General features: G+C 44.2%; 1 protein-coding gene, 2 long non-coding RNA genes and 1 other non-coding gene across 6 annotated transcripts; all 4 read right to left on the bottom strand.

Moving 5' to 3' along the window:
- Positions 1–7,839: 7,839 nt before the first annotated feature.
- On the bottom strand, positions 7,840–27,079 carry LOC111560073. Of its 2 annotated transcripts, none has more exons than XR_006596213.1 (5): positions 26,641–27,079; positions 25,202–25,344; positions 10,543–10,652; positions 10,307–10,439; positions 7,840–8,691 (listed from the first exon to the last, which is right to left on the bottom strand). It is a non-coding gene; the product is annotated as an uncharacterized LOC111560073 (long non-coding RNA). The 2 variants fall into 2 exon arrangements; XR_006596214.1 differs by having other exon boundaries at positions 10,307–10,433.
- Positions 27,080–41,058: 13,979 nt separating this feature from the next.
- AGPAT5 (1-acylglycerol-3-phosphate O-acyltransferase 5) lies at positions 41,059–100,400 on the bottom strand. Of its 2 annotated transcripts, XR_890189.4 has the most exons (9): positions 99,870–100,400; positions 84,832–84,901; positions 79,849–79,964; positions 77,379–77,468; positions 65,672–65,762; positions 52,247–52,408; positions 45,803–45,926; positions 43,657–43,740; positions 43,425–43,566 (listed from the first exon to the last, which is right to left on the bottom strand). XR_890189.4 is itself a non-coding variant. In XM_011281365.4 (8 exons), exons 1-8 carry the CDS (start codon positions 100,086–100,088, stop codon positions 43,341–43,343), a joined length of 1,098 nt encoding a protein of 365 aa, XP_011279667.1. In that variant the 5' UTR covers positions 100,089–100,400; the 3' UTR covers positions 41,059–43,340. The 2 variants fall into 2 exon arrangements, 1 of the variants encoding a protein (XP_011279667.1); XM_011281365.4 differs by lacking the exon at positions 43,657–43,740 and having other exon boundaries at positions 41,059–43,566.
- Positions 100,401–104,963: 4,563 nt separating this feature from the next.
- Positions 104,964–114,255, bottom strand: LOC123384731. Its single transcript, XR_006596212.1, has 3 exons — positions 114,132–114,255; positions 107,290–107,412; positions 104,964–105,255 (listed from the first exon to the last, which is right to left on the bottom strand). It is a non-coding gene; the product is annotated as an uncharacterized LOC123384731 (long non-coding RNA).
- Positions 114,256–141,274: 27,019 nt separating this feature from the next.
- LOC111560358 lies at positions 141,275–141,396 on the bottom strand. The gene has a single exon (XR_002742103.1). It is a non-coding gene; the product is annotated as a U6atac minor spliceosomal RNA (small nuclear RNA).
- Between the last annotated feature and the right edge of the window lie 2,505 nt (positions 141,397–143,901).

Raw genomic sequence — 143,901 nt, 5'->3', positions numbered from 1 at the left:
TTGGTCAAGGACGGTGTGTGTTGCAGCATCGGCGACTCTGCCCAGGACGATAAAAGGCGCTTTCCGAGTGGGACGCTGGCCTCCCCCTCCCGTGCCAAGGTCTCGCCGAGGACCGGGTGCCCACGCTACCTTGCAGACGCGGTTACGAGGCACAGGGGTCTGCTTCACTGCACCTCTCGTCTTTGTGTTCGGCACAAGTGTGACACTTTCAGAGGGAAGGGCCCAAGCCCTTCAGGTCAAGAGCGTCAGGGGCCACCTGGAATTTAACCAGCTGGGCTCACGACCCCTCGCATCGAGGGGGAGTGCACCCTATGGGGGCGGGTCAGTAAGAGATGGGAGAAGGGGCTCAGGGGACGGGGGCTTTTGTCTCCCGCCAACGTCCGCACGTGGCCTCGTCTGAGGCTAATCTTGTACGAGATCGTTGGTTTCCAGCAGAACACGTGGCCTGACTGTGGGCACCAGACGGGCTCCCGGATGCCAGAGGCTGACCTTTTCTCACTGGAATATTAGTAGTAGCTTTACAGCTGCTTGCTAAGCATTATATACTGGATCTGTTCTATCCACACCACTGCCTCCGTAAATGGCCATCATCCAGAACATCAAAACTCGTGTGTGTCCCTCCCATAATATTTGCTCCAAGAGCATTTATGTCTGCAGTTGCACCCGCCCGGCTGGTTTTCTGGATTTCTTCCTTCTTATCGCACGAAACCACACTGGATGCGACAAACCACATAGGATCCGTAAACACCACGGACCGGACAAACACTACCTTCACTGCTGTTTCTAAAAAGCAGGGAAAGCCCGAGCCATCCAGGACCTGCTGGAAACCGGGGTGGATTCCCACGTTTCTACAGTGATTGTCAGCTGCTTGCAGTAGCCTCTCTAATTCACCTGTTGGCCCTGGTGAGGCCCGGCGGGATGAGTGGCTCCCAACAAGCACTCGTAAACACCTGTGAAGGGGAATTGAATTTCTAGGTTTTTCCGGGATGACTAAGGGTTTTACTTCTCATAAACATAGCCTCTGAGTAGCCATTTTGGTTTTGCTTTTCTATTATTTTACTTTTAAAGTAGTCTTTATACCCAGCGTGGTCCTCGAACTCATGACCCCGAGCTCAAGGCCTACATGCTCTACCGACTGAGCCAGCCAGGTGCCCACTGAATAGCCACTTTGGACGTGGGTGTTTGTAAAACCGTTGCCCACCCCCTGCCTCGTTAGCAGAAGACCCAGACCTTCTCAGAAACTGATGGCCTCTCTTATGCTCGCGTGGGGTCATGGGGAGTCCAGCAACGGGACTGTTTGCAGCGATGTGGGCTAGAGTTCCAGAAACCAAGGAGGAATGGGGGAGCAGCCCAGCTTGCTGCTTCTGCCCCCGAGGGGACACCCAGGCGAGCACTCCAGCTTCAGCCAGTCTGTCCGGTCCGCACCGTGGGCTCTGTGCCGTGGTGACTGGGAGGAAGGGAGTGCCTGGGCCTGGCTCTCTTACCCCCACTGCCTTGGTCAGACCTGTGCTGAGGACGGGGACCCAATGCTGCCTACAGAAGTTGAATTTTTGTCGCTCCCGTAGTTACAAGCTACGGCCGTTGTAAATACGTCTCCTCTCCGTGTCTTCCTCACCCTCATACGAGAGGAGAAGAAAACAGTTATTTCTATCTACCTAGTTGCTTAGATTCTGGGCTGATGGTTACTATCTCTCTGTGATCTTTGCTGGCATAAAGTTAATTCTCTGAAGGTACTTCTATTACAAAGGAGAAAAAAATTGGGCCACCTGGGTGGCTGAGTCTGGTAAGCGATAATAAACTTAAAAAAAAGAAAAGAAAAAAGTTGTAACAGATGTTAACTAGACTCACAGTGATCACTTTGTAATATATGCAAACATCAAATCATGATGATGTACACCTGAAACTAATGTACGTCAGCTATACCTCAACTTAAAAGAAAAAGGCGTAAAAGTAAGAGTGAAAGTCTTACGTCTCCTGCGCTCCTATGAGATCAGAAGGGAGCCTAGAACCAAGAAAATTCCTGGATATGTCACAGCTGCTTTGTAACTTGCACGGAACTGCACCACTGGAGTAGAATCAGATGTGATGAGACTAGGTGAAGGTCCTTCTTTCAAAGCAGGGCCAAAGGAACAGCTCGGTGGCCAGAGACCGCAAACACTTTTCACTCGGGGGTCTGCGGTCATCCACGGGGTTCTGCTTCAGGCTGCCAGTCAAAGTGACACGTGCTCCACATCCCAGGGGACAGGAGCGGCGGACGTGCAAAATTTCCAGAGGAGCTGGTGGACACGTGCCATGGGCCAGTCCGCCCACGCTCTGTGGCCTCAACAAGTCACGTGACCATGACCTACTTCCGTGGGGCAGGGGTACCACGAAAGTCCATTGCCGCCGCAGGCCGCTGCCCTCCCCTCACTGGCACCCTGTCCCTCCGTCCCACGGCCCCTGACGTCAGGGCTGCGGGCTTTACCACAGCAGGAAGGGTTAGTGCGCATCTAACAAGGCTCTGAACTTACAAATCCAGAAACATTATCACGTCCCGAAGCCTCAGCATTTATGACTGAAGACAGAGGGCTGATGTCATGTCTTGACGTACCTTTCTCTAAGTCAAGAGAGAGGTTTGATGCTTCCTTTCAACTACAGACTCGTCAGTGGGGTTCCTTGACCGATGGTTCTGGCTCTTGCGTTGGCCACTTTTGCCTTAGTTTTGATTCTGTATTCCTTCCTTTTGACCCCAGACCGCTGACCAGTTCCTTTTTGTTGTTGTTGTTTTAAATGCTTATTTATTTATTTCTGAGACAGAGACCATGAGCGACGGAGGGGCAGACAGAGAGAGAAAATCCCATCCCATGCAGCCTCCATACTGTCAGCACAGAGCCCAATGCGAGGCTAGAACTCACGAACTGTGAGGTCATGACCTGAGCGGAAATCAAGAGTCAGACACTTAACTGACTGAGCCCCCCGGGAGCCCCGCTTACCAGTTCCTAATAGCGGTTTTCACGGCCCTTGGAAAGGCAACCAGAGCCACCTAAGAGAAGATCCAGAAAGGGAGGCCCTTGGGTAGGGGCTCAGACAGGGAACCCCAGCTCCCCAGATGGGCCTCCCAGTTCCTTCTCTCCTGTGTCCTTTTCCTCTTCCAACAGAGAGAAGAAGTGTTTGCAGGCCCATCTAGAGCCTGTGGACAGGCTTGCGGCAGGGGGACCCTGGGCAGCAGCCTCCTGGGGGGCCTAAACACCCGTGAAATCCCTCGCTCTGCTTATGCCTCCAGAAGACCAGAGGATAGGTTCACCTCTGAAACCGTGAGCCAGAACAGCAGTTTGCTTGGTTTTCCATGTGACATTCTGCCACGCCGGCCATGACATTTCTACATTCCTTTTGAGCTGTTTCCTGAACACATTCTCAAGCTAAATGCTGATTATCCTGAGGCATTTTAAGCATCAAGAAAGGATTTTCCTTGAAACCTCAGTCTGGCTGCTCTCTTTAAAATAGGCTATTACTTTTCTTTCCTGCTGAATTTAATTAAAGTTTTCATACCATTTAGGATGACCAAGTATCCTGGTTCCCCTAGGGCCGGAGGGATTTTATTTAGGGCTAACACCAAATTGTCCCAGGCCGGTGGGGATGGCTGGTCACCCTAATACCTGTCAGCCCTGTTCACTTTTTGTACTTTATTGTAACCACAAATTCAGAGAAGAGAGAAAATACTCCCTGGTTAAAAATCTAGGAAATTGTCTAAGTTTCCTGACGTAAGTTTCTATACCCACTAAAACTCTATCCCCTGCCCTCGTCAGTCTTGCAGAAATCAATCTAATGCCCCCCCCCTTGCCAATCATGACTGCCACAGTCAATATAATCACTAGCTTCAAGCTATAGCGATGTCAGCTATATCAATGTTAGAGATGCTGCTTAAAGTCAAAGCTATAATCCAGATTTTAAGTTAACATCCCTCAGGGAGGAAATCTCCCATGGAAAAATACCATGGAAAAATCCGTGACTTTGACCACACAGATACATTCATTACGGCAAGACTATAATCACAACTTTGCCCGTCAGGGTTTCCATTATCAACAGGGTCTGAATCTTGGTGGAGCACAATTCTTTCCAGCTGGAGTAAACTATGGACAGGTTTTCAGCCCATTGGGGATTTTTTTTGATTTGTTTACAAATTGGCAAGGCTGGGGGTGGTGGTGCAGGGAAGAGCAGGAGGATGAGGCTAGGAACGGAATACACACTATGGACTTTTGTTCTTAGTGTATTCTTTAAACTGAAACTAAGAACACACAAAAACCAACCAACCGAGGTCAGTTAAGGATGTCATTTAGACCTGATACTTTTGGCTTTAAAGGCAACACTTTGTCTTTAACTTTAAAAGATGGAGTGTTTGATAAAAGAACACAGATTTTTTTTTTTTTTTTCTTGTACCTGAAGCTTAGTCAACCACAGATATGAGCTTTGGCTCTCTCTGCCTTGAGGGAAGCCACGTGACGGGGAGACCTTGTGGGAGATTCCATCCGGGTTCTCTCTGGATTCTTTTTCTAGCCCATTCTCTGTTTGTAAACCACTCGATCTCCCTGAGCCTCAGGTTCCTGTCCTGTGAAGGTGCTGTAAGTTGGCCTGGCTCGGTTATAGGATTCTTACTCACACCCACCAAGGCAAGGGTGAAGCGTCTTGCCCAAGTGACCGTAGCCTTCTGTTCTTTTCCATTCCTCATGCTGATGGCCTCTGGAGAGCCGCAGTCCGAGAGGCATCCTGTGCAGCCAGGGGTCCACTGTTTCCTGAGACCACGGCCGATGGAGGCACCTTCACCCCCTGTTGTGAATATTGACTCATCCCAAAGCAAATGTGTCCTGGATCGTGAAGAAGAGTGAAGCTTGTTTTCTCTAAAAAGTTTCACAGTAATCACTCCAAAGCCATAAAATTGTTTGGGGTCAACTTCCTATGGTCTTCTGACCTTGTTTGACGTGAGAGGCAAAAATCTCATCTGTGGTTGAAGAGTGGAGCAGAGAGACCCTTCTCAGGCCCTGTGGGTTCACAGGGTGACAACATGGCCCTGGTGAAATGACCAGGGCACAAAATGGGAATCCCCCAAAGTGTCAGATCGCTGCGTTCCCTCTCATCACCAGAACTTCTGGGAATCGTGAAGGGAACCAATTCTAGTCGTTGACCGTGCATCTGTTTGCTTTAATCACAGCCACCGTGAAGGGGCACCTGGGTGGCTCTTCGGTTAAGTGTCCGACTCCGGCCCATGATCTCATGGTTCTTGAGTTTTGTGCTGACAGCTCGGAGCCGGGAGCCTGCTTCAGGTCTGTGTCTCCCTCTCTCTGTGCCCCTCCCCGGCTCATGCTCTGTCTCTCTCAAAAAAATAAGCATTAAAAAAAATTTAAATCACAGCCATTTTGAAGTGGACGATAAAAAGAAAGTTTTACTTGTATTAGGACCCCACTCACCATTCTCAAATGTCTGAAGAATTTGGAGGTCAATATATATTTTTCCCCAGCGGCCAAGAAGTAATGTGATTAATTTGAGTAATGGAGTTAGGTGGGCAAGGGTCCAGGTTGAATTTTGTCAGGCTACGAAAACTTTCAGCGTTTTGAGTCATTCATTTTAAACACCTGTCAGCTAAAAGCTCAATGTGGCTTACTTTTGACCTGGTTTTGAAATAAATGGCCAAATGCCTTCGTCTCTCACTTATGACAACACTCACCCACACCCACGAGTTCCAAGGAGCCGGTCCTGGGTAGGAATGAACAGATCGCTGACAGGTTAAGGCCCTGAGCGGCTGGGGACCTGGCTGGCGTTCCCGATGGAGCCATTCCCCGGGGGCAATTTGAATAGGCCGATATTATGAGCTGAGCACACTTCACACTCATGTTTTAATTGAGCACCTGATGCCATTGTAATGTCGCCTAATTCCCAACTGTGGGCAGAGCGTAGAGAGAGTACTTGAAGCTGGGATTTCAAGCGGCCCCCTGAGCCCCCAGCTGCAGGCGCGCTCGCCGTGTGGCGCAGGGCCGCGTGGGCCCGGCAGGTGGCGCTGTTGCCCCTCCATCCCGACGGGGTCTCGGCGTCCCGGTAGTCCAGCCCGGGGGGGGGGGGGGGGGGGGGGGGGCGGTGTCGTATCCGGTTCTCCACCTCCTGTCCTATTTCAGGTGTAAGCTTGGGTGGTTGATTTATCAGTTCGTTACTCTCGGTCACACACACAAACACCCCACGGGGACTGTACCCCGAGCTTGTGAACGCTTGGCACAGACAGCGCCTTCTGCATTTTCTCAGCAAGCTGGGGACCTGTCCTGGTTCAAGTCGTGTGCTTAAGGGTGTATTGAGATAGGGACGTGTTCAAATGCGGTTATACATTCCCCTTAAAGGAATATGACGACTCTCCAATTTCAATAGCAAGTGCCCTTAACTTGGAAGTCAGCATTCGTGAGATAACCAGCAAGTGTCTTTCTTTTTATTTATTTAAATCCAAGTTATTTAACATACAGTGTAATAATGATTTCAGGAGTAGAATCCAGTGACTCCTTGCTCACATATAACACCCAGTGCTCATCCCAACCAGTGCCCTCCTCAGTGTCCATTACCCATTCAGACCTTCCCCACCCCCCACCTCCCCTCCAGCAACCCTGTTTGTTCTCTATATTTGAGTCTTTTATGCTTTGCCTTCCTCTCCGTTATCTTATTTTATTTTTCCTTCCCCTGTGTTCATCTGTTTTCCTTAAATTCCACATATGAGTGAATCCTATGTTACTTCTCTTTCTCTGACTTCTTTCGCTTAGCATATAATACACTCTAGTTCCATCCACGTTGTTGCAAATGGCAGGACTTCATCCTTTTTGATCGACGAGTAGTATCCCATCGTGTGTATGCACCACATCTTCTTTATCCATTCGTCTGTCGATGGATATTTGGGCTCTTTCTGTACTTTGGTTATTGTCGATAGCACTGCTATAAACATTGGGGTGCATGTGCCCCTTGAATCAGCACACCTGCATCCTTTGGATAAATACCTAGAGTGCAATTTCCAGCACTTTATTCATGAAGCTAAGCATGCCGGTCCTTGCGACTGGACCGTATACATAATAGCTGTTCGCACTTCAGATGACAGGGCCACATGGCTGCTTTTTATCATGGGGACCTATGGGTCAGCATCCCATCGCTATTGCCATTCAGGGGGAAAAAAATATTTTCTGTGTCTCTTTAGGGACAGTGGATCCTGGATGTGCCAGCAGTTCTGTGCTGGTTCTGGCTCCGACGTTCAGTACAAACTCCATGGATCTAGGGAGTGCTTTTCATTTCTATGAGATGAAAATTATGCTCTCCTTAGACAATGGACTAATACTCAGCACTGAAGGGAAATGACCTATCAAGCCGTGACCAGACAAGGAGGAACCTTAAGCGCAAATCACTAAGCGAAAGAAGCCAATCTGAAAAGGCTATGTACTGAATGATTCCAACTATATGACCTTCTAGAAAAGGCGAAAGAACGGAGACAGTAAGAGCAGTGGTTACCAGGGGCTGGGTAGGGAAGCGTTAGAAGGCAGAGCACAGAGAACTGGCAGGGCAGTGGGACTATTCTGAATGATACCATCTGGTGCATGCATGTTCTTCTACAGTTGTCGAACCCCACGGAATGCACAACACCAAGAGTGAGCCCTGGCGTGAACTATGGACTCTGGGTGATGATGGTGGATCCGTGCAGGTTCATCAACCATAACCGGTGCAGGGGTGAGGGAGCACTCTGTACTGTCCCCTCAATGTTACTGTGAATCTAAAACCGCTCTAACAAGCAGACTATTTTTTTTAAAGCCTGTTAATTATGCTCTCTTCTCAGTGATGGACCAAAACTTAATTCTTATCAAAAGATTTAATCAAGCACCTCTACGCACCAGGGGCTGGAAACATAAGGTCTGACTCTTGGATATTGGAACCCGGTGGGAGGAAGGGGCAGAGGCTTGCTCTGAAGATCAGATGTGGCCCCTCCATGGGTAGTTCAGCACACTTTGTAACTCGTTCCTGGTGCTTTGCCAGTGGGAGCTTGGAACCTGTGGATTGTTTGAGGAGAATCCTGGATGAGTAGGGTGCGATCCTGAAAGGTCCTCAAGACCCACACCACCCTCCCTGGGGGGAAGGGGGCAAATCCCTCAAAGTCTAGTCTGGTCGTTAGTATATCGGCATTCAGTCGGTCTCCCTGGGTTTGAATCCCTGCTCCCTTCCTCGTGAGGTCCGTGATGTCAGCAGCTTCCCCTTTCTGTGGAAAGCATCCCTCTCTCTAAAACAAGGGTGCCAGTAACAGCCTATATATTAGGACTGTGTGTAGAATCAAGTAGGATAAGACCCAGAGAGCTTTCAGCCAAGTATTGGCCCAGATTAAAAACACAGCATTTAGCGTACATTATTTTTCCGGGTGAAGAGAAGTGAGTAAGCCATGAACTCATTATCTTCGTGACTATGTGCAGTTACACATCTTTTCTCTGAGATATTTGAAGTCCCTCAAAACTTGCAATACCCACTTGGCAACTTTTGTGTGCCCCGTGCAGGGACCGGGACCACACCAAGCCCCCATTCTGTGTCTTGTGGGGGCTCACTGTCAACCATCTGGCAGGCGTGTTCAGACTTTCCTAAGACAAATGTAAAAATCCTACGGGGTCTTTGTGGACCAAAGGTAAAGTCAAGGAGCAGCTCTCATAGAACTTTCTCCTGGAAAAAAAAAAAAAAAAGGTTACAGTGCTGTGGGTTTTTTCTTTTTCTTTTTTTCTGGTTCAGAGAGTTCCTGACATGCTTCTTCTTGTTTTTCTTCATACTTTGGGAGCAGCAGAAATGACACACAGCCCCTCCACAATCACGGGGCGCTATCCACTGGACCGTGATATATTTACTGAGAAATTTTTAATAAATAAACCACAGCCGTGAACCCATGTGCCCTTATAAACTAGCCGTTTCTCATGGGGAGAGTTCAGGAGTTTTTATGGAGCAATACCACATTCTCATGAGAATTTTATTAGAAATCAGAGACTTGAAATCCATCAAGCAGGAAATTTATGAGGTTACATGGGAACCATCCTTGCATTGTGTCATTCTGGGTTAATTTACTTCTTCATATTATGTTGATTTACTTTGTAAATTTCAGCCATGAACGTTGTTCTGAATTCCTCAGCAAATTCAAGCCAGCTAATTGATTTCTTGAACTTTTCACTTTCCATTTTTGTCCTTAAAACAAGATGGATAATTATTGACGGTCTACATAAGAAAACCCCCAAATCTGTGGGAAATGCACACTTCTGGTCAGAAACGTGTCCAAGCAGGTCTTTTCAAATGCCAAGGAATAAACAGAGCTTAGTGGAAAACATTTTTACAGCCACATGCAATTCTTTACGTCTCTAACTTTTCCGCTCAATAGTTTCTTCAAATAACTTTTTTTTAAATTGTGTTTTGCAAAGTACCCAGTTAAAATTGCACTTACCAAAAAAAAAATAATAATAATAAATAATTAATTAATTAAAGTAAAACAACTTGTTTATCATCATGTAACCCACGTTGGAAAATAGCCCAAACCCAGAATAGATGTTTGTGCCGGTGAAGTGGAGAGGAAGTGTTCTAAACAAGTGTTTCGTCTGGGCCCTGTTCCAGTATTTCATTAATTGTCGTGTTAATGGTGTGAGGAAGGAGGCCAGGCCAGCACTGACCTTGAGCGGAGTCGCGAAAATGACTGAGTGGCATAGAGACCAGTCTTCCATTAACCAGCTGACCCCTTTGCTGACATTTGAGCCTGACTCCTGGGTGACATCCCAAAACTAGCTAATTCCTCTTAATCTCTAAATTTAATTCTTAAATCGTAACTGTGTTTTCCCAGCAGACACTTGCTTGGGGACTTAAAGTTTACTGAGCTGTCTCCATGGCATGGTTGTTTTGTTTTAACCTTTTCTACCTATCCATTACCCAAAAGCTCCTAGGCACCTATTTTAGAAAAAATATCCACAAGGAAACAATGCAAGAAACCACTCTGCTTGCTTGGCTTCATGTTTCTTGGTGTCAGAGAATACCAGCTGGTCTGTCCCAGCTCAGGCCTTCTTTGGACTAACGGACCGTCGTCGTGCTTCCAAAAAGCAATTAATCATTGTCGACAGCTGATCTTTCCTGAGCGCTGCCCGTGTGAGAGGCTCTGAGCTACATTACATGTATTAGCACATTTACCGCTGGAAACTCTCTCAAAGTAGGTCCTATTAATCTCCCATTTCCCAGATGAAGAGCTTGAGGCTCAGGTTGGTGAAGCAGTCTCTCCGTGATCACACGAACAGGTATGGCTCTTACTTACCCCACTGAGCCCACTGTAGCAGACAGGACAGACGTGCTTTGCCTGCGGGAAGCTCTCATCCTCATTTCAGAAATAAGGAACTCAGGAACGAGGCCCATACTCAGTTCTGGTGGTGGCCGTCGTGTGTCTGTCACTGCGTTGGGGAAAAGATGCCCTGATGGCCAAGGAGCACAGGACAAGACCCTCCACATCGTCTGTCATCAGGGAAATGCGACTATGAACACCCCACTGCACACCTGTGAGAACGGCCAGAATCTGGAAGCACTGAGAACACCAACTGCTGGGGACGACGTGGAGAAACAGGAACTCTCGCTCACAGCCGGTGGGGATGCAAACTGCGCAGCCCCTTTGGAAGACAGTTTGGCAATTTCTTACACATTAAACATGCTCTTACCGTGTGACCCGGCAATGGGTATTTACCCAAAGGACTTAAAAACTTATGTCCACGCATACCTCCGCACATGGAGGTGGACAGGGGCCTTATAACTGCCCAAACTTGGATGCAATCAAGATACCCGTTAGTAGGTGATGGATAAATAAACAGGTCCATCCAGACAACGAAACAGCATTAAGTGCTGAAAAGAAACGAGCTCCCAAAGCATGAGAACACGGAGGAAACTTAAAGACGTGTTACTAAGTGAAAGAAGCCAATGTGAAAAGGCTACACACTGTGTCATTCCAACTATCTGACATTCTAGAAAAGGCAAAACTATGGAGACAGTAAGAAGATTTGCAGCTGGGGGAAGGGAGGCATAGACGAGCACAGAGGGCTTTTTAGGGCAGTGAAAAGACTGTGTGATATCACAATGGTGTATACGTGTCGTTTGGCACTTGTGCAAACCCACAGAATGCACACCAAGAATGAATGCTGATATGGACTACGGATTCTGGGTGATGATGATGCGCCAATCAATGGAAGTTCATCGATCACAACAACTGTACCACTGTGGTTCAGGATGTGGATATCGGGGGGAGGCCGAGTTAGGGGGGACAGGGGCTAAGTGGGAAATTCCATTCAATTTTGCTATGATTGAATGGAATCAAGCAATGTCTCATTGCTCTAAAAAAATAAACTCCATTAAAAAAAAATAAAACAAAGAAACAAAAATGTCCTGATGGCTCAGGAGCAGGGCACTTTGAAGCAGGGTTGCACCATACGAAGAAACATAAAAACAAATCAAAATGACAATGATATGGAGGTCATGTCCTTCGGGGTAATAAAGAGAGGGGGTAATACAATGGAGAACAGCAGGGAGACTTCCAGGTGGAGGAGGCCCCGAGGGGCAGGAGGGTGTGTCTGACTCAGGGCCAGGCCCGGAGGCAAAGGGAGTGCCTGGACCAGAGCCTCTCACTCGCCTGTAGTCCTTGCCTTGAGGGTTTTGCCTCTAGATTCTTCTCCCTCCCCTCCTCTGGCCTCATTTTATGACAATTGTTAACAAATTGGTTTGCTCCACGGGAAAGTCTGTTTGGCGAAGGACCAAGGAAAACACCCACCGAATAGAAACCGGTGTCTCACCGAGGGCCCCAGGAAAGTGCCACGGGCGACCATTTGTCTTCTGCAAGCGCCCACAGAAGCAGACTCCCCGGGCCCTCCCAGGGGTCGGAGGCCCCGGGGACATTGTGCTGCAGGTGGCCCGCAGAGGCGGAGCCCTAAGAAGGACTAACAGGTCTCGGCTGGGCCTGCTTCCCTTTCGCCTCGTTTGGGACCCGGGACGTTTTCAGCGTCACACAGGCACACCGAGGGAAGTCTTCCAGCCCCGGGAGAAACGTCAGCCCCGGGAGGAGCTCCAGGGGGCACACCCCCCAGATTAGAGGCAGTCCAGGGCGGGCGCTGCAGGGGGGCCAGCGGGCAGCGTGGTGTATCCCCGGGGCCCTGACTGCTGCCCCAGCCTCCTCCACATCCTCACCCCCAGCCGCCGGGAAGACCGCTGCCCCGGCCGAGACCTGGACGCTCGCGTTACACCTCACATCCAGACAGGCTCCCCACAGGTACCCTCACTGCAGACGGCCCCCCATGGGCCCCGTTACCACGTGCACTGGGAAGGTGACCCCATTTCCACGGATTCCTGCTTTCAGCCAACTGTCCTGTTGGGGGCTGCCCTGATGAGGGCTGCGGGCGCATTCTTTCTGCCTAGAGAGAGTTCTGGAACATTTGAAAAGGCTCTGGCTCAACAAGCGGCAAAAGGTCACAGGGGTTGAGCACTGGTCTTGCAGTGTCTTCAGCAACAGGTGCTGACTCAGCATAGGATGGCTGGTTTCTCCCACACAGCAATGACCCCACCGGTCTCTGCCCTTTCCATCCAGAAGGCTGAGCTGAAGGCAGGACGCGGGTCAAAGCCACTGCACAGACCGATTCGGATCACACAGAAAGCAGCTTCCTCACTGAGCGGGGGCAGAAACACTGGCCAGAGGCCAGCGGTGATGACACGCTCCCGAATGAAAATTAAGCGAACTTCTTAAATGTGTTTCTGTTCCGTGAGGGACCCCTGTTGTGCACTCAGAGGAGCGGGTTTCGGAAGCATCCACAGGGGAACCCGGGCGGCTCAGTCAGTTAGGCATCCGACTCTTGATTTTGGCTCAGGTCATGATCTTAAGGTCTGTGAGACAAGCCCGTATCCGGCTCTGCACTGACAGCACCCGCTTCTAATCCCCAGGGCTTAGAACCATGCCCGGAATACCCTAGGTGCTCAATACATGTTTCCTGAACAGATTGACTTTTTTAGTGCCTTCGACTCTGCAGTGAAATGGTGATGAGACCTAACCTAGGCTATTCCTCTTTTTCATGATGAACCCAAAATGAGGGAGGCCTCCAGACCCCGGGGCGAAAGCCCCTGACACTGACTGCAGGTCCCCGTGGCGGCTCGAGGGAGTGTGCACCTGCTGCCGAGGGCACCGGGCCCCTCCCTCCTCATCCGGCCATCACAGCCCGCTGACACTGACTGGGAAGTGCCGGACAGGGAATGGCAACTGTGAACCTTATCCTGGAGCCCTAGGAACCATTCTCTAGGCTCCTGGAGCAAAGCAGCAGAGCAGGCAACCAACTTCACTATAAATTCACCCTCTTGATTCCAAGTGAGGATCTTTGTGCTTTCTTGAAAATGCTGGACTCCCCGCCCCTCAGTCCCTGTGACGCTGGCCACGCCATTTACCCCAACACCTTCCTCTGGAGGGAACACAGAACGTCCCTGTGAGGAACCCCCTTGAGTCCCAGGTCTTCCCACTATAAAGGGTTTGAATTGTCCCTCCTCCTTACAAAAACCCATCTCCCCCTCTGCTGCTTCACCCCTCCTGCTTCCTCCTGCCCTTCCTCCACAAGTGACCCTGCTTCTCTCTCTCTAGATGCCTCCCCTAAGGTCCCAAGCGCATCTGAGTGTTCTCCACTAAGAAGGACTGCCCTACACCCTTCTCTCGCCCCACTCCCTCCTCGACTCCCCCCTTCTCCACCCCCATGCCTCACCCCCTGGGGCTCAACCCCAGCCTCTGCGTCCATTGCCAGCGCTCTCCCAGACAGTGGCAGCCGCCACCGGCACGCGGGCTGTGTCTGATCTCAGCTCTCCTTGCTAGGCTGAAGGGTGAGTACAGGTGACACTCTCCTCCCAGAGTCACAGGAGTGAAGGCGGGCTCGGGATCAGAGCCCTGAACTACTTTCCCATTCAGAGCTCCCCTCTCCCATGCCCCTCCCCACCCCAGGACCACCTAACAACGCGCTCTCTCCCTCACCCACAGCTCAGCTGGTCCCCCTCCTTCCGCTCCCACTTGGGCTGATTTTCTGCACCGGTCCCAGGGCTGCCCTGTGAGCTGGGACACTTCTTCACTCCCCACAAGCCGCCCTGGGTCAGTGCCTCCCACCCCTACACTTCATCCCTGGACGTGACGCCCTGGCCCCTTCTCTTCCACAATGCAATGAAGGGCACAGGCTCCCTGCTTCCACTTTGGGGGCTTGCTTTTGAAATGGGGAGTCCTTCCTGCAGGAATCGTGAAAGCAGTGCACACAGACCTCCCCGGTGTGTCTCCAACAGTGCAGAACAGGGCTGAGGCAAAAGACATTTTGAAATTACTTAGCATCCAATCATTGGTTTGTTCATATTCATAGCGTTCTTTAAACAGCACACAGTTTTCCTTCGGGAGGGCCAGGCAGTAAGCCTATATCAATTCCATCGTCCTGGCTCCCTTCTAAAGTTAAAGAGGCCCTATAGGTTTGTCCCGTAGAAAAGGTAACAGATGCACTAGAATCCAGTTGACAGTTAGGGTCAAGATTCCTCCAGAAGCAGGGCGCCTGGGTGGATCGGTCGGTTGAGCGTCAGACTCTTGACTTCAGCTCAGGTCACATCTTGCAGTTTGTGAGTTCAAGCCCCGCACTGGGCTCTGCACTAGCGGTGTGGAACCTGCTTGGGATTCTCCCTCCCTCCCTCTCTTTTTCCCCCACCCCTCTAAAATAAATAAATAAACTTTTAAAAAAGTAAAAAAAAAAAAAAAAAAAAAAAAAGATTCTTCCAGAAGCAATTACTCTGGTCCTTACCACCTTTTCATTCATTCACTCATTCACTTTTCATTTTTCCTTTAGTTATTTAACAAATTCTCTTTCAGTGAGGTTGATTTCTGTCTGGATGCAGCACTGACACCTTGGATAGGCTCTGTCTGGAGAGCTAGTCAGAGAAGCCCTTCCTTCCTTTCCTTTCCCACCCATCTCCGGGTCAGTCCTTAGGCAGTAAAAGGAAACGCCAATTCTACGACATGTTTACAGCATCCTAATAAGAGAAACCACAACACTTTGTGCCACACCGTATAATGACACTGTTTGCAATACTGTCTCTGGGACACTTAGCAATTTTCAAGATACTCTCTTTATGCTTTTCCCATCCCACAGAAAGATGCTATTTTTATTTGAAAATTGATGTAATGTCTACTACAAAGGTGGGGAGGAAAATAAAATACATCATTGATTGGGAGGCCTCCACGTGGGGGTGGGGAAGAGCAGACAAATGCAAAGCAAAGTTCTTAGCTCTCGACTCAAGCCATCCTGCTGATGGCTGTGGCCAGGTCACCGACCTGGGGCCTCAGTCTCCTCATCTGTCGAGTGGGTCTAACCTAACAGCTGCTGTGCAGGGACATCATGGAAGTAAAGTGCCTACCGTGGTGTCTGGCATTTTAGACTCATAATAAATGCCAGTGACAAAAACAAAACAAAACAACGCAAAGAACAAAAGAAAGAAACTTGGTTGAACTACTGTGGCAGTGAACCTCGTGCTGCACATCAGCTTCTCCCCTTCCACGGCCCCCTGCCCCCACAGCACGGCGGGCTCCAGTTCCAGCCACCACCAGCCCTCATGGCCCCCCTCATACAGGTCAAGAAAGGGCTCCCCGATCTGGGTTGGGTTGGACTCCCTCTTTCCCAGATGCCTGCTGCGAAATACCACTCACACAGCCGTGCCCGGTGACCCTCCCACCACAGCCCCGCTTTGTCACACACAAGACCGGTGTCCATGCCTCCTCAGTGCCCTCGATGGATCTGGATACTCAGTTCTCCCATCAACCGGTCTCACTCTGGGCAGGTGGAGCCCCATTTTCCTCCACGCCCCAGTTTAAAAGCCCCTGTGGGGCCCGGAACCTCAGCCAGACATCCACACACATGCACCTTGGACTCCTTCTCACAAAATCCAAGGCAGACATGCCCCTGGCAGAGGCATGGGCTTCCGCTGGAACAGGCTGGCTGGGAGGGAGCACCTCAGGAAGAACGGTATCAGCTGGGAGCCCTGGAGGAGAGGCTGTCAAGGAGCCCGCCCAAAGCAGGTGGTGGGAGCGGCCAGGAAGCAATTACTCTGAGCTCCACGGACGCAAGAGGCATCTCAAGTAAGTGTTAGTGCAGGTGTGGACCCTTTCCTCGCGCCTTTCCAACAGCCCCTCAATGTGCATCCTGCCCTGTGGCCACCAAAGCTCTCAGGTGCAGTGCTGTGTGGCCGCTCTTTTCGCAGTGTCTTGGGAGTTCTTGTCAATTCGTCTTGGCCCCGAAAACGGAAAGCTGGAGCAGTGGAACCCCATCACATGGCCCCTGGTGGGGCATGGGGCTGGTGTACAAGGAAAACCTTCGCATGGCCAAGATGGGGGTGGTTCTTGGCTTGAACTCAAGGGGAGCGTTCATGAATCTCCCTGGGGGACGGGAAGAGGAGCCTGGGGCAATCAGAACTTCTCCCTCAGTTATGGGGTCTTTTGGGAGGTGGTGGGGGTGTGGCAGAGGGCTACCTTATACAGGCTATAGGGACTAGAACCACCTAGAATCAGGTCGTGGCTGTCTGTGACATTAAATCATAATCGCAGCTATAGTTTACTGACCCAAGCACTGTGCTAAGCACGTAACGTGCCTCGTCTCAATTTACTTCAGTTCGTCATACTGTCCTCACTTTCTAGATAATGAAACTGCTGTTTAGGGAAAACAAGGGATTCATCCAATGTCCTAAGCTGGTAGTTGTTAGAGTCACAAACAGAACCTAGCTCCGTCTGACCATTTGCCCCCCTTTCCTCACCAACCCCACGCACCTCCTCATGGCCCCCTGTCACCCCATTTTCCCCAGACACACGCACGGCCCTCTGCAAAGCCTCATCACCCACTGACGATGCACACATTCACTTCCCTGCACAAGGTCCCAGATGGCCTGCACCTCCTCTTGGCTTTACTTATCATGCCGTACTGATTCTTTAAAACACTCTGAGGGATCCTGCCAGCCCCGGCTGAAGCCGCCTGGTGCCCACAAATGGACCAGCTCACCTGCAAGCATTGGCTTCCGATGATGCTGCTTACACTGGCAAAGAGCATTAGACCCAGCCTGTCACAAGGCTATGCTTCAAACAAAGGCTGTATTAGATGTGTAAATATTTGGGAAATTGGAAAGTTGAGATTTTAGACAAAGATTCGGTCATCTGCATCCCCAAAAAATGCTTAGATACAAAGTGGTTTTAATGCAATCTATTCTCCTTATGATAGTCATTAGGGCTTTGTACAAATGTTCTGGTTCTCCTCTCCCTTCGGTCACATGGAACTATGTCCCTTTTGATGTAAAGCATGGCCATGTACGTGCTCTGCCCCGTGAAATGCGAAAGCATCTGATGTGTGTCACTTCTAGGTGGGAGTTTCAAGTTGCCGTGTCTCCATCTACTTTCCCTTTCCTGGTGCAGCGATCATGGGAACACGTGTTCCAGTGGGGCCCCCCTAAGTCTAGACCCCTAAGGAATTTCCAAAAGCAGGGACACCTGCCAGTCCGACCAGACAGGCAGACTGAGCAAGAAAAAACTTTTAGTCCTAAGTTCTGAGAGTTTTTGTCTTTCGTTGTTGTCTGTTACTATAATAATAACCTAGCCCGCCTGACTAATACCATCCTATCAGCACTTTTCATAAAAGAAGGAGCCAGGAAGTGGGATGGCAGAGAGGAGGAGGAAAGAGGGGGGACAGGAGGTAGAGAGGGCACCTTGAGAGGGAGGAGGGCACTCCTGACATCACATGTCATGTTCTCTGTTGTAAATGAGTCAGTAAAACACAAGAGCTGCTTGGCGTATTAAAACAAAGGATCCAGGGGCACCTGGGTGGCTCAGTCGTTTAAGTGTCCAACTCTTGATTTCCGCTCAGTTCATGATCTCAGGGTTCGTGAGTTCAATCCCTACATTGGGCTCTGTGCTAACAACATGGAGCCTGCTTGGGATTCTCTCTCTCCCCTTCTCTGCTCCTCCCCAGCTCCCACACACCCTCTCTCTCAAAATAAATAAATAAACTTAAAAAACATAAGAAGTAAAATAAATAAAATTAAAGATCCAGGTCATTTGGTCCGTAATGACACCTCAATGTAGCACTGGGCAGCAGAGCTTTGCAGAGGTCATTTCTTGATCAAATTTATGTCAGTTAAGAAACTTAAGCTGTACAGATTTTCAATTCTGGATGATGAAAAACTTCCGGAGAGGGCTATCAAGCCATGGGAAGACCTCGGGGAATCTTAAATGCATATCACCAAGGGAAAGAAGTCAATCTGGAAAGACTACATACTGAATGATTCCAACTATATAACATTCTGGAAAAAGCAAAACTACGGACAGAGTGAGAAGGTCAGAGGTTTCCAGGGGTAGAAGGAGGAATGAATAGGTGCAACACAGGGGAGTCTTAGACCAGTAAAAACACCCTGTATGATATTATAATGATGGATACATATCATTATGCCCTTGTTCAAACCCATAAAGTGTGCAACGGCCAGAGTGAACTCTAACGTAAACTGTGGACTCGCCGTGATTGTGACATGTCACTGTAGGTCCATCAGTTGTAGCCAATGCCCCACTCTGGTGGGGGCGATGGTAATGGGGGAGGCAGTGCACGTGGCAGGGCAGAGGGTACACGGGAGTTTAGTGCCCTCCGCTCAATTTTGCTGTGAACCTAAAACTGCTCTAAAACATAATGTCTATTGAAAAGGGGAAAACTAAGTTCTATTTAAAAGGGGAAAATAGTGATGTTGACACAGAATGTATTTAACGCCGCTGAACTACATGGTTAGACGCGGTCTAAAGGGAACTCATGCAACTCAATAGCAAAGAAAAAATCTGATTTAAACATGGGCAGGGGCACCTGGGCAGCTCAGTCGGTTAAGCGCCTGACTCTTGATTTTGGCTCAGGTCATGATCTCACAGTGTGTAAGACCAAGCCCCATGTCAGGCTCATGCTGTGAGCACAGAGACTGCTTGTGATTCTCTCTCCCTCTCTCTCTCTCTGCCCCTCCTGTGTGTGCACTGTCTCTCTTTCAAAATAAATAAACTTTAAAAAGTTAAATAAAAATGGGCAGAGATCTGAATAGACATTTTTTCCAAAGAAGACATATAGATGGCCAACAAGCACGTGAAAAGACGCTCAACAGCCCCCAAAGCAGTCAGAATGGCTAGGATCAAAAAGACAAGAAATCACAAGTATTGGTGAGGGTGTGAAGAAAAGAGAACCCGTGTGCCCTGCTGGTGGGAATGCAAACTGGTGTAGCCACCCTGGAACACAGTCTGGAGGTTCCTCAAAACATTAAAAATAGAACTACCCTATGATCCAGTAATCCACTTCTGGGTATTTATCCAAATATTAATCAGCCATACAACAAAAGAGATCCTGCCGTTTGCAACAACAAGGATATAATGCTAAATACATAAATACAAATGATCAGTCAAGAGAACTGTATCCTACACTCTACACACATAATACACGGTTAAGATTTAAAGAAAGGTGCACACCTAAGTATTCATTGACATCACCTGTCTCTGCATCAAACCTCCATCTGGTTTCCCAGTGTCGTGTTTATTACGCATCTCAGTGGGGACGGAGGGGAGCCATTTGAATGTACTGACAGCACATTCAGAGGACACAACACAACAAAAAAACGGATCTGGGCCGCCTTCAGGGCACATTTAAGGAGTATGACCAAGACCTCGAGGAGGATAGTCATCATACAATGCAGTTTCCTGCAGCCAAGTGCAAGTTGCATTGACTCAGGACCTTGACTTTGCCAAGAGGGACAAAGCAGAGTGTGACAGGGGAGCTAGAGATGCCTGGGAGGCAGCCACGCAGTGATCAATGGTGCATCTCTGCTGGGTGGTGGGGAGGAAAGTGAGGAAAGGCACTCCAGGGAAGGACTGCAGGTCCCCAGGTCCCCAGCGTCAGGAGACGGCAGGAATGGGGGCACTGGAGCAAGCAAGCCCCAGAGCAAGAACGCGACGGCTGAAATGTGCAGTAGCGGGCGTTGAGATTCTGGAGGGATGGCTCTGAGGGTGTGACCGGCATGAATGTCTGAGCTGGAAGGCAGACACCATTGAGAAGAAAGAGGTGAGGGACCGCGAGTTCTCCTTGAAGAGCATTCACTACAGTGGGTAACAATGTAGTCATTCATCTGTGGACTCCGACTCCTATACTCGTGTATAACTAGACTGTTAGCCCCTCCAGGGCGGAGAAAGGCTGCCTGACTGGTAGTAAACTAGGTCGGCTTCTGAGATGTAGGAGGAGTTGGCTAAGTTGTCGACTGAGCTCAGTTAAACAAAAAGCCAGATGGCGGGCAGGCACTGGCTTCTCATGGTTGTACCAGAGCGAACTACCCATGTGTAGTGCTTCTCCCACTGCAGAGCCATAAGAATAGTTATTTCATGCTGGGGGTGAGTTAAGACATTGGGAGGAAGGCTGCTTTTAAAAATCTGTCTGTTGGACAAGATGGCTCCCAGCTGGCTGGGCCACACCACTCTTCTCCCTGGCTTTCCGCGGCCTGGTCAGGGGCAGGTGAACAGACAGAAACACAGAGGGAAGTGTGTGTCATGGAGGGAGAGAGCAGGGAAGCGCAGACCCCTGTGGAGTGTAAGTGTGAGCTGGCGTGAGAGAGGGAGCTCGTGTGAGTGCGCATGGAAGTGTTCAGGTGTGACTGCGTGTGTTTGAGTGTTAGATGTGTGCTGGGGCATGTGTGTTCAAGCGTGAACACGTGTGTTCAGGTGTGAACACGTGTTTGAGTCATTAGGACTGTGAGCGTGCTCAGTTGTAAGCGCGCGTGTTTGAGTGCGAGTGTGTTCGGGTGCGAGCGTGCACGTTTGCCTGTGTTGGTTGTGTGCTGGGGGTGTGAATGTGTTGGGGTGTGAGTGTGTGTTTGCTGGTTGTGTCGGTATGAGTGTGTTTGGGGGTGCGAGCGCACACGTGTGAGTGTGTGTTGTGGTGTGACCGTGCGCCGCAGGGACAGGTCAAAGGGCAGTGGTGGTGAGGGAGGAGGGACTGATGGAGGAAGAAGGGCAGGGCCAGCCCAAGTGCAGAATGTCACTAGAGCGGACGGACAAGAGGGAAGGGAATGCCCTCACAGCCCACAAACATCCAAGAGGCATCAACAGCAGGAAAGGAACTGACTTTGCCAGCAGGTGGAGAGGGAAGCGCGAGTAGGGGGTGCGATTAGGAAGAGGAAACGCAGTGGCCCGTCAGGAAGACTTCCCGGTAGCATCACACTGTGGACTCGGGACACCGCGGCTGGTCTAGAGCTGCCCTCCTGGGGCCCCGCGAGGTGGGAAGGGCCAGAGCCCCGGGGGGGGGGGGGGGGACATGGTGGGCACGGCCCAGATGCCGGAGTGGGGGCAACGCCAGGCAGGTGCTCAGGGAGGTGGTCACCTGCCAGTGCGCGGACAGAGGGTGACCCCGGGGTCCCCGCCTGCAGGCTGCACCCTGAACCTGGAAGGGGAGTCCCCGTGGCCCGCCCTGCTCACCTCCCGCCTGCCAGCGAGCACCGGGTGGGTGGCTCTTGACCTCTTGAAAAAAAAACAGGGTCATTTCCTGAAACAAAACCAGGTGAACTGAGCCAAGTCAGCCGGTAATTCCTACCCCTTGCAGCTGGCCTCAGCGCCAATGTGGAAAACTACTAGGCTGCAGAAAACTTCCCCGTAGTGAAGGTTTCGGATTTGATATATAAAACTGGACAGGGGATGCCGGAGAGGCTGGTCATCCCATGAACCTGCACCCAGCTGCCATCTCCCGGACAGAGAACTCTGCTTACGACGGCCATGGTGATCCTGCCTGTGTTTTTTGTCCTTTTTCGGTCCCATGAGCCAAAGTAAGTTTTAGGGGAAAAGGCATGATTTATAAATGGCAACTCTAGAGTAGTAACCACACATGATGATGAATGACAAGGAGGAAGTGCCCTAGGGCACGCGGGCGTGGGGAAGAGCAAGGTCTTAGGACAGATAAAGACAGCCAAGAGGTAGAAACCACCAAGGCGGTGCGGGGGGAATGTGGTGCGGCCATACCCCATACCAGGGAATATCATTGAGTCTCCAAACAAGGAATGGGATCCTGACACCGCCAACAGCACAGATGAGTCCTGGGGACGTTATGCGAGGTCAAACGAGCCAGTCACTTAAGGGTAAAAGCCGCTTGACCTGACCGCACTCATGTGAGGCCCCTAGAGGAGCCAAACTGATAGAGACAGAAAATAGAGCGGAGGCTTCCAGGGCCTGGGGAGTTAGGATTTCACGGGGACAGAGTTTCAGTCTGGGAAGACGAGAAAGTTCTGGAGGCTGGATGGCCGAATAACAATGGGAATGCGCTTAATGCCACTGAACGGTACCCTTAAAAATGGTTAGGATGGTAAATTTGTGTATTTTTTACCATAATTTTGACAAGTCAATAAGGAAAAAAAGAGAGGTAGGCTGTTGTTAGCAGTCTTTTGCAGAGGCCAACATTCCCAGAGCATTTACAACGGGGAGCAGGCCTGTGCCAGGCTCAACGTGGGGTCCACCGCCCAGGTTCAACACACCCCACTCCCTGGACGGCCTCCTCCAGGGGTGTGCAGACCATATGGTCCTCGGCTCGAAACCCCCCAACCCAGGCAACGGAGCAAAGAGGAGGGCACCGGAAGCTTTATTATTATTATTATTAACTATATATTATATTACATATTATTTATAATTCAGTAGTAGTAGTAGTTTTTTTTATTAGTAGTATTATTAGTATCAGCAAGGGGCACCTGGGTGGCTCAGTTAGCTAAGGGTCTGACTTCAGCTCAGGTCATGATCTCACAGTTCATGAATTTGGGCCCCACATCAGGCTCTGTGCCAACAGCTCAGAGCCTGGAGCCTGCTTCGGATTCTGTGTGTCTCTCTCTCTCTGCCCCTCTCCTGCTCACACTCTGTCTCTCTCTCTCTCCAAAATAAATAAACATTAAAAAAAGAGTATCAGCAAGATGTTGACTGGCAGTTATTATAATAAAAGCCACCGCCATTGAGGGTCTACTCTGTGTCAGATGCTTTATACACATGTTTAGTATTCAAAGCAAGCCAGTGAAGTAGGTATTCTTAGCTCCCATATTAGGTTATAGGCTGAACCGTTTCCCTGAAATATGTATGTCAAAGTCCAACATCTAGTCCCTCAGAATGTGACCTGATTTGGCGATAGAGTCTTCACAGAGGTGATCAAGTTAAAATGAGGTCATTGGAGCAGGCCCTGATTGATACGACCGGTTAAACTGCTTCCTAGGACTGCCGTACCAAAATACCACGGCGAAGCCTGGGGGCTTAAACAATGAAAATGTATTCCTCACAGTTCTGGAAGCTGCAAGTGCAAGATCAAGGTTCTGGCTGATTCGGTTTCTAGCAAGGCTGTCTTCCTGGCTTACAGAGAGCTGCCTTCTTGCTGTGTGCTCACAGGGCCTTTCTCTGCGTGGGTGTGTGCGTGCATGCGTGTTTGTGTGTGGAGAGGCAGAGAGAGAGAGAAAGTGTGCTCTCTCGTGTCCCTTCTTACAAGGACACTACTCCTACTTCTTTTCTGAGACCAGGGAACACAGCCAGACACATGCAGAAGTGGTGCAGAGATTCCCCACAATCCGGAATACAGCCTAAGTCAAGTGCACCTGCTTCTCAGGGTTCACCCTCATGTTATAGGAATCCACAAAGAGGATTCGATGGGGTTGTTTGCTCCCATTCAACATGGCGGACCCGTATCAGGTGGAAACTCACACCAAGCCCAATGGAACTCAATTGGTCTTCTTCTAGGTTTGTGCCATGGTGTGGTTGTCACTGGCCTCGTCCCTTAGTCCCTTACCCCTGGTGTCCCTGGTATCCCTGTGGGTCTTCTGTTACTCCCAACACACACAGTACAATCCACAACAGCTTTGTAGGGGGAAACCTATTGCCATCACCATTCTTAAAAAGCAACAGGCATGTAAGGTTTTTTGAGACTTTTCCAGAAGTCTTTAGGAAACAGATTAATTCCTCCTGTACCCACACTGATGTATTTGCCGGATCTCTCCTTCAGATAAGTGGGAGCATTTGACATATATTCACCAACATACTGAAAGTTTTTTCTCACAGTTTCCACAAACCTTTTGCTATCCTAACCTTACCAACATATCAGCCCTTCCCCTACCACATACTCATACATACATGAGTGAATATGTAAATACTATTCACTTAGTATTTACACATCCAGCGTTGTATAACAAACCTTCATATTCCGGGGTTTTATTCCTCACACGCTAACCCTGTTAGCTTCTATTGCCTCATTTTACAGATGAATACCCAGAAACTGGAAAGGAAGAATATCTCAAGACCATACAGTTGGTAAATACCCTTGAGGGCAGCCTGGTGTCCGTGCAAAGGCTAATTCCTACTCATCCTCTGAGCAGGGGCCCTGGTACGAACGAGGAACACGCACACTACCAGTGCGTTCCAACTTGAGTCGAATGGCTGTGGTCGGGGAAAATTCTAGTCATGTCAGACGGACTTTCACGTTTAAAACAGGGTCAGTGCTCCTGGTGGTCAGACTCTAGGGAAATGGACTAGGAAATGCTTCTGACGTCATGAGACACAAAGGACTCCGGGACTCTGATCTCTCCCAGTAGATGCAGTTTTTCCATGTGGAAAGAAAGCAGTCACCTCAGATTGGTCAGTGGCCAGTGGGAACCATCCCCAGAGCACGGTAGACATCACACATGGAAAATCGGCCTGCATCGTTTTGTCCAGTCGCGGGAAGGGCATCCTTGAATGACTCCGCGGGCCAGAGGTATGGAGCAATGGGCTTCTACCCGGTCCCAAGGGGGGGCCTTGCAATTTAATGACAACCCACAATTGTAAATTTCCTTTAGTTCATTTGCTTGTTTACGTTTAGGAAGAATCTTTTTTAATGGAAAACCCAGCCAAAAAGGAAAATACAACTTGGGGTTTTTTTGTTTGGTTTTAGCCTAAAGACGATGGTTTTCCATTCACAGGAAAACATACCAGCTTAACATTTGCACTGATTTCTTTGGACTTCTTTCAACGAGTTATACTGTTTTCAGGTAGCAAATATTTATCAAGCACTTGTTACACGTGTCAGACATAATGCAGTGTTTCACCTGATCCCTCCAACAACCCAGCAGGGAGGGAACTGTTTACCTCTTCCCCATGCTGCTGATGAGGCCAGCAAAACTTGGAGACACTCTTGCCCAGAGCCGGAGGTCCACGCTTACGTCACCACAGGACACGGGAGCGAAACTCCACACCTCATAACTTTCCTGTCTATGCCAGCTTCATTCAACCTGGAAATAAGCACATTTTAATAGCAACCCTAAGAATTATGATCTGTTGCAGATTATATGTGGGCCCCTAACCCTAATGCTTTTCTTCCCAAGACCTTCTTCAGACCTCACCGTGTGCTTTCTGGGGCATGATTCTCCACTGTTCTGTGAAAACAAAGGCATGACTGCACGGGGGATGGCTGAGGCTTGTCTCCTCCGAGTCCCCTGCCTCTGAAAACCCCATCCATCACAGGACTCAAAGGCCAGGCTCTCTGTGAGTCTCCTCTTTGCGGCTGTCTGAAACTGTCCCTTTGCTTTGTATTTCCAGCGAATCTCTTACCCCTGGTGTCCAAAGAGAAAGCAGAAATACCTATTTCTAGGTATCGTGCACAGTCCACCACATGTCAGCAGGACCCAAACCGGTTGTCCTTGCAACAACCAGTCTCCTCCTGAGAGATGAAAGCCTGTGCCACCCCAAGGCGGCCACCGTATCCTCAGAGGAAAAGCTGGCCCAGGTCACTGGTGCGTGAGATTATGAACGTGGGTGGCTGTGGCAGGAAATGTGGGGTGGCCACACACAGGCCAACTCCTGCTTACCACTGGGAGCCATTGCCCCTTGTCCACACAGCCTGGCTCAGATTCAGGCAGGTGTTCAAGGCAGAGAGTTTCTGGGATCCTCTCAGACCTACTGACCCGGCCTCTGGAGGATGGACCTGGGAGATTTAGTGACCAGACCATCAGGGACGCTAACCCCATCATCTCCCCGCAGTGTGCAGGGCTCTGCGCAGAGCTAGGCCGATGGAAAACTCTGGCTCTGTTCTGGCAGCAGCTGGGAGGCAGGAGGGAACCCGGAGGGATGTGGAATGCGGGCAGACACAAATCCCCGCAGGTCAAGCCCGGGCCTTGCACCCATAGCTTCTCTGTAAAGTAGGTCCCAAGGCAGAACCGAAGACCCGGGCCCACTGGGTCTACAGTGCTGTCCCCACCCAAGTGGGGGGCTGAGGCAGGACCGGTTTGCGTTAACACAGACACCTGCCCGTAACTTCGATTTGCTCTGTGCATCTTTGGATTTGAACTCCTGGCTGAAGGACGTGGATAAACGTCTACTTTATCTAATTCCCAGCTCATATGCAGCCTCAAGCGGCCGATAGCCATAGGGACGCCTCTCTGCGCCGCACCAGCTGGGGCCCGACCCAGGGGAGTGTGTGACCGCCCCCCCCCCCCCCCGCCCCTTCCCGGGAGGGCCGCGGGAGAGAAGCCAGAAGGGCCGTCAAATCTAGAAAAGATTTGCAGAAAACGCGCCAACTACAAACGCACCAAATCTGGAGGCCGGTCTGGGAAACAATATGGCGCCGAAATAATGCGTGGGGCACCGGAAGTGGCGTGCTCTCGGTGAAAATCAGCACAGCTCCACCCCCACCCTGCAAAGTGCACGAGAACCCGGGCGCCCCGAGCGGGGCCCGTGAGACCCGCAGCTTTCTGTCCCAGGGCGGCATCGGAAGTTGCTACTGGGACTTGTTTTGCACCCGGGCATTTTGGGTCGCAGCGCCCCCCGCAGGAAGCCCCGAGCTGCTTGTGCCTCTGGGGTCCCTGGAGGGCTCGGGCGCGGTGTTTACGAGGCTAGCTGTAAATCCCTCAGAGCCGGAGCCTGCCCGGGGTAGCCACCTTCCTCGTGCAAACCGTGCAGACCTTGCAGACCGTCCTTCCGGGCGCGCTGCTGTGACTTTCCACCGGGGCCGCGCTGAGCGGGCGGCGGGGCTCCAGCGGGCTGTGCCCCTAACAAGCTCCGCCCACCGGGAAAACCAGCAAGGCCTGGAGACCAGGATCAAGAAAGCACGGTTCAGCTGCTCTGCACTTCACTTTGATCGCCTTTTGATAGTGGTTTTCTTATCACATAAAGGAAGAGGGTTTTCCTCGCCCCCTAAAATACCACCGGTTTGTTCTGGGCTGCCTCCGGAGTAGAACGTTCCGGAACCATCACACCCTAAGGTTAAGCAACAACCTGCGAGGTTGCTTGGGGCCTGCGGGGTGGTTGGATCCCTGACGTGGCAGCTCATTCATTCGCCTCCGCGTTGGGGGGCATCCTCCTATGCGCAGAGCTGTGCCCAGATGCTTCCAGAGAGCGGCGCCAAAGCCCCGCTCCCCTCCAGGGGTCCCCACCCCACCTGGAAGCTACACAGACCGTGTCTCGGTCCGCCCGCTCTGCTGCTGTAACAAAATGCTTCAGACTGAGGCCTGAACAGCAGACGTGTTTCTCAGCTGTGGAGGCTGCAAGTCTGAGGTCAAGGTGCCAGCAGGTCAGGTGTCTGGGGAAGTCCTGCAGCCTGGTTCACAGGCGGTGTCTTCTTGCTGTGTCCTCACATGATGGAGAAAGCCAGCTCTGGTCTCTTCCTCTGTTTACCAGGTTGCCAATTCCATCCCTTGACCCCATCCTCATGACTTCTTCTAACCTAATCACCTTTCAAGGGGACCACCTCCAAATGCCATCACATTGGGGGTTAGGGTGGGGGGACAATTTAGGGGGACACATTCAGTCCATAGCAAACTGGTCATAGGGTTTAACAAGGAGTGATAGTGTTAAAGAGGGGCTAGTCAGCTCAGCTTAGGGAAGACAAACCCCTGAGTTGGGTTTTGAGAGATGTGTAGGAGTTTGTCAAGGATGAAGTAAGTAACAGACCAAGGGAAAGGGAATCCCAGCCAAGGATTTAGGCGGTAGCAATTTTTCTTAATTGTTCAAAGAGTAAAACAATGGACGAATCCATCCAATAAATCACTCCTCCACAAAGCATTTAACTCACTCAAAGGGGTGTCCCTCGTGAACAGCACTGAGAAGTGAGTCCGTATAGAATCTCCAGAGCGACCATTCCACTGTAACGGACCTTAAGAGATCTCCAGACGGATGGACAAGTATTGAGTTACTTTCAGAACGTCAACAATAAGAGGTATTTAGATCTCAGTGATTTGGGATGGCAGGGAGATATAAAAGCCTCGGTCAAGGCCATCTCTCAACTTGCCTCTGTCTGGTGCAGGTTCACTGTATACGGTTTGTGCCTGGGGAGCTATCCTGAACTGGTAATTAAATACAGGTGTGGAGGGGGACACCGAGAGGCAGGCCAGTCAGAGGGAAAGCATGCTGTTTTTCTTTTCTCTTCTTTTTTTTAAAATGTTTTTATTTACTATTGAGAGAGAAAGAGAGAATGTGAGCAGGGGAGAGGCAGACAGAGGGGGGAGAGAGCTGACAGCACAGAGGCCGAGGTGGGGCTTGAACTCATGAACTGCGAGATCATGACCTGAGCTGAAGACAGTGCTTAACCGACTGAGCCACCCAGGTGCCCTAATGTTCCTTTTCTGCTACAACACATACATTGTAGGTGTGAGCGCCACCTGTAGACAGTGAGGCCTCCGAGGTGGAGAGGATCTCTCGTTGAACTCTGTATCAGTCAGCTCCGGCTGCCGTAACAAAGACCACTGACTGGGGGCTTAACCAACAGGAATTTACTTGCTCACAGTCCTGAAAGCTGGTGTGTAGATGCCATCTTCTTGCTGTGTCCTCACATGGTCCCCCCTCTGTGCACACACACATCCCTGGGCTCTCTTTCAATTCTTTTTTTTTAAAATTTTTTTTAAATGTTTATTTTTTGAGAGAGAAAGCCAGAGCATGAGTGGGGGAGGGGCAGAAAGAGAGGGAGACACAGAATCTGAAGCAGCTCCAGGCTCTGAGCTGTCAGCAGAGAGCCCGACTCGGGGGGCTCGAACCCACAAACCGTGAGCTCATGCCCTGAGCCAAAGTCGGATGCTCAACCGACTGAGCCACCCAGGCGCCCCTCTCTTTCAATTCTTATAAGGACCCCGGTCAGATTTGATTAAGGCCCAATTCTAACGACCTCATTTTACCTCCCTCATCTCTTTCAAGACCGTATCTGCAAACACAGTCACCCTCTGAGGTCCTGGGGTCAAGACTTCAACGTACGGCTTTGGGAGGACACAGTTCAGTCCATAACAGCTCCATGATTCCAGACCCACCTGGCATGTTGCAGAGGGGAGTGTTGACACATATTCATTGACTCAACCCAACGTCCGTTTGCGTCCACGGGACTCCCGTCGGCCCTAGAAAAATGGGCTAACTTGTCAACAGTGGATTTACATAGACTAAACATCAACAGGCACTTCGAGGGCAGAAAAGGATCCATGAACTGGGCTGGGCTGGGCATTTGAGCGTGTCCGAGTGCTCTGGGGGGAGGTGGTCAGGAGCTCCTCTGCGCACAGCTCCCTCCTGGGGAAATGCCTGTCTGGTGTCCCACCTGCTGCTCATCCCCTGGGTTTCACCCTGACCGTCCGCACAGAATAACACCGCCCTGCAGACAGATGCCCCAGCCAGAGTGGATAGGGACAGACTCACTGTCTCCCCCTGCCATCGCCACCAATCAATCTTAGCTCTGGTGCCACCGGTGGCAAAAACAGACAGAGCCAACTGCTTGCTCACTGACCACACTTGCTTTCTTCGTTGCCCATGCAACACCCCCACCGCAGGAGCCTGCCTGAAGGGACCGAAGCCATGAAAAGCAGAGAGGCACCGAAAGGCAATGCGGACGGCACAGCCCATCCTTTCTGGTTGAGTTGGGACAGTGAGGTCGTGCTTGTCCAAGCCACAACTCCCCCGAAAGGAAGATGCTGTGCAAGCAGAAGAACAAGTAGAAAGCAGGAAGAACCGGCACCAGGAAGCATCAGCTGTTCTCCGGGGCCAAGTTCAGTCCTGCCCGGCAGGTGCACTCTGCGGGCAGGAGAAGGTGGGCCCGTGTTTCTCCGCCAGCTGCATACGGGTTATAATGCAGATCACCTCGCCCACGCCCGCTCTGCGGGCAGAGTACAAACCCACCTGTCCAAACAGCTTCTCGGTTAGCTGTCGGTAGTTCTGTAGCTGAGAGCGAGCTTGTGGATTAACTGTACTTTTGCACAGACGCGGGAAATGACCCAGCGCAGCAGATGCCTTGCCCGGCTGCGTGAAGATGGGGGCAGGCCTGCCTCTCCTCACTTCCAGGCGGTGGTGTTTCTTGAGGCCTCCTCTGAGGCCCTGGGGAGTGTGGGGAAAGCCCTGGTTGTGGGGTCCGGGCCCAGCCGCTCGCTCTTCCAGTAACTTTGGATGCATTATGTAGCCTGTGGCTTCGTTCACCTCAGCGGCGGAAGCGGGATGAACTTCTGTGTCCTAAGGGTTTTGTGAGGAGCGGGCGGGATGAGACCCCCAAATGCCAGCCCAGGGCTGGCAGGTGTGGGCGTGGTCTGGTGTGGGGTCATCTCCTTATGTTTTCTCTGTCCCGTTCTCCAGGCGGCCCTCCCCTCCCCACGCCCCTGCTGGTGTTATTGTCCCGTGCATGTTCTGTCCATCCACAGATGCCAAGCCTTTCCTCACGTATTCTGCTTGCCTGAACCTGCCCCCCCCCCCCCCCCCCGGTTATCTGCCCTCTAAGGCTCGTGGGGTCAAGTGTCGGCAGCTCTTTGTGACAGTTCTGTGGCGAAGGGCATGTCTCCTCCCAGCTCCGAGGCCTCCTTGGCTGTGAGCGCCCACTGTGAGGAGGCAGAAAACGTGTAAACACCTACCGTGCAGGGGCGCCTGGGTGGCTCAGTTGGTAAAGAGCCTGCCTCTTGGTTTTGGCTCAGGTCACCATCTCAAAGTTTCACGAGTTCGAGCCCCACGTCGGGCTCTGCGCTGACAGCGGGGAGCCTGCTTGGGATTCTCTCTCTCCCCCATCTCCCCGCCTCTCCTCCACCCATGCTCTCTGTCTCTCTCAAATCATAAAAATAAATAAACTTAAAAATAAAACACCTGTGCAGTGGGCGCCCGAGATACGATAACTGACATTTGGTGGTGTTACTACTCAAGTGCAGCTCAGGGTCCATCTGTTCTACGAACCCTGATTTCCCCCTGGAAATTAGAAGCCGTTAGACGCACCTGGACCCTTAGCAGGTGTCCGGTCATTTCCTGGGCTGGTCACCCTCCCCCCCCCCCCCCCCCCCCCCCCCCCGCTGGGCTGTGCTCTAGGTGCAGAGACGGTGCCCAGCCGGTACAGGTGGCCGCACTTTGGAAGCGGGAGGACACTGCTCCTCTGGGTCACGGCAGGCAGGATTCACGACAGCACTCGGTGGCTGGGCTGTCACTTGTCATGGCAGCCAGAGCGGTGCCCGATGAAGCTTCGCTACCCTTTCCAGCGGCTTACAATCTGGTGAGGACGCATCAGCGCTGTTCGTCCTGTGACTCGGGAAGATGCCAGACACTCACCTTCAAACTGGCAGGAGTCTGGCTGAGGTTGTCCCTCGGGGAGGGACAGGGACAAGGCCCAAAGCTCCAGATGTCAAGGATTAAGCATAGCATGGTGATGTCCCTGTGCCTTCCTCTCAAGGTTAACACAAATATCCACATAGGCCCTGAGGGAAACCAGCCTGGAGGTGGGGAGGGCAGCTGTGGCCGTGCCCATGAGGCCTGGGGCCTGCACAGACCGGTGCCCTCTGCAGCCCGCCTTGCGGAACATTCCTGCTGGCACTCGGCCGCTGGGAGCCCTCTAGCTCCAAGCTAGAGTCCAAGCTTCGGTCGCCAAGGTCGGGGTCCCCGCTGCTCCGGGGATGGCAGACACCCTGTCATGTGGGACTAACAGTCAGGGGACCCTGGTCCCGTTCCCTCAGAGGAGGTGACTCTCCACTCTGGCCTCAGCCTCCTCATCTCAATGTCACTGCCCAACTCTGAGATGTGGGGCTCCGGCCTCTGGAGCAGGGCCTGCCTGTCTTGTGGGCGCAGCCGGGTGGCGGGCAGGGAAGAACGGGTTTTCCAGGCCCGCAGGAACGCCCAGAGGCCTGTCTGCCTTGCGTGTGTACAACGGCCTGGGGTGGCGGCCTCAACCGAGTGGGGGACTGAGAGCCCCTCTTGCCGGTTCACTGACCCGTCGGAGCCACTTAGGACACTGCAGATGCTGTTCCCAAGGGCTCCGAGGGTCCCCGGGCCTCGTGACCTCGAAGAGAACGCAGCCCGAGAGGGGGAGACGGGCCAGACAAGAGTGGGCGGGCCCGGCGCTGGGTAGACGCTGTGGGTTTGCACTTGGCCTGCAGGACAGCACAGCGTGCCCCGTGGGCTCCTTTTCTGGCACACGTGGCCATGGAAGAGGCTGAGATGAGGTCCTTCAGGTTGGGAGCAGGGAGAGAAGATGCCCTGTGGCTTCCCTGTCTTTGGGCGGTGCAGGATGTGAGGCTGTCCATCTGGCGAGCGTGGCTTCTCCCCAGAGGTCTTTGTCCCCCTTCCTGAAGCACTTTGCTGCCATTAAGTGGCCACCAGGGGGTGGCAGACAATTGTGGCAAAGACTTGGATACAAAGTGAGATTCAGCTCGGTTCAGTGCCCTGTTCCCACACCTGACGGGAGTCCCAGGTCCGTGAATGCACAGCGACCCCACCACTCCCCACGCGGCCGGTCGAGAGAGGCGTTGAAGTGTGAAAACCCACAGTGCGTTTGATCCCGTCCATTAACCAGGCGTCCTCGGCGTTTGTGTGTTCATAGCGTCAAAGGTTTATGGTTTCAGTGGCAGCTTTCTCTTTATAGTCCTATGGGGGAGACCTTGTCCCGTCCCCAGCCTCAACAGACATGTGTCGTGTTCTAGAGCAAATGTCAGGCATCTCTTAGGACTCAGCTCTGCTTTGGGATGATATTTTTATTTACTTATTTTTTTTAAGTTTGTTTATTTATTTGTTTGTTTTTGAGAGAGAGAGAGAGAGAGAGAGAGAGAGAGAGAGAGAGAGAGAGAGAGAGAAAATCCCAAGCAGGCTTCACACTGTCAGCACAGAGCCCAATGTGGGGCCTGAACTCGCAAACCGTGAGCTCATGACCTGAGCCAAAACCGAGAATCAGATGCTTAACCCACTGAGCCACCCAGGTGCCCCGGGATGATAGTTTTAAAACAAAATAGGTAAGTCCCTGCAGGATACTTGGGGACCCTCTATGTCACAAGGTTATCAAGGAAAAGAATATGTGAAGCGGTTTGCACCCTGCCCATTAGATGGTAAGTGATCCAGGATGGCTCTTCTGTTACGACGGACCATCCGTCTGAATTTGGGTATGGCTGATACTTTGAGAATCTGTCAACTGCAAAACTTGACATTATTCAGTGGGGACAGATGAACATGGCATGATTATGCATATAAAGGTAATCCGTTCTAGAAAGTGAAGATTTCCACCAGGTGCTAAGAGACATGGTCATTGGGCATGTTCCTTAGCGGACACTAAGGAACACACGGATAAGTCACTTATGTCTAAGTCGGCTGTCTGCAAACTGACTGAGGCTTCAAGGCGGAGATGGGCTAAAGCCTTCACTGTGCCCTTGAACAGCAAGCTGCTTGCTCACCTACGAAGCGTGGAGGGACTCTGGCGAGGTCGCCTAGACCCTGAATTAAACATCAAAAATGAGAAGACAGGCGACTCAGCAGCCTGGAAAATCCTTATCATCGGGGGGAAATGTGTTCCATACATATGTGTTCCATACATATACATATTTGTATATTTGAAAGTAGATTTACATATCATATATGTTCTTTTGTACGTATTATATTCCTTATAATAAAGTCACATCAATACTTGGTGATTACGATTCAAACAGGCGAAGGCCAGGAAGACCAGGCTCTCGTCCCATCTCTACCACTCGGTCCCTCTGCCTGGGAGATCTTAATCAGGTCCCCGCATTCCCTTGTGTCCGGACGGTCGGTTCAGCATCCGGAAAGTGAGACAGTGGGCTTGATTCCTCCTCTACGTTTGCTCCCACAACTCTCGGGTTTCCCAACGGCATCACTGCATTGAGCTATTTAGAAATCGATCTTATAGGTAACCATCAGCCTTAACCTACAGTGCCCACATTATTCACTAGATAAAAAGAACATTCTTTCAGCAATGCAAGCAGAATCCTCTGGTTTACCACACACCGCTCAGGGTTATTAGCTGCTGCCTTGTGAAAACTCATTCTTCTGCTGTTGCCGTTTTTAATGTGTCTTCTGAGGCCACTGCAGACACTGGTTTTCAACACAATTCATGCCAACTAAGTTCCTGTGGGAAGAATAAAAGAAATAGACAGAAGTAACAAGATTTTAGTTCTTTATTATAAGCAGATGCACCAGTAAAGAAATACTTCCACTAATTACTTGGCATCGTAGTACCAGGTACCGTTAACTGATTACATTCATTTAGATACATTTAGACTCTTCACTTACTGGCAGATGATGAGAGTTGACTGATGCCCTGCACACTTGGACTAGTGATCAAGGAAAAGTGGTGACTTTTTTAACTAGCGATGACGATATATGGAATCAGCCTCACATAACACGGCTTAAACAAAATAACCTATGTGCCTATATTTAACATTTTTAAAATTTGGCAACATTTAAAGATAGAAAAAAAACCCCACAAAGAATAGGATGATACAGTACCCACGGTAAGCCCAAGAATGACACAGTTCCGTGTTGCCATATTTCTTCAGGTTTTGTTTCTTGGTTGTGCTTTATTATCCCAAACGCCGAGAATTCCTTGCTGATCCTTCCAAATCGTAACTTCCGTATCACTTATGAAGTATTTGTTGAGTGTGCCACTTACTTTTAAAAGCAATCTGTTGGCCTCAGACTGTAGAAACATGACTGCTTTAGAAAAGCTTCAACTTGTCGTCATCTGATAATGCAATTGATCGAATCGCAAAACGTCTGGCCTCAGATTTCTATCTACTGAATAGACAAACCGTGCTCAGTGCCTAATAAAAGCTGACAATTGTGGTAGACTCTCAGGATAGAAAAGTCTAGCAAGGAATCCAATGTCAGACATACACACAATTCCTAATTTTCCAGTAGCCACATTTAAAAACCACGGGTGAAATTTTAACGGATTTTACTGAACACAATATATCCAATATATTATTACAACATGTAATCAATATAAATACTACTGAACTTCATTTTTTTAAAAAACTAATTACAAGCAATCTAATTATAAGCAAGTGCATTCTACACTTACAGCACATCTCGCACACTTTGGGGCTCTGTGGCACACAGGATCAGGGTCACCACACGGGCAAGTGCAGGTGTGGCTCCCGCATTCTGAGAGGGAAGTTGGGAAACCGTACTGGCCAGGGGGTTTGCTGGGTAAGGGGCTGTGGAGGGTTGGGGGGTGAGGGAAGGGGAAGCCGCTGGAAGCAGAAGAAACCATCCAGTAGATTTGCCTGAGGACACAGGTGGGAGGTGCCCCCGCGTGAGGCCCGTGGGCCGGGAGGCCACTCGTGCAGGAGGGAATGACAGATGGGAAGGTCAAAGCCTCCAGCAATGAGAATCCGTCCGTGTCACAGAACACGCGGTGGTCCAGATGGACGTGACCCACCGCAGACGAACATTTCTGTGCCCTGCCCCACCTTGAAGCCAACCTCAGTTTGGGCCTTTGCTGCTTTGTTTTATTGGAGCTTGCGGTCAGTAATACAATAGCGACACGATAGGGCAGGTTAGAAAGCCGGCAGACGACCAGGAATTTGAGCCTGGTGAAGACAACCAGAGCCAGGAACTACCAGAGAGCAAGACACATGGCGGGATGCTCTGTAGTGGATTTATTTCTCACCCCAAATGCACCTCCCCTCTTTTTTTTTAAATCTCAACTACTAGAAACAGAGAGAGGGGAGGAAATACAGAGACAAAAACAAAGACATTAGCACACGAGAACAGAGGATACCTTGTTTGGGCTGTTTTTAATATACTTTATTTCATGTCACAAGGTCAAGTCTGTGTTTGTCACACGCCGAAGCGAACCAACGTACCCATAACCTAAAAGCAAAAAGTTGCAAGTTCTAGTGTACGGCAGAACCCACTTGCAGACGGACGTAAATGTGGGCAGAGTATTTGAGGGGGTTTCAGCAAAAGGCACAAGGATAACAGAACTTGCAGTCCACTACCCAGCACTGGGACATCGGGCAGGGGGGTCGGTGCCATCACTGGGACACAGCTGGCCGAGAACCAGCGCTACCCAGAGGATGCGACAGAAACGAAAGCAGGTACTTTACGGAGGTGACGGCAATTTAGTCCTCACGCCCGCCCAGGGGGCAGGTCCCACCATCAGAGTCTCTAGCTTACAATGAAGGCATCAGAGACCGGGAAGGAGATCAAGTTCCCACAGCGAGTGAGGGGCAGGTCTGGGATTCAAGCCCCGGTGTCCTGGCCCCGGAACCCGTGCTCCCCCCGCCACTCCTCCCCCAATCTCCTTCACAAAGAGACGTTAAAAGATAAAATGAATTCTAAAGACCCTTGTTTCCACCACGTGAACAACAGAAAGCCACGATTTTGAGAGACGCACGAATGTGTAACCGACGGCGGGGTCCAGGTTGACTCGGGGGTGCCCTCGCCCTCCGGCTCGCCCGGAGCACAGCGGCACCCTCCCTGGGTTCAGGGGAGCCCCCTCCTAGGAAGGAGGACCCCCGCGGACAGCCTGCTGATGGTCAGACCGCAGGGAGGGCCGAGTCCAGCGTGCGGAGCGACTGGGCCTTCCTGTCGCCCCCTGACCTGACTCTGACTCTGCCGAACCGGCCAGTCCGCGGATTCGGCTGGAGAGCAGCGCCCCGGTTGGACCGGGGTCTGCGAACCACAACGCTGGTGCAGTGACAACACTGTGGGGACAGGAGGGGGCACAACACCTAGCCGCATGCTGCTCTGGCGTGGTGGGGGGGGAGGGAGGATGGGGGAGACAAGGGCTGTGATGCTCACAGTTCTGCCTGGTTTTTCTACTCAAAGGCCAAACTTCAACCCCCACCATTTGGAATAAAATCAAACCAGCCGAAGCAAGCACACACACCCCCGACAGGTGTTCTCCAGGCGGACACGCTCTCCTCTCCCTTGGCCCTACGCCCTGACTCCCCATGTCCTCCTTGGTTCCAAGTCTGTTCCATGCACACTTTGTTCCAAGCGCTCTTCCTTCCAAACCGCCTTCTCGCTCCATCCTTGTCTCCACTGCACGGACGAGAACTCACCTCCCACGGCGGCTGCGACAAAACACTGGGACAGGGCGTCCACAGGGAGAACAGATCTCTGTCATCTCCCCTCCACACCCTTCCAGGGGCTTTACACAAGGGCACTGGGGAGGGAGAAGACCCAGGGGTCACAAGCAACGAACTGTCCCTACATTGTAAAGAGGGGCGCCTGGGTGACTCAGTTGGTTAAGCGTCCGACTTCAGCTCAGGTCATGATCTCATGGTTCGTGAGTTTGACCCCTGCGTCCGGCTCTGTGCTGACAGCTCAGAGCCCGGAGCCTGCTTCGGATTCTGTGTCTCCCTGTCCCTCTGCCCCTCCTCTGCTTGTGCTCTCTCTCTCTCAAAAATAAACATTAAAAAAATAAAAAGAAATTATAAAGAAACTGACCTGACCCAAATAGACAATAACTCAAGTGTGCATGGACAGACCACTGAATGACTGAAAACATTTCAAAATAACAAGTGCTAACGATCATGTGTTTGAATTCCAAAATGCATCAGAGAAGAATGGACTTATTCACACACTGTAGAAAGTAAAGCCGAAACGATTTAGGAAGAATTATAGTAACGTCTCACATTTATGTTGAACTTTATATAAACATGCATTTTTACTATTATCTCCTTTGACTCGCAGTAAACTCTAGGAGGCAAATAAGCAATCTCCTTATTTTATTGATAGAGCCCGGAGCCTGCTTGGGATTCTGGGCCTCCCACTCTCTCTGCCCCTCCTCCATTCACACTTTGTCTCTCTCTCTCTCAAAAAACAAAAACAAAAACAAAAACAAAAACAAAAACAAAGGCTCAAGGGCTCAAACAGGGAAGGTAGTTTGTTTAAGGTTATATACATGTAGTGATGCAACACAGACCATTTTGTAGTTTGGGATTTCCCATAGTGAGTGACCTTCAGGGGAACAAATTCAAATATTACTGTTCTCTGTGCCACTATCAGGAAAGATCTTTGAATCTATTTGCCATTTCATATCATCTTTTGCCATCGTGAGGGCTGTGCTACCAACACAGGGGACAGGCAACAACCCCCCACCCCCACCCCAGCCCTCAAGCCCAACATGGAGTTGGTTTGGAGACCATGAAATTTTCTCATGAAAGATAGAGAATCTTTCCTTTTGTAATCTCTGTATTGTTTGATTTAGACTTTAAGCAAAATATCTTTAAGTGACTAAGATTACAGTTATGACCACCTACTTTTTAAATTTTATTTTTAGAGAGAGAGGGAGAGCACAAGCAGGGGAGAGAGAGACACAGAGAGAGAGAATCTTAAGCAGGCTCCGTGCTCAGCACAGACCCTGACGCGGGGCTTGATCCCATGACTCTGTAACCATGACCTGAGCCAAAATTAAGAGTCGGACACTCAACCCACTGAGCCACCCAGGGGTCCCATGACTATCTACCTCTAAAGGCATTTAGGTGGTATGAAATACATCTTTGTTAAGCAGGAAAGAGTGGGCAGACATTTTTCTACTAGAAATATTAGTGTGACTTTGGGTATTTTATTCAAACTCCAAGTCTCTGTTTTCTCAGCTGTAAAATCGGGAGCAAGAGTAGTTGGAGGACAAGATTTAATTAGCACCTGCCACATTTCATGCCCTACCTACATCCAGAGGTTTGGTAACTTACTGCATCAGCAGCAACCCTTTGAGGTAAATATATTAATTATTATCACTATTTGACAGAAGAGAAAATTGGGAAACTTTCAACAGAAACATGAAATGGAAACCGAAACATTAACCTGTCCGAGGTTGAATCCCGAGTGGTGGAAGCAGGACCCAAAACTGGTCTTCGGCCTGTACCTGTTGACCTCAAGGCTGAGCCGGCCTGCGGCCTGGGGGCCACGTGTGTGGAGGGAGAGAGCCTCAGAGGAGGTTAGCGCCCTGCCCGGCAGACGGCGAGCACTCAACACATCCTGGCAAGCATCAAAACAAAGTAAAATCTTAAAATAATGTATTCTGTAGCCACTGTTTGGCAGTAAAACATATACGTATATAAAACATACATATTATCACATATACATGAAATGACTATCGTGAAATAGATGTATTATGTATCACCAAGTAACTTCTGAGATTTAGATTTTCCTTTTCCTTTTCTGGATTAATGAAGCACCAATAAACTCGAGAACAGAAATCACAATTTATTCCGAACACATCATAAGGAGCCAAGACTGTTAGTCAAATATTCCCTCCTGCTGAACACACAGAGAGTATCAGTAGCATGTTTTTTTTTTTTTTTTTAGGACATAATGATTTATAAAAATAAAATTGCAGAACAGGTCTTTCTTACATATTCACATACAAAATCATGAGCCATTACTAATTTGGATGGAGTAACGGACCATCAGAAAACATCCACTGCGAGTTTGTATCACCTACAGGATCCTACTTTCCTTTAACAACAGAAATAACTCAAGCTTTCCATCTGGAGTGGCTTTCTGAAAAATAACTTTGTGTTTTTTTCCTGCTCAGGATGAGGTATTTGTCTCTCTGACCTCATGCACGACTACACCAAGAATGACTCCCCGGTTGGTAAAAGTTATGGATTTACTTCATTGCCCACAAATTGGAAAATGCGTCAAATGAAATCCTGGGGATAATGTCGTGCCGTAACGACTCTCAACTAAGTCAGTAACTGTAGATCTACCCTTACAGATATCTGAAGGAAATTTTAAATTTGATTACACGGTTATTTTACCTATATAATATCAAATATCCGAACGTTTCCAAATTAACAATTCGTATAATGCCAAGCATACTAACTGATAAGGCAACATTCTAAGTCAGCCAGTCTTTAATCTGAAGGTATGTGTAACTCACAATAAAAACTGGTCTAACCCCTCCCCCTGCCCCCCAAAACCTACTTATAAAGATATGTAACTTACTACACGGTGGTATCTGGAGTGTTGGTCATCTTGTCTTTCATCTAATACGTCAAGAACAAATACTACTATGGTTAAAATCTATTTGTACTATACATTTACAATTGTGAACACGAAATAGCACCGTGACAGACATTTCTCGAGCTTCTTAAATGAGTCAGATATGTATCTGGCAGTCCCTTTGTATCTATTCCTGATGGCACATTTTGGGAGAGGACAAATTTCATATAGACTGTATTTTTATAATGGCCCATCTATTTAAAAGATCACTTTACTGACAAAGATTCATTCACTGAATGTAAAAACAAACCACACAGCATTACAAAAGAAAAATAAAGCTTACATAATCTGGATATGAAGGAAAGTTGGTATGACTATAAATGAAAAAAAATCCCACGGAAATGAAATAAATGGAAGAAGTCATCAGTATGTACGATGTAAGGACCAGTCAGATGGCCCTTTCTCTACCAACCTGGAAGAAGGCAGCAGTATGTGTGATGTAAGGACCAGTCAGATCGTTACTCTCCCTACCAACCCGGCTAAATTTAGGCATTGGACAAGTCTCAGTGAGCTACCCTAATGATTACAGAATTCTCAAGCAATTAGTACTTGCTATATTCATTGTATAAAATATGAGTTTATATAACAAAACTAATATATTGCTTCACAATTTTGAGTACTGTATTTTTTATACTTGTTCAACATTTAAGAAAAAATATTATAATTTTATAAATTCAGAATGCAAGACCAGCCACGAAGCCTATTCAACGTAACAGAAGACCAATGGGGAGTTTCTGGGTCGCAAAATGTTAAACAGCACAGACATTAGAGACAGTGAAAGATTTTATTGTTTCTTTTACTTTCATCCAAACACACCCTTTTCTGGAAAACATAAAAGCATGCACATTGATGGCATTCTTATAAAGAAAAACTAAGTAATAACTAAGCTGCAAATCAACAATAATAACAGAAACACAGGCTTAAAAGATATGTGAAAAGATTTACAGGGAGATACAGGGCTCCTAATTTTAGAAAGTAAGAACTCAAGTCATATCAACACATGTTAAAAAGAAGCTTCTAATTTCCAAATATTTTAATACAAAATTTTTAAACTAACAAATATATCTTATAGAACTCTTGTGAGAATATAAGTATGGTCATAAGAAACATAATGTTCAAAGTGATCTTATGCAGTTCACTGTTAACTTCTTATGATCAGTTATAATCAACATAATTCCAATGATATTTCTTCTTAAAGTTTAAATTTAGAGCATATCCATGATATTCAAAGTAAGTTACGCAACTTACATTTACTTTGAATAAATTAGAAATCGGTTCAATCTTTAGGACTGTTTAAAAAAAGTATTAACAAAGACGGTGAGACTGATTTAAATCTCACTTTACAGGTAAGAGAAAATCACAATTTGGCATGGGAACACTTTCAGAAGTTTTACCTACACCCCCATGCATAAGGAGACCAACCACATCCTGCGGGCACATGTCCACCCACACACACACACACACACACACACACACACACACACAAACCAGTTCAGACTACCCAGAGCTTCAAAGGTGCTGTCTCACACGGCCTGCTCTCTGGGTCTGGAGAGTCAGTCACACAAAATTTCCCTTACTTATTATTTTCATTTTGCTCATCATGGTTCAGTTGGTGTGTTTCACCTGGGGGCACTGGCACGAGTTTACAACAAAAATCCATCAGGCAGAAATGTTACCTTAAGGGACTAGTAGGCAACAATCCAGTTTAAGTCAGCCACAGGCCATAGTTATTACTTCCTGACTGAAAACGGCTCTTGTTCTGAGGGGGCACGGATGAACTGTGTGGGGACTCCCCACTAAAACTAGTGGGGACTCCACGAGTTCATCCGGGCCTCGCGGGCTGAGCCTGTGGTTCACTGGCTTGAGGAGGGAGACAGACGAGCATCTTAGCCGCAGCCACTGGGGCGGGCTCAAGAGAGCCTCACCGACCAAGTTCAACCCGCAGCAGGACCGAGGCCGGCTCCACGCTTCTCCCCTGCGCCCGTCCTGTGCCAGGCACCGAGCAGCACGCTGCCAGGAATCCAGAGGAAAAGAATTCAAACACAGTGGAAATCGACCATGATGACAGGAAAAGAAAAGACTTCCGCCGAACCCAAGAGTAATAACAGGCAAAAGGCACATGCTCGGAAATCCAGGCGGACGTTTGAAGGCTCCCATCACCTCAAGCATCTGTGGACTCAGGTCCCACCAAGGTTCACACTGATTGTTTTGATGTAAAAATAACAGGAAGCCTGAAGGCTTTTAAGCAATTCTGGCACAGACACTGGGACGTACCGAGGGCTCCGCTTGGCTCTTCAGAACGCTGGGCAGCGTCAAGTGCCGCGACAGCGGGCCAGGGTCACGCCTCCAACCGAAACTCAACGCTCACATTTGACACATTATCCTTTTGTGTACAATGCAGGGCGTGCAAATTAAGCTGCTTCAATAAATATTAGACATGTTAATTACTCTGCAAAGAGAAAATAAAATCAGCTAATAATACACTACAATCAAAGCATGCGCAAACCACAGCTTCTTCCCCGCAGACATTTCTTGACCTTTTCCTTGCATCCTTCTTCATACATAGATACAATTTCCTTCATCCACTTGGAGACATTAAGCAAAAGGCAAAATAGTACACAGCTGCAAGATACTAAATATTTCGGTGATGAGAGTTGGGACTAGTCAAGTCGTAAAAAACTAAAAATAACGAATACGGTGAAATACGCTGCAAATTAACGTTCATGAATGCAGCCATCTGAGTCACGAACCGATACCAAAGCATACAATCCTAACCATCTTCTGAAGACGACACTAGATCACGGAAACACCAAGGATGGCACAGAGGTTAGCTTTCCCCTTCCAGCAGCTTGTTCTAAAGTTGCAAAACCACGTATGTTTGCCCAAGACCACCTGCAGGTCGGCTTTAGTCAGAAATTCTATTTTATCCAATGTTCAATCAACAAGGCTTTATTTACACTTCTCATTAAATTCAGGCAACAATCTGATGTCCCGTGTGGCTGCCAACAGTAAACCGCGTAGCACATTCCACTGCCTGGACACGGCTACTTGTTTACGCTTTAATACTAACCCACAAGCAGCCGATTAAGGTTCCATAAACCCACGTTTTCACATAGAGTTTCCTTCCAGCCTCGGTCATAAGCATACCAGCAGTCAAGCCACTTAGGATCAGTAATGATGGTAAAGTCTTCTTGAGACTTAATTTAGAATTAACACTTTCCCCGGGAAACTTGTTTCTTCTTTCTGGATCCAGTGAATCATAAAATTCTATAAGCAACCTAGGGTCAGAATGGAAAAAAAGAAATGTAAAGTTTCAGGTTTAGTCATTTAAGATTTTAATTTAACAATAGCTACTAGATGATAATTACATGCTGGAGAAGTTACAGGTCCTTGGGAACTAAAGATGAATAAGGAAAATACCCAGGGACTTGATTTAATTGGAGTTTCCAGACCTGAAAAATATATTTAATATGCTCATGATTAGTGTAGATGAATTATATGTACATTTTTTAAAAGATGGCTTTAAGTAAATTTATGGGGATGATTTTGGTCTTTTAACTTTAAGTTTTTAATAATTTTTCACACATGGTAATAACCCATCTCGCTTCCCGAATCCTTCCTCCTTCCTCCTAAACCTCCCATTCTACCAGAAAGTCAAGGAAAAGATCAGCAGTTCTGATAACATATATGGAGTTTCCCCCCAAACACCTTATTTGCATGGAATTAGAAAAACAGCATAGTTAACTCATGTTCCTATCTTACTTAAAAAATATAAACTTACAGCAGAACAGACTCAGCATAAAACTCTCAAACACAAATAAAAAACGGAAAATGCTTCTTTTACCAGAACACATTCCCTAAAGTAACCACTGTTTCAAAATGTCCAGACTCAGTCTAAGTACACATAAGCACCGATACCACAAAATACATTGGATACTAAACATATTGTTCAGGCTTTTTATCTGAGAACTGATTTCCATGTCAAAACACTTGTATTTCACTTTTCGAAATTTCTTCCACAACCAAAGTGGGTGGCATCGATGGTTGGCTGAATCAATTCTGTCACATGCAAGTGACAGTCAGCGGAACACAGGAATCCAGCTACTTGTCTATAAGCTTCACGAAGTTTCATTTTCAATGCAGCACACTTTCAGTAATTTTCACTTCTTAGAGTTAGCATAGAAGAACTAATGAGGAGATAATTTTACTGTAAAACAACAAGACAGGGGGCACGAAGCAATCTGCTGAGTGTCAGGAGAAGGAAGGAAGTAAAGTTTCTCAACATAATTTTGGAAGTCTTACTTCTGAGTCTGTAAGAACTCCACACGTCTCAATGTGGTTTTAGTAAATGATGCATCCCGTAACTAGTGGAGCCATTTTTTTCAAAAGGAGGATAAAAAATAGAGATGTTTAAAACGGACCTTTCAAAAAACAGGGTATGTATCAGAAAGGATAAAAACCTCCACTGACAGCAAACAAACAGAAAATAAATAATATATCCTAAAATTTTCCCCCAAGAAAACTCAATTTTTAAGTATTAAATAAAAACCGAGATGCACTTTTTATCTTCCTAAAAACAGAAGAAAATTCTAAAATTTCTTCCTTTAGAAATCTGTATGAGGAGCGCCTGGGTGGCTCAGTCGGTTAAGAGTCCGACTTTGCTCAGGTTATGATCTCGAGCCCCGCGCCGGGCTCTGTGCTGACAGCTCGGAGCCTGGAGCCTGCTTCAGATTTGTGTCTCCCTCTCTCTCTCTCTCTCTCAAAAATAAATAAACATTAAAAAAAAAAGAAATTTATATTGAATCAAAAGGGCTCTGATATACTCTATTCCCGGGGGCACCTGTTTCTTCCAGGCACGTCACATCCCCTCCCTCAGCCTGACGCTAAGCTGTGCCTCACCCAACAGGTATCTAAACACACCTGTACTTTACTTACAGGTAACGCTCAGCAAGGGTCAACACTGTTTGCTCCAAGTGATGTTATTAGCATGGACAAACACAAGGTCAAGCCTAAAACCATTTAGGCCCCAAATACTAACAGCAAAAAGACATTTTGGTCAGAAACATGTCACCCGCCCCTTCCTCTTCCAACCAGTACACCCACGTCATTTCCACACGTACATCAGACTAACGCCTCTATCCCACAGCCTCGCTTCCTGGGAACGTGGGCAGTCCAGCTAGCCCTCAACCACAGCATCGCTTCGTCTGACCTGGGACTGCAGGGGTGTGTGTGTGTGTGTGTGTGTGTGTGTGTGTGTGTGTGTGTGTGTGTGTGACAGAGAGAGAGAGATCTAATCTCATATCCCCCCACAGAACAGTGTCTAGGAAATACCATGAATGGAAACAGAGGCCTCCTGTAATAAGTTCTTTCATGGGACTTTGTAACAGTGAGGCTTAAAACATGGACAGATTGGACTTGAGTTTATAAAAAAGCATTCTTAAGATAAAAAGACTGTATTATAGTGAAATTTAGCCGAACCCAAGGTTTTCAAGCGCAAGAACTGGTGTTACTCACTTATCTTTTATTTCAAAGCGCTCGTGAAGCCACCTTCTCATACGTGCTTGTTCTTCCGGAACATCTTTTCTGTCTATACGGTCAATGTGAATGTGAATTTTCGGACATTCTTTGCAGAGAAATTCTAACAGGAAACAAAAATATTTCATTTTTTATTGTTTTAGAACTCATGGTCATAGAAAACAATTGAAAAATGAGGTAAGAAAATTCAAATGATGAAAAACCAGATTCTTTCTTTAGCAAAAAAAAAGTTAAAAGTAAGAATTACAGACTGACGGTTTTAGGTTTCAAGCTAAAGTAGAAGAACCTGTTATAATTTCTGAGTCTACCGCAATTACCTGAAGTCATTAAGTTACATCAATAGTACCAAATGTTACCTTCCAAACAATTTTTTTTAATGTTTATTATCAAGAGACAGAGACAGAGCATGAGCATGGGAGGGGGAGAGAGAGGGGAGACAGAATCTGAAGCAGGCTCCAGGCTCTGAGGTGTCAGCACAGAGCCCGACGTAGACTCACAAACTGCAAGATCATGGCCTGAGACGAAGTCGGACTCTTAACGGACTGAGCCGCCCAAGCGCCCCCCAAATGTTACTTTTCATACAATAACCTCTAGTTCTACAGATGGCCTAGGAATAGGAAGCTGGACTCAGCTAGAAGTTCGTACCCACCCTCTGAAGGGACCCCTAAATGTCAACCACCTCCAGACTCACTAATCTGCAGGAAACCACCAGTCTGCTGTTCCCAAGCTTCTCGCGCGCCACACATGGTCACTGCTGCTCCCACTAGACTGAGACCCAGAAGGACGGAGATAGGTCTGTCAGGTTCCCTCTGCCAAAGCATCGGGGGCACGGAGGCACGGAAGCCTGTCCTCACCATTGCACTCCCACTACAGACATGGTAGAGAGATCTCCGTCCCTCTGTGACTTGCTGTTGGTTTCTATTCACTGGTACTCACTGCTCTCCTTGCCTTTGCCGTATTTCCACATATTATATTCGGCTTAGGAACCAACATTCTTTTTGTGGAAGAGCTATGAGCTCTTAAGTACAATTCCTAAAACATGCTCCTTTGAACAAAGCAGACAGTCTTTTTTCAGGCCTGGTTGCACAAGGGAGGAGGCCAGAACAGAACTCTGAGCTGGGAAATTCCCTTTTTGGTAGGTGGCTTTTGGTGAAGAGGTGAGATTATTAACATATTTAAATTCCTTGGAGAACAAGGAAACATTCCTAAGAGATCCAAGAGAAGGCTACATTCCCTCATTCCCTCGGTGGGTATGCAAGAAGGGGGCGGAGACCCTGTTATCTCAAGTGAAGTATGTTCAAAGACCATGTTCTAAAAGGTGATTCGTATATTCTACAGTCTGAAGAAGACTTTAAGCTTAAAGAAGTCTCTATTCTTTTGACTCCACACACATCTCTGTTTTGTTAAGTATTCTCTACAGTTGTTTTTTTGTTTGTTTTTTACCACTGCTATCCTTAATAACACGCATTTCTGTCATCAAAATTATCTCACGGTTATATACGTTAGGAGTGAACTGGCTTTGATGATAAATGTGCACAAAGCACTGCTATAGGGAAGATTTTACTGTTCAATATTTTTGTCTTCATTTTCCTCAAGTTCCATTTTCATGTATATCATCCAAGAACTGCTTAAGAGGTATTTTAGAGCAGACCTGTGCAGTGGTTAAGAGCACGACCAGGGAGGCAGGCAGCCAGGGTTTCGATCCCTGGTCAGCCCTGAACACATGTGTTAGCTCTCTGGGCCTGTTCCCCAGTCTGCAAAACAGAGACCCCCGGACAGCAGCTGCCTGACAGAATCACGGTGAGGAGAGCTGGGGCCCGGGAAGCAGTGCCTAGCACCTGGGATGCTCGATGTGTTTGTGACAAGGACTTCTCAGCCGGCCTTCTTATTTGCATTTCTGGTACATAAAAATGCAGACCCTGACACCAATTTTCCTACCTCCATTTAATGATCCACCTCCCCCCCCCCACATCTCCATAATTAAATAGCAGTGCAAGGGACCTGGATTTCTGCTTCACACTGCACACACTGGGGCAGAGCCACAGAGCCACAGGCCGTAAGGAAAAAGTGAGCGTACCTCCCAAGTCAGAAATGGATGCTTGTAACCACAGTGCCTGGGAAGTGATGTCTTTCATGAGACATCAGCTGAGAAGGGAAAAGGCATCACCTCCCACATTCATATGGGTGCTTTTAGGGCCCCCTCCCCTAAAATTTACATGGTACTTTCATGTGCCTGATTTCATCTGACGTCCACGAGGCTTCGCAGGCAAGTACTATTACCCCTGTAGGGCCAAGAGAGGATAAGGCCCAAAGCGACAGCAGTGGAGCCCGATCAGTCCAGGGTCTGTCGTGAGGACCCAAACGTAGACCACGAGACAATCATCAGATAAACACTAAATGACTTTCAGCAGACAAGGAAGCGGCATAGATCTTTTCCTCAAAGTCTAATAAAGCTCGTGTATCTATACTTGTAGTATCTATTTCAGTTGGAGCTTATTTCGTATCGCATGAGCAAAAATTGCCCCATAATATTTAGGATATGTAGGGAAAAAGTATTCTAATTAAGGTATAATTTTTTCCTAATTAGAACTTTCCTAGTAGAGCCTAGAGGGTATTGATCTGCTAGAGTGATACAAAAGTCTTCCAAGTATTCACACAGGTCACAGGGTCTGGTCTCGGGAGAAACTGAGTCCCACGCGCATTGGGCCTGGGGAGCCAGGCAAGGCGGAGACAGAAGAGAAAAGCAGACCTCAGGGAGCAGGGCAGAAAATGCCCATGTGGCCCCGGACCCCAACTGGCCCCCACACCGCTGGCCCACTGGCTTATTACCTGCCCCCATTCCCTCTGGGGGAAAAAAATGACCTAAATCCAAGAGTAGCAAACTGGGTAGATAAACTGTGGCATAGTCACATCAATGTCCACATCAATGGACATTATGTAACATTTTTAAAAAATTACAGAAGTACATATACTGACATGTAAAGATGTTTATGACACCCTATTAAGCAAATAAAAGCAGGATGTAAAGAAAACAATATACACAAATGATCTCATTTAAAAAAATATCCAGAGGCACAAACATACTCCAACATATGGACACCATGAAAAGGAAGATTTTGAGGAAAACATCCAAACTGTTAACTGGGGTTCCATCTGCACAGGTGAGCCTGTGGAGTTTTTTTCCTTCTTCTTTTGGGTTACGTGTAAGTTTTATTTTCATATAAGAAAATACTAATAGAAAAAAGTTACCTAGAACCATATTAAATGGTTAAACAGAGCATCAAATGTTATCCTTAACTTCATGAATTCATTACAGTATACCACCCACTTGTAGAAACAGGATTTTAAATAAGCCCATTATACTCAGACGGGCCCGGCTCACCTCTGGCCAATGACGCCGTCCAGGGAAGACTGACTCTGACTCTGACAAGACCAGATGAATCACAAGTGCAAGCCCACTCACCTTGTAATGAAACACACCACACAATGGGAAGGACAAGGGACACCACCTGTTGCCTAGCTCTCGTGACGCCTCCTTCAGGCCCGAATCGTGACACTAGTGATCCTGAGAGTTCATCGACACTGCAGTCTACCCTTGCCTGCGGCCAGCCTGGGTCGGGGGGGGGGGGTGGTGGGTGGGTGGCGGGAGGGGGTCTAGGGTGGTGTTGAGGCCCGCACGGCCAGCAACCATCCCAGATGGTTCTGATGGAGTTCTAATACTCCTAAAGTGCTCGAAATGACTGGCATACAGCTTATACGTGAACAATCTAGCCACTACAGAAATGTTTTTTAAGTGGGCTACAAAATACAACTATTAAATGACAGCCCACCACGTGTGTGAATTATACTTAATATTAAACTCAACCACCCAGATGCAGAATGTACAATATTCCGGAATTTTATATCTAATTAAGGAATTTTTCTATCCAATCCAATTTACATCATAAATTGAAGGTGCATCTTAATCTATACTAGATTATAAGTAGAGCAGAATATCAATCAATTTACATAATAACGAGAGATGGGTTTTTCAAGCTACAGATCCCAACTCATAATTAAAATCAGCAGGTAACACGGAAAACCATCTTGCGCGGACAGGTATACTGGTAGAATGATTTCTCAGCAGTACATTTATAAATCTGATAGATATTGCCAGGAAACTTTTGGGGGGCTAAATTGCACTGCACTCCTAACAGCAAAGTAGGAAAGTATTTCCCCCACAGGGCCTGTTAGAAAACCTGATACTGGGATTTTTGCTAATATGATAGCAAAACATGGTATCTCGCTGTAAATTTCAATTTGCATTTTTAGTATAATGAGACTGAACACTTTTTTTCCTGTGAACTACTACTGACTTATTGATCACCTTCTTATCAATTTGTAGAAGGACTTTATACATTAAGGAAATCAGGCCTTTTTTCTGTGATCTAAATTGCAAATATTTTCCCCAGTTTGTCTTCAGTCTTTTGATTTTGCTCTGGTATATTTTTCCTTGCAGAAATATTCACACTTAATTGACTGACATGACAGATTTATTTGCCACATGGCTTCTGGGTGTGATAGAAAAGCCAGCTTTCTCAAGAAGAGACAATCTGTAAGGAAAACACAGAACCTCTGTCAGCTAATGTGTAAGAGACAAAGGAATCGGGACAGAAGCGGGGCAGGGCTGGGATCTAGACAAGGCAACTCTGAACTGGCTTCCTCTGAAGGCTTCCTCAGGGCCTTCTCCTCCGGTCTAGAGGAGGAAAAGAACTGCCACATGCTGAGCACTCCCCGTGGGGCAGGAGGGCAGGAGCACTAAAGCAGGAGAAAGCTAGTGGGCCCCTGGAAGACCAATGTGGGGGCAGAGTGGGGGAGGCTGCAAGGGGAGGGGCTTCCCTTGGAAAGGAGGCGTGGCCTACACAGGGCAAGGGGGGCGGGGGGAAGAGAGGCAGGACAGTGAGGGTGCATGGTCCAAGAGGGCAGGCTAACGAGGGGGTGCTGGGGCACATGAGCCTGGCCCAAGGAGCTCTTATGGTCCGGACGGCGACACAATGGAAGCATGTTGCAGAGGTCATTACGGGAATTATGTTTCTTAGAAACTTATAATAAAAACATGTTTAATAAATCTCATTATTTAAATGGTGATAAACTGGTGACAATATCGTTGAACAACTAAATTCATGTGTTTCCAAATGTAAAAATAGGTCAATGACTCCTTTGATGGTTAAAAAAAAGAGAAAAGTATTAATATACTGCCTTTTTCATAAGAAGGACTCATGAAGGAGGGACTGGAGAGTAAGAATGCAGACTCAAATTTGCACATATGACACATAAGAAATTAAGAAAAGTGGTCGCTTCTGAGGAGGGGAAGGTGGACCCTGAGTGGGAAGGGGACATAGCAGAAAGCAAGCTGTTTCACTGTGAACTTTATTGAGTTTTGGTTTTTAAACTGTTTGATGTATAATATATTCCAAAAAATTCCAAATATATTCCAAAAAATTAAAGTGACGAAAATCTTCAGCTTCCTACATAACTGCTCTGTGTCAAAGGCAACTGTGACAGCAATCGCGGTCACTACTTCGCATCTGTATTTCCTCCCACCGTGACCGATGCCCACACCACTCAGCCCCATCCCCCCCCCCCCCTTGCCTCGCCCATCCATCCTCCCTCCAGGTCGCTGTCTCCGGGACACACTGGGGACATGGGCCTTCACAAGGACCCACTGACACACTCTTCCAGGCCCGGGACTTCGACCTTCAACAGCCACCAACGTGAAATCAAAAGCTTTGTGTTCTACCTCGGGCTCAGAGCTCAGGCAGCAGCTTCACAGGCTTCCCTGCCTGCTTACTTATTCCCATATTTCAATTTCTCTAACAGGCAAGAGTGTCTCTGTTTATGTTTAACTAAAATATTCCACTCACTTAAAATTCTATTTTTTCTTGTCATATCTGATAGGACACATAGACAGTAGCTAAAAGGTCTTTAAAACCTAGCACAGGTTTGAAAAGCGGAGCCACATTTAACTGTTTTTCTTCTTGCCAATGATACTGAGTTTCCTAAGTATTCCATAAAAGTACATACAAAGATGAATGCTAACCATCGATGCACACCTCCGGGTGGCTAGCTTAGCACTCTCCTCCTCATTCCCCACTTTGATTTATGCAGCCTTCCATTTTTATGTGTGAAACTTTGGGTAGAAAGAGGCTGAGTTAGTGACAACGGGCCAGTCCAAAGGACTCCTATGGCAACCAGGAGATACCAAACTTAGCAGGACTCATGAAATTCAAACTGTTACGGATTAATAAAAAGTACTTGAAAACCACATCAAGTATATCCTCGGAAAATATATGGAGTAAATGTTACAAAGCACGTTTACTTACCCGTTAAAAAGAATAATGACACATTCACAAATACAGGACTCCGCTGAAAATATAAACTCACCAGCCATGGACGGTGCTTCTTTCCGCTGCCCTTTATCGTCAATAGTCCCTTCGAAAGCCACTGTCACATCATAAATTGCATCTAAATAATTCTTCAAAGAATCAAAAGCAACATGAGTTGCCTTTATTCTTGGTGTCAGCACATGTTTTAATACTGCAAGGCCTAAAAAAGAAGTTGATTCAGTGTGGCCATAAGTTAGTTACAAAACACCTCAGGAGTAGAATATCCAAATTGTTTTCACATTTCCAGGAATAGACAGACCAGAATATGTTAAAGCCATATTCTCATTCATAGGTACAGGGCTTGACGTTTTAGAAAGTACTCTCATGACTTGATCTCTTTAAATCAAACATTCATTTAATATGTATTTATGAAAGATCTACATGTATGAGATACTTTGGAAAGCTCTCAGAAAACTAGAAACCCTTCAATCTGGTAAACCCTGACAAGGGTAGGTATTATCATCCTCGTTTCTGGCAACAGAATTAACGGTGAGAAGATCCATGGTCACTTAAGATTCAGGAATACAGTTCGTACTTTCTAACTCCTAGTCCATGCTTTAATTTCATTTCTATTCAAATAGGGATGTGGGAGTGCAGAATCACCCAAATGAGCCCTGCTGCATGATACCCAAAGTGATATATATTATGTGGAAAACCAGGCTTGATACTCGGAATGCTTTATTATTATTATTATTAAATTGTGGTATAATTTACATGCCATAAAATTCATCATTTTAAATTGTACAATTCAGTGGTGTTCAGAATATTCGCAAAGCTGGGCAACCATCATCACTGTCAAATTCCAGACCACTTTCCTCTTTCCAAAAAGACACCCTATACCTTTTGCAGACACTGCACATTCTGGATTTGCCCATGACGGACATTTCACATAAACGGACTCACACACTGTGGACTTTTGTGTGCCTGACTGCTTTCACTTAGCATTCTGTTTTCGAGGCTTCTCCATGTTGAGGTAAGTATCAGGGCTCCGTTACTTTTTATGGCTGAATAATACTCCACTGTATGGATATACCACATTTTATCGACAATCAGTTGATGGACACTTGGGTTGTTTTCAACCTTTGGCTGTTATAAATAATCCTGCCATGAACATCAATATAAACTGAATGCTAAGTAAGTTTCTGTATAGACACAGGATTTCAATGCTCTCGGGTACATTTGCATTATATATGTACACACACATTCATATATATGAAGTTTCTGTAACGGAGAAAACACTGCAGTTCCTATAGAAGAATTCATCATATCTGTGAGTGCTCTACCAGTATTACAAATTTGTTCTTTCCCCTTCCTATATCCCACTGCCTCCCTTTTTCTTAATGAGAATATGTACTGACCATTTAACAGAAAATAGTGGCTCTCTGAAGTGACACGAACCTAGACTAGACAAAATCTGATTTGGATTTTCTCCCAACTCTCCAGGGAAAACAGGCAGCATAAAGACGAACAGCTATAGTATGTTGGGATCTTCCTGCAGAAGAATTTTTAAAATGCAAAGCAGTGTGGGAAAGAAAGAGATTCCCACAACCACATATCTGACTTAAGTCCCTAGGGCAGAAGCAGCTTAATTTATTCACGAACTTATAACAAAAATCTGAATAGTATACCAGGCTGGGAAACATCTATTTGTCAATTAAATTAGTTAATACTTCCTTCTTCACTACTGGAGCTCATCCAATATTAAGTCCAAAGTTCCACAGAATCACCCTGTGGTATTTATTCAGTGAGAACAATTACAAAACTCCAGTAAGTCAGTAAGAAGATAGGAAGACAGAAAAATAGTATTTCAAAAAAAAAAAAAAAAAGTTATAGGAAGGCCTAAAAATATCAGCTTTGTGACAGATGAGTAAGAAATGCCCATTACTACTGTGTGTAAAAAAAAAAAAAAGAAAAAGAAAAAAAAAAAGACTAAGGAAAATAACCTTCTTACTGAGGAATGCACTAGACACATTTTCTAGTCCAGTCTACATCCTGAATATTCCAGCTTTTATCTTCCAGCTCTTAAGACAGAACAGCCAACGAGGAAGGAGAACAAGGAGACTGAGCTGACACAGGGGCCCTGAGAAGAGAACATCTCCAGAAGGCCACCGAGACATCTGGAATGGAGAAGGGGCTGTGTGGCCAAACAAAGGCTATGTGTTATGGGACTAGCACTTTCCGTGGAGCGGCAGGAATGGAGGCTCCAAGAGTGGGTGAAGTGAGGTAAGGACACAGCAGCTGCCAATTCTCCGCACGGACTTGCTAACACACAGTCGACGGACTTTCTAAGGCTTAGAATTACACGGACGCCCTTACCACGACAACAAATAGACAGCGGCCCTTCTCTGAAGACCAGAAGTCACTTCACAATCCTAAGTCCGAGCCCATGACCCTCTCCGGTCCACGCAGGGAATGGTCTACAACCTCTAGATGATATATATCTCACCATCTGACTTGACTCCCGGAAATTAATTTAACTAAGGCTCAGAGAGGTAAAGTGACTTGCTCAAAGTCACATAGCTAGCTAACAAGACCTTATACTGTCCCGTTTAGTACTTAGTTTCTATTTCGTGTCTATTACCAAGATACTAATGTAATACTCTAAGCATGTAGGTTAAAGATTAATGAGCCAATAAAATAAACATAAGTAGCTATAACGTGGTAGAATGTCCTAGAAGAGATACAAAATATTCCCAGAACACAAAAGTGTTCCTCATACTAAAGATTTTTTTCAATCAGTCATATCCGACTGGTGAAAGTTTCAGGCTAAAGAGGAGCCTGGAGAGAGGCCAAGAGGGAGGCATGGGGCATACGAAGCGGGGAGAGGCAGACCTATGAACAAGGTAAGAAGTCAGGGTCCGGAAGGCCTGGGGAGCACAGGTACCCAGCGTGTGAGCGGCAGGACTGAGGAGGGCACTGGCATCCCATGAGAAGAGCTGCACAGTGACAGGCCGGTACTGTGGACTCCACGGATCTTAGGCCAAAGGAGAGATGTAAGCTAGGTGCCAAGAGAACCATTAGGTTTCCGAAATACTTTAGGGCATAAGTCACAGGCAACAAGGTACTGAGTTAGGACCGAACCTAAACTGGACAGGGAAAAAGCAGTCAAGTGATGTTACGAGAACCAAACACACATTGATCCAGCAGCTTATCAAACAGGTAGAAAAGGAAAAGGAGTAAAACATAACCAGACTTCTGCCCCTGGAGACACGAGGCTGTACCATAAACACACGGAGCGCGGCCAGGCAGGAGAGCTGGGGGTGTGCGTGTGCACACGCACGCACACGTGTGCGGACGCCCATCGTCCGAGAGCACAGGTGAGGGCGGGAGGCAGCTAAAGAAAGAAAACGTGTGTTCAACTTAGGCACTGTTGGCTGGAACACTCCAGAAGTGGTGAGAACCAGGGTCTGTAAAGTGGCAACCAGCAGCCACAAACACTTGGGATCACCTGAACAGACAGGACGGCTGAGGTACTGGCCGTACTGGCCGCCCTGAGAAAGTCAGACGGTGGGGGATGAGGCAGCCCAGGCACTGCCAGAAGCCCGGACAGACAGGAGGACCGATAAAAGGAAGCTTCTCTGGCGAGTGGGGTCACTAACAGGTCACCAGTAAGCTGGCAGTGGGATAGGCTTCTGGAGACTGGACGGAGTCAGCTGGGAGAAGGCGAGGGGCCCAAACTCCTCCGTTAGCGGGAAGAGAGCGGGAGAAGAAAACAGCAAAGCCACAGGGGGGCCATATGGGGCCATATGAACACACAGATTCCTTTGTATGAGAACCAGACTGTGCTCGTAAACCGGGGGAAACCCAGCAGACAGGAGCGTGGCGGTGAGGTACGCAAAAGGAAATTACTGGAGCAATCACATAAAAAGTTTGAAGTAAAGAAGGGAAGGCGTGACTGCCTGATGCAGAAGTCAGAGAAAACTTCTCCAATTCAGGCAGAGGCACTCTGAGATGCAAGGAGAAGAAGTCCGAAAACTAGAAGACACGGTCCACAAGGAAAAAGAGAAGCGCCAAACAACATAGCGGGCTCTGAGACCAGACGGTACAGACTGGCGATCGGCACACTCTTTCACTTCCCCAGCCGGAAAGAAGGGAGCAGACAAAGCAGGTTCCCTGTGGCAGAGAACCGCTGAGAATGGGGGAGGCCGCAACACACACACACACACACACACACACACACGCGCGCGCGCGCACGCATGCACGCACGCGCGCGCTGAGTGTGAACTGCAGGGTGGGGCCGCGGGGCAGGGGGCAGACCAGGACCACTCCAGGCCTGGAAAGCCTGGGGGCCAGGGAAAAAGAGGTCAGAATTAAGCCAAAAGCCAGGCTCAGGGGAAGAAAGAGCGAGGAAGAGGTCAAAGCAGAACCGTCGTGGACATCATGTGCACAACCCAGTGCAAGCAATCTTAAGACCGTGAAAGCAGAGCATTCAACGAAGCGCGGGATCCTGGGCAAGAGAACGGGTTCTCCCCACCTCCAAAAGTAGCACAGCCCTCCCCACACACGACTTCAGCCCTGTGAGACCCGTGTCAGACCTCCCGCCTCCTGAAGTGTGAAAGAACACATCTGCATTGTCTTAAGACACCACGTCTCTTAACGGGCTGCAGCCACGGGGAGCAAACGTGCCATCTTGGCTCCCGCATGAAGAAGTGCGTCTGTTCCACAAAAGCTGAGCCAACACGGGACACTAACTTCCTTTTTTAATGTTTGCCAGGTTCATGTGCGTGGGTCAGTCATACCTCGTGAATCTCCCATTCATGTGCTTTTCCCAGTTTTCTAGTTCATGTCTTTTTCTTAACTAGCAAGAGATTTTTATATGAAGTTTATTAATAAGCCATCTATTACAATTATCATTAGCTTGTCATTTGCCACCTAAATTTGTTAATATGGTATCACAGATACAACAATAATTTTTATTAAGTCTACAAAGGAGAAAAAACCTTTTGTTTTTATATTTTAAAAGGACAATTAAGCCTACATAATAGCCAGTGTTATTCACATAGTAAAAGCCAAATTCCATAAATTCTAAAGAGTTTTAAAACTACAAGGATCTTTTTACTTGCTCAATAATATGAAGATTTGAGGTATTTGGTTTGCCATTACAGATGTGTTGCTAAATTCCTCTCTTCTATTACGAGGACAATTAAGTCTAAATATATAATTTGCTAGCTGCTATAGTAAAAGAAAGCCACCATGGGGCTCATGTTAATAGGTTCAGGGAGAAGATTAAGATACATCAGCTTCCAAATCCCTCAGTAACCAATGAAAAGCAAAATATCTAAAATGACTCTAAGGAAACTTAGTTGAAATGAAAGACTTCACGTAAGTGAGAGGGGTGTAAGTTATTCCACCAGTGCCTGGATGTTTACGTGGAGCCTCCCTGCCCGCCTCCAAGTCCCCTACACTGGGTGGGTAACTGCTACCAAACTTCCCTGTCTCTGAATGAAACCTAAGTACAAAATGAAGGCTCACCAATAAATATCAGATCTGCATGTTCTGGAAAACACAAAAGTCTGACCCCACTAACCTGCAGAGCACATGACTCATCTCATTGAAACGAGCGGTTCTCAAACTTTAGGGTGCGTGAGAATCGCGCGGAAGGCAGAACTCTATCCTGGGACAGCCGATGGAGGGGGTCTGAGTGGTACGGACCAGCTGCGTGACAGGCAACCTTCAGGGCTGCGCTGCGGCCGCTGGGTCAGGCACCGCTTCCTGCACCACTGACTCAGAGCTGAGACTGCGGCTTGAGCAGATCAACGGGCCGCTGAAGCAGTGGAAAGGCTGGAGGAATAAGGGGTAATATTTGTTTTGGTAAAAAATTGTTAAGTCATTGGTATGGAAATGGCCTCAAAGAGGGAAAACCGAACTCTCCAAGCCACTGGAACGTTCGCGACGTCCCAAGTCACACCTGAGAGCGTTATGGTGGTGACCTGGTCCCCCCTCAGAACACGCGGGGTTACCGGCAACGCTCCCTGCTGCTGTCACCCCTAAGGCTGTGACCTGACCCAGGCGCCAGTTGGAACCATGCTATAGAAACAGGGAAGGAGAGTAGGGCCAAAGGCTAAGAATGAAATACAGTTGCAATCCAGACCCGGAAGGAGAAGCTGTTACACAAAGTGAAATCTGTTGATGGGGAAGTTGATATGCAAAGGGAAACCTGCTGATTCATTTTGAGGATCACTATAAATTTGAAAGCTTTCTCACGCCCTTTACTCATCCCTACTCTTTTTCAAAAATGCCTAGCATCTACGAATAAATAATTCCACACTGGGAATCAAAGTCCCAGTGTGGTCTTCTTGAGTGTGGTTTTCCAATGTGCTTCTTTTCTGTTTTTTATCTCCTGAGCCATCTATGATCCTTCATTCAATAGTAATCGAGGCCCCTGACATTCACTTTGGGGCCCTTCCGGGAGCAGGCAGCATTCTGCACCCACAAATCACCACAAAGATGAACGAACGGAGAGCCGACCACACGACACAGCGATGAGAGCTGAAACCTGCCGCGGAAATGAGCTGGCTGGGGAGGGCAGAGGAAGAGGTCACTCCGTGGCCAGTTTGTTGGACTTACGTTCATCTAATCACTTAGCAAAACATCTTACTGACATAGGGGATGATCATCTTTACCTATCATACCATTTCACTTATATTTATACTACAATTACATAATACTGTCTTAGTGACATGTTGAAGCTTTTCTTACTAAATGTTTCACCACTGGTTTGTTAAATGACAAGTTCCATGTTAGCCATTCTGAAAATAAAATTCTCTTTTCCCTAACTTACTGTTACAAAATTGAGCAGCCCTCAATATACACCTCGCTTACTTGACGTTTAGTAGTTGCTTGGAGACTCTACCTATATTTCAGAACTCTCCAGATCTCAATTTTTGTCTCGGAGAGACTGTAACTAAAAACAAAATCTTGACTAATTTATTTAAAAATATGAATGTCTGCTTTAAAGAAATAACTAACATTCGGTTTTCAGTGAGAAATTTAGAAAGCACTATCATGACAAACTGTGAAGTAAACATGAAGAATTCATGACACTGTGACACAGACATCATCTTCAGTAACACCCCTGATATCGAATGGACGGAGTGTGTGGCAAACACATTTTCGAAGGAAAACACTTCTAGGAAATAGCAATAATCAGAACCTTCAAATATTTAGAGTTAAGACAGACAAACCATACCCATCACCCATACTTTTTAGACCAGTCAATGTAACTGCTGACAGAAAACTGGAGAGGAAAATAAGGTATAATTATTTAAACACGTTTAAAAATCCAAATTAAAAAGGTTGGCCTTGGTTTTTCTATTTATTTTTTGTCATGTTCAAAGGAAGTTACTTTCGGAATAATAATAATGTTTTAAATATTATACACTGACAAGTGCTAAGATTCATCTTTCTTGAAGAAAAATTAGCTTAACAGATAAACAAGTTGTTTCTTTTTTTTTTTTTTTAAACATTTATTTATTTTTGAGACAGAGAGAGAGACAGAGCATGAATGGGGGAGGGTCAGAGAGAGAGGGAGACACAGAATCTGAAACAGGTTCCAGGCTCTGAGCTGTCAGTACGGAGCCTGACGTGGGGCTCGAACTCACGGACCACGAGATCATGACCTGAGCCGAAGTCGGACACTCAACCGACTGAGCCACCCAGGCGCCCCAAGTTGTTTCATTTTTTAAAAATTAAGTAATTTATTTACTGAGAGCACGAACAGGGAAAGGCAGAGAGAGAGGGAAAGACAGAATCCCAAGCAGGCTCTGTGCTATCAGCATGTAGCGTGGAGTGGGGCTTGAACCCACAAACTGTGAGATCACGACCTGAGCCAAAATCAAGAGCTAGATGCTCAACCTACCGAGCCACCCAGGCGCCCCTCATTTTTATTTTTAAGTAATCTCAATTAGTTGTGACCTAAGAGGAAAGAAAACAGGAAGTGGTTTCCTCTTCTCTTTCCTTTAGATATACAGTTCACAAATCAATTTCTTTTGTATACGGTGGGAAATAATTACCTTTACAGTCACAAGAAAATATAGTTCTAATAGATACCGAGTTTTCCCAGTTGAAGAATTTAAAGAAAGAACAGTCAGCAATGAAAAATTATTATCTACGGACAAATTATTCATTTCCCCCCTTTTGGTAACTTTGAGAAAGATCTACAACTCAGGGAAAAATGACAGACCAATAATTGATCGATTATAGGTGAGTGGCGGTGTTATCAGATTAAAAAGAGTGTATGTCATTATTATGCCATTTTGAGAATTACTTAAAAACACTTGATCTGGCATTACAAAATTAGTGTGGATTTTTAAGAGATAAGTAACTTCTGGGAGCTAAACAGTCATCTCAGTAAGATTGTAAGACATAAGGTAAATATTCAGCTTAACTTGTTTTAAAAATACTAAGTTAAGAAACATTAGTATTAAATATAATTCCACAGAGAAAGATAAGTGAAGACCCTGTGTGTGTCTCAGCCACTCCCCGCCCCCAACGTGACTGTAGTTGGACACGGGGCCTTAAGGAGGTAATTAAGGTGAAATGAGGTCCTAAGCGTGGGGCCCTGATCCGACAGGACCAGTCTCCTCACAGAAAGAGACCTCTGTGTGTGAGCACACGGAAAGCAGGCCACGTGAAGGCACGGCCAGAAGGGAGGCCAAGCTACGAGGTAGGAAGGGAAGTCTCACCAAAACCAACCCTGTGGGCACCTTGATCTTGAACTTTCCGGCTTCAGGGCTGTGAGAAAATCAGGGTCTGTTTAAGCCCCCAGCGTGCTGGCTCATCACGGCGGCCAAGGGGATTAGCACAGGCCCGAAGACCCAGACTGAGATTACAACTCTGAATAATTATTACACAGCAAATAAATCTATTTCCACATAAACATTTGTTTTGCCCAACTGAAAGCAGTATGGCAATATTCAAATAGGAACACACACACACACACACACACTCAGGTAAATTTTACAAAAGAAGTCAGAAGTCCTTGAATACTAAAACACACAAGAATTCTACATTACTTTTCACACAAACACAGTAATCCCGGATTATACCCATTCTGTCATGCAAATTTATCATACCTCAACAAATGGCGATCTGCCCAGCGACAAGATATAATAAAATGTCTGTGTTAACATATTTAAAATGAATGAAGCAGTGCATCACACATTCCAAGAGGCAAAACTGCTGGAAAACGGCATGCTGGGGTTTTCGGAAAGTGGATCACCGCTCCATCAGCTGGACTTCTCCTGCAGAGTCTGGGGCAGGACCTCCCACGTAACCAAGAATACTCCAGCTTCTCGCTCGTCTGCCCTCTCCCCGTACTCACTGCTCGTTCAAGAGGACGGCTCTCACGGTTCCCCTTCTCCGCCTCTCACCCATTCCTTCCCACGGAAACGCAGCCCTTCCTCACCTCCACCTGCTGAAATTCTTCCCAGCCCAGCCCAAGTGTTTCCCCCTCCACACAGCCCTGCTGAGCCCACATCTGCAGGTAATCTAACCTAAAGCATACTCTGCTTATCCCTACCTTATTCTAGTTTGATGTAACTGCGTAGAAATCTGATTTCAACATCGCCGAGGTAGGCAGCCTCTAAACTGGTCCCCCACTACCCCCATGTATTCACACTCCCATGTAATCTGCCCTTGAGCGTGGCTGGACCTAGTGATGTGCTTCTAACACATAAAATATGGCGAAATGACGAGACGTCACTTCCAGAATTAGGTTACAGGAAGACCGTGACTTCTGTCTTGCTCACCCTACTCTATGCTCTCACCGTTCCACTACGTCCTCCACGGTCCCTCCCCACCCCTCTCTGCTCTGGTGATCGAGGGGAGTGAGTGGTCATGTCCTGAAGAGCTCAGTGGAGAGACCCGAGTGGCAAGAAACTGCCAGTGAGGACCTGAGGCCTGTCGACAGCCATGTGAGAGGGCGTTTACCAGATCCTCCCTGGGGGGGGGGGGGCCCTGAAATGCCTGCAGCCAGTGACAGTCCCGGAGGAAGAAGCCGCCAGCTAAACCACACCGGGACTCCTGGCCCACATCAACTGGGAGATAACACATGTTTACTGTTTGAGGCCACGGCGAGGGCTTGGGATAATTTGTTACACATCAACAGATGGTGAATACAACTCTGTTTCATTTCTGCTATTTAATTATAACCTCCTAGAAAACATCAGAGTTAGTTCCACCACCTTAGTGGAACGTTTTACATATTCAAAATTTAATAAAGATTTGTTAATATTTAAAGGTAGAATACCGTACTGTTTTAAAAACAAAATCAGCAGACTCTGAGCATCTAATGCACTCCAGGAAACTTCTCTCAAGGCCAACTCTGTTCAACTCATAAAAAACACAAGTGTTTCAAGATGAAATCGATCATACGGTAACAACGAAATGTGTCAAATTTTACAATACACGTGAAAAGCAGCAAGAAAAAAAATTCCCCACATGTTTATTATTTCCCTTTCACCTTATCTAATCCAAAACTATAATTCTGGAACAGAATTAACATGGCTACACGAGACGACACATAAGAGTAGTTGAAAATTTATATAGTGTAAGGTCTATATTCAAGTTTATCAAGAATCCCCCCTCCCCACCCCACACATAAAAAGAATCCCACAACTGACTCATCTATAAGCTATTTTAAGTTTCAGAGTAAAATATACATTTTGTTGAAGTCAGAACTCAGCCATCTAGAATCTTTAGAGAAGGAATAATCTTAGAGACAGAATTTTCTGCAACTCTAAACATTTACCCCACAAAAGTTCCAAATTTTAGTTAATTTTAGATCACTGTTTCCTTTCTAAAATATGAAAATTAGAGAGCAGCTCAATAGGGACACCTGGGTGGTTCAGTCGGTTGTTTGTCCGACTTCAGCTCAGGTCATGATCTGGTGGTTCGTGGGTTCGAGCCCCGCATCAGGCTCTGTGCTGACAGCTCAGCCTGCTTTGGATTCTGGGTCTTCCTCTCTCTGCCCCTCCACCACTCATGCTCTCTTTCTCAAAAATAAACAAACATTAAAAAAACCCCAGCTCAATACACAAAATCAGACATCTTTACAATAGCGCTTTTCTGAGACTAATACATAAATGTGAACTGTACCTCCCCAAGGGAAGGACAGAAAATGCAACATTCTCTAACACTTTTGGACATAAAACCCTTTTTTTAAAAAGCCATGTATCTGTGACTTCTGTTGTAAGATATGCTTTTATTATTTTTTTGATTTTTAACTTTTAGTTCTCCCTTGAGATAGGTTATTTTTAGGCTTTTATTTTAATTTCAGTAGGTTAACACGCAGTGTTATATTAGTTTCAGGTGTATATTATAGTGATTCTACATTTCCACACCTCACCTGGTGCTCATTATGACAAGCGTACTCCGTTATCTCCATCATCTCTTTAACCCACCCCCCTGCCCACCTCCCTCTGTACCATCAATTTGTTCTCTATAGCTAAGAGTCTGTTTCTTGGTTTGTCTCTCTTTTTCCCCCACCATGTTCATTTGTTTTGTTTCTTAAATTCCACATATAAGTGAAACCACATGATGCAGGTCTTTCTCTGACTGACTGATTTTGCTTAGCATTATATTCTCTGGCTCTACCCATATCATTGAAAAAGGCAAGATTTCATTCTTTTTGATGGCTGAGTGTGTATTTATTTATGTATTTATATGCACACATATACCACATCTTTATCCAATCATCAGTCAATGGACATTTGGGCTCTTTCCATACTTTGGCCGTTGTTGATAGTGCTGCTATGAACATTGGGGTGCATGTGTCCCTCTGAGTCAGTATTTTTGTATCCTTTGGGTAAATACCTAGTAGTGCAATGGCTGGACCACAGGGTAGTTCTAGTTCTATTTTTAACTTTTTGAGGAACCTCCACACTGTTCTCCAGAGCGGCTACACCAACCTGCATTCCCACCAGCAGTGCACGAGGGTTCCCCCTTCTCCACATCCTCACCAAAGACATCCTGCTGTTTCCTGTGTTGTTGATTTTAGCCATTCTGACAGTTGTGAGGTGATGTTTCCTTGTGGTTTTGGTTTGTGTTTCCCTGACGAGTGATGCTGAGCATCACTGGCCTTTGGGCTGGTTGAGGGAGGGTGTCTGCTGGGCAACCAAACCTCTAGGTCTAAAGTCAGAGATATGGATGGGAGAAAGGTTTCTGTGAGTCATCAGCAACCAAATCAATGGAGGCCAATGCTAGGGATGTGGATGAAGCCCACAGGGAAACACGAAAATGCAACGAATGGGAGACCAGCCAACAACAGACACAACACATGAAACAGGAGAGAGTGAAGCAGAAGAGGAGGCTGGAAAGGAGACTGAGCAGGAATCACCCGACAGGGAGAAGGAAATGGAGACAAGCCCTACAGAAGTCTAGGGAAAGAATTTCAATAAGGACAAGTATCAAGAATTCGGTTTCAGATCACAATGAATTAATTAAAATTAACAAAGTTAGTTGGGATGAGCACTGGGTGTTGTATGGAAACCAATTTGACAATAAATTTCATATTAAAAAAAAATTTAAGAAAATTAAAACTTCATTTCCCCTGATACACCACCTCATGTGGGCAGGAGCTACCACGCTGGGGAGAGCAGACAGAGAAAAGACTACCATTGCTGCAGCCAATCCTTCCAGACAGCACTGCACAGACCCTGGCAGAACGCCATCAACAAGAATCTGCTCAGTGAGTGTCTGGTGATCCATGTACGGAGATCGTATACTAACTCAATCTTCAAGGACAACTTTGAAAACACGGCATGGCCGCTGTTTTCTGTTGACGTCCCAGTTTGGTTAAAGTGAACAGCTTATAGGTGTATTAGTTGTCCGACATTCTAAAATAAGGACACTGGAAACATTCCTGTCTTGGGGGACATTAATAATTTCCAAGTACTTTGTGTAACATGCTCCAACAGGAACTTCACATATCTTCTAGCTTCATTCTTACACACAGTTAGGTATATCTATGAGGTATGTGTTTCTTAAGAGACGAGAAAACAAGGTCTGTAACATGAGGCAACTTGCAGCCACATAGCTAGCAGACGTCAGTCTGGATTCCAACCCAGGTCTGTGAGCCCACAGAACACAAATCCTTCCCACCACACAGAAGCCACAACGAGGAAAAAGGCTCCATCTGCACAGTCGGGTACCTAGACAGATTTTAAATAAACCCATGGCACTGAAATACGTATTTAGCAAGCACTTGAAATTAATCTTTCAGACATATATAATAACACGCATATGAATTAATTGAGAAACTTCATTTCCTAAGAGGTAATTAATATATGCACTCACCAAAGAAATGAATCAGTGAATTCATTTCCATTGTTGTAAAACATAAATAAGTATCTTCTCCAGGAAGAAAAACTGCAAAGGTATCTTTAAAAATTATTTTTTCAAATACTGTCAAAGTTTTACTTACCTTCTTTAGCAGCAAATGTTTGACTAGCTGAAATAACTTTTGTTAGTTCTGGATTATACCTTGTTCCTTCTGGAAAAATCACAAGATACATCTGTGAAGCAGAAAGAAATATGGTTTGTTTCGTGTGAGCTTTTTTTGTGGTTCTTGTTAATTTAATGCCAATGCGAAGGGAGTAGATTCTATGGTGGGAAAAATGTATATTCATTTTACACGATTCATTTCCAGCAGAGCAACCGAAATGCAAAAAAAAAAAAAAAATGCAATTAAGTCTTAAAACGGATTATATTTAAAATGCAGTCCTACATACACTGGTAGGTCAATCATTAAGAATCTAACAATGTTTCTAATTACACACTAATATTCCTTAATTAAAAATTTGCCCATGAAACGCTGACTCAGAGAGAGCTTTTTTGCCCTAAGATTCTGAAAAACGACTTTTTTAAAAGTTGCAAATGTCACGCATCAGTGTCCCTAAGTATCCATAAGAAAAGCACATCTCATTTGAGGCAATATCTAAATTTCCACAGTATAAAATATACTTAAGTATTCATATTGTAAAAGATTCCCACAGTGTTCTTATTTTACGGAGCTCCCTTACTGCATTTTAAATAATTCAATTTATTAGCAGTTTCATAAACTGAAATAATGCATGTATAAGTAAAAAAGGAAGGTGAATGTTTACTAAGTAATCAATTCATCTGAGCTTTTACTTCTATCTGCTTGGAAAAATACAGACAGAAACCATAAAAATATACCATGAGAAACTCCTAACTTGATTTTTTCTTTCTTTTCAAAATTTTTAAAAAAAATCTAATTAGTTAACATACGATACAACATTGGGAGAAACGCCTAACTTTAGAACTGAGTTACCAAAACTACACCAACATGGTTAAGTGACAGCCAAAAGACAAAAGTAAGGCATTCATATAAAATCTTTTCCAGTACAAACAGAATACAGGAGACAAAAGGATAGTGGGAGAGAAGGAAAGAAAATTCTGTTCATTTAATCCACCCTCATCAGATCGTAGGTAATGCTGTCTGCCTAGATGTCTAGTACAGAAGCATTCCCTTATCTGAATGATTTCTGATTGTAAAACTCCTACCTAATGAACCTTTGTGACAGTTCAAATTTTTTCATTAGACAAGCTTATGATTACTCTCTTTCAATCTTCTAGGTGAAAAACTTGAATTAATGGTGGCTCTACAATTCTGCATTTTCAGCTTCCCTGAAAATAGATTAACTTTTTATTTATCTACATAAATTGTCTTTGGAGCCCACTATTTTTGCCAAACATAGAAATTAATAGATTTCTATGTACCTTAGTATTGGATAATAAAGATTCACCAGAGCTACCAAGAAAATGTAGAAAAATGGGCAAAATTAAGAAAAAAAGTTAAGAATTCCTTATTATATTCCAGTAAGTAGAAGGAAAAACAGGAAAAAAAAATTAAAATTAGTTCCAAAAACCACAAATTCACTATCAGGAGAATACATTTTAAATAAGTGAAGTTTGTATTCAACGCCATGAAAGCAATTACTGACGGATTTTAGCTTTTAGTTCAAGCACTCAAAAATAAAATGATTCAGGGCACCTGGGTGGCTCAGTTGGTAAAGCATCCGAATTCCGCTCAGGTCATAATCTTGCGGTTTGTGAGTTCGAGCCCCGTGTCAGGGCTCAGAGCCTGGAGCCTGCTTCAGATTCTGTGTCTCCCCCTCTCTCTGCCCCTCCCATGCTCATGCTCTGTCTCTCTCTGTCTCTCAATAATAAATAAAGGTTAAAAAAAAATTTTTTTAATAAAAATGATTCATGATTGAATGATTAATAATTCAAGTGGCTATTATTTTCTGTCTCTTTACATGTTTAATTAAAAAGAGAACTGATGGTCAGCAAGAAGTCAAGAATGAACAATTCATTCAGGATTCATTCAAGAAATATTTCTTGTACACCTATTATTATGTGCCAGGTACTATAGAGGGTAATGAAATAGATATGGTTTCGGAGACAAGTGAGAAAAAGTACATTAAACAAATAAGTTTTTTTTTTTAATTTTTTTTTAACGTTTTATTTATTTTTGAGACAGAGAGAGACAGAGCATGAACAGGGGAGGGGCAGAGAGAGAGGGAGACACAGAATCGGAAGCAGGCCCCGAACTCACGGACCGAGAGATCGCGACCTGAGCCGAAGTCGGCCGCCCAACCGACTGAGCCACCCAGGCGCCCCAAACAAATAAGTTTTAAAAATATAATTACACAGGAGTGCCTGGGTGGCTCAGTTGGTTAAGTGTCTGACACTCGGTTTCGGCTCAGGTCATGATCTCAGTTCGTGAGTTTGAGCCCCACATCAGGCTCTGTGCTGGCAGCACGGAGCCTGCTTGGGTTTCTCTTTCTCCCTCTCCCTCTCTGCCCCTCCCCAACTTGCACTGTCTCTGTCTCACTGGAAATAAACAAACTTAAACGAAATACAAATAAAAATGTAATTACACTTATATGACCGTGTAGAAAAAGAGCAAGATGTTCTGAAGGACAGCAACAAGAGGGTGACTGAATGCACGGTGGGTCTGAGACCTAAGGAATGGGGAAAGAATGAGTGCTTCTGCCACAGACGCAGAACAAGGCAAGAACGCCCACTCTCACCAGTTCTGGTCAAAGCTAGACTAGAGGTTCTGGCCAGGGCACTCCAGGCAAGACAAAAAAAACAAAAGGCATCCAGATTAAAAGAAAGAAATGAAACTGTACTTATACACAAATGACATGACTCTCCATGTAGGAAATCCTAAGAAACGTTACTATTTTTAGATGTTACTAGATAATAAATAAGTTTAGCAAGGTTACAGAAGAAAATATCAATATACAAAAATCAACCGTATGTTTACAGGCTATCAGCATGTAATAAAATTTTTAAAAATGCCATCTACAATAGCGTCAAAAAACAGGAAACTAAGAATTTATTTTGGCAAATGTGGTTAACTTTTGCAAAATGTGTGTAAATCTGTATGCTCTGAAACCATGAAACACTGCTGAGAGACATTAAAGAAGACCTAAATACTGCGCTTTTGGATCCAAACATTCAATATCGTTGTGATATCACTCTTCCCAGATGGATCTACAGATTCAATGCAATTGAAGTAAAAAACCAGCAAGCTTTTACGCAGAAATTGACAACTGATTTCAGAATTTATATGGAAATGCAAAGGACCGAAAACAGCCAAGCACCTTTGAAAAAGAACAAGTTTAGAAGACTTAACTACACCAGATTTCAAAACTTACTGTAATGCAAGGGTAATCAAGATAGCATAGTGCAGGCATGGGGATACACGTATAGATCAGTGCCAACAGAATAAATGGTTCACAAACAGACCTGTATATATGAAATCAATTTATTTCAAACAATGGGGAAAAGAATAACCTTGTCAATAAGTGGTGATGGATATCCGTATTTAGACACAGGAGCCTTGGCCTTACACCAGATATACATGTTAACTCGAAACGGGCCAGAGACCTAAATGCATGCTGAAACGATAAACCTTCTAAAATAGGGCAGAAAAGGCAAAAATTTTAGGAGAGAAAAATCAATAAACTGCACTTAGGCAAAACTCTTAAAACTTTTTTGAAGATTCTGTTGGGATATGAAAGGGCAAGCCACAGATGCAAATTCTTAGCAGTTACATTTTAACGCCCAAACCCGCCCGTTACTCCACAAAGCGGGCGATCTTCTATAGGAAATCATATCTACAAAGACCGTAACCAAAGCACACAGAACACAACAGTCTGGATGCTCAGTTTCACATCCCAGACTCCACTCGCAGGCCCCGATCCCCAGGATGACCTCCTCATCCCCTCTGTGCCTTAAGCTTCTCTGTCTACAAGATGAAATGACAGTTTACATACTGTAATGACAAAAGGTGATAAGTTGTGTAATCTACGTTAACACAGTGCTTGGCACAAAATAACAGTGCGATTTGCTGTTGTTAAAAGTAAAACACATCTGCTTTAGAAACGTGAGATGGCAGGGAGAGGACGTATGTGGTTCGAAGAAAGGCACATGACAGGAGCAGCTGGGAGTGCGACCCCAGATGCAGCTCTGCGCCTCATTCTCGAGAACAACTGCCCCTAGAGGCTGTGCGACCAAGGCAGGTCTGGCTCTCTCCAGCACCAGCGGACTGTGGCACACAGCAGACGTAGAGTCAAGACCGCCAAGTCAAACTTCCTTCCTCCTTCCGCGGTTCACATCTGATGACCTCCTCAGCACCGCGTTCACACTGCTAACAAAAAAGGCAGCTGTCTTCTTTAGTTCCCATGGAAACGGAGAAGGTGGCAACAGAGGACAGGAAGGACCAAACATGGAGCATCAGGGCAAGAAAAAACTACCACAAAGCAGTGTGACATTCCTGGACCCACTTCTCAGTTAAGGAAAATTCCCGCTCAAGGACAGGGAAGCCCCAGGAATGACAGAGAACTGACAGTTCCAAACAAACCAAATCATGTAGATTACTGCTACTGCGCATAGAAATCTTTTATTCTGCTAAAGTTTCATTCGGAAGGAACCAGAGATTCTGTTTCCTTTAACAGGGACTGACTTTGCACAGAAGATCTATATTCAAGATGCGATGAACCCTTCTAAGCACAGATGCTTCAGCGTCTAATGGAAACCAGTGAGCAATTCCATATTAAAATTCCATTCAAAAAGAAAAGAGCTTCTTAAGAGTTTAAAATATACTCATATTCAGCCAGTTATAGAACTGATGACTTTCTATTAAAAATAGCCTTTCCTCCATGCATTGGATAAGTTAATTTACTTTTAATTGAGTTTCAGTTTCATTCCCAAATGAAGACTCAGGATAGCTGTGAGATAAAAGGAAACACGTGAGAATTTTTAAAAATTTTTTTTAATGTTTATTTATTTTTGAGAGAGAGACAGAATGCGAGTGGGTTGGGGCAGAGAGAGAGGGAGGCGCAGAATCTGAAGCAGGCTGCAGGCTCCGAGCTGTCAGCACAGAGCCTGTCGCAGGGCTCAAACTCACGGACTGCGAGATCGTGACCTGAGCCGAAGTCAGACACTCAACCGACTGAGCCACCCAGGCGCCCCTACACGTGAGAATATTAAGCACCACGTGGCAGGCTCTTTATATTGTTTCCTTCCCCTCTGGTTTTTAAAATTCTATCTAGTTCACTAAGTATTTTCAAAGCAGACATATTTATATGGAAATAGTATCTCAGAACTTAACAAACTTTGATTAGCTAGACATCTTTTAGTTACTTCTCTCTCTTTAAATGAAAAGCCATTTCGGATTGAGATGTGCAGAATATAAACAAGATGGTTCATCTCTGCTTTCCTCCCCCCAAATTAATGCAGTCTGGCAAACCACAACTTTTAAAAAAGGTTTTTCTAAAATAACGACCAGACACATTCAACTCATTACATTTACAGAGAAAAAAAATGCAAAAAAGCAGCAGGATACAAAGTAACAATCTCTCAAAGAGCTTATAACTTAAGCATGAAAGTGCTACATGTATGATTAGAAAAAAAACTACAAAGTCATGTAAATGCATACATGCATGTGGCGGGCAGAATAATGTCCCCTCCCCAAAACGTCCACATCCTTGCCCTCAGAATCTGCGGACATTATGGAACGTGGCAGGGGTCTTAGAGCTGCTGACTGTGGACTGCACAACGAGGTTAGCCTAGAATGTCCCGGTGTGCCCCGTGTTAACAATGAGCATTCTTAAACAGGAAAGATGAGACCAAAGAGTCAGAACCAGAATGCTGGCAAAAAAAGACCAGCCTGGCCACTGTTGGCTCTGAAGACAGAAGAAGTCATGAGGTAAGGAATGAGGGCAAACTCTAGAATCCAAAAAAGGCAAGAATATGGATTCTCCCTTAGAGTCTCCAGAGGACCTCAGCCCCAAAGACACTGTGATTCTGTCCAGTGAGACCCAGTTTGCACTGCTCATCTCTGGAATGGTGAAGATAATGTTGTCACTTTTTCTAGCTTTTCTGGGGTATGACTGACAATAAAAATTGTATACATTTAAGGTGCACAATGTGATGTTTTAATGCACATAGACACTGTGAAATGATTACCACAAAGTAATTAAGATATCCACCACGTGGCATAGTTACCACATTTTTTGTGTGTGCTTAAAATCTGCCCTGTTAACAAATTTCAAGTATACAATACGGCATTACTAACTATGGTCACCACGCTGTACCTTACGTGTCCAGAACTTACTCCTCTTAAAACTGAAGGTTTGTACCCTTTGACTAACGTATTCCCCATTCCCCCGAACCCCAACCCCCAAGCCACCGTTCTATGAAGTCAACTTTTTAAAATCCCACCTATAGTAGACCATGCAGTATTTGTCGCTCTGTGTCCAGTTTATTTCGCTTAGTGTAATGTCCTCACGGTTCATCTGTGCTGTCGTAAGTGACAGGACTTCCTTCTTTTTAACACTGAAAGATGTTCCGTTGTGTATACATACTATATACTATTTATTCACTCATTTGTTGATACACATTTAGGTTGTTTCCATACCTTGGCTACTGTGAATAATGCTGCAGTGAACAAGAGAGCAGGAAATACTGTTTCCTCTGGATATACACCCAGAAGTTGATTGCTACATATGATATTTCTATTTTTAAACTTCTCAGGAAACCCCATTCCGTTTTTCATAACGGCTGTTCTAATATATAGCCCCACCAGAAACATCTAACGGTTCTCTTTTTTCTAAATCCCTTCCAACCCTGATCTTCTGACATTAGCGGACAGTCATGCTAACAGGTGTTAGGTGTTAACGTCCGTGTGCTGGGACTGGCATTGCCCTGACAATGAGTGAGGTGGAACACCTTTTCATACACCTGTTGGCCATTTGTAGGCCTTCTTTGGATGAACGTCTATTCAAGTTCTTCGCCCATTTTTTTCATTGGGTTATTGGCTTTTATGCTAGTGAATTACAGGTTAACTTTGGAAATTAACAACAGATACATAGTTTGCAAGTATTTTCTCCCATTCTGTAGGTTTTTTCCTTTTGTGAATTACTTCCTTTGTTGCACAGAAACTTCTTAGTCTGGTGTGGTGTGGTCCTACTTGTGTAGTTTTGCTCCTGCTGCCACAGCCAAAATTTGTGTGACTTAAGCCAGTGAGCTTGTGGTCATTTGTTATAGCTGCAATAGTAAACTAATACGATAAGCATCGTTTTCAAACATGTTACTTAATCCTAACTACCAAATTAAGTAATTATGAATAGATGGAACATATAAGGAAAACAAGTTTAGAAAAGTTAAGTGACTTGTGCAAAGTACCAAAGTTTAAATGGCAGATCTGAGAGTCAACAAATGTGATTTCGAAGCCAACACTCCTATCCCTGAGGCTGCCTCCATTTTAAGAAGGAACCTTAGTAAAAGTTGGAAAACCAGGGGCTCAGTCAGTTGAGCATCCGACTCGTGATCTCAGCTCAGGTCATGATCTCAGTTTGTGGGTTCAAGCCCTGTGCCAGGCTCTGCGCTGACAGTGTGGAGCCTGCTTGGGATTCTCTCTCTCCCTCTGTCTCTGCCCCTCCCCCACTTGCGCTGTCTCTCAAAATAAATAAATTTTAAAAACTACTTTAAAGAAAGTTTGAAAAACAACAATAAAGTGTAAGACGCTAATAATATTCGTGCCATAAATTGTACTAGCTCAAATGCTGACTCTATGACTTCTAGAGATGAAGTAGTGATTTTTTTTTTTTTTTTTTAATTTTTTTTTTTCAACGTTTATTTATTTTTGGGACAGAGACAGAGCATGAACGGGGGAGGGGCAGAGAGAGAGGGAGACACAGAATCGGAAACAGGCTCCAGGCTCTGAGCCATCAGCCCAGAGCCCGACGCGGGGCTCGAACTCACGGACCGCGAGATCGTGACCTGGCTGAAGTCGGACGCTTAACCGACTGCGCCACCCAGGCGCCCCAGATGAAGTAGTGATTTTTACAAATGTTTCATTTGCACCCACAACTGGTAAGTACCATATGAAAATATTGTCCCAGCTGTAATTACTGAGTAGATATATTTCTTAGTAATTTATAATGCAGATATATTTTTTGGAAACAAAATTCTGCAGTATCTCAAATTATACTAATAATGATAAAAGCTGATTTAATCGGGAAATAGATTCCTATGAGGATATTTAGCCCTATGAAAGTGGACTTATTTCATACATTCTATCATGTCAGTTACTTGATTAACTTCCAGAAACAACAGATTAAATAACAAAGAAAGTCTGTTTCACGGTGCTTAAATATGAAAAGCTGACGCAACTGTACAGATTCTAAGAATCCACACCTTAGACCATAGTGGCCTCAAAGTGACCACCATTCATGCACTGCCAGTCTATTGCAGTGTTGCATGAACACTGTTGCATGAACATCAAAAAGCTAGTCTTTTGCCTTGAAAAACAGACAGGTTCCCAAAGTAAAAAACTAGGTTATGTGAACAGGACTTTCCACTGAAAATTTAAAAAGCTAGATATGACATCATTTTAAAACTATCAAAGAGCTGACAAGATAATAAGACCAAAATTAACACAAACACAGTAAAGCAGAAGTAAGCATACCACACAACTTTTGCTGTAACAGACTGAAAAGTGAGGGGAATAAAAATCAAAGCGCACGGACCTTCTATTAAGAGGGAAAAGAAGTGAAGGGAACATCATTGGCTACACTTTCGGGGCAAAAATAAACCAGACATCAAAATCAGTCTCACGTGGATTTGCCATCTTGGTCCAGTTAACCTCAAGTTCACAATCTAGTTTGGATGGGCTCAGACTAGAGAAGCCTTAAGGGGGCCAGCTAAAACAAATGCAAATATTCTCTGGAGGAAGGCACTTTCTAAGCTTTGAGCTGACTTCCACAAATAATTTTCCAAATACAATCAGCAGCAAATAAAGATAACCAAGCACACAGGGAAAATAAGTACCATGAGCAGGAACTGGGAGAAAGTAACAAGGCTTCACATACTGAGATCACTAAACACATATTTACTCCATACATCTCTTAAATGATGCCTTCAACATTTAAAGAAACAAGTTTGACGATTAAAACAAAAATGGCAGATTTGATAGTAACTGCATAGTACAGCACGCCATGAAAAGTACAGTCAACTTAAAGCACAGGTGTTAAATGGATCTGGGGTACAGTGGACTCATCTTGGAACAAAAGAAAGGACTAACCGGTGGAAAGACTGGAGAAACTGAATAGTTCAATTAACAGGATGACACCAACGTTTCTTAGTTTTGACAATGTGCCATGGTTAGGAAAGATTTTAATATTAAACGTTAACATTAAAACTGGGCCAAGAATAAATGGGAACTCTACTATCTATGCAACACTTCTGTAAATCTAAGATTATTCCAAGTTTTAGAACACATTAACAAAAAAGAGGAGGCTTAGGACAAAGACTATTAAAAGGAGAACAACAAAACACTGGACAATCTGCAAAGTGAACCCTCTGGAGAGTTGAGGTTGCACAGCGACCAACCCCCCTGGAGATCTAAGGGAAGAAGCAATTCGAAAGAGAGACGAGATCGTGCGCTCGTTGACTTGGGCAAATGCCAACAGATGCCAATAAAAAGATTCGGTTAACATTCTAACAAATTGCAAAAGGCTGAATGTGAGCTAGTTCTCCAGAAGAACCCCTGGGGGCTGCAGACACAGGAGGATTTACCACAACTCACAAGGTCTACTCCACAGACCACACACACACACACACCCCAAAAAAGAAAAGAAAGAGAAAGAAAACCTGGGTCAGGGCAACATCTGGCAACATCACCCTGAATGAAGATGATGAGGCAGGCTTGAGGGGACCCGAAGCAGCAGCTGGGGCTGGGGAAGCACACAGCCCGGCACCCAGCACGGAGCCCTCGCCTCTCTCTCTCCTGTGGGATGACATTCTTAAATTCTCAAAGTGCTGAAAATCCCCTGCAGCTGGGGGAAATGAACAGAAAGGAAAAACTCTCCACAGAGGATGGGGCAGGAACCCATCCTGGGCACAGACTCAGAGCTGGGAGCAAGGCAGGATCGGAGAAGGCTCCACCCCTAAGACCCTCTCTCTGCCCTCTCCTCCTCACCCTCCACCCCTGCCAAACTAGGAAGATTTCTGCTGGGGCAGGTGCAGAAAGGACACCAACTCTACGTGTAGTGCAAAAAAGCGAAGGAAAAATCTCCAGCAAAACACCTCCCACCCTAAACACAGAGTAACGAATGCTACAGTAATTGAAGTCTGTGAAAAACACTACTGCAATAGTAAAACCCAAATCCAGGAAAACTGACTAGATGGACTCCAGCCCTCCATGAAGTCCTAGCAAAAAAGAAAAGTGTACCCATTGTCGGGTACCAAAACTACTTCTATCTTGACTGTCCTACTCAAGAGGCCCAACTTTCCACAAAATCGCAGAAGGTATAAAAAAGCAAAGGCAAGGTAATGCACAGTCTGAAGAAACCGAGCAATCAAAAATTTCAGATTCAGGGAGAGTCGAGATGCTGTAATTACCAGAAGGGGGATTTAAAGTAACTACTAACGACACGACCAAGGGCCCAGTAGATGGGGTGGGCGAGCCTCATGGTCAGATGGATACTTTAGCACGGACCCAGACATGGTGACACAGCAGCAAAGGGGAACACTGGGAATGAGAAGCAGGAACAGACGTGAAGAATGCCTTGCACTGGCTCATCAGCAGACGGGGCCAAGCCAAGGGGACAGTCCATGAACATGACAACAGGTCAACAGAGATGACCTAAGCTGGAACACAACAGGGAAAAAGAGTGAAGAAAAACAGACAAACAACAAACAAACATACAGCATGCAAGGACTGTGGAACAGAGGGCCCAAAGCAGATGTAACTGGAGAAGAAAGAACAGGGCAGGAGTAACATTTAATGAACTAAGAGCCCGTAATGTTCCAAAATTAGTGACAGTCCCCCAGCCACAAATGCCAGCTCACTGAGGACGAACCGGGATATACGGTCGCAACAACCAGACATGTCTACGGGCAAAAACTGTGAATGTCAGGGCCTCTGTCAGCTGACTGTGGAAACTCGTCTTTAAATACGAGCTCTGGCCTGCCACCCACGAGCCCTGCCGAGGAAGGAAGGCAGAGAGAACACGAGACCTGACGGGGGACACGTGCCAGGCTCCCAAGCGCCGGGGACTACAGGTCAAGGTGTCACCGGGCCGCAAGTAGCATTCTTCAAGGAGAATATGGAGATTCCTTTTTTAGGGAGCAAAGGTTTCCCAAATTGCACTTACACTGAACGATTCTTCATTTGCAACTCCTCACACCCTTTTGACTTTTCAAATAACTCACTATGTACAAGCAATCACTGTTTACGCGCACGCACAGGAAAGCTGCTTCCTCCGCGACCACACGCCATACTGACGACGAGGAGTGAGCAGCCCAAGGGCAAGGTCCGCGTGCGGCCCGGGCTTCCGCTCACGGACCAGACACCCGCGTTCCTGCCACGGCTCGGAGCCGGGACCCACGGCCTCCCGCAAGCACGGACTCGTCTGCCGCCTCTTCGCCTCGGCCCGCCAAGATCTCACCCGTATCCCGAGGCTTCTTATTGCCTAAACAAGCTCAGTGGTTTATGACCCGCGGACTAAACAATTCTTAACTTGTAATTCAGTTCTTAAATTAAACACTGGACTTGAAAAGGAAAAGAAAAACGAGTATAATCTTACTGGAGTCTCTGCGTTCATGTACCTCCGCAGCTTCTTTCTCATCTCCGTTTCGTTAAACTTGGCACTGCGCTTTACGTAGATCCCTCCATGCTGCCACGTGGAAAAAAAACGGGGGTATTTACTATTAAAATATCCAGCGGCCAGCCATCCAAAAGGTAACTTGACTCCCCAAAAGTAAAGAATAAAATTACATCCTAGGAATTGAGCTGTTCCTAATACACTGAAATATTACCATCTAACGAACATTTAGCTGAAATTGCCCCTAGGTTTCAACATAATTGAAATAAAAACTGTGTGCTACACAGTCCCAGAAAATACAGGAATATAGTTTTGTGAACAGTTAAAACAAAAATACTTTCTTTCTCAAAAATATATTTTTAAAATAAAAAACTCGATCAGTAACATAATTCTTAGCTTTCAATTTTTCCAATGACGCAGAATCACTCAAAGTGTCCATAAAATGTCAATACTCATGATCTTTAGGGATTTTTAAATAAATGTTCATTTATCTTTGAGAGACAGAGAGAGAGAGAGAGACAGAGAGAGAGAGAGAAAGACAGAGCATGAGCAGGGTAGGGGCAGAGAGAGAGGAAGACACAGAATCTGAAGCAGTGAAGCAGGCTCCAGGCTCTGAGCTGTCAGCATAGAGCCTGATGTGGGGCTCAAACTAGCAAACCACGAGATCATGACCTGAGCCAAAGTCGACTGAGCCACCCAGGCACCCGGATCTTTAGGGATTTTTAAAACCGACCCAGCTACAGATGTTTATGTAACACTGTAATGAACGCAAATTGTGTTCCTCCAAAACTTGTATGTTGAAGCCCTAACCCCCAAAGTGATGGTCTATGGAGATGGGGCATTTAAGAAGGTTAAATGAGGTCCTAAGGGTAGGCCCCAATCCAGTAGGGCTGTGGCTTATAGGGAGAGATTAGGACACCAACAGGTACGTGCACAGGGAGGACACAGGGCAGCCAACTGCAAGCAAAGAAGAGACACGGAGGAAAAAGTGATCCTGATGACACATGCATCTGGAACTGTGGGGCGATAAATGTCTGTCATTTGAGACAGTCTGTGGTACTTTGTCAGGGCAGCCCTGGCTGACTGACACAGGCACTTTCATGCACATGAAGGCATCCTTATTTAAACTTCGTGAGTGTACTTCATCAAAACTTTGCATCAGGTCACCACCATATTATCTGTACCTGCTTGTGCTAATTCGAACACATCTGTAAAATAAACCAGCTGGCTGAATTTGACTTTGTCTTAAGCAAAAATAAGAGGAAACACACAGAAAGAAGCAAGGAGGGGGTGATCTCAAGATGGGGGGAGATGGAGCGGCCTTCCAGCTTGCTTGTGGTTCCCTCCAGAGAGAAACTGGCTTGCCTGGGTGCACAGGAAAAACTCCAGGTGCTCTACACAATGCGTGTCATTATTCACCCAGAGAGGACTGCGAAGAAGAAACTCCTTCTTCACCAACTCGTTAGAATTAAAAGCCACGGGATGCATAGACCGCGAGTAAAATTTCTCCGAGTTGGGAGAGACCTTATGTCTATTCTTTACATACTATTTCTCTCCTGTTGTTTAACTTGCTTATTACAGTCTATTTTATTTCAAAAACATCTGGGTTCTTTCCCAGGTATATGGAAGCTACAAAAGTGAAAAACAGGTATATTTCCTTAAGGAACTTAAAAAATTATTGGTGCAGTAAAATTCATATGCAAGAATGATAATGGGAGAATCTGAGGAGTGTAATAATAAAGACAGCCTAAGATAAAAGCAGGGAGGAGGAAACTTCCAGGCGCAGGAAAGGTTTCGTAATAGCATCTAAACTGGGCCTTGGAGGCAGAGGAGAGCCTATTACCTTGAACTGAAGGGACAGCCTGAAGAAGGATAGGGAGGGAGAAACCAATTCAGGCTCGAGAAAGGAAAGTGGGTTCCAGGGAGATAGGTCACGGTGGACCGTAAATGCCTGCGTAGCAACTAGGACCTAATGCAGCTGAGAAACACACATTTTTGAGCAGACCAGTGGCTTGAACAAATTTATGGCTTGAGAAGTAAATAAAAGGCATTTTGGAAAATTTCATTTATTAAATATTAATCATGTGTCTGACACTCATGCTAAGCACTTCGCATATACAGCTCCCAGTTTTTTAGTGTGTTACTGATCATGATTAATTTTTACTATTAGCTTCTTAAGGTAATCGTCCTTCAAATTCTATGCCTTTAATTTTTCCTAGTTGTTTGATTTTTGTACATTTGTATTTATGCTATGTACCCACCTAGGTGATCAGATATGTATATAGATACCCACCATTAAAAATGCCAAATGAAATGACTTCCATTTGGAGTAAGTTATTGAACCTAAAAAATAAATAAAACAACCTATACATTTTTTTTAAGTGCATGTTAGCTTTCTAAATCTAAAATTTTTATAAGATACAGATATATGAAAAAGTATGGAAAAAGTTACCTGAGAAAAATAACACCCATACAGTGGAAGCCACTTTAACCCATCTTTCAGCACATAACGTACATGTCCAAGAGCATTCTGCCTGATGGCCAAAATATCCGCAATAATCCAGTCCACTGCGAAGACACAAATGAATGCGTGAATGATCCATATGTAAACCCCAGCATTCCCTTCACAGAGACAGAAAAAGCCTCTTCCCAAGATTATACTAGGAATGTACTTGGAAAGTATGATTACAATTTCAAAGTTACTTTGTAACAAATGCAGACTTTTAAAAAATTACAAATTCCATTTTTTAATTTTTTTTGGTTGGTGTTTTTTTTCCCCCGCATTACTTGAAAGGCTTTTTATTTCAGAGATAAAATACAAAAAAGTCACAAACCACTACGAGTGACACAAAAGTGGCGTGAACAAGGAATAAAGCTCCTCTAATTCTTAGTCTAAAAAACAGGACAAAATTATCAGCAAAAAGTGGTTCAGTGAAACGGTGAGGTGCAACTAAATATTGTGTATGTACTAACATGCACGACAAAAGGCAAGGACACTGTGTCCTGACTGAAGAATTTCGGGACACGATCCTAGGCTGTAATGTCAGAATGAACACCCGCTTGAAGTTCACGGCTGTGCTGGGCAGGTGAGTGGTCCTTACAGAACCACAGGACACGGACCCAGGCTGCTAGTAAGTGTCATTACACAGGTAACTTACTACTAAGGGGTCACAAAAATAAAAATAAGAAGACATGAGTGTGTTAATAATAACACAACTTCTAGGAAGAGAGAAGAAATTCCCAGTAGAAGGACCAGCCCCAGCCGAAGCAAAGAATCGGAACTGGGCAAGCGTGTGCAGAAGGTGGTAAACTGAGGACACGGTGCAAAGAGTCAGAGGAAATGACACGAAGGGGGCAAACAGTAGGAAGTCTCGAAGCCCAGAGATTCTGCTTGGAAATCCAAGGGCTACGAACTACCCCATCTCTTCAAGAAGAATGAAAACTGAAGCAGAGAATGGGCTATGTGGAAAAACAAATCGGTAAGAATCTTTCAAAAATATACAGTCCTACTACCACAGGTGTATCCAGGGCCTGAGAAGCCGGAACAAAAGGACTGAATTAGAGAAAAAACGTTAAAATCTGGGGCAAATAAAGCCTGGGAATTAAAGGAGCTAGTGTTAGTTTAAACCAAAAAGGACAGCCCTTCGCAGAGTCATGGCTGTGCGAATCCTTTGGGCAACACATCATACCAGGGAGAATACCCTGAAGACTTAGCCACTGGAACTCCAAAAATTATTCTTGTGGAAAAACATTCCATCATTATAAATATCTTTTTAATCTTTTTTCTCATTCACAAGTTCTTTCTCAAGGATCTAAGTTAAAATTACACGCATGAATTCTATTAAGGCTCTCCTTGGGCAGAGTGATGCAGACGATCCCCTCCGAGCAGGGACCGTAGGAGCCACGTCGGCTGGATGTCCCTATGCTGAAGAACCATCAACTACCACCTTACTCTCCAGCATGTAACTTCCTATGGAGGCCAACGGCCAACCCCCTTCCTTCCAATTAAAATCACCTAAACAATACTGATAAACACCTCTCTTTCTGATTATGTCCCGGAAATCAAATGAACCAGCTTGTTATAATGGTACCTAATGTAAATAAATTCTGAGAACTAAATGCACGGTTCCAAGGCTGTAATACATCCTGGGACATATTTGGGATTCTAAATCAAAGGCTAAAAACAAGACAGGGTATCTTTTCCTGGAACAATTTCTTTTTAAAGTTTGGAGGGGTTTTCGTGACACATTTTTATATTGAAATAAGCATGGTATACAGGGCCAAGAAAGCATCTCCCGAGGACTCTGAAGACGAAGTGTGAAATCCGTCGTGTTGGTATTAACTCTCCTAGGCTAGGACTTTAAACTTTTGCAAATTTTAGTGGAAAAGCTTTAGTAGTCAAAACACACACACTTTGTGCCATCAATTTTTGCTACTCGATGACCTTTACTTCTCCTGACTGTTCTCAACTAGGTTTCTGATAGGGTTTCTAGACTACAGCGGAGTTACTGAAAGCAGCGATGGTAATAGGTACCTTTACAGTAACTATTCACCATTTATTTTCCGGCAAGAATACGCTAATGAAGAGATCAAGAAATGTGGCTACATAAGAATTCCTCAACAGCGATCCAGCCAAGGCAGTGTCATCATTCCCATCAACTTGTTAAAAGAGAGGGCAGTGAGGAGGGACAGCAAGAAAAGCCAGGCTTTTCTCCCCTACGTTATTATTTAACAAGGGGCCCAAAGTCAGACACACCAGGCAGGACGCACTTGTGTAGGGTGTATTCAGCACTGCGCTGCTCCTCAGCAGCCACCACCACCATCACCACCACCACCCCCCCACCCGCGAAATGTCCCCAATAAGCCAGGCGGGCTGAGAAACCAGGAGCTAGCCTATGGAAATTGCCCCAAAATCCTGAGCAGTAGACATCACTCACTGCCTACGGGGAAGGCTGAGAAGCTAGGTAATCTGCCCACTGTCACACAGCCTGTTGCGGAACAGCTTATGAATGAGGGTCTGACTGCAAAGCCCGTGTCTTTTTATGATCATCTACTCACCACATATGCGGTCAGTCAAGACAAATGTCACTTAAACCAAGAAAAGAGTGCATTTCATGAGATTGAGGCAAACAGTGTCAAAAGCAGATCTTTAAACAGGCTGAGGGGAAGGAAGAATGGCCCCTATATCCTCACTGCAGAGAAGTTACAAGAGACTAAGAAGGACACATCAAGTGAAAACAACAGAGAAGAGAAACTAATGAAAATGTCAGTTGTCTGGAAGGTCAGGCCGAGAAGAGACTTGGATTCTGGCAGGCCTTGTAGATGGTGCGCTAGAAAGTCTAAGGTGAACACGGAAATATTCTTTCTGCTAATTATGTTTTTAGATACTCATTTGCGGTTAATAATCTCAGAGGGGTTTTAAAAAGGGCACCCAGACACCACCGGCCAATGACCCGTGGACATGCATAAGCCTTGGGGGCCTCTGGAACCGGGAACTACACACAAATTTGTATGTGCTCATTTTTCTGGGCATATTCCTTCATATTCTGACTAAAACTGGCAATTCTAATGTAATTTAAAATCACTATCTAGTTATGTTCCCAAGCTGTGGGTTTTTAAACAGGCATTCAGAAAAGCGCCTTTCTCCAATCCTGAAGGCTGACTGGTATAGGACCCACTACCAGGAAGTCTGAGGCCCTCGGGGGTCAGGTTAAGGGGACGAGGGCATGGCTCTCCAACCTGGGAAGTGAGACCTTTCTTCAGGCCAGTTGTGGGCTGACTGTGGAGCTCATACTTCCCATATTGCTTTCTAGCTCCAAACGCAAGCAAGAAACAAAACAAAACCGCTCTCTTCCAAAAGTCCTCCCTCTGAAGTAACGTATATAAAGGCCAGCGAAGCACCCACACTGGCATGACAGTAGCGGTTCTTATCTTATTGTTACTATTTGTCCCACCGCCTCCAGGAATGTGTTCACGCTAGCTCCACGGCGCCATTCATCAACTATTTCCACACCGAAACCTGGAAAACGGGGGGCGGGCAGGGAACCTGAACAAGGAATCTGAAGACAGAATCCTCTTAGGCCAAAAAAAACTTTAATGAAATTAACCAGTGGGTCAATGCAAAGGAAATCTGGGCTAGCATGAGCCGCTCCCTACCCTGGACCCCTGAGTCCTTCACAGAGATTGGAAGCCCGGGAGAAATGCGTCATCGGCAGCAGACAGCAGGAGCAGGACGCTGGTGGTAGGGAAGCCCGACACGACCGGAGAAACACTGAAATCCCTGGCCTGCCCTACAGGCCAGCGTTAAAAGCAGACACTGACTGTCATCTTGTGGCTCGGCTGCCTCAAAACTCCTATCAACCCTTGTCCCATAAAATCAACTCTTGTCCCATAAAGCAGAGCATAATCACCAATGAGCAAAACTGAGAAAAATGCATTTCAACCTCCGCCTCCTTCCTCTACCTTACCTAGGGCACAGGCAGTGATAAAAGCAACCAAATCATAATCGTGAAGGTACACCGTTGACAGGAGGAAGATAAACAGCCAAGGCTGAAGTGATTTTCCATTACGGTACAATCGTCCATCAGGCTGGTGTGGCTTTGAACTCCTGGGTACTACACTTTTTAAAGTAATAAAAATGGACTTTGGCGAGTGCGCATCAGAAGCAGTTACCGGTTTGATAAAAAGAAGTGGGATTTCCTCTGGACTGAATTATTTGTTGAACTAAAAAGTACCTGAACCAGGACCAGTTTCTTGGGTTTCGATACTGTACAACAGCTACATAACACGCCATCCCTGGGGAAATTGATTAAGAGGTCATGGACTCTATATACTATTTTTGCAAGTTCTTGAGAATCTATAATTATTTCAAAATAAGAAGTTTTTTTTAAAGTGCCTTAAAGTATACACTGCACTATAATCGAAGACCAGAGTCTTCTGTGTTTCTTCAGACAGAATAACAAGCTATAATTAAAGCAAAACATTTGATGAGGCAAAAGGAACTGCAGATATTAGAAATTAATATAGTACCGTCTTTAGGGAAGGAGTAGTCACTAGCACAAACTTTCTGCAACTTAACAGTCAAATATGTAAGATGTGTATACCCTTTGACTCAATTTTACTTCTAGAAACATAACTTACAAAAAGAAGGCATAAATTATTTAAAGAACTATTCAAAGAAACAGAATAAATGAAAGAAAATGGCTTATTTACACCCATTCGAGGGAGAAGGGTAAGTTTAGGAAAATCCAGTTTTCATATTCCTGACTTTCCAAAAAAGTAAAATCATAAAAATATAAGATCATGATATAATGTCTGCATTGAAAATTCATGTTTTAACAGCAACAAAAATTCATTTAAAGGAATAAAAACATCACTTTGAAAGCTCATCTACTTTCTGTAGAAAACCTACATTTCATGCAAATGAAATACAAACCTGTGCTTTGATGATTTGCTAAATATATTATGTTTTCTTTATTTTTTGGCAAATCTCCATATAGCAATATCTGAAAGATAAAACAGAAAGAAACGTTACTTTAACATCTCAAAACATGCACCACAGTAACAAAACAGGTCAAAGAATCGGCAACGTCACGAATATCTCCATCCAGGATGAACAAAGATTAGATTTCTCTCAGAAGCCTCAGAGACCATAAGTGGCACAGGTTTATCGTAGTTAAGTGCAGAGCAGGTCATAGAGTGGAACAGAATGATCAACATCCTCATGAGAAAAGCAGAAGCATTTACTGACCGCTTACAATCTCCGGAACCCTTTTTGTAAGATACGCCTCCCTTCAAAAAGCCTACCGTGTACCGGAAGAGACAGCCATGGATACATACAACTGTAATGAGACGTAATGCAAACTTGATGAAAATATGGCACATTTTATATTAAAGAACTGTCAACTGTGGAGCAGAAGCAGCATCCATCAGGTGTGATTTCAGCAAATGAGACGAAGGAAGGACGTTCATGAAAAGGCGGACGAAGAAATGGAATCGGTAGTGTCTGAGACCTGTTGAGGCATCTTAGCGGTATCACAGCCAGACCAAGCTACGTGCAGGGCTGGTGAGCTGGAGCAGGGAGACCCCACAGAGACCCGAATCAGAATGGAAAAGTCTTCTGAATACCGCACTCAAGACTAAAACGTGATTTTGTGAGTAACAGGGAAACACGGTTCATGATTAGGACTCTCGGTAGCTCTGTGAAGAACAGAGAAAGCTCGCTGGGGTGCCTGGCTGGCTCAGTCGGTGGAACATGTGACTCTTGATCTCAGAGTCACGAACTGAAGCCCCATGATGGACATGGACCTTAGTTAAGAAAATTAAAAAATAAGAAATAAAACAAAAGAACAAGAAAGTTCAGGATACAGGTGACTTCCAGGAAAGGGGGGAGGCTTCAACATGGGAGGGTACACAGTGGCTTCAACTCTTAGAAGTCATGTTTTATTTCTTAAACCGGATGGTGGGAACACAGGTGTTCGTTATAGAAGTTTTTCTGTAGTTCTGCATGTCTTAAATGTAAACGTTTCATAATAAATTATTTAAAGAAGTTAAAAGTATATTTTTAAAGACTTTAAAGGAAAGGACTGCTAACAGTGGTATTTTTTTACTCAGGGCATTTTTGTTTCTGTACCTTGTGATCATGGATTATACAAGATTATGAATCAACCAAGGCTTTTTAGATATCCACACAGATATATTGGTGGCAACACTCTTCATTACTATCTTAACAACAGAAGAAAGAAAATGACATTAACCCAGCATCTCTGTAGAAAAATGGAAATAGAGGGCATAGAGGTCTGGACGTCAGGAACTCAGACTGAGATTTCTATTATCTTCCTCAGAAAACTATTCAGTGCTATACATGTAATTTATAATACATAATTGTTTAGATATTTGCTTAAATTTTTATTAATAAAGTAAATCAGTGCCAACAAAACAAAACAAAACCCTAAACCAATAGTTTGATCTACGCAGGGTTAATAGGGAGCTCTTGTTTGTGAGCGATCCCCGTTCTCTCACCAAAAAGCCAGAACTGCTTCGAGTCCATTGGCTACAATGCACTGGGTTTATGGTACTGCAGCGATGCGACTGTTTTTTGGCTTAAGTTCCTTGGATGACACACTCACATTTAAAGGTTACTACTCTTTGGAGACCTGCCTGCCCTCAAGCTGAAGTCAGCACTTGAACCATACAAGAAGAGACCCTCCTTTTCCTATCCTGCTCTGGGCTTGGGTAACAGACTTCTAGGCTGTAGCCTCTGAAGGGCAGGTAACAGACAAGTTACGAAAAGGTGTTATTTTAGATTGACTGTGGTAATTCCGGTGTGTGCTGATTAGATGGGGGCCGGTGGCGCAGGCAGTGAAAGGATTCACCCCAGGCGGAGCAAGGGAGATGGAAGTTTACTGAGTACACTGCAGAAAGCAGCAGGCGGGACAGCAGAGGAGACGCTCTTCCAGGAGGTGATGGTGAGGGGCTTTAGTTACAGGGTGGAGTGAGGAAGGATGGGAACGTATGGAATTTTCCCGTTTTTGGTAGCTGTGCCTGGCTGTCAGTAGCCCGTTGGTTAGTTAGTGCCTACGGCCATTCCTGGTGGGTCACTTAATGAGCCTCTTTGCGTTCAGCTTGGTGGTCGCTCTGGGCCCTTTTGCCTTGAGTTTCCATTGCTCAAGCCTGCTGCCTAAAAGTGGCCTCTACAGTAGCTAGAGACAGTAAGATAAGCAATGAATTTTTTAAAACTTTTTTTAATGTTTATTTATTGAGAGAGAGAGGGAGACCCAGAACATGAAGCAGGCTCCAAGCTTTGAGCTGTCAGCACAGAGCCCAACGCGGGGCTCGAACTCACGGGCCGTGAGATCGTGACCTGAGCCAAAGTCGGACGCTCAACCAACTGAGCCACCCAAGCGCCCCAGATAAGCAATGAATTTAATTGGGCAAAATAGATAGAGAAAATGTAGTTCTACGGCTACACCACTCAGAAGGGGGAAAAAAACCCACAACAACGAATTCATAGCCACTTAAGGGAAAATACATAATACATCAATCATACTTTTAAAGATTAGTTTGATATGAATATCAAACTGATATGATGTTAATTGATTGATATGATATCAATACTGTTTGATATGAAATAAAAGCTATTTCCAAATGAAATGCAGGATGGTACAAAAGAGGGTAAGCCTTTCACAAAACATAATTTAATATCTTAAAGTAGGCATTTGGATGATTGCCTATTTAAATTTTTTCATTTGCCACTGTAAATTCAACAGAAATAAGTTAAAAAAGAGTAGTCTTCCTAATTAAAACTTGAAAATATCTAAAAGCAAAGTAAATGAAATTATGAGCTGCAAATCTTATTGTAATAGTTGCATATCATTCTTAAGTACTTTGAAAAAATGTTGACTAACCAAAGAAAGGAACACAGAATTACAACGTTAGGTATCATATATATGAAGTTTTAAGGTCCTTCACTTGATTTACCAGATTTCAAAGAAAAAACTTTTCGTTCTAATTTGAAATTGTCAAATTTCTTTCATTAGGTGGAAAGTTCGTTTTTCAATTTACTAACATGGAGAGGAAGAAAAAATTTTCATTTTTTAAGAATGCAGAATCTCAAAATACTTAACAGCGATTACTACCTTACTAAGTATACAACGAGACAGACAGGTGTAGTGTTCGCTAAATGTAAAAAAAAAAAGTTTCTAAGAATTTACAACATACCCATACACATAAATATAAACACAAAAGGGCAGGCTACCCCAAGATAGTCCACTTTGGCAAAAAGATTATTTCAAGTTCAAAGTAATCAAAACCCAGCAGATGCAGGAAAAGATACCTGCTTGCCTCTCTCTCTCCCCTCCTCTCAACTGCCTAAATTTGCATTGAAAAGGGGAGCCTGTTCGAGGAAGAGAGCAATTAACAGAGACTCCTCTTTACCTAAGAAACTTATTTGCATAATAGAGCAGTCTTTGTTTTTCAAATCATCTCCTTTATCTTCCTGCTAAAGGCCTTCTCCACTTTGGATCTGCAGACCCTTCCCTTGTCCTCGGCTCCTGTAAGCATCACAGGGCCTCACTATCTTCGCAATCCGCCTGTGTGGAGTCCCATACATATGCCTATTAAATTTGATTTTCTCCTGTTCATCTGTCTCATGGCAACTTGAGTCTAAGTCCAGCTGGAAGGACTGCAGGGCAGAGGAAGTTCTTCCTCCCCGACAATTCTATTGACGACCTATAAGCCTACCTGCGCCCTCTCATTCTAACCCAGAGCCCAGGATTAATCACACTCCCTTTTGCACCAGGACGAACCCTGTTCACACTCCTATGGGAGCATCCACGCGCTGTGTGCGTGTGTGCGTATCCTACCCCTTAGAGCTCATAAGCTCTTCCGTGGCAGGGTCTTCTTCATTTTTCTACCCCAGGGCTTAGCACTCAGGTGGTTTTGAGCACAAGTTTACTGAATCATTAAGTTGCACTTTTATTTTTCACAAGTAGATAAAGCTGCATCTCATTTTCAGCAGTAAGAGGTTTTGGAATAAACAAAGTAAAATGCTTTAAGTGCACCAGTGACTTTTTAAGGCATCCATTCTGGGAATCTTCTAGTACACGTATTTCGAATCACATTAATCAGGTTTTTTCGCAGGTAATTTGTTCCTTCAAAATCAGGCAGATGAAAAACATACGGCTTTTTTGTTATTCCTAACTCTTTTAGATTCATCATAATTGTTCGATTTTAGGCTCACCCATTTCTTCAAAGCTCATCTAGAGTCCTTTTTCCTTTTCATTTTATTAGAAGGGGACAATAAAAATGCTCCATGAATAATTATCTTCATGGCAACACTCTGGTGACTATTCTGCTTTAGTCACACAAACCTGCCCAAAGGGCTATCAGAAGAAGGCATGGACTGAGCTGGACTTCTTTCCCTCACCATCATCTTTACATTGTTTACTCTTCTCCATGATATGTAAACAACCTGAAGACTCTCTGTATCCTGGAAAGAGGTAGTGAAATGGAATCGAAAGCAATCACGTTTAACACAGTAGACAGTAGAATACCCAACTGATGACACCACCAGGACACGGATGTACAGCATTCTTTCTTTGTGGGAAAAAAAAAACAAACAAACAAGATTCTTCATTTATCCCAATAATACCCATTTTTTTTCAGCAAGCAAAGTGAACTTTTTAACTTTCTCACTGCCCTTAAGTATAGAGTCTGTTGAGGGGGGTCAGAACGTGCTACCCCCAAATAGGCCCCTTTGGCACGGCATTACTTTGAGCTGAAGGCAAGTAAGGAACAGCAGACACCCCTTCTGCCTGCCTGAGGCATAAACTTCCGTTTGTCCAGGTGACGTTAATACCCCTTCCTAAAGGTGTTCCCTTCTAAAGTGCCAGGAAGACCGGAGGCAGCCAATGAGTCTGCAGAGCAAAGCTTACTAAACCACCCTTTTCTAGCACACATTCCCCAGGGGCCTTCCCACAATTTACCAGCCCAAAAAAGGTCCGAAGCCCTTGTTCTATCTAGCCATGTTTCCACAAGTTACTGCCCTTTGTTAACATGACATATAAACCCCTAAGCCGAGTCTATTCAGTTCTTTTGGTCTCCACTTCTTTTCTGTGAGGCACCCATGCATGCAAAAACATTAACATCAGAAAATGTCTTTTCGCCCATTAATCTGGCTTTTATCAGTTTGCTGCGCAGACCTCAGCTATAAACCTTAGAAAGCGGAGGAAGAGCTTTTCCTCCTCTGCAGTGCAACATAGCGGTCACTAAGAGCCCAGGCTAAAGTATTTGATTTGGATTAAGACTCGGATGTGAAGGGCACCCGGGTGGCTCAGTCGCCTGGGGATCGGACTCCACTCCGGCTCAGGTCACGATCTCATGGTTCCGGAGTACGAACCCCACAGCGTGCAGCCCACTGGGGATCCTCTGTCTCCTCCTCTCTCTGCACTCCTCCCTCCCCCACTAGCACTCTCAAAAATAAATATTAAGAAAAAAAACAACAACAACTTCGATTTGAATCCTAGTCTATCACCTTACTATGTGAACTTGAGTAAAAGTACCTTACCTCTCTCATCTATTTCTTTACAAGTAAAATGATTGTAATAACAGCAACCACTCCTCATGCGGGTGTGGTGAAATTTGCGACACTAGCCGTGCCATGCTTTGAATATAGTAACTATCCCTCCAAAAGCTAACTGTTGTTCTTACCACTGTCCAATAGTGAAGTTTTTTATTCAAAACTGTGTCAAGTGATGAATAAGACAAAAAAAAATCTCTGATTACACAGAAATGTGTATAAAGAATGTGTTCTAATAAGATTACATGTATAATCTACACTGTTTATAATCATTTAAAATGAATTTTCAACAGTATTTTTTTTATGCCAATGGAATATACTACCGGTTAACCAGTACAAGATTTTTACTGTAATGCAAACAAAAACACTGGTCTTTTTCTGCTCAATCTGAAACCACGCTTCGCTGAACAGGAAGTCTGATGCCCCTCAGAACCAAGATCAAATTATACACATAGCCATTTGTCTAAAAACCAGTATGTGAAAATAATGATCGAGCAACATTTAAAAAGGAACCTTACGAATCACAAAGCTTTCTTGTACATTCCTCATGTAAATCTCTTGGTATTGTCCTTACTCTCTAGGGTGTGTTTTTCTGAGCATCTACCATGCACCGCTCATTGAGGGCAGTTTCACATATTATGTCATTTACTCTTGAAAATAAAATGACAGTCAGTAGTCCACTTAAGGATGAGAATATGGAGTTGAGACACTGACTTACTCGACACACACGGTGGCAGAGAACGAGGAATCACGCTCCCGTTTCTCACACCAAGATCCAAAACTGTTTTGACGGGCGCAAAACTATTCTCTGCAAAAATTCCAAATACTAGGAGCTTATGTGATTTTTTCAATCTGAATTCTAAGGAGATAAGATACTCATGAGAAAAAAATAAGACATAAAAAATTTTCCTCAGCACCTGGGTGGCTCAGTGGGCTAAGTTAAGTGTGGGACTCCTGGTTCCCACTCTGGTCATGATACCACCGTGGTGGGACAGAGCCCTGCATCGGGCTCGGGGCTGACAGCTCAGCACCTGCTTGGGATTCTCTCTCTCCCTCTCTGCCCCTCCTGTGTGTGTGCTCGCTTTCTCTCTCTCTCTCTCTCTCTCTCTCTCTCTCTCTCTCTCTCTCAAATAATAAATTAAAAAAAGAATGTTTTTTGTCCAGAAATACAAGTTAAGGATGGGAGCAGAGCAATCTGTGAGCCGCTAAGCGCTGGCATCCGTTCTGCAGAATCCAACTTCCGGAACCACCTGCTTATGCACGACACTCCCTACAGTGAAGCAAGTGCTGGGATTCACACACATGACCCCTCAATTTCCTCAGCTCTTTATTCACTTCTTTCCTTTATAAAGAACTTATCTCATACGCACTTTTTTAAAGTGACTTCTTCCTACACTGCCGAATTGTGTGTCACTGGAGAGTAGAGACGACTTTCTTAATCTAAAACCTGAGAGCCCGGCATGTGGTTAGCAGTTAAGGTGATGCTCCTTTCCAGATGTCAACCCCCTCATTTCTTTGTGCTCCTGAAATTCCCACCCGGAGACCAGGCAGAGTAAGGCTGTCTTAAGATACCACTTACAACACCCTCTAAGACACCCAAGCACATCGCTGGTTCCCACAGAGAAAGACGAACAAACCTTAGAGAACCGCATAGGTTCAAAAGCAGCAAAAAGTACAGGTGTTTACTGACAAGTCAATAAAGGTTTCTCTATGTTGCTGACTGTCCCAGAAGGCCCACTTTTATTTATTTTTTATGTTTCTTTCTTTCTTTTGTGAGAGAGAGACAGAGGGAGGGAGGGTGGGGCAGAGAGAGAGGGAGAGAATCCCAAGCAGGCTCCGTGCTGTCAGCGACAAGGCAGACTTCCTCGATCCCGGGAACCATGAGATCATGACCTGAACCAAAACCAAGAGTCCGACACTCAACCGACTGAGCCACCTGGGCACCCTTAGAACTCCCTCTTTTACAAAGTGTCTGACGTTATTCTTCCTCAGTGGTACCTCTGAGGGTACAGTTCATGTCTCTTTCCCCTTTACCTACTTAAGAATACAATCAGACTCACTAGACTTGCTGTCCCTGTGAAATCAAAACCTGTCAACCAGTAAGGTCCTTCAAGAATCCATCCCCATTAACAGTGGATCCACACTTCCACAGAAACCCAACCAGACCAGCATCCCAAGTACTTCCGCCCTTTGGTTAAAGGCAAAAATCAAGTCAAACTATTCTCCCCTTTATTGCCATCTCCAAAAGGTTACAACCTTGTGGAGAGGGCAATACAGACGGTAAAATATGCTAATGTTATGTTAATATCACGTATGTGATCCTGACACCAAGAAGGGGTGAGGAAGAGCTGGGGCCTGAGATGGAAGAAAGTAGCTACAGAAGAGTGGTCCAAAGGCACGTGGCTGAAAACACACCGGGGCCTCTGGGGCCTGGGGAGGAAGCAGTGGTTGGCCTACAGTGAAACCAGTGAAAGGAAAAACTGGCCAGGGCAGAATTTAGACGGCTTTGAAGGCCACCCTCAGGAATCTTCATTTTCGTTCAGTTATCAATCAAGGGCCTCTTTCTCCTAAGCATGCCGTGATACTTAACTCCTGTTTGAAACAGGATTCAAAGCAGTTCAGGATAAGTGACACAGCCTTCCTGAATAATCCAGGCAGCTGTCTCACCTTCGTGTCACCAAGCTGACAAACACGAACACTCCCATCTCAGGATCAGCCTCTACTGGGATTGTTCGTGCACGCTTTTCCTGGCATGAATAAATCGAGAGTTGGATCTCGTTCCAAGCAACATAACCACACCACCTGGCAAAGCATCTTCGGAAAATGGGTCCTGAAGCCGGAGCGCCATATACGGAGGAATCCTGCCTCAGCTACCACACATGTGAACTCTTTGTGCCTCTGTTCCCCAGGGTAAAGGGGAAGAAGGCGCCTACCTTGTAAGGGTGACAGGCCGATGGCAGTACAACACCAGGCACACAGTCAGCACTCAGCACTCATGAAATGCCAAGTTTGTTAGGAACCCCTTCCTCTCCTTTCTCCTTCACCTCCAGTCACCAGGCCCCAGCTACCTCGAAAATGGATCCAGGGTTCTTTCCATGTCCACTCTGCCCATTACTCTGACCACCATCTCTCGCCGGGATTATTACAAACCCTCCCACACCAGCCCTTTGTCAGAGCTCCGTGCAAATGTCACTTGCTTGGGCAAACTTCCCCAGCCCCCTGCCCTCCACCCACTAGTCTCAATCTCATAGAGCACGGTACGTTGTAATTCTGTTGCTACTGCTTGTGTCCCACCAGAGGGTGAGCTCCATGAGGGGAGGGATCTTGTCTCCGGTTTCCCCACCTACCCCTTAGCACCCAGCACAGGACTGGAACAGGGTGCACACTCCAGTACTGTATGTATGAGGGAAGGAAGGAAGGAAGGAAGGAAGGAAGGAAGGAAGGAAGGAAGGAAAGTTTCTGGGGACTCCTTAGAAGTTATTACCTAGTTTGGGGTTGTATTAAACCTGTGTTTAAGAAACCATAATAAAATGAGAAAATATCGGGCGCCTGGGTGGCTCAGTTGATTAAGTGTCTGACTTCAGCTTAGGTCATGGTCTTGCGGGTCGTGGGTTCGAGCCCCGCGTGGGGCTCTATGCTGACGGCTCAGAGCCTGGAGCCTGTTTCGGATTCTGTGTCTCCCTCTCTCTCTGCTCCTCCCCTCCTCACGCTCTCTCTCAAAAATGAACATTAAAAAAAAAAATTTAAATAAAAAAAAGAAAATATCAAAGTAAAACTAAACTTGTAATTTCATTTAGGAAGAGTCAGCTCTCAGTTCATTCAGCTCCACAAATTCAGACAAATTCACAAAAGAGGGAAAGTAAACTGGATCTTTAGATTCATACTTTTCCTCGTCGTAACAGCACAGAGGTGTCCCCAGGAGTCACAGGCATATACAGCACTACTACAAAACCTATCCAAGGGTGCCTGGGTGGCTCAGTCATTAAGCGCCCAACTTTGGGTCAGATCATGATCTCATGGTTTGTCAGTTCGAGCTCAGTGTGGGGCTCTGTGCTGACAGTGCGGAGTCTGCTTCAGATGCTGCGTCTCCCTCTCTCTCTGCCCCTCCCCTGCCCTCTCTTTCTGTCTCTAAAATAAGTAAACACTACAAAACAAACAAAAACATCCAAAAGGTTAATTCATTGGGGGAGTCTTCCCACAATGTACATTTATTTAATGAGAAGAAATCTAAAGTTATGCACCAAATTGCTGCATACTTGGGAAAGGTGTGTGTGGGTGGAGGGAACTTTAACTTTCTCAAACTATTGTATCAGTGTTTCAGTATTTTATTGTATCTGTGATTTAAAATAGAAAATAGACATTAAAAGAAATCTTACACCAATGCAACCTAAAATAACTTGTTTGCTCATTGGGGGGGGCTTTATTTATAGAAAGTATAAAAGCACGGCTCTAATTACATTTCTCTAAGATTTTCTTAGAAGTCTATTCCCTAGCCAGACTTCAAATGTGTTAGACTAACATCATATTTGATTTGGGCAATGTTTAATTTCCTCTCTGAAAGGCCGGTGTCATTCTTGAACAAGCAAATGCCTAAGCACAAGCCCATCTGGCCAGCTCCCTTACACCCGCTACACTGAAGGAAGTAATCTAAGGTCTTTTAAGGTCTTCACGTGGATGATGAATAAACAGAGAAAAAGGAAATCAAGGATACAAAATATTTATATCCTCTTTAGGACGACTGATATTCAAGACATCTCTGGGCAATGTTTTAGCAGAAATGCAGACAGCATCCAGATGCAATAAAAAGGAGGCCGACTCATAAAGGCCCTTCTCTTGTTCTAAATAAACATGTTTCATTCTAATAGATTAGCTACAGAGAGAACCAGTTATAAATGGTCTTAGAGACCATACCTAGAATAGGAAAGCTTTGGTTGTTCCTGAGGAACTCAAAATAATGTTTTCATTAAAGGTATGCATTATCAGAGATTTATTTAAGAGTATTCTAACTGAGCACATTAAAAAAAAACATCAAAATCTTAGGCATAAAGTCTCTATCTTCTTTCCAGTGGTTTTTGGACTATTTTGTACTTGAAGTAGGTCAGTTGAAAAACTAAATTTTTTGTATCTCAAAGTCCACATTTTGTTGTTACAATAGATCATGTTAGCATTTGAGGAAGAGCAAATTAGAAGATAGGGCTATTAATGCAAAACATTTTAAAGTAAATTCTGAGTGGTACAAAATGATTTAAGCAGGAAAAAAAATTTGACTCAACTGTTTATTAATGTTGATTAGGAGACGTGTATTGTATCTCTAGATATTTTTGTCCTGCCAATATCAATGATCAGTGTTTAGTGCATTCCACTGGAAGGAGGGGAAAGAGTAGAATTGTTTTTGAAAATAATGACAAGAGAATTCTGACATTTAGAAAAAAAGTACATGAACTTTTAACAGCTTCCAAAACAACATGTTTGCATTTTTCATCATCTGCCGTAACTATCACAATTACTGTTTATGCAGGAATCTCAACATTCAGGACAGCACCCTAGGATAGAAACTCCAGACTACAGTAATCACATCACCTTCCAACTCCTGAGTCCTCACCACTGCCTCTGCCAGTATTCCCCACTTTCTTTTTAGCTTCCCAAGTTTCTCTTGAACTCCAGCTCTAAGAATAAGCAGAATTGAGTTACTTAGCGGGCTGAATGCTGACCCCACAAAAGACTGTCCGTGTCTTATGCCTGTAACCTGTGAGTGTGACCTTACTCAGGAAAACGGTCTTTGCATTTGCGATTAAGTCAATGGATCTGAGCTGAGGGGCTCATCCTGGATTATCTGCGTGGGCCCTAAACCCATGACAAGTGTCCTTAGAAGAGAAGGCAGAGGGACATTTGAGACAGAAGAGGAGGCAGACTGTGGACTTACATGGCCACAAGTCAAGGAATGCCAACAGCCACCGAATCTGGAACAGCCAAAGAAATGACGCTGCCACAGAGCTTCAGGAGGGAGTGTAAACCAGCAAACACTCCAATTTCAGACACTTGGCCTCTAGAACTGTGAGATTAAATTTCTCTTGTTTTAAGCCACTAAATTTGAGGTGATTTGTTATGGCAGCAACAGAAAAGAAATGTAATTATTTGAATCGGTGCCCCTCAAAATGATAAAGAAGTGTGTATTGATTTTCAGTGAATCTCAAATTGAGAGCTATGTGAAACTTTTAAAATCCTTTCTTTAAATTTTTTTTAATGTTTATTTTTTAGAGAGAGAGAGAGAGAGAGAGAGAGAGAGAACAGTGCAGGACACAGACAGAGACACAGAGAGACAGAATCTGAAGCAGGCTCCAGGCTCTGAGTTGTCAGCACAGACCCTGACACAGAGCTCAAACCCACGGATTGTGAGATCATGACCTGAGCTGAAGTCAAGATGTTTAACCAACTGAGTCACCCAGGTGCCCTGAAACTTTAAAAACCCTACTGCTTATTGCAAAGTAAATGGTGAAGGTACCCAGTTGAATCTCAGTACTAAAAAGATTCTAGAAGAACCTAAAACGATAAATAGTTATAAACAGTAACTTTAGCAACAGTGATTGAAATGTTCTCCTGTGTCAAAACCGCACGGGAGGGGTGTCTGGGTGGCTCAGTCAGTTGAGCATCCAACTCCTGATTTTGGCTCAGATATGATCCCAGGGTCATGGGATCAAGCCCCGGTGTCAGGCTCTGCACTGAGTGTAGAGCCTCCGTAAGATTCTCCTTCTCCCCCTCTGCCCCCTCCCCTGCTCATGCACTCCCTCTGTCAAAAAAGAAATTAAAAAAAAAAAAATGCATATGAAAAGAAAGTAGTAGAAATAGGAAGAACAGACATTTACCTAGAATCCAATGGAACGTTCAAGTATACCTGCTGAAATAGGTTTACCTGCCAAGCACAAATCATGAATTTCACGGACTTCTGTTCCTTCAGCCTAAAACTCCTATGCATAAAAAAATATTGTTACGCTACCATGCACCATTTCTTTTTTAAATCCAGAATAAAAAGCATTAAAGTGCCATTTAAAAACATTCTAATTTATGCTCAACACCGCTAATTAACATGCAAATGCGAATCAAAACCATAATGAGATATCACATTACACCTGTCAGAACGGCTAGTATCAAAAAGACAATAAAAAGTTTTGGCGAGGATGTGGAGAAAAGGGAACCCTCACACGCTGTTGGTGGGAATGCAAAGTGGTGCAGCCACCGTGGAAAACAGTATTGGGGATTCCTCCAAAAGTTAAAAACACAAATACGATCTGATCCAGTCATTCCGCTACTGGGTATTTACCCAAAGAAAACGAAAACACTAATCACAAAGACACGATATGCACCCTGATGTTTATTCTACCTTTGTTTATAACAGCCAAGATATGGAAGCATTCATAGACAAATGTGTAAAGATGTGCCACACACACATACACACACTGGAGTATTACTCAGCTATAAAAAGGAATGATCTTGGCATTTGGGACAACATGGATAGATGCAAAGGGTTTTACACAAAATGAAATAAATCACATAAAGAAAAATGCCAAATGGCTTCACTTTACATGTGTCATCTAAAAAACAAAACACAAAAGAAACAGACCCATAAACACAGAGATCAAACTGCTGATTGCCAGGGGTGCCTGGGTGGCTCAGTCGGTTAAATATTGGAATCTTGGTTTCAGCTCAGGTCATGATCTCATGGTGGTTGGTGAGTTTGAGCCCGAGTCGGGCTCTGTGCTGACAGCGTGGAGCCCGCTCGGGATTCTCTCCCCACTCCCCCACTCGTCATCTCTCTTTCTGTCTCTCTCTAAATAAACAAACATTAAAAAAAAAAAAACAACCCTTAAACTGGAAGCCCACACTGAACAAGGTATGAGGTGAGCCACACAATTTAGGAACTCTGAAATTTTGCAACCATTTTTAAAATGGGAAACCTTGCTAAGCACGCAGTATGTCACTGGTATATTACACATTGCACTGCATGCTCTATTCTCTGAACAAAATCACAATAATCCACCACAGGAAGCACCATTTTTCTAAAAGGTAAGGCACTTTGTCCTAGGTTCTGTCTTCGTCCTAGCCCAGGCCGGCTGTCAAGTGATGTGAAGTTAAAGATTTAATCATGATGAAGCCACCCGTTTAAACCAATGTGGCGAAGTAGGAGCACAGGGGGTTAATGATTGACCCGAACTCCTGAAAATGTTAAATGAAGCCCACTTTAAAAGTCAAGGAAGAGGAAGCCATGATCTGGAAGAGCGATCTTTCTCTCCTAGGAAGCACCTACAGACACTGGTTTAAATGTAGGCCCTGGCTTCTCCTGCTTCCCTTCCCCCAAACAACCTCCAACTGGGGCAAACTCCCAGTCATCAGGGATCCACAGCAGTGCAACTGCAAACTGAAAATAGGAGCTGGTCGACAACGGGGTGAAAACAGCTGCTCTGGGGGGGGAGGGTGGGGAAACGGCATAAAAGACAAAACCATACCAGGGCATTCCCTCCACCCCAAGCCTGACCACGGGAGGGAGGGGTGGAGAGGAAGAACGGGATGGACATAAGGCATAACCAAGAATCAAGCTCTTTTGTCCCAACTGGGAAATAAAAGGAAAACTCGCAGATGTTATTTTTGTAAAAGAGGCTTGAAATAAAACCAAAGAGGGTCTTATCAATTCCCCCCCCCAACAAATTTTAATCTAAAGATCCAATCTCCACCAAGTAACAGAAGCGAAGTCATCAGAGAAAAAAAGGAGCCGCACATTTAAACCTAGTGTAAGTTGGCCAGAATTTTAAGTACCGTAGGGCTTCTACAGTAACAAATTATTAATTTCCTCGTCCAGCTTTCATTCACACTGGAAGAACGCAAAAAAAGGAAAAAAAAAAGTTGTACTTGCTGTCCAGATAGTAACACCAATCCGTTTCAACACAATGTCTCCGGCTTTTCACAGCGCACTTTTGACCTCAAACATTACCAACCTTCTTAGACCAAACGCCAAAAACTGTCAACTGCTTGCCCTACTTAAACGTCCATCTGCACCGACTCCGCGAAGCCCCGAGACAGACAGTTACAAAACCTGGGGGTGCCACTTGTAGCCTGCGAACAACAGAACTACAATCACTCCAAGATCCTAGTGATCTTGGGGCATCCGCAAAGAAGCATGGGGCCAAAGCCTACATAAGACCATGAGACTCCCCTCGCGGTGGGAGGACGAGGTGACGGCACGTGTTTCTGGCGCCGGATGTGCCGGGCAAACCCGAACGATCCTAAAGTCCCCTGGGTGGGGGGCGGGGCGCCGGTTGGAAGGTTCCAAGCCGAGAACCCAGGCGGACAGGCGGGAGGAGGCAGGTGCGGCCGACGGGCGCCGAGCGCGGGCAGAGCCTCACCTGCACGCCGGTGTAGTTCTCGAAGAAGAAGAGCACCATGCTCTGATAGACGCAGTAGAGCCGATCGTCCACCGCCTGGTAGAAGTGGGAGGGCAGGAAGGCGGAGAGCAGCCGCCAGGCCCCCCAGGCCAGCACGTAGGTGGGGGCCGTGCCCAGGAGCACCGCAGCCGGCAGCACGCAGCGCATCGAGTACATGTGGAGCACCAGGGACAGCAGCATCTTCCCGGCTCCGCGCGCCGAAGGCTTTGCCGGCTGCTGCCCGCCCGGGGCGCCTCCAGGCCGCCCAGAGGCCCTCGGCCAGCGGCCAATCACCGGGCCGGGGCGGGCCCCGCCGCCGCCCCCTCACCTCTCCCGGCCGCCGGCCGCACCTGAGACGCCCAGCCCGCGCCCGCGCCGGCCTCCGCCCCCAGCCGCATGGGCCGCGCCGCCGCGGGACGGTGGGTGAGCGGCCGAGTGCGGGGACCGCGCGCGCTGATGGCCGCCGCGGGGCAAGGGGATGCGGCGGCCCTCCGAGGTTCAGCAGCTCAGAAGCGTTTACACCCCATGACCCTCGCCCGTCACCCAGTACCCCTATTGGGGGCGGGGCTCCGCGGCAACAACACGCCGCCTGAATGGCCTCCGGTTGCCATAGTCCCCCCCAGGGGGCGGGATTCCGTGAAATTAACACATGCTCTGATTGGTCGAGCGCGCTGACGGTTGAAGCGCTTCTGCCCACCGGACGCGCGGACCGTCAGGCTGTGCCGCGGCGCATGCCTCAAAGCTCGGCCTCGCTGCAGAAGCGCGAAGGAGGGTGGCGGTTGCCAGGCCCGTGGGGTGAAGGTGGGTGCGGCCAGGAGAGGGGACCCGGGCGGTCGTGTGCGCCCTCCGTTGGATTCTGGGCCCGGGTTGCTTTGAGGGCATGCCCCACCTGCAGCTCGCATGCTCTGAGGGCCCCTAGGTCCCCGGGATGCGCCCGTTAAGCCGAGACGTCCGTCCCCTTACTCGGGGTGCACAGATGACGCGCTGTGTATCTCATGCGTTGCAGACTCTGCGGTCTCCAGTCAAGAGGACTCATGCCTTCAGCAAATATTTGTCAAGCTTGGTTTGGGAAGGCCAGAAAGACGGAACTGGAGCGGTTAGCGCCATCAAAGCTCCGCCCCGGGTTATCTGTCCCCGGCTAGGCTTAGCGAGGTGGCTTCAGTGTCAGGGCGGCTCCCACACCCTCCGCCTTCTCTGCTGCTTCCCCTTCTCCCCAGCAAGTGCACAGGACTCCCTTCCTTCCGCTGGGGTGGTGGGGAGTCAGGCCTCCTCCTTCCATCACAATAATGATGATAATTACACGTTAACGCACCGCTGGCCGGCCTCTTCGGGAGGTTCTTACCACACTTGGGTCAGACCTTTCCAATTCACGCTTGCTTCACCACCCCCCCCTCCCCCCCCAGGGCCAGGGTATGTGTGTGTATGTATATATATATATATATATATATATATATATATATATATATATATAGCCTCATTTTGTGTAGTACTTAAAAAGTACCAGGACTGTGCACAAAGAATATGTAAAGTACTGACCTACTTGGGTGACCTTCACAAAAGCCTGCGGAGGCAGGGGATTTTTATTCATGTAAAAACAGATCCAGAGAACTTCTGGATCCTTCTACTGCCTTTGGCTTCACTACAAAAGGTTTAAAATGTAACTCTTTCCGGGGAGAGTTGCACTTCAAAAGAATGCCAAGGGCTTTCAATGATAAAATTTTGTTTTGTTTTTCTCTTCTTGGAAGCCAGTGAGGTACCTTTATGCAGGGAGGCATTTTAATGGAAAATGGGAATCCGGGCCAGGACACTGGCTCCTTTTTCTATCTGTACATGATTGACAATCATCTGTACGATGATTGGTAGATGGTTATGTTAGGAGAGGAAGCCAGGTGGGCAGAGAGTTCTCAAGGCACCAAGTATTTGGACAAGTATACCGCCAACAGGAAGTGTTGCACAAAAGGAAGACTTTGCAGGGTTTCCCCTCTCTTTCTATGGAAAGTAATGGCTTGTACTGTGAGAGGAACTAGATTTCTTTTTGGAGGGAAAGAGTCATGGGCATGGATAATGTGCAAACCCAGTGCCGCTCCTGCTTCCTTTGATGGAGACCAGACATCCCTACAGTTAGAAAAATGTATGAAGAGATAAAACAGGCTCGGCGTTCACATTACAATCTGTGTGTATGGAGTCAGTAATTAGTGGACGTATGTAAATGCGTTATTTCTGTGAATTACGCCCCAGTTCCTGTTGGTCGCCGGTGGTAAAGCTCTGTGCAGTGTTTTGGCATGGAGACTCTTGAGAGCTGAGCCTCTTTGCCCGTTTGTGTCGAAACCCAGCCCCTCCCTACCTGGTGACGGCAGGTGTGCTCTTCTAACAGTGGCAGATTCACTTTCCCTTTTGGCTACTAGCAACCCCCCCCCCCCAAGCTGTAATCAACCCACATCCTCTGCTTCTGCTTCTCACTTTGTACATTTTTTTTTTATTTGGGGGAGGGGCAGAGAGAGAAGGCGACACAGAATCCAAAGCAGGCTCCAGGCTCCGAGTTGTCAGCACAGAACCCTTCGAAGGCCCGGAACTCACAAACCGGGGAGCTCGTGACCTGAGCCGAAGTCGGACTCTCAACTCACGCAGCCACCCAGGCGCCCCTGTACATTTTTTTTTTTAATTCCTTGCAATCTGACTTCCTCTTGTACCACTCTAGAAAAACGGTTTTTTTTTTTTAGAGAAGCATAGCCACCCTAGCCTGCAGACATTGCCCCTGGGATACAAACAACAGTGAAAAGACCGGTTCTGTGTAGGCCTTCCTGGTGCCGAGGGTGAGTGAGGGCTTACATGTGGGACCAGGTGTTTGCAAACAGGATATTGGGATAGGGCAAGATATTAAGGAGATTTTATTTAGTCTGGGGACAAAGAAGCCTCCGCGAACAGTGACGCTTACGATGAAGCTGAACAGTGGAGTTGGCCAGGCTGCAGCTGGAGAGGAGGAGCCTCCCGAGTGAGAACGCGGCACCTGAAGGGCTGAAATAAGAGCGTGCAGTGTCTGGGGCCCTTGCGTGGCTCACTTGGCTAAGCGTCCGACTTCAGCTCAGGTCACGATCCCATGGTTGGTGGGTTCAAGGCTCCCATGAGGCTCTCTGCAGTCAGCACGGAGCCCGCTTGGGATCCTCTGTCCCCCCCCACTCTGTGCACATGTGTGCTCGCTCTCCAAAAAAAAATAAACTTAAAAAAAAAAAAAGATTCTCTCCTTCTGCCCCTCCCTGCCCCCCCCCCAAAAGAGTGTGCAGTGCCCTCAAGCTCTGAAAAGCCCCGTGTGGAGCAATGGAATGGGCCACACTTTTAAAAAATTGTCTGGATGCCCCCTAAAAGAAATGTATTTCCCTCACACATTTTACAGTTAATAGCTAAAGTTGTTTTTGTCATAGGTCTAATTAGTTACAAAATAAGTTCTGATGAGTTACGCTTTATTTCTTTTAACATTTATTTTGAGGGAGTGCACCTGCATGTGGGGGAGGGGCACAGGGAGAGGAAGGATGAGAATCCCAAGCAGGCTCCATGCAGCCACCACACGGCCTGACTTGGGACTTGTCCTCACGGACCGCGAGATCGTGACCTGAACCCAAACCAGGAGGCCAACCTTTAACTGACAGGGCCACCCAGGAGCCCCCAACATTTTAAAGTGATTACAGAAATCTTTTAAATGGTCTGAGTGGATTATGAATACCATGGGGATTTATTATCCATCATCATTTATTTAAATACTTAAGATTTTTACTCATTAAGATTTTATAGTGATCCTTTCTTTTTCTCCTTGGAAACATTTCATTCCACTTCTATCACAGAATTTGACTTTATGGAATATCTTCTTAAGACTCAAAGTCTTTTACCAGTCTTATCTCAGGTATCTAAGAGTAAAAATTCCTTCTGGATTGAGCTCTTACTTTTGTTAACATCATACAGTGTAATCAGTGTGTGTCACAAAATCTGGTAATTATTGCAAATAAAAGTAAAGTTTTATTGGCAATGCGTGCCTTAATGATGCCTTCATTAAAAGAAAGTTTAAATTGTCTTTTGCCATCCTCAAGTTACACCTTTCCACCTCCCTGTAGCACCATATAGTAAGATTGGAGGTGGGCCAGGTGGGTGGAGCCATCATGACACGCAAGGTGGGTCTGGCCTTCCAGGAGTCTTCATAGACCAGCTTTAGGAAAGTTAAGCATCCGAAAGTCACGTTCCTTTAAAACTACTCATGAACACATCTTTACAGACTCTCAGGGTCATCCCGTGGGATAGTTTGAGAACTGTTGGTGGAGAAAGTGGGCGAGGGAAGGAGACATGATAGCGGTTGAGTCTGGAAAGGACAGATAGGCAAGAACCACATGACAGCAGAACTTAGGAGATGTAAAGGATTCTAGATGTTATCCTAAAGGATCTGGAAAGCTATTAAAAGGTTTTAAAGAGGGAAGTGACATTAGACTTGATTTTTAAAAAAAAGTTGTTCTAGGCAGTGTGGAAAGTAGACTGGAAGCAGTTGGGAGATGTGCTAGACTCCTAGCTAGAAATAGTGTGGGCTTAGACTTTGTTAGTGACCACGTTTGGAGAACAAGAAGCTAATTCCTCAGGTACAGCATTGTTGGAGGGAAATTTGACAGTATCTAGTAAACCTGGACAGATACCCTTTGAGTCAACACATCTAATTAAATGAATGTCCATAGTAGAATGATTACATGAATTCACAGAGACGACCAAGTAGAATACTATGCTGTAGATAAAAAGGAACAAAGAGATCCAAATGAACTGTCCTAGATCTCCAAGACATTAGGTGGGAAAAGTAGTTGCTGAATAACATGTGCAGTTATTATCCCATTTCAGTAAAAACTAAAACCATATATTTCTACATGCAAATGTCTAGAAACTACTGATGGCCGTGATTATCTCTGGGGCAGGGAAGCAAGCACAGATGAAGTTCAACTGGACTTGATTGTTGTAAGTTTTTACAAAGAAATATTGATTCCACAAATACATAGCCACTGCTAATTGTATATCCCACCCACTCTGCTGGGTTTCAGAGGTAAAGATGGAGAACAGGTAAAGGCCCTGAGGTTGTGACCCTTGTGAGGTGTGTGTTGGGGCAGGGGAGGAGCTGGGATTTCCTTATTACGTGGGCAAATAAAAAGCCAAGAGGTGACCTTTTGTAAGAGGTAGCTAAGAGGTGTGATCCACAGGAGTTAATTGACTGGTGGTGATAAATGAGAAAGGGAGGAGTGAACGATGCCTTCCAAGTTTCAGGCTTGTGTAGCCAGGTGGAATTTCATTTCACCTACAGATGGAAACAGTCCCGTGGGGCGTGGAACTTAGCTGGTGGTGTGGGAGCCTTTTAAAAAAACAGGTTACAAAAACAAAATTAGATTTGAACATGGATATTTGTTTAGAGTGAAAAAAAAAACCACAAAAATAGCCGGCGGATCACAAAAATAAAATATCCAGAAAAGTAACATTATGTAACTGTATCATGTATCTGCAAAAGAGTATACCTTTCGATTATGAAAACCGTATTTTTTACATACAGCAAGAGAAGTAATAGTCACTCCTCTGACATAAATGGAAGTGGGGTTTTTATCATCGTTACGATGAATAAAATGCTCAACCTCACACCTTGACTTTAATATATGTTCACTAAAACTCTAGATTTTTTGTTGTTGTTTTGAGAGGAGGTGTGAGGGAGCAAAATAGAGTATAGTGGGACCTTGGCAAATCCATTCGAAAACTCATGAAGGAAAACAACTCGAGAAATTTTTTTTTTTTTTTTTTTTTTTTTTTTTTAAATTTTTTTTTCAACGTTTATTTATTTTTGGGACAGAGAGAGACAGAGCATGAACGGGGGAGGGGCAGAGAGAGAGGGAGACACAGAATCGGAAACAGGCTCCAGGCTCTGAGCCATCAGCCCAGAGCCCGACGCGGGGCTCGAACTCACGGACCGCGAGATCGTGACCTGGCTGAAGTCGGACGCTTAACCGACTGCGCCACCCAGGCGCCCCGAGAAATTTTTTTAAAGGAGGAATACTGAATGGCAGACAGAATGATGGCTAGCCAAAGATCCCAACTTGAACTTGTGAGTAAGTTAATTCACATGGCAAAAGAGAATTTGGGACTCCGTTGGAGTTAGGATTACCCATCAGCTAACCTTGAGAGAGTCCTGGGCTACCTATCCAGGTGGGTTCCACGTAATCACCAGGGCCCTTACAAAGGGAAAGAGGGAGGCAGACAAGGAGCTCAGGCTGATTCAGCCTGTTGGCTGGCTTTGAAGATGGAGGAAGGCTGCAGAACAGATCCCTTCCCAGAAACCAGAAGGAACCAGGCCTGCTGACACCTTGACTTTAATCCAGTGAGGCCCAATTTTGGACTTCTGATCGCCAAGATAAGACATTACTTCAGCTATGGTAATTTGCTATAGCAGCAATAGAAACATGCTAGGGTGGATTTCTCCAGTAGGTACCAAAACGTGCTCTAAAATACAGTCATAGTATCTTACTAGTGAAGAAATAGAAGGTTCAGGTGAGCAAAATGAAGCGTTGAGAAACCCATGTACTGTGTATTTTGAATTTTTTGAAAGTGGCTTTTGAAACAAAGAATTAGTCAAAAAATGTTGATACTAGTGTTCATGTTTTGGAAAAATGTAAACAAACATGACAGCTAACACCAAAATAAAAACCAGACGGGATTTAAACATAAAAACATTAACAAAAATTAAAAACAGGAGCATACTAGAAAAAATAGAAGACAATACGTTTATAATATTCAGATAGAGGAGATTTTGTCTGGGATGATCCTAAGACAATCCTTAAGTATAGATTCTCAAGAGATCTTAGAATCTCCACAGAGTAATCTGACAGCAGAGTTAAGTAAGCAATTAGATTTATGCTACAAACTACAGAATATTCACCCTGAATGCCGTGAGATGTTAGAGTGTCACTGAGGGCCTTGAGGAACACCCAAATTGAATCCACATGAGCTCAGGTGTGGAGTGTCATGAAAGCTGTAACCGAATCGGGTATACTGTAAATAGACCCTCCTAGGTGGTAACAGAGGGTGCTGATCTGGGTGTAGTGCCCTTAGAAAGGGATAGAAGATCTCCGCGTGAGTGACAGAAGATCTCCAACGAGAATACCTTCTATTCACGAACAACCTAAACTTGTTAGCCCAACACTTGGTCTCTATTAGTCAGCTACCATGCAATCCTGTGTTTTTACTTGTAAAACTAAAACAAGGCAACCTTGTTCCAAAAGACTTACACAGTACTTTTTCTTTTTTTAATGTTAGATGAAATCTAGAAATCTCTTTCGCCGCTGTCCCAAGTCCTGACTTCTCACCTAGAAGTTAGAGCTATAAAAACTTTCTAGTTGTTTACCTCTGCCTCTTAGTGGATGTTTGTCCGTCCATGGCCCTGTTCCCCTCTTCACATGAAGATTTTTGAGCAGATCCAATCCCCAACGAAGGTGCCATTTGGGGGGAAGTTGACCCCACCTGTGCTCTGGGGATGGGCCAAAATTAGCAGGTATCAGGAAGTGGTGTCTGAAGTGTGGACCTTGAACCCCTGAAGCTCCCCCAGAACACATCCAGGGGAAATGTTTCATGATGGTACTGTATCCTGATTTGCCTTTCTCACTGTGTTGACTTTTCAGGGACGACTTCAGGTGAACCTGGTAGCACCTTAGCATGCATCCAAGCCAAGGTACCAAAGCACGCGAGTGCCCAGGTGCCCATCACCACGGACTCGCAGCAGAAACACACTCATTTCACTTAATGTCCTTGATGAAGCAAAAAAAAAAATCCCAAGCTTATTGGGGTGCCTGGGTGGCTCAGTCAGTTGAGCGTCTGACTTCGGCTCAGGTCGTGATCTCACGGTTCATGGGTTCGAGCCCTGCATTGGGCTCTGTGCTAACAGCTCAGAGCCCTGGAACCTGCTTCAGATTCCGTGTCCCCCCTTTCTCTATGCCCCTCCTCCACTCATGCTCTGTCTCTGTCTCTCGAAAGTGAATAAAGATTTTTAAAAAATACCAAGCTTATTAAATCCTTACACTTTAACACTGTTTGTGAGTAAATGGAGAGTTATTTATGAAGCACATTTGATTTCACCAAAGTACAATAGTTCTCTGGATGGGAAAAAAACACCTTTTTTTTCGAACTGAACTAGCCACTTTTTTTTTTTTTTAATGGAACATCTTTTTTTTTTTTTTTTTTTTTTTTTTTTTACTCGGAAGAATAACATAAGCTATGATTATTCTGGAAGATACTTTCTCAAAAATGAACCAAGTGTCACTTCAAGGAAAACTGATGATATGGCTGATAATAAAACTTGAGCTTTCAAATGAAATTAGAATTTTGGGAAGCTCAAGTTTGCTCCCATGAGTTTGTCGTGTTCCCAATACTTCAGACTTTTAAAAACTCTGCGATAATCACCACAGTGACTTTTTCAGTATTTTATGTCCCTATCTGGAAGATACGCAAACGTCGGTGAACCAATAATTTGTAAGCCAGTGCTTGGTGTCCAAGCCATTGCATGGGTAAAGGGTTCTTTCAGAGCGCAAGAGAGAGCAAAGGATTTTAATATTATAGGGTACAAAAACATCCTATAGTGACCTCCACGTAGCTAGTAACCTCTAAGAAACTACCAGTTGCTGGGTTTTCCTGTAATAATGTGGCTATTCTTTCTTATCTGGAAAGGCCAATATAAACCTTCCTTTTTCCAATCGCATATCTGGTGGAGGCTGGATATTTTTCATTTGCCTCCACCAAAAAAATCATGGCAACAGAGTGAATGGAGACAAGCCGGGTGTATTCAACTAAGCCAGACATCAAAGAGATTTGAAAGACCAGGTAAAACTGTGGCCACTGTTCTTACTAAATCTCCTTTTCAAAGTCTATCTTTTTTCATGAAAATATCGTTAAAATGTAACAGGTTTAAAAGTGTTTTTAAAGGAACTAGATATTTTTAAGTTTCTTGTTTTAAATTTCCAATACGGTAAATATCAATAGGTATAACTGATCTATTTTTATTTTTTAATGGTTTATTTTTTTTTAGAGAAAGAGAACGTGCAAGCAGGAGATGGGGGGTCCAAAAGCCAACTCTGTGCTGATAGTGGTGAGCTGCATGTGGGGCTCCAACTCACGAACCCTGAGTCATGACCTGAGCTGAAGTCAAGACGCTCAACCGACTGAGCCACCCACGTGCCCCGAACTGATTTTTTTTAAGTGTTGTCTACAGGTTTCATGAACCGTTGGTCTATTACAAAGTAGCCCCACTTGTGTGGCCACAAAAATTGGTTTAGGAATGAACCCGTGAGGGCTTCTGAGACCCAAAGACAACTGGGGGAATGTGGAAAACAATCCTGTCCACTCTGCTAAAGGAGCTGCCAGAAGAGATGCCCCTCTCTCTCTTCCAGTTAGTGATTTGACTGGGGGGACACCTGCATCTACATAATCCCTTTGCCACGTTAAGGAAAGTCAGTTTGGGGATGTTGCTGACGCCCAGCAGAGAAATAGACAAGTCTTTGATGAAAACCTCCAGCTACTGAATCAAACGAAACCCACTCTCAACCCCGTGGTTACAGGAGCAAGCAAATCTCTGTGAAAGCCAGGTTGATGTGGGTTCTCCTCTTTTTTGCTGTCTGCCCAGTCCTCCACTCTAGAAACGTACGGGTTACTCTACATTTATCTGTTGCTCACCTGTTGGCACTAGGTCCTTATCCATTCACCGATTCAATCTGTTAGTGAAGGCTTGTTTGCAAGGCTCTGATGTAGGAACTGCTAACACAGCCTTGACCAAAGCAGGTAAGATCCCTGTCTAGGTGTTACTTCCAGGTCCGTGGTGAGAAATGAAGAATAGTGTATCAATGAATTCTAAGGGCAAGCAGTGAGCTAAGACAACGTGATGTGATCATTGTACATGATAAGGTCCAGAAATGCCTCTCCAAGGAGGAGACATTTAAATTACAATTGGAATGATGAGAAGATCTAAGATGAGAGTATTTCAGGCTGAGGGAACAGTAAATGCAAAGATCCTGGGGCAGCAAGGAGCTGAGTATGTCGCAGTTTTAATTTATCACTGGCTAACTCTTCGTAGTCCTTCTTGATTCTTCTTCCCCATCCTGCATGCAATCCATCAGTAAACTCTTGGCTTCAGCATCAAAATACACCCAGAACCCATTTCCTTTCTACCTCTCAGTGACCACCTTCCTCCCAGGTGCCACCTTCTTAGCTATGCAACTGTAATAGCCTCCATTTTATCTCTCTACCAATACTCTCATCCCTCACAATCCTATTTATCATATTTGAATTGTGTCCTTGAAATTCATATGATGAAGTCCTAACCCCCAGAATCTCAGAATATGACATTTGGAGAGGTACAGAGGTAATCAAGTTTAAATGAGGTGCTTTGGGGGCCTTAATTCATTAGGACTGGTGTCCATATGAGAAGGGGAAAATGAGGGGCACCTGGGTGGCTCAGTCAGTTAAGCATCCGACTTTGGCTCACGTCATGATCTCATGGCTCGTGGGTTCAAGCCCCGTGTCGGGCTCTGTGCTGACAGCTCAGAGTTCGGAGTCTGCTTCAAATTCTGTGTTTCCGACTCTCTCTGTCCCTCCCCCTCTTGCACTCTGTGTCTCTCTCTTTCTCAAAAATAAACATTAACAAAAACTTTAAAGGGGGGGGTTGGGATTGAGATCCACGTACAGAGGGAATGTGACGCGAAGAGACACCTAGGATAAAGACGCCCTCTGTGCAAAGGAGAGTGGCCTGGGTCGGATCCTCCCTTACAGCCCCGTGTAGGACCCAATGTCACTACCATGTTGCCCACACGCCTCAGCCTCCAGAAGTGTGACCTAACAAATTTCTGTAGAAGCTACCTAGCCTGTGATGCTTTGTTAGGACGGCCCTAATAATGAATACAGGAGGCAGGTGATCCTTTTTTTTCCTTCTCTGCTCGAGACACTCCCATCTTGGAGTAAAATCCAAATTAAGTCCTGCCCGGGGCCCACCAGCCCGCACGAGCCGCCTCCTGAGGGCACATAGAAAACTCGGAGCTCTGCGGCAACCTAACTAGCTCTCCCTCAACACGACCTTAGTCTTTGCTCCAGGAAATTCTCGCCGGGAAGATAAGGCCAGAAACCAGTAAGTACCGCGGTGGTTGTTTTCTTCGTGAATCTCTGCACTCCTTCGATGCAGACCGTGGGCTGCTTACCACAGTCTTCTCAGGACAGCCGGTGGCTCGGGGTAGCTCATCCGGGCAAACTGCCTTCTCTGGACACACCGCTCCCTGGGGTGCTCAGCAAAGAACTGTTTGCATGTCAGACGGGTTCCGAAGCCCTCGCCTAGCTGTGCCTACCAGTCGTCAGCTGTCACATCACACACTTCGTCCAAACCCAGTTAGGGCCCCACATTGAAAGAGCCTCATAAATCTACTCAGGCCCAGACCCTAAAACCCCATAAATGCACTCTCTTCTCCCTTCTGGGAACCTAAGACTCTAGGTGATGATCCTGCTTACTGCGGGAAGTGAGCAACCCATGTCACTTGATCGGTAAGTTACTCTGGCCTCTTTGCCGAGTCCGCCATCCTGACCTTTCGCTGTCCTTCCCGTGCGTGGAGCACGAGGGCCTTCCCCGAATTTGTCCTGTTCTCCCTTCATCTGCGAGCGTGTTTGGCTGTTTGTTCCCCCAGGCTCTGTCGACCGTTGCCTGACAGACCCTCCCGTAACCATCCTGCGTGACCCCTGCGCCCCCTTTGTGCCTTTCCTGACCTGTAACAGATGCTAGTTTCCTCCAATATTCACGCTCCCCTTTTTTCATAATAGTTACATCCCTAATGTTTACCTAGGCGCACGTAAAAGCTTCCCAGATTTTCCTGCAGCTCGATTTAGCGGTGAGGTGTAAAAGGAAGTGGCATATGGGTGGGATGGGATGAGTTTAGGTAGCCTTCTCCTTCTAGGTGAAGTGATAGGTCATGGCTGGCGCTCCAGCAGCCAAACTGACGGGCGCACAAGGCAGAGCAATCCTGAAAGGAACGTGAATTCCCGACCCTTCATACCAGCCTGGGACTTAACGTCCTCCAGGTGTTATGAAAGCAAAAAAGGAACTTTAACTCCGTGTAAGCTGGTTTTAGTGGTTTTTTTTTTGTTATTTAATTTTAATTTTTTTTAAGTTGATTTATTTTGAGAGCGACAGAGACAGCATGCGTGGGGGACGGGCAGAGAGAGAGGGAAAGAGAGCATCCCAAAAAGGCTCAGCACTGTCAGCGCACAGCCCGATGCGGGACTTGAACTTCTGAAGCGTGAGATCACGACCTGGGCCAAGACTAAGAGTCACTTAGCTAAGAGACACTTAACCGACTGAGCCACCCAAGTGTCCGTTTTCTTGTCATTTGAAGCCAAACCTAATCCTAACAGAATCCCCCACATGCTGCTCTATGTCACATATATTTCTTTTTTTTTTTTTTTAATTTTTTTTTTTTAACGTGTATTTATTTTTGGGACAGAGAGACAGAGCATGAACGGGGGAGGGGCAGAGAGAGAGGGAGACACAGAATCGGAAGCAGGCTCCAGGCTCCGAGCCATCAGCCCAGAGCCCGACGCGGGGCTCCAACTCACAGACCGCGAGATCGTGACCTGGCTGAAGTCGGACGCTTAACCGACTGCGCCACCCAGGCGCCCCTGTCACATATATTTCTATGTGACCTGTATTTTCTATCTTGCCCTAACTAGAATGTAGGCTCCTTGAGAGGTGAGACTTTGTTTGGTCTTTGCTGTATTTTGACAGCCTGCACCAACGCCTAGCAAACAAGAAATCGGTAAAAGCTTCCTGAATTGGAGAGATTTGCACTCCAGCGAGATGTACCATGTTTTCTTCCTACGGCATATTGAATACCCCTGTCGTGCTGTCACTGTGTTGATATGTAAAGGGTGCTCTCCTAATCCGTGGGCCCTTCTTTGGCTGCGCTCCCCAGAGTCCCTGCTAAGTGAGAGCTGTAGAATGAGGTGTGTAAAAGGGAATCTCTCTCTTCAGCCCCTGGTGTGGGACCCGTGGTACCTATGTCCCAGACCATCAGAGACCGAGATTGTGAGCCAAACAGAACTGAGCTTCAGAGCATGGAAGTCATGGCGAATCGCAGACATAATTGGTGTCTCAGAAAACCCAAATGGCACACATGTTGATGCTTTGGGAGAACTAGATAAAAAAAAAAAAACCCTGCAGGGATGATAATGCTGCAGGTCCACAGCCCACGTGCACCCCAAGAAAGGGCGTGAAAAGGGAAGAATCCTTGATGCTTAGTAATAGACTCCCTTTTACCTAATGTGCTTTAAGTACGTTTGTCTTCCGTGTATCGGAACAATCCTGGCTAAGACACCCTTAGGTCTCTTTGGGGTACATGTGCTTCGGGACAAGGCTGAAGCTCTTTCCAGTCTGGTCCCGGCCTGCGTTTCGGACACCTCCTAACCTAAGCTCCGTTCAGCTCTCTCTCCGTTCGGCACAACACAGCTGTGCTGTGTGCTCCTTTAGTATTTTAGAAGTGTTCTCACGTCTGCTAGAATGTTCTCTCCCCTAACTCATCCATTGGGAACTTGCTCCAGTTTTCTCCCTGCCTAAAGTATCCCCCAGCCCTTGTCCTCTCCTCCTCCTTCCCCAGACAGCTTATCCATCAACAGTCCCTTGAGCACACATCGCTTACAGGATTTATTGCAAGTCGTTGCAGTTGGTTGAAATGCTTGTTGGTGTTTGTCTTAGCAGAGAATGTGCTCTGAAGCCATCTCTCCTCTGAGGATGTTCCGTCCTTCACGGAACATTTTTGAAAGCTGGCTATGATCAGCCTTTGCCTCTCCTACATGCCTTGGCCAGTCTAGATGTCCTTGAGTGACTCCATTTCCTCTCTGTGTTTGGCTAATGGCCCTCAAATCTACAGATTACTTCTGAGCTGCAGACTTTTTTTTTTTTTTTATCTGCCTTGTTGACATCTGAGCTTGGGAATGCTACAAGAATTTTAAGTGTTCTCAGCAGAACATGCCTGCGCCATTACCACCCTGCTCTCCCCTGACTCAGTTTGATGCTAAAGGACTCGAAATAGCGCTCCACTTCCCCCACCCCGCCCCCCACAACTTCATCCAGGCACACCCCACCCTGTATCTTCTACAACTGGCCAGTTTCTTCATTGGGCTTCCATTATTCGAATTCCTTCTTTTACCAGATCCCTTTTGACTTACCCTGTCTTTGCCACTGGCCCCTGGATGTTATTTCTGCTAGAATACAGTGCTGGTACTGTAGCTCACCAGCACCACCTTTCTGAAACAAACCTGACCTTGCCCTTCTCCCTCTGAAAACTCTTCAATGACCTCTCTTTTTTAAGGACGAAGTCACACCTCTTTATGACTTCCAGGGGCTTTTGTGACCTGGCCCAGCCTGCTCTGCAGCTGTGGCTGGCCCCACTCAAGCAGAGCAATGAAGGCTCAGTACCGAACTGCTGTCCTGACCTACATCCACTTTTCATCCTGTCTTACAAGTGGCAACTTGTAACATCCAGCCACCTGTTTCTCCTGGCCTCCTGCGTTAGATGTGACTCATCGTTGGCTTGATGCTTCAGATGAGATTCTTCCTTTCTAATTTTGTCTCTCTCCAAAATACTCAAGCTTGACACGTGGTACTGTGTGTGGATTTCACTTTGCTACCAATAAACCCTACGGCAACTTTCAATGATGCATGCAGAATAAAGCAAATAATAAAACGAGTAAAGAAAATTGAGGATAGGTGGTTACTCAAATGGAGCATGAGGTCAGTGCCATGCAGACCTCTTTGGTAAGGCTGTAGCTTTTTTTTTCTTTTTAAAAATTTTTTAATTTATTTTTTAATTTACACCCAAGTTAGTTAGCATATAGTACAAAAATGATTTCAGGAGTAGAATCCAGTGATTCATCCCCTATGTATAACACCCAGTGCTCATCCCAACAAGTGCCTTCCTTAATGTCCCTTAGTCATTTGGCCCATCCCCCCACCTACCACCTCTCCAGCAACCCTCAGTTCTCTATATTTAAGAGTCTCACGTTTTGTCCCCCTCCCTGTTTTTATATTATTTTTGCTCCCCTTCCCTTAGGTTCATCTGTTTTGTATCTTAAATTCCACATGTGAGTGAAGTCATATTTGTCGTTCTCTGACCAATTTCACTTAGCATAATACCCTCTGGTTCCATCCGCGTTGTTGCAAATGGCAAGATTTCATTCTTTCTAATTACTGAGTAATGCTCTCTATATATACTACATCTTTTTTATCCATTCATCTGTCGATGGGCATTTGGGCTCTTTCCATACTTTGACTATAGTCGACAGTGCTGCTATAAACATTGGGGTGCATGTGCCCCTTCGAAACAGCATACCTGTATCCCTTGGATAAATACCTAGTAGTGCAATTGCTGGGTTGTAGGATAGTTCTATTTTTTTTTTTTAATTTTTTTTCAACGTTTATTTATTTTTGGGACAGAGAGAGACAGAGCATGAACGGGGGAGGAGCAGAGAGAGAGGGAGACACAGAATCGGAAACAGGCTCCAGGCTCTGAGCCATCAGCCCACAGCCCGACGCGGGGCTCGAACTCCCGGACCGCGAGATCGTGACCTGGCTGAAGTCGGACGCTTAACCGACTGCGCCACCCAGGCGCCCCAGGATAGTTCTATTTTTAACTTTTAGAGGAAACTCCACACTGTTTTGCCAGAGTGACCGACCGGTTTGCATTCCCACCAGCAGTGCAAAAAGATCCTCTTTCTCTATATCCTTGTCGACGTCTGTTGTTGCCTGAGTTGTTAATATTAGCCATTCTGACTGGTGTGAGGTGGTATCTCATTGTGATTTTGATTTGTGTTTCCCTGATAAGTGATGTTGAGCATTTTTTTCATGTGTCTCTTAGCCATCTGGATGTCTCCTTTGGAAAAGTGTCCATTCATGTCTTTTGCCCATTTCTTCACTGGATTATTTGTTTTTTTGGGTGTTGAGTTTGATAAGCTCTTTATAGATTTGGATACTAACCCTTCATTTGATGTGGGAGATGCAGGAGAGAAGCACCAAAGGAAAAGACTTCAAAAGGGAAGGGCTGGAGAAGGTGCAAGGCCTTAGGACATGTTTACACAGCTGAAATGTGGCTCGCTTGTAAGGAACGCCTAGAGCCATTAACATTGTCCAGGGTCAGTTCCTCCTTCACACCTGACCCTTCCTAGTGTTATAGAAGCCAATTAACTCAAAATTCAACTTTGAAAAGGTAAACCATTAGATTGATTAGATTGACACTTGCTTAGCTGATTTTATGCACGTGGTCTTTAACAACTATCCTAATAAAAAGAGGCTTCATTCTGGAGTCAGGGCCTCATTCCGACTGGAGTATGAGGACCTTCACTTAACTGCACTTTGTTTTTGGACTCATCTTTTGCGACTCCGGCCATACTCTCTGCAACAATCTGATATGTTGTTTGCAAATACCTTCTCCTGTTCTGTTGGTTACCTTTTAGTTTTGCTGAAAATTTCCTTCACTCTGCAGAAGATTTTTATCTTGATGAGCTCCCTGGTGAGGCCATAGCTTTATCCTGAAAGAGGCTTTCCACTTTTTGTTTTTGTTTTTGTTTTTTTTTAGAGAGCAAGAGAACATAAGTTGCAGAGGAGGAGAAAGAGGAGAAGGAGAGAGAAAGAGAGAGAGAGAGAAAGAGAAGAGAAAAGAGAATCTTAAGCAGGCTCTGCAGAGCCCAATGTGGGGCTCAATCCCACTACCCGGGGATCATGACCTGAGCTAAAATTAAGAGTCATACACTCAACCAACTAAGCCACCCTGGCTTTCTGGAGACCTTCCACTTTTGGAGCCAAGTGCCCAAAAATATTGCTCAAGAGAAGTACAAGAAATATTTGTATTCAATATCAGAGAATAATAAAATCATCAACAATTGCCTTTAATATACACGGCTCAAGGTTACCATGCACAGCATGGGATGCTGGCTGAGTAGAGGCTCTGTATTGGTCTTGCCAGATCCAGGTCTAACTGGGCATCTGAGCCAGCTGAACTGTGACTTACACTCTGATAAAGTAGACAACTGTTTTTCTTCTTGCACACCCTGGAAGAGGAAAACACAGAGCTGCAAAGACAATTGCTGGCATCTACTGAGAAGCGTGGAAGCTTATTTTTTGGAATGGAGGTGGTAGCAGAAATTCCTAGTATCCATTCTACTGTTCTTTGTGGTAAGAACCCAGAATTGAAGTTGGGAAGACTGCCTTGTAAGTAAAGGCTTTCCCTAACTTCCTCTATAGCAAAGTGTGGCCATGTGACCACATTGACTACAGTTAATGGGATGTGAGCAGGGGTTTTGTCTGAGACCTCTGGGAAACCTCTTAAAAAGAAGGGGTACTTCCTTTGTTCCTACTTAAATCTTCTGGGTGGTGAGATACAAAAGTGACAGCTAAAGCTTGATGAGCTCTTTTGAGCCATGTGTCAGGGGAGGAAGCCGGACGAAGCTGGTACTTTGGAGTGTCTAGGGCTGTTGCCAGGGGGATGTGATTGTGTATGAAAATTTTAGGTAAAGTTAATCCTGAGAGAAAAGGACAGTGTTTGGAAGTAAGCGTCCATGGTCTTTCAGTGGGTAAGTGTGGGAAGATCAAGGATGATGGAGGAAGTGTTTAACATCTGTGCACCATCTGGCATTTTGGAGTAAGTTGAGTCCTCAGCATCTTTCAGAAGCTAAAAGAACCATTTTAATAAGCGAATGTATGGAAGTTTAGGCAAAATCAGAGGTTGTTTGTTTCTTGAGAGATGGCATCAAAGATTTAGGAGAGAACCCTCCTTTGCACACCTTCTCCAAACGATCGGGTTGGGAGTGGCCAGAGCAAGTAGTCCTTATATGGATATGATCGCTTTCCTGTTCGAAACATTCTCATCCTACAAATCGGCAATTCTTCTTTATTGTGTAGCATGGTTTTTCTTGTATAGTAATATTGTGTAGAATGGACTACAATTTACCTATTCTGTTGATGGACATTTGGACTCAGTCCAGATTTGGGCTATGATGAATATAGTTGAACTTTCTTCTGCTTCTTCTATGGTGGGCATATATACCCACTTCATCAACTCTGATAAATTGACTTAAAGCCATATATTTCTTTCTAAGTACTCCATTAACTAAATCCCACAAAATTTGATATATTTTTATCATTCAGTTAAAAGTTTCTCCTACATCCATTGTGATCTGTTCTTTCAACAAGGTTAATTTATTTTTGACGAATAAAAGTTGTATATATTAAGGACTTTGTTCAAATTCTCATTTTCTGCATGGATTTTTCTCCTGACCTCAATGACCATCTTTCTGACAATAATTTTGACCTTTTTATCAGATAAGTCACTTATCTCTGTTTCATTAAGGTCTTAGGTCTGGAGATTTATCTTATTTTGTTTGGAACATATTCCTACGTTTGTTTGTTTCATTTTCCTTGACTATGTGCTTTGGGTTCTCTGCATTAGATGAGATGGCCACCTCCTCCCATTCTGAAAGTGGGGGTCTCATGTTAAAGTTGAAACTTGCCTTTCAGCCTGACCCTAGCTCTTGGTTGTCTTTCAAACCTTTTGATTGACCAAGTGTCCTCCTTTGTTTTTCTTGGCCCCCAGTTGTTGAGAGTGTATGAAAATCTGTAAGTGTCCCATTGGGGAGGATGTCAGCGCCTAGGTATAGGGTAATTAAAATCAGACCTGAAGACAGTACCTTTTTAAAGTAGGCAAATAGAACTTTTTTAGGGAAAGACCAGGAGGTGGGCATTTCTGTCTGCTCCCCTTGTACTGAACCCCGGGGGAATAGCCAGTTAAGAATTCTTTTATTTGCTACAGTCCTATGGGACTGGTAAATGTAAGCTCTGTTGGTCACCACAACCAGGCGATTAAGGGGTGTGTGCCCTCCGTGGCAGCTGCAGAAGCCCAGTTGTCAGACCTGTACAAGCTCCTTTCAGGGAGATACTGGTGACCTAGCATATCGCAGAAAAAGAACACGATGGCACCCACCACCTTGCTGATCTCCAGGGAGGATTCTAGTCAGCGCCTAGATGTATGTTAAATTAGAAGCCTGACCATTATGGGGAGCCTGGGTGGCTCAGTCGGTTAAGTGTCCGACTTCGGCTCAGGCCATGATCTCGCTGTCCGTGAGGGCTCGACTTCGGCTCAGGCCATGATCTCGCAGTCTGTGAGTTCGAGCCCCGCATCGGGCTCTGTGCTGAGCGCTCGGAGCCTGGAGCCTGTTTCCCATTCTGTGTCTCCCTCTCTCTCTGACCCTCCCCCATTCATGCTCTGTCTCCCTCTGTCTCAAAAATAAATAAACATTAAAAAGAAGAAGAAGAAGAAGCCTGACCATTAGGCTGCAGCTTTTAAGGTATAGAAATAAGCCTGTTTCATCAAAGGCTGCAAGATGACCATCTCAGTCTGCTACGCTGAGCCCTGGAGTGGGGGGCGCTACCGAGATTCCCATGAGCTGACGTGTTTCCTAGAGCCTCATGGGTCTCATGGATGCAAGCCCTATTGACTTTCAAAGCTAGTAGCTTTGGGGGCCTCTCAGGTGGAAGTCTTAAAAGTAGGTGTGGAGTTCACACCTTCCAGTCCTTAGGGAGAAGGTGAGCGTTCTGAGTTACCTCCTAAATGTGTGTGGCTGTGCCAAGGGTGAGATTTATGTCCAGAATGTTCTCAGACTCTTCTACCCATTTTGATGTGTTTTACTCATTTCCCCACATATAGGAGATCCTCAGCTAGTTTCTGGGTTTCTTTCAGAAGGAATTTTTTTTCCATTTGTAGCTGTAGATTCTGCATGCGAATGGGAGGAGGTGAGTCCAGGAACCTCCTATGTGGCACCTTGAGGCAGAACCCACCTAGTTTTAATTTCTTAAGTATCCTGTAGTGGCTGTGCCAACTTAAATTCCCATGAATGGTGCACAAGCCTGCATGTCTCCGCATCCTCATCAGTGTTCATCTGTTGTTTTTTTTTTTTTTTTTTTTTTTAATTTTTTTTTTCAACGTTTATTTATTTTTGGGACAGAGAGAGACAGAGCATGAACGGGGGAGGGGCAGAGAGAGAGGGAGACACAGAACCGGAAACAGGCTCCAGGCTCTGAGCCATCAGCCCAGAGCCCGACGCGGGGCTCGAACTCCCGGACCGCGAGATCGTGACCTGGCTGAAGTCGGACGCTTAACCGACTGCGCCACCCAGGCGCCCCTTATCTGTTGTACTTTGAAGATCATCCTTCAACAGGTCTGAGGTGATCTCTTATTCTGGTTTTCATTTCAGTTTCAATAATTAGTGGTATCGAGTACCTTTCATGTACCTCCTGGCCACTTAAATATTTTCTTTGGAAAAATGTTCAGGTTCTTTGCCAAGTTTTTAATTGGATTTTATTTTCTATTGAGTTGTCAGTCCTTATGTATTTTCGATACTAAAATCAGTTGGGTGGTTTGCCAATATTTCATCCCATTCTATAGGAAACCTTTTTTTTCTTTTTTCTTCTTGTGCAGAAGCTTTTTCGGTTGATGTATTTTCACTTGTTTTTTATCTTGTTGCTGTGCTTTAGTTGTCCTATCCAAAAAGTCATTGCCAAGACCCACCTTAAGACGTTTTCCTCTATGTATTCCTCTATGAGCTTTATGGTTTCAGGACATATATTTATGTGTTTAATCCAATTGGACTTAATTTTTGGAGTAGTATAAGAGCTTTAGTTTCACTGTGTTGCATTTGAGCATCTAGTTTTCCCAGCACCAGGTATTGAAGAGACCATTGGGTATTCTTGGCCCCCTTGTGAAATACTTAACCATACATACAAGGGTTTACTTTTGGCTCTCAAGTCAGTTCCATTGGTGTATCTGTTTTTATGCCATTTCCATACTGTTTTGATAACTTAACGTTTAATATTGTTTGAAGTCAGGAAGTGTGATTCCCCTAGCTGTGTTGTGCTTTCCTAACATTGCTTTGGTTATTTGGGGTCTTTGGTGGCTCTATATGAATTTTCTGTAAAAAAAAAAAAAAAAAGCCATTGGAATCCTGACAGAGATGGCATTAAATCTATACATGTGTTAAGTAGTATGGACATTTCAATAATATGTCTAATCCATGAGCACAGATGCCTTTCCATTTATTTGTGTCATCTCTGATTTCTTTCATCAGCATCTTCTACTTTTCAGCATAGAGCCCTTTCACCAACTTGGTTAAACTTATTCCTAAGTATTTTGTTTTTTTTATGCTGTTATAAATAGGATTGTTTGATTTCTTTTTAAGATCGTTTATTGCTTGTGTATAGAAGTACTACTGATTTTTGTATCCTGCAAATTCCTGAATTTGTTGAGTAGATAAACTTGGTTTTTTTTGTGGGCTCTGTAGGGTTTTCTATATAAAATCATATCATCATCAAATAGAGAAAATTTTATTTCTTTTCAATTCTGATACCTTTTATTCCTTACCTCATCACTCTGGTTAGGATTTCTAGTACTATAGTGAATAGGAGGTATGAAAGTGGGCATCCTTGTGTTGTTCCAGATCTTAGAGGAAAACCATGCAATCTTTTACCACCAAGAATGGTGTTAGCTGTGTGTGTATCATATATAGCCTTTGTTATATTGGAATACGTTCCTTCTATATATAATTTGTTGGGTTTTTATCATGAGTGGATGTCAAACTTTGTCAAATCGCTTTTTTGAATAAGGTGTTCATGTAATTTATTAATGTGATGTATCATGCTTACTTTTTTGTGTATATGGAGCTATTCTTGTACCCCAGGGACACAAATTCCCTGTTCGTGGTATATGATGCTTTTAATATGCTGCTGAGTTTGGTTTGCTAGTATTTTACTGAGATATTTTGCATCTGTATTCAGCAAGGATATTGGATTGTAGTTGGCTTTTCTTGTGGTGCCCTTATCTGGCTTTGGTATCAGAGTAATGTTGACTTAGTAAGGTAAATTTGAAAGTGTTACTTCTTATTTTTTTTGAAAAGATTGGTACTAATTCTTCGTTGAATGTTTTGCAGAATTCATGAGTAAAGCCATCTGGTTTAGCACATTTTGTGTTCAGTGATTTTTGATTACTATGTCAATGACCTTGTCATTCATTCAGATTGTCAATTTTTTTTTCCTGATTCATGCTTGGCAGTTTGTATATTTCTAGGAATTTTTCTATGTCTTCTAGGTCGTCCATTTTGTTGGTGGAAAGCTGTTCATAGTAGTCTCTCATACTCCTTTGTATTTCCGTGTTCAGTTGAAATGACTTTCATTTACAATTGTATTTGATTTCTCCCGTAATTTTTTATTAAAATATATTTGAGCTAGAAAATATGTAAATTAAAGGTATATAACATGGTAATTAGATATTATATATTGCAACATGATTACCATTGTAATGATAGTACTTACATATTTCATAGTTCTTTATTTTGATTCCAATGTTCTGGTTGGAATAATTAAGTTTTAGGCTTTGAGCAAGTTTGATTATAATACAGTATTTTCTTTTTTTTTTTTAATGTTTATTTATTTCTGAGACAGAGAGAGACAGAGCATGAGTGGGGCAGGGGCAGACAGAGAGGGAGACACAGAATCCGAAGCAGGTTCCAGGCTCCGAGCTGTCAGCACAGAGCCCGATGCGGGGCTCGAACTCACAAACCATGAGATCATGACCTAAGCTGAAGTCAGTCACTCAACCGACTGAGCTACCCAGGCGCCCCCATAATACAGTATTTTCTATGTTTATTACTATGCTTTATATCTCTAGAGCATTTTTACTACTTATTATAAATTTGGTCCCAGGGTGCCTGGGTAGCTCAGTAGGATAAGCATCCAACTCTTGGTTTCGGCTCAGGTCATATCTCAAGGTTCGTGAGTTCCAGCCCTGTGTTGGGTTCCACACTGACAGTGCGGAGCATGCTTGGGATTCTCTTTCCCTTCTCTCTCTGTCCCTCCCCCACTCACTCTCTTTCAAAAATAAATAAATAAACTTAAAAATAAATTGTTCCCTTAAGCAACATCTGTCCTGTTCCCTAAGCCCCAATCTCTTGGTAACCACCATTTTTCTATTTTTATAAGTTTGTCTTACTTTCCACATATAAATGACATCATAGAGTACTTGTCTTTCTGTCTTTTCTCCTTTATCATAATGTGCTTGAGGTCCATCCATGCTGTCACAAATGGCAGGTTGTCATCCTCTCTCATGTGTGAATGATAATTGTTTTATACACACACACACACACAGACAGACAGACACACACACACACACACACACACACACACACACACACACACTTCCTCTTGTTTAGCCTTTAATCCCTTGATGGGAACTTAAGTTGTTTCCCCTCTTGGCTATTGTAAATAATACTGCAATAAACATGAGAGTGTACATATCTCATTGAAGTCCTGTATTCATTTCCCTTGGCATATACCCAGAAGTGGAATTGCTGGATCACACGATATTTCTCTTTAGTATTTTGGGGAACTTCCATAGTGTTATCCACAGTAGTTGAACCAATTTACATTTCCACAACAGACCACCAACTTTTATTGTCCCTTGTCTTCTTGATTACAGCCATTCTAAAAGGGGTGAGGTGATATCTCAATGTGGTTTTGATTTACATTTTTCTGATTAGTAATATTGAGCATTGTTTCACATAACTGTTGGCCAGCCATATATATTCTTTGGAAAAAATGTGTATTTAGGATAAAAATTTTATTTAAATCCAAGTACGTTAACATACAGTGTAGTATTGCTTTCAGGAATAGAACCCAGTGATTCATCACATATATATAACACCCAGGGCTCATCCCAACCAGTGTCCTCCCTAATTCCCATCACCCATTTAGCCTATCCACCCAACACCCCTCCAACAACTCTCGGTTTTTTCTCTGTACTTGAGAGTCTTTTATGCTTTGCCTCATTCTCTGTTTTTATCTTATTTTTCCTTCCCTTCCCCTATATACATCTGGTGTTTCTTAAATTACACATATGAGTGAAATCCTATAATTGTCTTTCTCTGCCTGACTTATTTTGCATAGCATAATACACTCGAGTTCCATCTACATTGTTGCAAATGGCAAGATTTCATTCTTTTTGATTGCCAAATAATATTCCAGTGTGTGTGTGTGTGTGTGTGTGTGTGTGTGTATAGTTGTTTATATATATATACACACGTATATAATATATATTATAATTACATGTATTATAATTATGGGCATAATAAATATATATAAATATGGGCATAATTATAATTATAAATATATATATAGTTGTATACATATTTATATACACACCACATCTTCTTTATCCATTCATCAAGTCAGTGGACATTTGGGATCCTTCCATATTTTGGCTATTGTTGATTTTGCTGCTGCAAACATTGGGGTGTGTGTGCCCCTTTGAATCAGCATTTTTGTATCCTTTGGATAAATACCTAGTAATGTAATTTCTAGGTCATAGGGTAGTTCTATTTTTCATTTTTTGAGGAACCTCCATACTGTTTTCCAGAGTGGCTGCACCAGTTTGCATTTCCACCAGCAGTGCAAAAGTACTTCCCTTTCTCTGCATCCTTGCTGACATTTTTTGTTCCCTGAGTTGTTAATTTTAACCATTTTGACAGGTGTGAGGTGGTATCTCATTGTAGTTTTGATTTGTATTTCCCTGATGATGAATGATGTTCAGCATTTTTTCATGTGCCTATTAGACACCTGGATGTCTTTGGAAAGTGTCTGTTCATGTCATTTGCCCATTTTTTCACTGGATTATTTGTTTTTGGAGTGAGTTTGATCACTTCTTTATAGATTTTGTATACTAACCCTTTATCTGGTATGTCATTTGCAAATATCTTCTGCCATTCCATCAGTGGCCTTTTAGTTTGTTGATTGTTTCTTTTGCTGTGCAGAAGCTTTTTATCTTGATGAGGTCCCAATAGTTTGTTTTGTTTTGCCTCTAGAGACATGTCTAGTAAGAAGTTGCTGCAGCTGAGGTTAAAGAGGCTGTTGGTTGTTTTGTCCTCTGGGATTTTGATGGTTTCCTATCTTATGTTTAGGTCTTTCATCCATTTTGAGTTTATTTTTGTGTATAGAGTAATAAAGTGGTCCAAGTTCATTCTTCTGCATGTTGCTGTCCAGTTTTCCCAACACCGTTTGCTGAAGAAATTGCCATTTTTCCATTGGATATTCTTTCATGCTTTGTTGAAGATTAGTTGGCCATACATTTGTGGGTCCATTTCTTGGCTCTTTATTCTGTTTCATTGATCTGAGTGTCTGTTTTTGTGCCAGTACCATACTGTCTTGACGATTACAGCTTTGTAATACAGCTTGAAGTCCAGAATTGTGATGCCTCCAGTTTTGGTTTTTCTTTTTCAGGATTGCTTTGGCTATTTTGGTGTCTTTTCTGGTTCCATACAAATTTTAGAATTGTTTGTTCCAGCTCTGTGAAGAGTGCATGTTATTTTGATAGGGACTGCATTGAATATGTGGATTGCTTTGGGTAGTACCGACATTTAAACAATATTTGTTCTTCTAATCCATGACCATGGAATGCTTTTCCATTTCTTTATGTCTTCTTTAATTTCTTTCATAAGTTTTCTATAGTTTCCAGCATACAGATCTTTTACCTCTTTGGTTAGGTTTATTCCTAGGTATTTTATGGTTTTTGGTGCAATTGTAAATGGGATCAATTCCTTCATTTCTCTTACTGCTGCTTCATTATTGGTGTATAAAAATGCAACCAAATTCTGTATGTTGATTTTATATCCTGTGATTTTGTTGAATTCACGTATCAACTCTAGCAGTTTTTTGGTGGTCTTCTGGCTGATTTGGATGCCTTTTATTTCTTTTTGTTGTCTCATTGCTGAGGCTAGGACTTCCAATGCTGTGTTCAACAACAGTGGTAAGAGTGGACATCCTTGTCGTGTTCCTGACATTAAGGGGGAAGGCTCTCAGTTTTTCCCCCATTGAGGATGATATTAGCAGTGGGTCTTTCATATATGGCCTTAATGATCTTAAGGCATGTTCCTTCTATCCCTACTTTCTTGAGCGTTTTTGTCAATATTTGTTCTTCCAATCCATGATTAAAAGGATGCTTTATTTTGTCAAATGGTTTTTTCTGCATCTATTGAGAGGGTCATGTGGTTCTTGTCCTTTTATTCATGTGATGTATCACGTTGATAGATTTGTGGATATGGAACCAGTCTTGCATCCCAGGAATAAATCCGACTTCATCGTGGTGAATAATTCTTTTAATGTATTGTTGGATTTGGTTTGCTAGTATCTTTTTGAGAATTTTTGCATTCATGTTTATCAGGAAGATAGGTCTGTAATTCTCCTCTTTAGTGGGGTCTTTATCTGGTTTTGGAATCAATGCAATGCTGGCCTCATTGAATGCATTTGAAGTTTTCCTTCCATTTCTGTTTTATGGAACAGCTTCAGAAGAATAGGTATTAACTCTTCTTTAAATGTCTGGTAGAATTCCCCCTGGAAAACCATCTGGCTCTGGACTCTTGCTTGTTGGGAGACTTTTGATTACTGATTCAATTTCTTTACTGGATATGGGTCTGTTAAAATTTTCTACTTCGTCCTGTTTCAGTTTTGGTGGTTTATATGTTTCTAGGAATTTGTCTATTTCTTCCAGATTGCTCAAATTGCTAATACTATTCTCTTATTGTTGAATTTCTGTGGTGTTGTTTTCTTTTTGTGTGTTTCTTTGATCTCTCCTCTTTCATTGGTGACTTTATTTGTGTCATTTCCTTTTTTTTTTTTTTTTTTTTGATAAATTTGGCTGGGAGTTTATCAGTTTTGCTTATTCTTTCAAAGAACAAGGTCATGGTTTTGTTGATCTGTTCTGTTTTGTTTTTAAATTTTGATATCATTGATTTCTGCTCTAACCTTTATTATTTACCTTCTTGTTTTGGACTTTATCTGCTATTCTTTTTTCCAGTTCCTTTAGGTGTAAGGTTATGTTGTGTATTTGAGACATTTCTTTCTTCTTTAGGAAGGCCTGGATTGCTATTTATTTCTCTCTTATGACCGTCTTTACTGCATCCCAGACTGTTGTGGACTGTTGTGTTTTCATTTTCACTGGCTTCCATGTACTTTTTAATTTCCCCTGTAGTTTCTTGATTAACCCATTTATTCTTTAGTAGGATGTTCTTTAATCTCCAAGTATTTGTGGTCTTTCCAGTTTTTTTCTTGTTGTTGTTTTCAAGTTTCATAATGTTGTGGTCTGAAAATAGGCATGGCATGATCTCCATCTTTTTGTACTTGTTCAGGGCTGATTTGTGACCTTTATGTGACTTATCCTGGAGAATGTCCCATGTGCACATGAGAAGAATGTGTATTCTGGTGCTTTAGGATGAAATGTTCTGAATATATCTGTTAAGTCCATTTGGTCCAGTGTGTAATTCAAAGCCATTGTTTCCTTGTTGATTTTCTGTTTAGGTGATCTTTCCATTGCTAAGTGGGGTGTTAAAGACTCCTACTATTATGGCATTATTATCAATGCATTTCTTTATGTTTGTGATTGATATATTTGGGTTCCTTCAAGTTGGGGACATAAATATTTACATTTGTCAGATCTGCTTGGTGGATAGACCCCCTAATGATGATATAATGCCCTTCTTTATCTCTTATTACAGTCTTTGTTTTAAAATCTAGTTTGATATGAATATGGCTATTCTGGCTTTCTTTTGATGTCCATCAGCATGAGAGATGGTTCTCTATCCCCTCACTTTCAATCTTCAGGTGTCTTTAGCTCTAAAATGAGTGTCTTAGAGGCATCATATGAATAGGTTTTTTTAAAAATACATTCTGATACTCTATATCTTTTGATTGGAGTGTTTAGTCCATTTACATTTAGAGTGGTTATTGAAAGGTATGAATTTAGTGCCATTGTGTTGCCTGTAGAGTTGGTGTTTCTGGTGATGTTCTCTGGTCATTTCTAATCTTTGTTGGTTTTGGTCTTTTTAATTTTGTTTTGTTTTTTCTCCACTCAAAGGAATCCTCCTTAAAATTTCTTGCAGACCTCATTTAGCAGTCTCAAACTCCTTTAGTTTTTGTTTGTATGGGAAACTGTTTATCTCTCCTTCTATTTGGAATGCCAGCATTGCTGGATAAAGAATTGTTGGCTGCATATTTTTTGTAATTCAGCCTGTTGAATATAACATGCCAATCCTTTCTAGCCTATCAAATTTCTGTGGACAAATCTGCTATGAACCTGATCTGTCTTCTTTTTAGGCAAGGACTTTATCTCCTTTGCTGCTTTTATAATTCTTTCCTTGTCTGTGTATTTTGTGAATTTGACTAGGATATGCCTTGGTGATGGTTGTTTTTTGTTGAATGTAATGGGAGTTCTCTGTGCTTCTGGGATTTTGATATCTGTGTCCTTCCCCAGATTGGGGAAGTTTTCAGCTACAGTTTGCTCATATGAACCTCTGCCCCTTTTTCTCTCTCTTCTTCTTCTGGGACTCCTACGATTCAAATGTTAATCCTTTTTTAAAAAGCATTTTTTAAGTTTATTTATTTGCTTTGAGAGAGAGATTCAGAGTACACAAGTCGGGGAGGGGCAGAAAGAATACAAAAATCCCAAGCAGACTCCACACTGTCAATGCAGAGCTCGATGCGGGGCTTGAACCCATGAACTGTGAGATCATGACCTGAGCTGAAATTAGGAGTCATCCGCTTAACAGACTGAGCCCAATATTAGTCCTTTTTAATACAGTTCTTTAAGTCTTGTATTGTGATCTTTTGCCTTTGTTTCCCTCTTTTTTTCTGCTTCATTACTACCCAACTTCTTCACTACTCTGCTTACTCCATCCTTGCTGTCACAGCATCCTTTGAGATTGCATCTTGTTTAAAGCATTTTTAATTTTGGCCTGACTAGATTTTAGTTCTTTTTTCTCCACAGAAAGGAATTCTCAGGTGTCTTCTATGCTTTTTCAACCCTAGCTTGTATTCTTATAATCTTGGTTTTAATTCTAGATCAGACATCTTATATCTGTGTTGATAAATCCCTGGCTGTAATTTCCTCCTGTGTTTTTGGGGTGAATTGATCCATTTTGTCATTTTTGGAGGAAGAAAAATATTAATACAATAAAAAATTATAATTAAAAAACTAAAAACAGAACAAACCAAATAAAGGAAGCTAGATCCTAGGTGTTTTGTCTGTTTGTTGAGAGAAGCTTGATAGAATAGAGAAAAAAGAGGGGAAAAAAAAGTTTAAAAAAATTTTAAATAATAGAATAAAATAAATATAAAATATAATTAAAAAAATAAAAAACAAAAAAGAATGTGCTCTTTTTGTATCCAAGAAAGAGAAAGAAAAGAAAGAAAAAAGAAAACAACTTCAGCAAAAACAGAAGCAAAGAAAACAAACAAATAAATGAACCAGCAACCAGAATGAAACTTGAATGAAGTTACATCCTGTTTCCCCTAGAACTGAAAGTTTGCAGTGCACTATAGTCTGTAGACTATTAAGCAGGTGGAAGGGATTTGTGCTGTTCTTCTGGGAGATGTGCCTGGAGGGTGCAGTTGGGCAGGACTTGGTGTAATGCCGCTGTTCTCCACTTGGTAGCGCTGCTTAACTTATTGGGGTCGAACCATATGGTGCATGCATGTGTGCACATGGGCTAGAAGTGGAAATGGCTTCACCCAGCTCCCTAGTCTCTGCCTCAGGAGTGATACATCCTTACCAACCCATGATCAAGCAGCCTTCTTTTGTCTCAGGCCCCTGTCAGCTCCCTACCTCCAACTTGTCTGTGTCTGAGCTGTCCACCTGCCAGGTGGCACCTCCCTTCAGAGTTTTATCTCAGCTGGGGTTGTGTTTCAAACCCCACACTTCAGAGACCCCCATGGCTCAGACTCCCACCAATTCTCTGGTGGAGGGTCTGGCTGAGCAACAGCCAGTTCCAGGTTTTGCTGCCCTTGGCATTTTTGTTCCAGTATCAGTAAATGTGGCTATTCTGTCTCTACTGGGACCTGTGCCTGCAGGGAGGCTTATGATCTCTACCAAATGCACTCCAACCAGGGGAACCACTTCTCCCAGCATGGCACATTGACCCCTTGGACCCTGCTGTCTGCTCCTGGGATTTGACCTGCTTCCTCACCAGAGCACCGCCAGTCACTGAGCTCCAAAATCAGACTCTGTGCTTCACTGTTTATAGATTGCTGGTGGTATTGAAACCCTCTCCTTTCCCCCTATCATTGTTCTTGGAGAACAGATTTCTTGTTCAGTCCCTTGCAAGTGTTTTCACTCTTTTTATCTCCAGCTACTTTCAGGGGAGTGCTTTCCTTGCAGGATCCCAATGTGCCACACTCTCCCCCTTCTCCTCTCCTTCTCCTTTCTCCATGAGAATCACTTCCTCCCCTCTGCAGTTCCACGGCTTTTCTTTCCCCCAGTTCACCTCTCTGCACCACATACTTGCCAAGTTCTCCAGCTCCAATTATGTAGATCGTTGCATTAATCCTCGAATCAATTTTCTAGGTGTTCAAAATGGTTTGGTGCTGATCTAGCTGTGTTTCAGAGATGCGACAAGCTCTGGGTCCCCATAATACTCTGCCGTCTTAACTCCTCTCTCTCCTCCATTTCTGACAACCACCAGTCTTTTCTCTGAGTTGAATGTTTTTTTGTTTGTAGACACCACATATAAGTGAACCCATAAGAATTTGTCTCTGTCTGACTTATTTCATTTAGCATAATGCCCTTAAGTTCATTCATGTTTTCACATAAGGCAAGATTTTATTCTTTTCTATGGCTGAATAATATCCATGACACACACCCCACATTTTATTTGTCCATTCATCTGTCAGGGGATACAGTCTTTGCCCCCATATCATGGCTATTATATAAATGCTGCAATGAACATGAGAGTGTATGTATCTTTTCGTTAGTCTATTCATTTTTTTTTTTTTTTTTTTTTTTTTTTTTTTTTTTTTTTTTTTTTTTTTAGTAAATACCCACAGTTGGAGCCGCTGGACCATATTGTAGTTCAATTTGTTATATTTTCAGAAATTTTTAAACTGTTTTTCATAGTGGCTACACCAATTTACATTTCTGCCAACAGCATAAAATATTCTCTTTACTCAACATCCTTGCCTATGCTTGTTATCTCTTGTTTATTTGTTTTTAGTAATATCCTTACAGGCGTGAGACGATAGCTCATCATGGTTTGGGTTTGCATTTCCCTGATGGTTAGTGATGTTGAGCATCTTTTTATGTGTTTGTTGGCCATCTGTATATCTTTAGAAAATATCTATTTAGGTCCTCTGCACATTTTCTTAATCATATTGTTTGATTTTTTTCCCTATTGAATTGTATAACTTCTTTATTTTAAATACTAACCCCTTATGAGATATGACTTGCAAATATTTTGCTCATTCTGTAGAGTGCTTTTATGCTTTGTTGATGGTTTCCTGTGCAGAAGGTTTTTAGTTTGCTATAGTCCTTGTTTGTTTTTGCTTTTGTTGCCTTGCTTTTGGTGTCAACTCCAAAAAAATCATTGCTAAGAATGATATCAAGGAGCTCCCCCTGCCATGTTTTGTTCTAGGAGTTTTATAGTTGGAAGTCTTGCATTCAAGCTATTAATCCATTTTTACTTTTTTGTGTATAAAGCGCTATAGTGGTCCAGTTTCATTCTTTTGCATGTGGCTCTCAAGTTTTTCCAGAACCATTTATTGAAGAGATTGTTTTCCCATTTATATTTTTGGCTCTGTTTTATAAGCTAAACGACTGCACATGTGTGAGTTTATTTCTGGGATCTCAATTCTGTTTCATTGATCTTTGTGTCTCTTCTTTTGCCAACACCATACTGTTTTGATTACCGTGGCTTTATAATAGTGTTTGAAATCAGGGCATGTAATTCCCCCAGCTTTGTTCTTTCTCAAGGTTGTTTTCACTGTTTGGGGTTGTTTGTGATTTCATACAAATTTTAGGATTTTTTTGCTACTTTGTAAAAATTGCCTTTAGAATTTTGATAGCGGGTGGCAACCTGGGTTGCTCAGTCAGTTGAGCGTCTGACTTCAGCTCAGGTCATGAACTTGTGGTTCATGGGTGTGAGCCCCACGTCAGGTTCTGTGCTGACAGTTAGGAGCCTGGAGACTGCTTTCGATTCTGTGTCTCCTTCTCTCTCTAACCCTCCCCCACTCGTGATCTGTCTCTTTCTCTCTTAAAAATAAATAAAGATTAAAAAAATTAAATAGGATTTTGATAGGAATTATATAGGCATATGTCTGTTGATTGTTAATTCTTCTAATTCATGATTAAGAATTCGTTACATTTATTTATGTCTTTAATTTCTTTCATTAATATTTTATAGTTATATCATTGTATAGTGCATGATTAATATTGCATAGTTATCAAGGTACAGGTCTTTTGCTTCCTTGATTAAATTTATTAGTAGATATTTGATTCTTTATGTAATTAGAAATAGGTTTTCTTAGTTTCTTTCTGATAGTTTGTTATTAGTGCATATAAATACACAGGATTTTTATTTATTGATTAGTATCCTGTAACTGTCCTGAGTTTTATTCATTCGAACAGTTATTTGGTGGAGTACTTAGGGTTTGCTATATATATATCACCTGAAAATGGTGACAGTTTTGCTTCCATTCTAATTTCAATGTGTTTAATTTATTATTATTTTGACTAATTCCTCTGGTTATGACTTCTAGTACTGTGATGAATAAAAATAGCAAGAGGTGGGCATCCTTGTCTTATAACTGATTTTGGAGGAAAGCTTTCAGCTTTTCACCATTCAGTGTAATGTTAGCTAAGTGCTTGTCATAGGTGACCTTTCTGTCATGTTGAGTTATGTCCCCTCGATACCTACTCTGTTGAGAGCTTTATTGTGAATGGGTGTTGAATTGTTAAAATTCTCTTTCTGCAGATATTGAGATGATAATATGATAGTTTACTGAAGTATATTTGAGATGCGATATATTAATTTCAGGTGTACCACACAGTGATTTGACATTTATATACCTTATGAAATGAACACAATATGTCTGGTTACCATCTGTCTACCATACATAGCTATTAGAATCCTATTGACTATATTGTCTATGCTGTACTTACATCTCTGTGGCTTATTTTAAAACTAAAAGTTTGTACCTCTCAATCCCCTTGAAATATCTTGACCAAGCTCCTGCCCCCATCCCTTTGGCAACCACAAGTTTTTTTTTTCTCTGTACTTATGAGTCCTTTTCTGCTTTTGTTTTATTCATTTGTTTTGTTTTTTAGATTCCACATATAAGTGAAATCACAAGGTATTTGACTTATTTCCCTTACATAATATATTCTAGGTCCATCCACGTTGCTGCAAATAACAAGATTACATTCTTTTTATGGCTGAGTAAAATTATTTAAAAAAAATTTTTTTTAATGTTTATTTTTGAGAGAGAGAGAGAGAGAAAGAGCATGAGTGGGGGAGGAGCAGAGAGAGAGGGAGACACAGAATCGGAAGCAGGCTCCAGGCCCTGAGCTGTCAGCACAGAGCCTGACGTGGGGCTCGAACTCAGGAACTGCGAGATCATGACCTGAGCTGAAGTCAGACGCTCAACTGACTGAGCCACCCAGGCACCCCTTTTGTAGTTTTTTTTTTTAATGTTTATTTTTTGAGAGAGAGACAGACAGGGTGTGAGTGGGGGAGAGGAAGAGAGAGGAGACCCAGAATCCCAAGTAGGCTCCAGGCTCTGAGCTGTTAGCACAGAGCCCGATGCAAGGCTTGAACCCATGAGCCATGTGATCATGACCTGAGCCGAAGTCCGCCGCTTAACTGAGGCACCCAGGCGCCCCTTTTTGTAGTTTTTATGGCTGGTTTTGTTAGCAGAATAATGCTGGCCTTACAGAAATTGGAAAGTGTTCTTTTTCAAACTTTTATGTAATAATTTGAGAATAGGTATTAACTCATCTTAAAGTGTTGAGTATCATTTATCTATTAAGATGGCTGGTCCTAGACTTTGGTTTGTTGGGAGCTTTTTGATTCCTGATTCAACTTTATTATAAGTAATCAGCCTGTTTAGATTTTTTTTCCCCCAATTCAATCTTGGAAGATTATATGTTTGTAGAAATGTATCCAATTATTTTTTTGTGGAACGATTTATTATTTAATCATTTGTTGTAGTTGCTTACAATCCTTTGTATTTTCTTGGTGTTGGTTGTAACTTCTTTTATTTCTGATTCAGATTTTTTTTTTTAAATGAGTCGAGGTAAAGTTTTATCAGTTTTGTTTATCTTTCAAAGAACTAGCTTAGTTTCTGTAATCTTTTATGTTGTCTTTTTATACACTGTTACTTATTCCCACTCTGGTCTTTATTATTTATTTCCTTCTACTAACTTTGGGCTTTGTTGGGTTTTCCTAGTTCCTTTAGTATAAGGTTAGATCGTTGGAGATTTTTTTTTTCTTCTTCTTACGTAGGGCTGTATTGCCTGCATAATTCATTCTTATAACTGCTTTACTGTGTTCCATAGATTTTATTTTTTTTATTTTTATTTTTATTTTTTAACGTTTAATTTTTGAGACAGAGAGAGACAGAGCATGAACGGGGGAGGGGTAGAGAGAGGGAGACACAGAATTGGAAGCAGGCTCCAGGCTCTGAGCCATCAGCCCAGAGCCCGACGAGGGGCTCGTCAAGGGGCTGGAACTCACGGACCGCGAGATCGTGACCTGAGCTGAAGTCGGACGCTTAACCGACTGAGCCACCCAGGTGCCCCTGTGTTCCATAGATTTTAGAATAATGTTTCCGTTTTATTTGTCTGAAGATATTTTTCGATTTTTCTTTGATTTTTTTTTTAATTGACATAACGGTTGTTTAGTAGCATGCTGTTAAGTAGTCTGTTAATATTTTTCCAGTTTCTTCCCCCAGTAAGTAATTCCTAGTTTCATACTATTGTGGTCAGAAAAGACGGTTGGTATCATTTCAATTTCTTTAATTTACTGAGACCTGTTTTGTGGCCTAATATGTGGTCTATCCTGGAGAACGTTCTATATATACTTGAAATGTATATATGTTCTGTGTTGTTTGGATGGAATGTTCTGTGTGTATCTGTTAACTCCATCTGGTCTAATGTACTGTGTAAGGCCAATGCTTTCTTACTGATTTTTTTTTTTTTTTTTTTTTGTGGATCAACTATCCATTGAAGTAAGTGGAATGTTAAAGTTCCCTACTATTTTGAAATTGCTGTGAATTTCTTTCTTAATATTTGCTTTACATATTTAGGTGTTTCTATGTTGGGCATATAGATATTTATAATTGATGTATATTGTGGAATTGATCCTTTTATTATGTAATGCTTTTTTTTTTTGGTCTCTTGCTATATTCTGTTTTAAAGTCTTTTCCCCACCTGATGTAAGTGTTGCTGCCCCAGCTTTTAAACACTTCATTTGCATGGACTCTTGTCCTATTTTTCACTTCAAAGTTAGATGTGTTTTTAGTTCTTAAATGAGTTTCTTGTAGATGGCATATAAATGGGACTTATTTTTTTTTACCTATTCAGTGACCTTATATCTTTCTTTTGATTGGAGCATTTAGATGATTTACCTTTAAAGTAATTATTTATTTGTAGTTCTTCTCTATTCCTTTTTTGTCTTGCTCTCTTATTTTGTGATTTGAGAAATTTAGTGTTAGTATTCCTTTTTCTTTATTTTTGAATATCTGTTACAAGCTTATGGTTTATAGTTAACACGAGGGTTATATATAACACCCTGTGTATATAGCAGTCTATTTTAAGCTGAAAAGTGCTTAATGTCAAACACATTCTAAAAGAACTGTCTTTATCTAACTTCCCGTATATTTTGTGATTTGTTATCTGTTTTACATAGCAACAAAAGATTTTTTTTCTTTTATAATTTGCTTCTACTTAGGGCGTTTCTAGTACAGAAGACTCTTGAGTATTTCTTGTAAGATCACTTTAGTGACGATAAACTCGTTTAACTTTTGTTTGCTTGAAAAATCTTTCTCTTTCCTTCACTTCTCAATGACAACCTTGCCAAGTAGAGTATTCTTGGTTCTAGGCATTTTTCTCTTCAGCTCTTTGAATATATTTTGCCACTCCCTTCTGGCGTGAAGTCTTATGGGTGTTACCTTGTATGTACCTAATTGTTTTTCTTCTGCTTTTAAAATTCTCTAATTTTTGAAATATTAGTTACTATATGTCTTAGTGTGGACTTCTTTGTGTTTATTTTGTTTGGGGATCTCTCACCTTTCTGGAGCTGGATGTCTGTGTCCTTCCCCAAGTTAGTGAAGTTTTCAGAAATTATTTCTTTAAGTTTTTCTCTCTTGTCCTTCTGAGATTCCTATAATGTAAGTATTAGTATGCTTGATATTATCCCAGGGGGTCCTTAAATTGTTACCATTTAATTTTTTTTTTCTTTTTGCTGTTCAGCTTGGATGTTTCTACTACCATGTCTTTGAGATTGCTGATTGGCTTTTCTTAGCCTCAGAAATCTGTTGATTTCTTCTAGTGTGTTTTTCAGTTATTCTTCAGCACCGAAACATATATAGTTATATTTTATCTCTTTGTTGAAGTTCTTACTGTGTTGATCCATTCTCTCGGTTCAGGGAGCATCTTTGTGACTTTTACCTTGAAGTCTTTATCAGGTCCATTGTTTATCTCCATTTCATTTAGTTCTTTATCTGAGGTTTTGTCTTTTTCTTTCCTTTGGAATATATTTCTCCGTCTCCTCATTTGGTTTATCTGTATGGTTTTCTATGTATTATTTAGATCAGCTGTATTACCATTCTCGAAAGAGTGGTCTTATGTTAGATGCATCCTGTGGCTCTCAGAAGCACAATCCTCCCTGGTTACCAGAACCGAGCCCTCCGCCAGTATCCCCTGCAGGCAGCCTTCTCTTGTGGCTGCAGTGTGACGGCTCCAGCAAGATGGTGGGTGGAGCTGGCCCCTGGATTGGCCGGCTGAGAGGACTGGCAACATCTGCTGGGGGTGCCCTGGTGGGCAGGGCTGGCCCCAGGTTTGGCTGGCTGTTAGGCCCAGTTATGAATATTGCAGGTGTGCTGGTAGGTGAGGTTTGCCCTGACTAATGCAGGGGCCCCTTTTAAGCGACCCAGTTTACAGCTGAGACTGCCTACTGGATGTGGCAGAACAGTAGCCACTCTGTGGGGTGCTGGTGCCATCTGAGTCCATTCATCAGGTTTGGCAGTGAGGTTCCACAGGAGGGGAAAGGGGACAACAGTGCTGGCTGAGGCCACCATCAGGTTTGGTGGGTTGGGAGCTGCTTTGGGAGAGCTCCAGAGTGGGCAGATGGGGAGGAGTGTGTCTGCAGGGGAAGATAGTGGAAGGGTAGGGGTTGCTAGCAATGTATATGAAGGTGTCAGAACTGGCACTCACCAGCATCAAGCCTGCTAGGCAGAAGGACGTCAAGAAAAATGGCACCTGCCTGCACTTTGATCCCTGGATAAAGTTCCTACAGAATTCTGTTCCTCCAGCATACAACCTAAAATTAGTCGGTAATCTTCACGTAATGTCCCAGGTGCGTTTCAGACTGCTGCCTCTGTGCTAAGTCTCGGAGCAAGTGAGTTCATGTACTTGCACTTTAACAGCAGAGCCTCCGCTTTCTAGAGCCCTCTGGCTCTCCTGGTGGTGATTCTGGTTGGTTTTTGAAGATCCTTGAGGTGAGTACAACTGATGTTTAAAGCCAGATTTTATGGGAGTTGATCTTGGCAGTGGTACCTATGGTAGGGGGGGTATTGTCTGGGGTGGGGCTTGAAGCCTTTGCTCCTGAGGAAGGACCTCCAAGTCTGTGATCCTTCTCTTTGTGGGTCACCATGCCAGGGATGTGGGTCACCATGCCAGGGATGTGGGTCCTGAACTGAATGTGTTTCTGCCTCATCTCCCCATCTTGATGTGGCTTTTTCCTTATATCTTTAGCTGTGGAACAGCTGGTATGCTAGTCGTTAGGTCTTCTCAGACCTTGGTATGTCCATGGGAAGGGGTGAGCACAGGATCTTGGCGTGTATGCCATGTTGAGTGAGAGCCTCTAATGATATAGTTTTTATCCTTCATTTTATTTTGTGGTATCACATGGATGGATCTGCAGATACTGAACCTTCTTGTGTTCCGGAATAAATCTCATTTGACCATCATTTAGGTCTTTTAATGCGTTATTGAATTTGTTTTGTTAATATTCCATGGGCGATTTTTCAACCTATATTCATCATGGATATCGCCTGTCATTTTTTCTTTATTTTTTGATCGTGTCCTCTGGTTTTGCTATTGGGGTAACACAGGCCTTACAGAACAGTTTGGAAAAATCCCCTTTTCTTTAACTTTTAAAAAGTATTTGAAAAAGATTGGTATTTCTTCTTTAAAAGTTGCATTGGGGTGCTTGGGTGGCTCAATTGGTTAAATGTCTGACTTCGGATCAGGTCATGATCTCGCGATTTGTGAGTTCGAGCCCTGTGTCGGGCTCTGTGCTGACAGCTCGGAGCCTGGAGCCTGCTTCAGATTCTGTGTCTGCCTCTCTCTCTGCCCGTCCCCTGCTCGTACTCTGTCTCTCTCTCCTTGAAAAATAAACATTAAAAAAAATATTTTTTTAAGTTGTGTAAAATTCACCAGTAAAACTGTGTGATCCTTAAGTTTTTTGTTGTTGTTGTTGGAAGGGTTTTCATTACTGATTGAATCTCTTCATTAGTAGTTGGTCTGTTCAGATTTTATATTTCTTCCTGATTCAGTCTAGGTAGATTTTATATTTTTAGGAATTTACCCATTTCTTCTAGATTGTCAAATGCATTGGTTTATAATAGTTCATATTAGTCCTTTTTGATCCTTCGTATTTCTGTGGTATCAGTTGTAACGTCTCTTTTTTCATGTCTGAATTTGAGTTCTCCCTTTTTTTCCTGGAGAATCTAGTTAGAGGTTTGTCAAATTTTGTTTATTTTTTCAAAGAATCAGCTCTTAGTTTATTGATTTTTTTCCCCCACTGTCTTTTTAATCTCTATTTATTTCTACTCTAGTAGTTTTTCCTTCTTTCTACTATTTTATTTTTCTAGTTCCTTGAGTTGTAAGATTAGGTTAATTGAGTTACTTCTTATTTCCTGATGTAGGCCTTTCTTGCTATGAACTTTCCTCTTAGAACTTTTGCTATGAACTTTCTTGCTATGAACTTTCCTGCTTTTGCTATATCCTATAGGTTTTGGTATAATTTATTCCCGCTTTTATTTGTTCAAGCTGTGTTTTAATTTCTATTTTGTTTCTTCATTGACCCATTTGTTCACAGTATATTGTATAATCTCCACATGTTAGTGAACTTTCTAGTTTTCTTATTGACATCAATTTCTAGTTTCATAATGCTGTGGTGAGAAAAGGTCCTGGTTATGATTTCAATCTTCTTAAATTATTAAGACTTGCTTTGTGGCCTGACATGGATGTATCCTGAAGAATGTTCCATGTGCCCTTAAGTGAATGTTTATGTTGTTGCTTTTGGATAGAATGTTCTCTATATATCTAAGAAGTCTGGTCTAATGTGTTAAGGCCAGTGTATCCTTATTTATTTTCTGTCTTTATGATCTATCCATTGATGTATATCAGATATGCACGTTCTTGACTATTGTTATGCAGCATTCTGTTTCTCCCTTTACATTTTTTTAAATGTTTGTTTTTGAGAGAGAGAGAGCGAGAGAGAGCGAGAGAGAGCGAGAGAGAGAGAGCACGAGCAGGGGAGGGGCAGAAAGAGGAGACACAGAATCCGAAGCAGGCTCCAGGCTCTGAGCTGTCAGCACAGAGCCTGATGTGGGGCTGGAACCCATGGACTGTGAGATCATGACCTGAGTTGAAGTCGGACGCTAAACCAACTGAGCCACCCAGATACCCCTCTCTGTCTCTCCCTTTTAAATTTAATATTTTCTTTACATATTTAGGTGCTACCGTGTTGGTTGCATAAATATTTACAAATTTTATATGTACATGTTGGATTGACCCATTCATCATTGTATAATGACCTTCTTTGTCTGCTGTTGCAGTCTTTGATTTAAAGTCCATTTTGTTTGGGGGCACCTGGGTGGCTCAGTCGGTTAACCATCTGACTTCAGCTTGGGTCATGATCTCACGAGCCCCGCGTTGGGCTCTGTGCTGACAGCTTGGAGCCTGGAGCCTGCTTCAGATTCTGTGCCTCCTTCTCTCTCTTCACCCCTCCCCCACTCACAGTCTGTCTGTCTCTCTCAAAAATAAATAAACATTAAAAAAATTAAAAAAATAAATAAAAAATAAAGTCCATTTTGTCTGATATAAGTGTAGCTACCCCAACTTTCTTTTCATTTCCATTTCCATGAAATATTTTCATCCCTTTGATTTGTGTGTGTGCTTAAAGCTGAAATATGTCTTCGAAGGTAACATATACTTAGGTTTTTTTTTTAAACCATTTAAGCACAGTGTCTTATGAATGGAAAATGTACTCCATTTACAATTTGAATTACTTATTACAATTTGAATTGCTTATTACAATTTGAATTATTTCCTGTTTTGTAATTCTTCTCTATTTCTTATTGTCTTATTCCCTTAATTTGTGGTTTGCTGACTTTCTCTAGCAGTATGAATACACACTTTAATCTTTTCTTTACTATAAGCTTGTTGTGTGCTTACCAGGAGACTTACATATAACAACTTAGGTTTGTAACAGTCATTTTGATAACAACTTAAGTTTAAATGTATTCTAAAGTTCTATATTTATACTCCCTTCACCATAGTTGGTTTTTGATGTCACATTTTCTATCTTTTTATATTGTACATCTATTGTTTTTACTTTTTAAAAAAATTTTTTTTAATGTTAATTTATTTTTGAGACAGAGGGAGACAGAGTGCAAATGGGGGAGGGGCAGAGAGAGAGGGAGAGACAGAATCGGAAGCAGGCTCCAGGCTCTGAGCTGTCAGCACAGAGCCTGACGTGGGGCTTGAACTCACGAACCATGAGATCATGACCTGAGCCGAAGTCGGAAGTCCAACTGACTGAGCCACCCAGGCACCCCTTACTTCCTTTTTTAAAGTTTTTATTTAAATTTCAGTTGCCATACAGTGTAATAATAGTTTCAGGTGTATAGTATAGTGATTCAACCCTTCCATACCTCACTCCGTGCTCATCACAAGTGTGCTCCTTAATCCCCATCACCTATTTTCCCCATCCCCCCCCCCTTTGGTAACCATCAGTTTGTTCCCTATTGTTTAGAGTCTGTTTCTTGGTTTTCTTCTCTCCCTCTTTTTCCCTTTGCTCATTTGCTTCTCAAATTCCCCATATGAGTTAAATCATATGGTATTTGTCTTTCTCTGGCTGACTTACTTCACTTAGCACAATACTCCCTAGCTCCATCCATGTTGTTGCAAATGGCAAGATTTCATTCTTTTTTATGGCTGAGTAATATTCCATTATATGTGTAGATGCCACAAAGTAGGTGGTAATGCCTTAACTGTATGCGTGTTGTGAGGCCCAGGGGCCTCTTCCATCCTTGTCAAGGGCAGTGCTAACCTTCTCTCTTTTCATACAGTGTGTGTGTGTGTGTGTGTGTGTGTGTGTGTGTGTGTGTGTGTACACCACCTTTTCTTTATCCATTTATCAGTCCGTGGACATTTGGGCTATTGCCATACTTTGGCTATTGTTGATAATGCTGCTATAAACATTGAGGTACATGTATCCCCTTGAATTCGTATTTTTGTATTCTTTGGGTAAATACCTTGTAGTGCAATTGTTGGTCATAAGGTAGTTCCATTTTTAACTTTTTGAGGAACCTCCACACTGTTTTCCACAGTATCTGCTGCAGTTTGCATTCCCACCAGCAGTGTAAGAGGGTTCCCCTTTCTCCACATCTTTGCCAGCAACTGTTGGTTTTTTTTGGTTGATTTTAGCCACTCTGACAGGTGTGAGGTGATGACTCCTTGTGGTTTTGATTTGTATTTCCTTGATGAAGAGTGCTATTGAGCATCTTTTCATGTATCTATTGGCCATCTCTTTGTCTTCTTTGGAGAAATTTCTATTCACGCAGCTGCCCTTTTTTAAATTGGATTGTTCATTTTTGTGTGTTGAGTTTTATAAATGGTCTCTATTTATAAATGTTCTATATATTTTAAAGCGATACTAACCCTTTATCAGATATGTTATTTGCAAATATCTTCTTCCATTCTGTAGGTTATCTTTTAGTTTTGTGGATGGTTTCTTTTGCTGTACAGATGCTTTTCATTTTGATATAGTCCCAAGAGCATTTTGTTTTGTTTCCCTTGCCTTAGGAGATATATCTAGAATGAACTTAATATGGCCAATGTCAAAGACACTACCGCCTGTGTTCTCCTCTAGGATTTTTATGGTTTCAGGGCTCACATTTAGGTCTTTTATCCAAGTTGAATTTATTTTTGTTTATCACATAAGAAAGTGGTCCAGTTTCATTCTTTTGCATGTAGCTGGCCAGTTTTCCCAACACCATTAAAGAGATTCTTTTTTCCACTGGCTATTCATTCTTACTTTGTTGGAGATTAGTTGACTGTACAGTTTTGGGTTCGTTTCTGGATTTTCTGTTTTGCTCTATTGATCTATGTGTCTATTTGTGTGCCAGTACCACAATGTTTTGATCACTATGACTTTGTAATTTAAGTCCAGAATTGTGATGCCTTCAGCTTTGCTTTTCTTTAAGATTGATTTGGCTATCCAGGGTCTTTTGTGGTTCCATACAAATTTTAGGATTCTTTGCCTAGCTCTATAAACATTGCTGTTGGTGTTTTGATAGGGACTGCATTAAATGTGTAGGTTATTTTGCACAGTGTAAGTATTTTAACAATATTCTTGCAATCCATGGTCATGGAATATCTTTCCATTTCTTTGTGTCGTCTTCAGTTTCTGTCATCAGGGTTTCGTAGTTTTCAGAGTACAGATCTTTCACCTCTTTGGTTAGGTTTGTTCCAAGGTATCTTACTGTTTTTGGTGCAGTTGTAAACGGGATTGATTTCTGTTTCTCTTTCTGCTGCTCCATTATTGGTGTATAGAAATACAACAGATTTTTGTACATTGATTTTTGTATCCTACAACTTGACTGAACTTGTTTATCAGTCCTGCAGTTTTTTGCTGGAGTCTTTTTCAGTTTTACATAAAGAGTATCATGTCATCTGCAAATAGTCAAAGTTTGACTTCCTCCTTGCCAATTTGGATGCCTTTTATTTCTTTTTGTTGTCTGATATGAAAAACTATGTCAACAAATTGTACAACATTGAAGAAATGGATAAATTCTTAGAACCACATAAACGACCAAAACTCAAACAGGAAGAAATAGAAAATTTGAACAGACTGATAACCAGCAAAGACATTGAATGAGTTATCAAAAAACCCCCTACAAACAAAAGTCCAAGACCAGATGGCTTCACAGGTGAATTCTACCAGACGTTTAAAGAAGAGTTAATACATACTCTTCTCAAACTATTCCATAAAGTAGAAATGAAGGAAAACTTCCAAATTCATTCTATGAGGCTAGCATTTCCTGATACCAAAGCCAAATAAAAACGTCACTAAAAAAAAAGAACTATGGGTCAATATCCCCGATGAACAGGATGCAAAAATTCTCAATAAATACTAGCAAACCGAATCCAACAATACGTTTAAAAAAATCATTTGCCACAATCAAGTGGGGGTTTTACTCCTGGGTTGCGAGGCTTTTTCAGTATTTGGAAATCAATCAATGTGCTACACCACATTAGTAAAAGAAAGGTTAGGGACCATAAGATTATTTCAATAGATGCAGAAAAAGCAATTAACAAAGTACAACGTCCATTTATGATAAAAACCTCAATAAGGTAGGTTTAGAGGGAGCACACCTAACATAATTAAAGACCATATATGAAAAACCCGCAGCTAATATTCTCAATGGGGAAAAACTGAGGGCTTTTCCTCTATAGTCAGGAACAAGACACAGTAATCCACTCTTATCACTGTTATTTAACATAGTACAGGCAACAGGTTTTAAAATATGACAATATATACGGCTCTTTGGACTACAACTGAAAAAACCTTCTGA

This window comes from Felis catus, chromosome B1 (genome assembly GCF_018350175.1).
Source record: "Felis catus isolate Fca126 chromosome B1, F.catus_Fca126_mat1.0, whole genome shotgun sequence".
NCBI classification, from domain to species: Eukaryota; Metazoa; Chordata; class Mammalia; order Carnivora; family Felidae; genus Felis; species Felis catus.
The sequence above is the reverse complement of the archived record's forward strand: the minus strand, read 5'-3'. Positions and strand labels throughout refer to the sequence as shown.

What these genes read in the sequence shown, in the direction of transcription:
- AGPAT5 (XM_011281365.4), bottom strand. Translation starts at nt 100,088, where the DNA reads ATGCTGCTGTCCCTGGTGCTCCACATGTACTCGATGCGCTGCGTGCTG. An exon ending in ACATGAACGCAGAGACTCCA is followed by an intron (nt 65,763 to 77,378) that starts GTAAGATTATAC and finishes TCTGCTTCACAG; the next exon opens with ATGTATCTTGTGATTTTTCC. An exon ending in AGAAGCACCGTCCATGGCTG is followed by an intron (nt 45,927 to 52,246) that starts GTGAGTTTATAT and finishes GTTTCCTGTTAG; the next exon opens with AATTTCTCTGCAAAGAATGT.